The 121,191-nt window shown below is 40.3% G+C and overlaps 3 protein-coding genes across 16 annotated transcripts; all 3 read left to right on the forward strand.

The window, feature by feature from the left end:
* The first annotated feature begins 19,577 nt into the window (after positions 1-19,577).
* PHLDB2 (pleckstrin homology like domain family B member 2) lies at positions 19,578-85,908 on the forward strand. 12 transcript variants are annotated; one of them, XM_038130025.1, is made up of 20 exons: positions 20,813-20,866; positions 30,425-30,534; positions 33,827-35,175; positions 43,893-44,276; positions 46,543-46,686; positions 47,548-47,685; positions 57,488-57,616; positions 61,164-61,319; positions 62,070-62,180; positions 62,891-62,980; positions 66,141-66,284; positions 67,089-67,262; positions 67,913-68,053; positions 68,630-68,729; positions 75,984-76,191; positions 77,969-78,059; positions 78,479-78,625; positions 80,966-81,185; positions 83,199-83,284; positions 83,971-85,908. In XM_038130025.1, the coding sequence occupies exons 2-20, from the start codon at positions 30,486-30,488 to the stop codon at positions 84,109-84,111; spliced, it is 4,002 nt and encodes a 1,333-aa protein (XP_037985953.1). In that variant the 5' UTR covers positions 20,813-20,866; positions 30,425-30,485; the 3' UTR covers positions 84,112-85,908. The 12 variants fall into 12 exon arrangements, with proteins under 12 accessions (XP_037985987.1, XP_037985953.1, XP_037985980.1 ...); XM_038130032.1 differs by lacking the exon at positions 20,813-20,866 and adding an exon at positions 20,957-20,975; XM_038130017.1 differs by lacking the exon at positions 20,813-20,866 and adding an exon at positions 20,988-23,672.
* Positions 85,909-87,414: 1,506 nt separating this feature from the next.
* On the forward strand, positions 87,415-94,748 carry ABHD10 (abhydrolase domain containing 10, depalmitoylase). Its single transcript, XM_038142555.1, has 5 exons — positions 87,415-87,552; positions 90,429-90,612; positions 91,443-91,554; positions 92,494-92,631; positions 93,684-94,748. The coding sequence occupies exons 1-5, from the start codon at positions 87,468-87,470 to the stop codon at positions 94,023-94,025; spliced, it is 861 nt and encodes a 286-aa protein (XP_037998483.1). The 5' UTR covers positions 87,415-87,467; the 3' UTR covers positions 94,026-94,748.
* An 8,423-nt stretch (positions 94,749-103,171) lies between these two features.
* On the forward strand, positions 103,172-114,815 carry TAGLN3 (transgelin 3). Of its 3 annotated transcripts, none has more exons than XM_038142577.1 (6): positions 103,172-103,196; positions 104,347-104,462; positions 104,883-105,064; positions 105,920-106,094; positions 110,612-110,714; positions 114,245-114,815. In XM_038142577.1, the coding sequence occupies exons 3-6, from the start codon at positions 104,885-104,887 to the stop codon at positions 114,384-114,386; spliced, it is 600 nt and encodes a 199-aa protein (XP_037998505.1). In that variant the 5' UTR covers positions 103,172-103,196; positions 104,347-104,462; positions 104,883-104,884; the 3' UTR covers positions 114,387-114,815. The 3 variants fall into 3 exon arrangements, with proteins under 3 accessions (XP_037998505.1, XP_037998516.1, XP_037998498.1); XM_038142570.1 differs by lacking the exon at positions 103,172-103,196 and adding an exon at positions 104,139-104,189; XM_038142588.1 differs by lacking the exon at positions 103,172-103,196 and having other exon boundaries at positions 104,069-104,462; positions 104,835-105,064.
* Positions 114,816-121,191: the final 6,376 nt, after the last annotated feature.

A 121,191-nucleotide genomic window follows, 5' to 3' on the forward strand; every position in this document is an offset into this window, starting at 1 on the left:
CTTCTAAAAAATTTCAGTGGTTTGGTTTTGTCTTCCAACAGAATGCATTTGCTGTCCACCAAGAGGAGCACACAAAGCTAACTTGTTGGTCCCTGTGCTCTTGTCTATTTGGTCTAAAATGGTTTAGCAAATTTGAATTTGTACTTTTGGTTTAAATAAATTTCTCACTATATTGTGCTAATACTTCTTCTCTTGCTAATACTGAATGAGAAAATAATTTTACTTATGCATCGAATTTCATTAAACAGGAATGTAGATCATGCTCTTGGATTAAATCATTAAATATCATGTATAAATGACAAAACTAGCAGAGTGTATATATATATTTAAATATAGTATTTATTGTATACTAAACAAGATAAAAACACTTCAGCCATTATTAATACAGAGAATAAAATCAGAAAGCAGAGGAAAAGGGACATAAGGCTAGGTTTTTAAATATTAGTTCAAGTTAATGATTAAACACCCAAATATCTGTAGGATAGGTTATGGTGGGAGAAGAAACCAAGTGATGACAAATCAGTGGCTGATGTAGTCTTAAGACTTAGAATCTGTGGCTCCTGGATCCCAAAACTCATCTTTGGAAGGAATGAGTTGGGCTCTTCAGTGAAGCTGTGCTGATTTCACAGTGTCCTACTGGCATGGGGCCATCTGGAAATGTTTCCTGTTTTGGTGCCATTTGGGTCTCTGTTACTCTTAACTGGGTTTTCACACCACTTTGGTGTTCTGAAGAAAATCTGAGAATAAAAAACAACTCATCTTTTGGTTTTTCTCCTCTTAACTTTTTTAATAGAAACCAAAAGAGCCTGCTTTTCAGTTTTAGCTGTGGAAGAAACTGGACTTCTCTGAGGGACAAAACAGGATAGCATGTGAAATGGCATATTTTAGTATTTGTGTGTGTTACCCTAGATGAAGATAACAGATATCACCTGTTTTCATTTAGAAGCTTCTTTTAGTTAGAGCTGTCCTTCTTTCAGCATGGGCTTTACCCTTATGCAGCGATTAACTGAGTAAAATTAATTTATTTAAAAGGTCTTTTTTGTATTAAGGCCACAGAGGACACTTTTTCATCTGGATCTTCAAAGAGTCTTTGACCTGAGCAATCTATCTCTTTCTTCTGCTTTGTATTCAATCCAGTGTCCATCCCATTTATCTCACTGCCTCATTCAGATACTGAAACACATATTATTCTTGTCTACCTTGGGCTGTAATTTCTGTACCTCTGCGGGGTTTTGTCCCCCACCCCAACAGGAAACAAAAGATAGGGTGTGCTTTTAAAGGCAGGAAAGTAGCTTTATAAATCCTAATGGAAGAGCTGTGAGGTTTATTTATCTATTTATTTATTAAAAGGTATAATTTTCTTGAAGACTTTCCAAATTTTTGCCTTTGTGAAATGTTTATTTTAGAGTCCCTTTCTGAGTCTAGAAGTGAAGTTTCTTCTAACAACATAAGCAGGACTTCCTTTTCTTGTCTCATCCCCCTGTCTTCCTGGGGCCTTAAAAAGGGCATTTTTCCTGTAGAATAAATAACTTTACCAAAATAGATATACAAACCCACTATAGAACTCAGTCTATTTATAGCTGAAACCCAGCTGTTATTTTGCAGCTGGTCTCTGTAGTTTATGTTGAAGCACACAAAAAAATTGTCTTCTCTAAGATCTTTGTATTACGTCAGTTCCTTTAAAATGAGAAATCAACCTTCCTCCTGACCTTTTTTAATGCTAAGCTCCACAAGCAGTAGGTATAGAGAGGCTCGATACTTTGTAAATACTTAAAAGGTGTTCACCATGTACACTTTCCTAATTGGAAGTTGCACCAGAGGCAGGAGCTGGTGTCAGGGCTGGATGCAGCTCTGGTAGCCATCGAGGTGATGAACCAGAGGAAGGTGGCCAATGTGACTGCGTGCTAAAAAAATAAGACAAAGAAAAAGCTCTACATAATTATCATTATTTCTGCTCTACTAAGATATGCTGCTTTGCTTTTTTGTGTTTTTGAGGTGGAGGAAGAGAGACAGAGACAAGATTTACAAATTAATCTGTGTGGGACCTTTTGTGGGTGAGTTCAGGACAGAGCTAGCATCTTCATTTTGTAACAGACTGTAGTTTCTAAGCTAGAGGTCATGGTCATAAAAGGTTCATGATCCTGGAGGTGATGTTATGTCCCTAGAAGCATGAATAAGAAATGTATTTACAGAGCAAAATTTTTTTGAAGCAGCCCTCTCTTTTTGCCAGTTCTGCTTCTAGGTTCCTGACCACAAGAAAGCAAAGAGTGCAGACAGCTGGAAAATTATGTTGCTGTTCCAGTTCAGGTGGTGTTGTCAGAATACACAAGACCTAATGAGGTTACAGTAGTTTTGCCCTTTAATTTGAACAGATGCAAGTTGAAGTTACTAGTAGATCTACATCATCATTCTGGTTCAACCCTGAGTCATGGGATTATTTCATTCTGCTATACTCATTTTTGATGAACCACTTTGCTCCCTTTTTTTTTTTTTTATGAGAGTGGGTTAAACAAATGCTAATTCCTTAGTGAGATATTTCTCCCCTGTTGGAACTTGAATGGGATATTACAGAGTGCAAGATCAGAAACCACCCTTCACACAATAGCTATGCCAGAAATGGCTCACCAGGTAAGCAGATTGCCGAGGGGTGAGTAATATGAATGAGGGGCAAGGGGGGGCTTTTCAAGGAGTATTTATATTTTGATGTTTCTTGTCTTGTGATATTAATCTAATTTTTTTGCACTGAATCAACTTGGATGTCACATATTTCTTTAATCCAAGTTGTTAAAATTCCCAGCTCTTGCTCAAGCACACTGTCATTTCTGCTTTTCATTAAGGTTATTTGACTGTTTCATGCCATTGAAAAAGAGGTTACTCACATCACAGCTTTCCTGGTTGTGAGGAGCAGATGGGACCTCTAGCAGTATCTACCTGACTGCTAGAGCAAGTCCAGGACCGGATCATTACTCTGGATTTTTACAGGAACCCACATGTTCAGGTGCCTACGAGGCCAAATGGGTAGAAGAGCAGAAGCACAGCACCCACCTTACCCCACTGAGGAGGAGGCTCAGGGCACCATCAAAGTGTGAGTCATATGTGCAACTGCTACAGCACCATTGGAAAGCACTAAACTGAAGCTTGAAAACTAGGGGAAGGGACAAACTCAGGGTAGAAAGAAACTGTAAGTTAGTTGAAGGGATGCCAAAAGGATTTTAATAAAGACTTCTAAGATTTTCTTGTGACTTCTACCCTTTAATGAAGAAGAGCATTTTTCTCAGGATAGGGAAGAAGATGCAGCTATGTGCATAGTCAAAGTAGGCTTGACCGTGGTTGCTGATGCAAATGGAGAATGGATTTTGTTTTTCAAGGCACTGTATTTAAAACAGAGTTTAAAGTATGAAGAAAAATACCATTCTTGCCCAGTGCTGATCTTCCCTTTGCATTTTACCTACATTTAAATCTATTTGGCTTTCTCTCCTAGAAATCCAGTTGTCCCCAAAGCAAACTACGTATTTATAAGACCGCACTACTCTTGGAAAAATCTGCATACCTTTGTGCTTACATTCCCCTGCTTTTGCGTTTGCCCCGACAACTGAAAATATTTAAAGAAGAAAAATGAAACCCTAATGAATGTGAAAGGCATCTGCACAAAACCACAAGCCTTCTTTCTTCTGTCTCAATTGAAATACATTAATAGGCTTGTATAGGCTATAAAAGTAAACATGGCTACTCATTCCCTCCATGCTGTTTTGCACCAGTTTTGAAGGTCTTTGAAACTGGTTTTGTGTCCTTATTCTTCACCTAATAAAGATCTCTAAGTAAAATTTCTGTCTGTGTCTAAGCTCAGCAGCTGAGTGGTCACATCTCTCTTTATCATTTTTCCTGTGAACTTTCCATTCCTTCTCCTTTACTTGGAATAAAATCAAACATTCTGTTAATGGCCAGAAGCCTGCACTAAGAGGGCCATACCACAGCTCATCTGGGCCTGTGGATGCAATAGGTGAAATGCTATCAGTCTTCTGGAACGGGTAATGAGTATCTGTAAAGTCACCTTCCTATAACAGAAAATTAGTTTAAGAGCAGGAAAAGCATTGCTCTCCTTCATGACTTCTCAAGACATGTTTTTGCCACATAAAGTCAACTGGCTGTGGACCCAGCTTGGCTTCAAAGTGTGCCTGGCTGTTCATTCACAAACTAAATGCTCTAGAGAGCTGCCAAACTGGGGAGATTATTTTGTCTCATTTTCTGGCAAGCTGCGAGTGCACGTACCACTTCATTTATATACTAATTGAGGCCAAGCCTCCAAATAGGCTCCATACTATATCAGTGTGACTTGGCTCTGACTGTATGGTTATTCTGCCTTCAGCAGCCTCAGTGTGTCTGCTCTGACCTGGACAGGGTTTAATGTGTCTTCATCAATGAAGTCCTGACCCCGGCTTTTGGAGAGTGGCAGTTTAACTTGAGGAATCATTCACACTGAGGATTACCACGTCTCTGTGAAGGTGAGCTCATGCCACTTCTTGGCCAGGACTCTACACTTTTCAGGTCTGAGGAGATGTTGTTGTTTCTTAGGTCAGCTGGTGTAATAAGAGGTTGCAGAGGGCACAGCTAATTATGGGGACAACTTGTTGACAAGCCAGCTAAGTTGAACAGCCAGTTTTGTTGTCTCCTCTTGAGCATTGCAAAAGCTCAAGACTTTGAGCTGCCCATTATAGAAGCATAGTAAGCATCCATGCTCTGTCAGCCATCCCTTGAGGAGCACAGTATTGTTATAGAAAGAGCAGATACAAATATGTGCATTCAAGGCTACTTTAAAAATATATACATTAAGGGTTCCATTTGACTGTTTTGGATGTTATGAATTCCAAAAGTCAAGTATGGACTATTCAGTAAGTGGACATATGGCTCATGCTGTATATTAGAGAATGAATATCACTGAGGGTCTCTCAGCTTAGGTTGGGAAATGTACATACCTTTTCAGGGAGGAATAATAGTACCTCATGCTTTAAGGCAGAGATGTGGCACATACTTTGCCATTAACCCTTGAGATCAGAGATTCACACTAAGTTCTGAAATTTCTATGTGATATAATTTCCACACTTTTTTAAACTTCCTTTTAGAAACATATCAAGGTGGGTTTTTAGAATCTTGTTAAAAGAAAATGGAGTGCTTGAAAGTTAGAAAATTCCCGGCTGTCAGTCACCTGTGTGATTCCTCTGTGGGTCTACTCTGCAGCACATGCCATTTTGGAGAACAGCAGAATGGGAACATGGAGTTGCAACATGTCTAACTCTTAAAAACTGAGGGCTTAGGCTGCATTTCCAAGTTCTGGTCCAAGTGTCCAAAATAGGGTTACTAGCCATAGCCTACTGGAGAGAGCAAACAGCCCAGGAAAGGGGCTGTTGACAAAAACAAAAATGTGCCAAAAATTCCTGTGCTCTCCCAAGTTGATTGCATGCTCACAACTTTGAAATGAGGGATTATCTGAAATCAAGATTCATGGCCTGGGCTCAGGCACTTGCATTGTCACTTGGGCGGTTTGCTGTTTTCTTCAGAGTTGTGTGCCCATCTCTCATCCAGTAAGCAGGAGAATCAGTTCAGCATGAGCTTCCTCCCCTTCCTGAAGCAACTCAAACTTACACTCCCTGTTCAGGATAATTGTCTTTTCCAGTTAAAGAATTGACACAGAGAGGTTCTTTACCTCACCTGTGGATGTGAAGTCATGATTTTGCCTGAAAAAGGAGACTCATCAAGCCACAGAGCAAAAAGCTGGAGGTAGCATGACTGCTCTGCATAGTGATGAGGCAATTTCCTGGGATACTTCCCAGAAGTATATAAGTGTTTTTGCAATCTGCTTGTAATTCCTCAGGTAAAACTTCCATGGGATTTCCAAAGCCTGCCCATGCATTCACTTTTCTTTGTTCCATGAATAGCTTGTTCGCAGCAGCATGTTGCCTCTAGGTTATAACCTGTTGGTTGACAAAAATAGATGCCAGGTGAGGCTCCTGCCAGGGCATGACTGCCAATCTGAAGAATTCCAAGGAGGTGGCTCATTTATTTCCATGACACTGTGCTCCTTTGTGTGGTCCATGGAGCAGGTCCTGGCAAGCGGCATTGAAGCAAGTCTCTGTTTAAAGTGGAAAAGCTCCAAAGCTGATAAATTTCCTCTGTCAAATGAGTCACAGAAAGGACATCCCTGCTCTAGGCCAGGCTGGTGTCATTAGGTATATGAGGGTTGTTCCTTAGCCTTGGAAGTGGTCCAACATAGAGCTGAGCATCTGGAAGCTATGCTAAAGGGGATGATTGCAAAGGATCAGGGTGGAGGATCTGCAGCACTGCAGGGAGGAGAGCTTGCTGCTGCACTCAGAGCACCATCCTGTGCTTTGTGAAGCTCTGCAAGGGGCAGCAGTCTTTGTTCCATCAGGTGTCAGCTTTTGCCTAGGAAGCAAAGGCAGTAAAGAAACCTGGACAAGTTGGGAAGAGACAAGTTGACACAATTTGGCTTCTAGGAGACTCGTATCTGAAGAACCATCCAAAAGTCTGAAACCCTCTATGAACAGTGGAATCTTAAACAGTGGAATCTTTCTGCCCAAACCCCATTGCTACCAGTGCTGCAGTTCTGTTACTGCTGGAGTACAATGCTTGCTCCTCAGAAGTATTGGAAGTTTGAAATTTGTTTATTCAATGCTGGAGTGAAAAAAGAACTGTCTGAAATATTCCTTTTGACACATATACTTTTCTTGTTAACTCAGTTGCACTAATGTTTGCTTTTGGATGCTAATGGGATGTTTTAATCTCTGAATATTTGTTTTGTGGTTTCAGGCACTGACCTGATACAGGATCCCACATAAAAGTTCTGCCCAAGTTGGACCAGAGTTTTTTACTCCAGACCCACTAAGATAAACAAAGCAGGCACTTGAATGTGGGTATCCCAATGTCAAGAGCTTTCCAGAGAATGAAGCCAGTTTCTATTCATTGCCATAAAAGACAGTTTTGACTGAAAGGTAAAATGTCTTTATTTTGGCTATGCTGTATCTTACCACATTAAGGATAACTGACAATACAGGTTAATTTTGAAATGTGTAGACTTGCGTTTCACAAAGTTACGAATCTACAGTTAAGACAAAATCCAGATCTTTCAGCAAAGAGAACAGCCTTTTGGCATACTTAACTAGAAAATAGATTTAGCTGGGGATAGGAAAATGATTTATAGAGCAAGAGGTGGAGTGGAACAGACCATTTTTCCGTACTACTCAGAGTCTAGTTTTGTCAAAAAAAAAGGGGAGCCATTGCATTTAAATACGAGGTTTCATTACTGTAGGAACGTAGCGGAAGATTGTCTGCCGCTCTAGGAGTTCCCTGTGAAGAGATCTGTGTACCTGAGCAAACTTGTAATCCATGGTTAGTGTCCTGCTGAGTAGTTCTGAGGGACATAAACACAGTGGCTTGCCTGGGTACTAAAAATGCATATCTTGTGATGCTGGCACTTGCTGAGGGTAGTGAGTGTAACAACCACCGTTCATTTGAATCAACTGCAGAGTGTAATTATGCTTTAAGGAATAAATAGCTGAAACAATAGGAGCTACCACTCCAAAAATGACGGTATGTACAAAGCTGTTTAAGAAAGTGTTGTGTAGGTGGAGGATTTGACAACAGGCTGAATTAACATGCAGGTGGCTGAATACTGTTTATGTGGAAGAGAAACCAGAAAGACAACAGGGCAGGATGCAGAGAAGGCATAAAGAAACTCACAGCCTCATAAATACTTTCTCTCTGACTGAATAAAATCTGAGTTTTCAGAAGTCAGGCATCTGGAGCTTCAGGAAAGGTGTTATCTGCTCTGAAGTTCTCACTGTTATGTGAGAACTTGTGTTTAATGAGTTGCTCTGAAATCAGAAGGCTTTGTATCTGAAAAATGCAGTACCAGATTCCAACTCTTGTCCACCTGCAAGAGATAAGTTATGCAAAATATTAGATGGCAATGCTCTGATAGATCTCCTCATTACTGCAGTGGCAAAGAAGCAGGTATCTCAGCTTTTAACTGTTGTTAAGCAAGTGAACCTTTTATTTGGAATGCAAGCTCAGATTCCAGTGTGGAAAATATATATTAGCATCAATTAGAAGGAAAAGGCCAGGTCAGAATAAAACACAAACCAGATCCAACTAGCCTAAATCAATTCTACTGGAGTTTTCCACATAGTAATATTTACTTGTTACAGAGTTGAACTGGCAAAGTGAGAGCTGCACTTAGAGGTTTGCTTTTTTTTTTTCTTTACTGTACAGTCAGCATGATCACAGTTCAGTTTTACTCTTTGATTACTAGTGTTCAGCACAGTCTCTCCTTCAAACGAGCTTTCCTTGGTTATTCACCTGCCTCACCACCTAGAAGGTTTTTTGCATAATGTTTGTTTTGTTGACTACATTTAGCATGTGAATGGGTTGTCTGCTGTGACAGAAAGGTTGTCCTTTATGTCTTTATTTGAAAAAAACAAGGCTTTTGACAAGTCTATTTATATGCCTGACCTTAAGAGATTTCTAGCATGAGTTTGTGAGACAAGGTTCAAGACTCTCTGGACTGTGCCTTTCACAGATAGTTCCTCTGGTTTGACAGTGTCTGCAAGCTCCACACAATTTTCCCTGCAATCCAGTCTGACTTTTATTAAAGCACTGTCTGCATCTGCCTTTCATTAGTCCCATGAATGATCACTAAGTATAGGTTTAGATTCTTCTTATATTGACACTGAAGAAAATGAAAAGCAAATGGGTTCAAGGTAAGACTGAAGTAAGGCTGCACATGATTCTGCTGCATTCTTCTGAACCCCAGCTAGCTCTCTGGTGATGCACTGGCAGGAGAACTGGCTTTTTTGAGCTTTCCAGAATGCATTACCCACAGTTCAACATCTAGACATTCTTTCATGTGCATTAAAGAAGTTTTTTGTCAATTTTCAACATGAGAATGCAACAAAGGCAATTATTTATTTATCTTAAAATAGTGAGCTGTGTGAGGTGTCATGCTCTGCACATGGAATAAGCCACCATGGTCATCCAATCCAATACCTCACAAGCACAGGGGTCAGACCCAGAAGGTCTACAAATCATCCATTCTGCATACACCACAAGCCACAAAACCCTCCCCAATGCTCTGTGACAGCTTGAAGTTGTACAGCACAACCATTCAAAGACACAGATTCTTGTTTGCCACAGTTGCAATCATGGCAATCCAGCAGCTCTTATCACATACCACAAGAGGATAGCAAAGAAATCTAAGGCATTTTCAACATCCTAAGCACCAAACACCCTGAAGACCTCTAAATGAAAATGCACTAAGCAATATACCCCACTCCTTAGCCCTGCTTTTGCACTCTATTGGTATGACGCATGCTCAGTATAGGATTTGTACCTTGCACTTGAGCATGCATGTACATAAACGTCATCCCCAGGGAGCTTCCAAAAACTATTTTTCTGTCTTCACAGCACAATTGTGGTATGTCTTTTTGCCTCTCCAGTGCCAGAGAGGTGGCACCTCTCTTCCCAAGCACTTCCAAGGCCTGTCAGCAAGTCACGCAAGGCTCAGCAGCCTTGGACAGGATCCAGCCCAGAGGCTAAAGGCTTTTTGGTCTCTCTGATCACTGGAAAAAATGAAAAGCTATGATCTGTCTTTGAGGGGAAGAAAGTTTTGGGTCTCAACCATCTGAGCAGACACTTCTTCTGGGACTTCTGCTGCTCAAATGCAGAGCTTTCTTTCCTTCTCTTGTCCTGCTGGTGACTTTTATTTCCAGGAATAATTAGGTGTGAATTGCCAGGAATATTTCTTCTCTTATGCAGAACCACTTCTGCAATTTCAGAAACAGCTGTGTGTGTTTAATATCACCATATCTGGATGCTTCTACTAGAGTCACTGTGCCCTGCTCTCTGTATATGTGTGGAAGAAGTGCAGAGTGCTCCCACTTGCTTTTCTCCCCCTCTCTGAGCAAAACATCATATTCAGTAACCAAAACATATGTGCTACGCAGGACCCTACAGAAAGTACATATGTATGTATGTTTTCAAAATTAGGTTTGGTTTGAATTTTGAGATTTAATCCAGTTTAAGTCTTCACTTACCCAAAACAGTTGCATCAACCTTAATTTAAAAAATGGAAATAGCAGCTCTGCTAGGGACCAGAAAATTGATTCTATAAAGCTAGTTCCAAATGAAATGGTTCAGAAAAAAAAATATAAGAGCAGTACTCTTCTGGTAGCAGGTAGATGAGAACTTTGCTTCACATGGAGAATACGCTTGAACTATAGGCATCCAAACAGATCAGCAACGTGACATTTGTTTCTCACAGGACAATCTTTCCCTAGGGAACAAACAGGAAATAAATGAGAGGAGGTAAATACCAAAGGATCACTGAGGAAAGGGGAGAAGAAAGAACAAAAAGCACAGTGTTCACTTGTGTCCACTTAAGAAAGGCTCAGGAAAGAAAACTGCATGAGAAATAAGTGCTTATTTTGATATTAAATGAAGAGCTGTGATTGCATGATGAACCACTTCCATACTGCAAAGCTGTAGTTCAGATCACTGCACAGCCCAGGGAAGTCTTTATTTAGTGTGTTGTTCCCTCAGAAATCATTGAATTCCCTTGGGGGGAAAAATAAATCAAAAATCACCTTATTTAACTAAAGCATGAGATAGACCCTTAAGTTTGTTCATAGCATTTGTTTTTCTGAGTGCTGCCCACTATGAACCAGCAACTTCTGTGAAGCTCTTGACCCTTTTGGGTTAGAAATTTTGGTGCAAACTCAGTGATCCAGTAGTGGGTGAGGATTACAGCAGCACATGTGTATTTAACTCAGGGACCTCTTGCTGACCCTACTGTGTCTAGGTTCACACAGCCTCTCAAACTGCTTCCCTCTGAGTACAGGATGCTCTGTTTCAGATGTAATGAGGGCTGGGAGGCACAGGAGCTGGCCCACTGAGCCTTGCAACCGCTCCTCGAACCCAGTGATGGGAGCTTTGTTTTGCTGTCACATCAGCCTCCCCCAGAGCTCAGCGCACAAACACCGGGCAGCAACGGGTGGGGAACTGAGAGCTCAGCGCTGAAACTCAAGGAACAGAGCAAGGATAATTCACCTCGGAAGGAAGGGCAATGCAAGGCTCTTCTGTGTGGAGCTGCTGAGATGCTCTGTGACAGGTATCCTGTGAAACGGGGGCTCTGAAAAGGACATTCTTCACACTGGAATTGCTGACTTGAGGTTTTTGTCAGCTGGATCTTTAGGCTTCTTGCCAGCCCAGAAAAAGCAAACAAAGGCCATTTCTGCTGTTGCATATGATCAGAGAAGAAGAAAAGAAGGAAGAAAAAAATGAGGAACTGTAGTACTTTTAGAAGAGAAACATTTTTTTCAGAGAAGTAAAAATTGAAAGTTAGGACAGCTTTGAAACTGAAGCTGCAATGTGGTAAACTGAAGCTACTGTGGTAAAACTTAGAAAATATTAAGACTGAGATGGAATTGTTTGAACTGGATTTGTTAATCAAAGGCAAATTTATTTTGAAGTGTTATTTTCACTTAACATTTTTTCACTCAGTTTCCTATGTTTTTTGGAGGGTTAAATACTGTCATAGTGTTTATCCGGATTGCATGTGCTTTCCAATAAAGAAATAGGATACTCATATATCCCTATTTTTCAAACTTCCATTTCAGTTTCTTAGCCATTTAAAAGCTGTCCAACTGAGATCAAGGTTGGTGAGCATATGGTTAAATACGCCATGACCAGGGGCTATGAGCACCATTTCATGGCATATTTAACAAAAGTTGAGCTCTCAGATAACCTTTTCCAAACAAATTCCAGTACAGCTACATTTTGACATTCTCTTCCTGAGTCTTGACCAGATACAAGTGGCACCATTTCATTGCCAAATTCTATCCAACTTCTACAAAAAAATTGAGAGGTGAAAGCAACATTTTTAATAGGGAAGTATACCTAACTGTTCCTGTCCTTTCTCTGTATAAACTGTTATCAAGATTTTGAAGTTCTGCCAGCTTGTTTCCATTACAAGGAAAACCTGATACCAGCTGGAATTTTTGGAGTGCAGAGACAGCAATGGCAATAGTCCTGTTGACTTAAAAACTATGCATAACGTCCTGGGGTTTAGGAAGACAAAATAAAGAAAGTGGAAACAATATTCTTCTTAGAGGTCTCTGCCTTTTCAGCACCCTAAGCAGCTTCATCTGTTAAAACTTTTCTAATGTGATATCCACAGGAACTTTTCTCATTCTCTTGTTTTCCAGGCTTTCATTCCTTGTCCCCCCTGCCCATCAGTACTTCAGACTATCAAATGTTCCAGCCCTGTGCTTATCTGCCCCTTGAGAAGCCTCACTGCTCACATAACATAACTTCATGTTTTGGGTGTTAGCTTTTGGGATTTCTCAGGCATCGCTGCTCCTGAGAGTCCTCCAGTTTGCCTAATGCAAGCCTGAGACTGATGAGAAGGATGACTTGACACTTTTAGCCTAACAGCTGGCTGCAGCTAGGGACATAAAAACCAGCTGCCGTGTTCTGTTGATTGCGTGCATCAGCAAGCAGGTAAAGCTTTATAATCAATATAATCTGTAGTAAAGGTCCTTCCTTGTATACACACACAAGATGTAGCCCTGCTTCATCTGCAAAACAGCATTCAGTTTCAGCATGTGTACTGTATTAAGCTTTCTTTGCATCAATGTAAAAAAAATCTTCTGCAATATGTCGTGATTGGAGCCATATGGTGTGTAAGAAACAGGTGGAGCAACAAGCACTGAAAGAAGAAAACAGCCATTATTTTAAATAGTCAAGGTAAAGGATTACGTTTGTGGCCATCACTCTCCAAACAATTATTAACAGAATAGTCAAGCCTGAGAGATGTGTTGCTAACAGTTCTGTGCTGTATGTTGTCTATGGCCAGGACTGCTACAGGACAGTTTTCTCCCACTTATATTTTGAGTGTTCACAATCTACTGGTTTTGTGATGATTTTTCATATCCATCAAGGAGATTTATTTAAATGTCTCCATTGTGTGATTCTCAAATTCACTAATGCTCTTTTCAAAGTGGTCACTGGAGCACTTCCCAAGCAAATATTTGTTGAAATGCTTGTTAGCAAGATAATTTTCTTGGATGTTTTCTCTTTCTAGCAATATTCATATTAGAAAGGTTAACAGAGATAAGAGACAATTTGCAAAATTTGTTGATATTTCTAGAGTAGTGGAAAAGGAGGCTTTAATTGGGGCATTTACAATTGCAAGCCTCCTTTTCATTTTGCCTTTTGCTTGACATCTGTTTTGTTTTTATAAGCAAAAACCCCCTGTGTAGTTGTATTTTCCTATGGCAAATAAAAGCCAAAGCACTCGTCCAGCTGTTAAAATTAGTGTTACATCTGAATTTTCTATGGATTTCCCACTGCATGGCAGGAAATCAGCTTTCATTGCAGCTTCCCCCTCCTCCCCATCCAGCCTCCTATTAGATTAATACCAGAAGCATGAAGTAACGTTTAACAGAAAGTTGTTGCTTTTAGCTCTGGGAAAACTTGGCAGCCTCTCCAGAAATGAAGGGGGAGGGGGAACCTGAAACCTCCCTTAACTAAAGAGGAGATTGGAGGCGTAACTAAACATTTTTCTCCCATTAAAATTCTGAAGTTTAAAAAAATACATAATGACAAACTGTTTCTAAGTCTAATGAGAATCTGCTGTCATTCCTCCTCTCACTTTATGCATTAATCGCCCGGCTCCTATGGGCTACTTTTGTGTCACCATTTCATATTGCTTAGTAATTTATGTCCTGTTGGCAAAGTGTATCACTGAAATGGTGCATTTTTCTTTTTGTTGAGAATGGGTGTCTAGCTTACAGGATGGTCTGAGGAGCTTGCAACCAGAAAGAATGTTGTTGCTCACCAACACTGAGATGCCTCCCCTGGAGTGCTTTAAGGTTTCAGTAGTAAAAAGAAGAAAAAAAAAAAGGAACATGTAAACAAGGCATTATGACAAAGAAGCCAGACTACTGCCAGCTTCCTATCTCAGATTTTACAGTGGTCTTTAAACTACAGTACATAATCAGAATTTATTTAAACAACGTGCTAAATATTGTCATATGTTAATTTTCTGTGATACTGTGGGATCAGCAAGCATATTTTATTGCTTCCTGTGGGCCTAATCCTACATCAGTCAGTGGGAATTTCATGGGAAATGTGTGGTGTCATGGCCACAGCAGTGCAACCCAGAGCAAAGAGCATATATGGGGCTCTGTGGAAAAGGGGTGCCCAAGCTCCAGGAGCAGTGCGGCAGGACAGGGACAGATGCTCTGTGGGGACCAGGGTAGACAAGGACATGTGCATAAGACAGCAGACTTTTCATGGCTCAGCTCCTGTAAAACAGCATTTTTAAACTACTCATATTCACAAAATATCTGTGTTTATTTGCTTTTCAGTTTACCTTGTACCATTAGCTGGTGTGCTGCCCTGTAAAGCTTTGGCTTCTGGCTAAAGAGCAAGTTCCTACTGACCACTGGCTGGGCAGATGGAGAGATGCAGAGCTCTGAATCTGAAGCACCCAAGTGCTTTACTTTCTTTACTAAGCTCAGGTACCAAAAGCTCTTCCAACAGTTTGCTGCCTGTACAAAGAGCAAGGTGATCCAGAGCCCTCCCACAGTTTCATCCCCTGCCCAGCCTACCAGAACCCAGTCTTGTTACTGGTCTGTGACAGACCCTGTGAGGCGGGTGGCACATCCAACAGCAAGCACAGGGAACAGTGTTACCTGTAGGATGGCTGGGTATGGTCCCCCACTATTACCCAGGGTAAACCAAACTGGGGCTGATGTAAGGAAGAAAGGGAAAAACAGAATACAGATTAATCTGGCAGAGGGCATATGTATTCTGGCCTCAGGAGCCAGGCTTGTACAGCACCCATCTGTTAAAAACCTGTGGGGAATTGCTGGACCATCTTCCCCTTTCCCTTGCATATTCTGTTTGGAGATGAACATATTGCATTCTGTGACATTCTCCACTATCTTGATATACTTTTAGGGTTGAAGGGGGTGCAAGTGAGTGCAGTGGGAAAGCCACGTGGTGGTGGGTTGTCATTTAACTTCTATTTCGGTTTAGGCTGATTTTACCTTGGGTATTAGTGCATCTTCAGGATGTTTGTCTTTGGATTTAGTATATTTTGTCTAAGCATTTAAGGCAATTTTAAGTAAGGGCTGTGCAGGGAGAGAATTGTTATAATTTACATTTTTCAGATGCTTTTAATTCTGCCTCTGTTAGGAGAAAAAAATCCAGAAATTTGAGGCTAAAATCTATCTCTGCATCTTATTCTGCCCCTACTATTGTGAGAAGGTAGTAGCAATATTGTGTAATCCTTTGTGCTGCTACTGGGACATAATTCCACATTTGGGGGCCATCTGCTGAAAAGAAAACCTCTACAACCCTTCTGAATGCACATATAAAAACTTGTCAGCAAAACCAGCTTAATGAATAAGTTGTGAGAATATATTTTATCTGAACTTCATTAGACAAAGCTTTTTCCTTTACAAAAGCCCAAATGACTCCAAACAGAATGAAATAAGTTTTGGCAATCATCTTTCTTTTTGGTACAAATACATTGTTTTGCCTCTTTTGACTCTATATTAATGAACTTAATTTCACTTGAAGGGAAAGAATACTTTTTTGCAGGAGGAAGAAAACAAATGACTATTTCAGCACAGAGAGATCCATCTTTACACAGATTAACTGTGAAATTAAAGTAGTAACTTTTGTTCTTCTCTTCCACACCATGCCCCCACTGAGATTTCTTGTGTAACCTTGGGCAAATAGCTTAAATTGCTTTAGATTTCATCTCACTTCCTACTAAAAGAAATACTGTCTTACTGACACGACCCACAGTACTGTTATATATGCATCCAGGTTTGATAAACAGAGACTAAAGAAGAATAGAAAACTTCCCTGGCTTGGAATCAGAAGGAAATCATAAGGTACCAAACTTCAGTGCATGTAAGGACTTATGAATCAGCTTATTGCTTGCTGGGTAAAAGATAAGACTAGAACGGGAATGAAGGCAACTATGGAATGAAGGTACCCATGTATCCAACCACTGAGTACAAAACTATTAGCTGCCCTAACCTGTGACTATAATTGTAAACCAGTGTAGCTACAGAATTTGCACCATGTCTTGTGCCAACTGCTTCCTACTGCTTTGGCATCTGTGAGGAGCACTGACCAAGGTTTTGCTATGTGTTTTTTCAGTGTGTTTTCTCACAGATCATATATCCAAAATGTACTTGTGTACAGGAAAAAACACTTTACTAGCACTGTAGAGAGCTTAGCAGCAGTAGCAGAGCTGGCTGATGAAGCCCTAAGCCACCCCCACTGACCAGGGCACACACTGATTCTAGGAAAGGGAAGCAATTAATCAGCTGTGAAGACAGAGAACCATATGCAAGCTAATAGGGCAGCGCTCTTGAGATTTGAAGCAATGTCCATACTGTGGTAGTAAAAATTCTTTTGATTACTAAAATACCCTCTTTAATGAAGAAATAGTGTGCTCTTCTATTTCATTAAATGGTCCAGTTGCTTAAGAAAAATGGTTACCTCTCCAACAAATCTTGTCTTCGTTTTTAGGCCATTATGGATACAACACTGCTGCTACTTAAATGAGTCATTATGAGTTGTGCAATTATAGAGGGATTTTTTTTTAGGTAACTACTGATTATTAACAGAAAATTAACTGTCTAAATTAGTCTTCCTTTAATGGTTGTTCTGCAACAGAGTTATACTGTGGGCTGGGCAGTCAGCATAAAGGAAGAGCAAACCTCCCAAATGTGCTGTAAATCTCAGCAAAAACTCACAGAGGTGCAACAAAACCCATCTACCAGACCTGTCCCTTAAGTTCTGAATTAACTGCAAAAGCAGCTAGTGCCTGATGATTCAGAAAACATGCAAAATATATTTGCTTTTTCTGCCTTTCAGTTACAACCCAATTAATTGTGTACAACTGTGCAAAGGAAGAGTGTAAGGAAATTCCTTTCTTGAGCCTTCCAGCAATTGACTTGTGCCCTGAATTACTCATGTAACTTATTTTTCCCAGGCAGTTTTTCTTCATAGCTCTTGTGTGACAGTTCAAGAAAGTTTCAGAATGAGTCACAAGAACACTCCACTGGTTGAACCCCAACTTCTTTTATTACTGATGTACATTTCTATTGAGTGCTACATTAAGAGCTTTTTAGATTTTTAACTAGGATGACCACTGTAACTAGAGGGTGTGATTTTTTTTATCACCAGAATGGTACTGATGAATGCAGTCATCCTCCATGTTGCCTTTTGATTTTGCAGATTCCCAACGAGCCTTAAAAATCAAGATTCTTTCATAACCTAGAATCCAGCCTGCTACACTGCCTCAAAATGTCTTTGAGGAAGTTACAGCAGAGGAATCACTGCTTACTTTGAAGTTTCACCCAAAGTTCTGGTTTTTAAGCTATAGACAGGTGGTTCAAAATGCTCTGGTTACATCCTGGAAGCATTGGATCCTTATGACTTCAATTGTTGTAACAGGTTTGTTCAAAAGTGTGTAACTCAATAATCCATTGGTGTGTTGGTGATGCTGGTTCAAAAAACAGTTCAGTTTCAAGCACAACTGCTCAGATCTAGCTGTTTCTCTTCTCATCAATCACTCTAATGCAAGTAATTTTTGGACCTTTTTCAGAAGACGTGGAGGCATTGGGAAGGAAGAGCTTTCACCTGGATCATTTTCTTGATCTGGTTTTAATAAATAATTGCATCATCCCACCAAAGAATGTAACAAATCATAGACTGTGAATCCAAATGAATAGTTAAGGCACAAAATGGAAGACACCAGACCAGTTTTGCCACCAAAGAAAAGGCTGGGTGTAACAGCACCCAGTCATCAATGGGAAGCTTTATCTCATCCGACTTTGTCAGACTGGGAATGGCCTCTCCTCCTGCAGGTAACAAAAGGCTGAACCTATTCCCAGCTGTGGGCTCTGGCTCATTTTACAGAAATGCAGTCTTGTCCACACCTGATGTGGATAAAATCTGTGAAGGTAAGGGACCTGGTAATGCAGAGGTTGTGACTGCGGGTGGCTACTCAGAGATTACTTCAGTTCTGAAGCAGCTGAAGTGATTTCACCTATCTTACAGAAGCATGGCATTGAAGTATGGTAACAAACTGGCATTTTATTACCATTTGCAATGCTCCTGATTAAAGCATGCTTTTTGTAAACATTTTCACATTTGATTTCTACTTATATGAATTACCATGGAAACCAAACTTTTATCAGGCATGCTTGCATATTGAAGAGTGGAGAATTTTAAAAGCCTTTGTGATATGCTGTACTGTTGATGTTGAAGTACAATTGCCATGAAAACTATTAATGCTAGCTAGATGGACTGTTGAACCCATCTATGACTTGTAGCTCTCGTGCAAGTTTCCATACACTTTTTCCTGACATTTTTTAAATAGTAGCATTGCTTCTTTTGCTCCAACAAGAGTTTTCAGTTCTTTCGTTTATGGAGGTTCTCATTTCCTAATTTTTAAGTATTTTCTACTAATAAAATGTAAGACAGGGTTTTTTGTTGTTGTTTATATTGCCAGACTCTTGCCTGTTAAACATTACAACTTACCAAGTTATTTTAGAACCTCAGCTATGGCTGAGTACTTATCATTATTTTGAGCACTTATTATTATTTTAGAAATAAGTCCTATTCTGTATTTTTATTTCTTTTGCTGAAAAGAAACAGATGACACTGATTTAGACGAAGTTTTCACAGCATACAGGTAGCAGGGGAAACATATGGTCTGCCTTATCCAGCTTTCCTTGCCTTATCACCAACTGGGTAGGAACTAAGTGAAGGAACATTTCAGCCACTATATCACAAGTCTTTCAGAGTAACAATTTGACCGCAAGAGCAAAGTTGCAGCTTTCCATATTCCTAGGCTTCATGTTCCCTAGGGAGATTTTTGCAGACTAATACTACAACTTTTCCCACTTAAAAAGAAAAGGACGATCATGTGAGATGATGGGAAGGCAGGCTGCTTTTGGTTCTGGCTGTGGCAGAATTAAAAGTAATTTTCAGTTCTACCAACTGTGAGCATGCCCTTAACTCTGCATTTATTACACACATATGCCTTTATTTTTTAAGTGCCTTGCTCGCTCAGTGAACAAAACAGAAGAGCCAGGTTCAATGCTAGTGGAAAATGAAGCACTGGGATGTTTGTGGAGGCATCACAGAAGAGACCATCTAGGTTCTAGCCTTTTAGAGTAATTAGTCTCAACACTTGTCTTTTTATAGTAAACCAGAGTAGACACTAGGACAGTCAAGGGCATCTTTTTAAAAATATTCTCTAGTATTGTGGGTATCACTATACAGATGTCAGGTAGTAAGGAGTTATTACAAAGTTTATATTGTAGTAAAGTTATGGTTCTAGCCAAGTAAAAGGGAATACGTAAGGCAGGAAGCTTATCACAGCAAACTCCGTTTGCTCGTGACACACAGGAACAGGCAGCAGGCACGGCAGTGGCTTATCTGGCTGAGCGCTGAGTGAGCTTTGACCCATCCCGCAGGATCCCTGCACAGCAGGTAAGTGCTGTATCCCCGAATTCCCTCTTTGGGAAACAAATGGGGAAAGGTAAAGTGACGAGGCCATACAGCACGAAACAAGATCTCTATGCAGGATACTCTGGCTCGCTGCCCTGAGTCCTTCAGGCTGGCTCGAATCTCTCTCCGCCGGGGTTTCCTTACCAAGCCTGACGCTGCACAGGCGCTCAGAAAGCAAAGCTTGGTTTTACACCCTGGGCTGCCAGCACCCAGTGATCCCGGGCGAGGGACGACCCCTCCCTGGAGGCTTTATCCCCTTTTCTTTCCCCCGTGTAACAGCTCCAAGCCCGCAGGAGGCTGCCTCTGTCACTGAGCAGCCTCCTGAGCCAGGACCCCTGAAGGTCCGGGCTGGCACCTCCAGCCACTTGCCAAACACGGACGGGCCGGACGCGCTGCTGTTGCAAACAAGCTTTGCCGAGCTGGTGCTGGTTTGTAGGATTGCTCTGGTGTGAAAATCCCTCCAGCAAGGGCCGGCCGGTCTCACCAGCCCATTCCCTGCTTTGGAAACAGCAAAGAGCTGGTGGTGGCAGTTACATCCTTCGGTGATTCATGGGGACTGGACGGGGGTCTTTTGGGAGCCCCGTGTGTGTATACACACGAGGGTGTCTATGTATTACACACATATTTTCATGGGTGTGTTTTTCTCAGGTAAGAGAAAATCTTGAATTTCAGGACACCTCAGGCAGAGGCAACAACAGGGTGTGACCCCGGGCAGGGTGAGTGGCAGGGTCGCCCCAGTCAGGGAGAACGGAGGCAACTCGGCTCCGCTCTGGGATTGGGAGGGCGGAGGGCAGCCCCCACTGAAACACGGCTTCCCCGGGGATGAGGAGGAGGAAGATGAGGTGGAGGGCAGGAACAAGTAAAGCGCGGCCCAAGCACGGAAAACGGGGCCCGCGCCCTGCCAGCGCAGCCCTGTTTGCTCAGCTAATCTCGCGGGCAGGAAATTGCCTGGCGACTCATATTTATGGATCGTGAAGAGCTCCACGGCGGCCCCTCCGAGGACATCTCTGTGCCAGTTACCCGTTCTCGCCCGCTCACCCCCTGCTCTGTGCCTTTCCCTCCATCCCGGCTGCCCTTTGCCCGCCCCGCTCCCACGACCCCGGCCTGAGGGGAGCGAACCATTCAGCCCGCGGGGGTGCCCCGGCCCCGCCGCGGGGCGGGCGCTGCGGCGGGGGGCGGCTCCCGGGGGCGGCGGCGCTCCTGCAGCCGGGCGGGCGGCGGGGATCGGGATGCGTGGGGAGCGGCGGCGGTGAGTGCGGGGGAAGCGCTGTCCCGTGGGGTGGGTGAAGCCCTCCTGGGCCGCCAGGATGGCAAGAGGCGGCGGGGCCCCGCGGGGATGGAGAGACGGTCCCTCTCGGGTACGCAGAGCCTGGGCTGACACCGGCTCCGCTACTTGCAGCCGTCTCCGTTTTTTGGGCTACTTTTAAGGGAGTTTGTGCCACCATCACCCCCATCCACTCCCCCGCCTCCGCTCCCTTCGTACGTCTGACGGGTGGAGGCGGTGGAGTCCCCCCCTTGCCGCCCGGCTCTGCAGGGACCCCGCAGCTGATAGAGACGGGGCTCCCTTCCTCCCTATCCCTTTCGTCGCCAGACGCTTCTCCCTCTTTGTCCGGGTGTTCCCCCCGGTTCTGCCGCGTCCCCGCTGGCGAACAAAGCCTCTGCTCCGGGGGCGCCGGGAACATCCGTCCGAGGTCCGAGGAAGCAAGGGAGGAACGGCGGGGCTTGGCTTTGCTTGGTTTGGTTTTCCGTCGTAAATAATCTACCTGGTGGAGGGGAAGACATGGGACAAGGCTCTTTGTCCGCGATCCTTTGTTCGGCTGGTGGTTTATAAAGGCTCCTGCGGCTGTGAGAGGGCTGCCGTGCCCGGCGGGGATGGGTTCCCGGCGCTAAGCCGGCTATGGATGCCGTCTCAGCATCGCTGGAGTTTAGCGACAGGAACCCGGCGTTACGGCGGATCAGCTTGAGGATAGAAATCGGAGGTTTGGGCTCCATCTCCCCTGACAGATTAAGAGCTCCTAAATTTCCCCTCGTGTAGCCCTGTCAGCAGCCGGGTGGGATTCGGCGGCGCCCGGAGCCCCGCGCTCGGTGGTGGGTTCAGCTTGGAAATCAGAGCTTTTCTTGGGAAGATATCTGCTGCCCACAATCAGAGGGAGCAGAGGGCTGGTAATTACGGTCCCTGCTCCTTCTCCTGCCCCAAAGCTGCGTGAGGAATTCACCTATGTGCAGAAGTGTAAATAGATTGTCTGTGCTTACATAAAGACTCAAGAGATGGCTTTCTGCTCCTGCCACTGAGTGCTTGCTTGATCTCACACACATGGCTTTTGTCACCAGTTCCTTTTTCCCCCAAATGCTTATCTTGTCAACCTGTCATCTTGTCTCTGTGCCTTGACTCTGCACGTGCCCAAATCCTCTGTGTCTGCATCTTCAGGGCATCTGGGTGAACATGTTGCCAGTCAGAACATGGTGAATATTTCATTTTTGTGCCACACTTTCACTCTCTTTTGGAGGAAGAGGGACACAAGAGCAACCTTTTTTTGCAGATTTTCATGTTTAGTGAACGTTCTAGTTTTTGCATTCTCCATATTCTTGTGGATAATGTCCTCAAAAATAAGTTATTAACATGGGAAAGGATCAGAAATGGGAGGAAGTAAGGCTTGATAGAATGGAATTGCAAAGGGTGAGGATGGGCTTACTTTCCCACAGCAGAAGGAAGCAGTGTAGGAAACAAAGAAGATTAAGTGATGAGAAGATGGAAGAGTGCCTACCTTTACTGTCATGGGGAGGGGTAGTTTGAACTAAGCAGGTTACAGAAAAAGAGATACATTTAGGGCTGTCAAGTAGTAACATCCTACCCTTTCTATATAGTCCTTTTTACACAGTTCCTTTAACACACCAGTAATTTATTCTGCTTCCATTTTGACAAATGCTAAATTGACTCATTAATGTGTCTCTCTTTACTGAGGAAATGGAAATCTTTGCCATCAGCCAGGGCAGGAAGAGTGGTCTTTTTTTTTTTCCGTATCAGTTACTGTCTATGCTTATCAGATACAATTATCAACCATATCCTTGGAAGTAGTCAAAGGCATCAGTTGACTATTGTTGAGAAGCCATAAAGCCCATCATGAAAAATTTAAAGTATTTTGGGTTTAGATAGGAAGTGGAGATTGGATGAGCTAAAGTTAGCAGATCCATCTTGAGGCTGGAGTTGGATAAGAAGGGCGGAAGATGTTTAAATGGGAAGATTTTTTTTGTCTTTTCCACTTGAAGATCCGAAGAAAAGCTGAAATAATCAAAGTAGGTGTAGGCAAGTGCTAATGATTGTTAATGAAGAGATTAATGCTGTGTTCACTGTGTATTATTTCCATTTTAATTTGTTTAAATGAATGGTTAAATCTGGCATGTAATAACTGCCAGCAAGGTAAACAGTGTTTCCCACTGAATTAAACAAGCAGCTATAAAATGATGATCTGAGTGTTTTGAGCAGGTGCTGTTCATTTAGGATTTGTTTTAGACTGGTGGAGCACATCCAAGATGCCACAGAAATCCAAGGGGATTTTTCCCCCGGAGAAAGAAGGTCCTCCAGAGACTACAGTGTAGAGTGAACTGTGTAAATATGACCAAGATTGGGTTTTTTTCTTGCTTGGGTCTTGTGCAGGTGGAGTCAGTTTTTAAGTGAACCACTTCATTTAACTTCCTTTATTATAGTAATTAGTGTAACTGCAGGTGTAGCACCTCTGTTCCTCACCTGAGGGAACACAGTCCTGGGACCAGCTGACAAATGCTGCCCTGTGTTGGCTCAGGCAGACCCATGGCTTGGCAGCACAGCAGCCACAGCGGGTGCCACTTGAGCTGTCACTGCCGTGGTGGGGTTTGCCAAGCATGTGTGATAAGAAGCATTTAGTCTGGGGGCATGCTTGCTGCCCTGAGAGTGCTGGGAAATGAAGAAGCGTTAAAGAGCTAGAGGGGACATTTGGAAGTATGGGGCAAGCATCCCGGGAAGGAGACAAATTGAAGAGAAATGGCAGAGCGAAACAGGAGAGGCAAGAGCTGTCCAAGTAAGTGGGCACTAGAGAGAACTGATTAATGGAAGGAAGTGACAGGCACCAAGTGGCAGTGAAAGAAATCAGCACTGAGGAAAGCAGATCATGGGCAAAGGTTGCCTGAGAGTGGGAAAATGCAATATATGGGAGAAAAATGGTAAGGACATGCAAGAAAAAAAAAAAGAGTAAGAGTGGATGAAGCTGTTTTGATTAGTTTTTCTATCTGCTTAGATTTTCTGGGCCTTACCTACCTGTTCTCATTGTTTTTGTCAGGGGTGCCCTACGGGGTGCCCTAGGGGGCTAAGTTTGTCATGCCAAGTAGGGTGGGAACAGAGAAACTTCTCTTTAAGGTCTTTCTGCTCTTGTACAGAATTTCTGCTCCTGTATGATATGAATTTGGATACAAAATTGTTTTGCACTCAATACCCTTCCTGAAATTTTAGATGAAGAAAGTCTGTGTTTATTTGGCTTCAGGAATGAGAATTATATTGGTCTAGAGTATTTAAGTGTATTTATTTGTACACCAGCTATGTTGTTTGGTTTGGGTTTTTTAAGTCTGCACAGTAAGCAGTCACAGCCCAACAGCAGAGCTTTCTATTTGCCATCTCTGTGTGAAACTTAAAAGTTTCAGTTTGCAAATCTTTTGAGCATACTCAACTTTTCAATAGGAAAGGAGTTGATGAAATAGCATCAGAATGATACCAGAGAGTTTGTCACTACAGTCATCAGACAATACAGTCATTGGGTCAGATAACTGACTCTGGAACTTAACTACCAGAAAGGTACCAAAATAGAAAAGATGAGTATGGCTGGAGTTTGGCTTGTCCTCTGTCAACCCTGTCTTTCTGCATCATGAAAGGAATTTACTGTTTCAACAGAAATCTCTTCTAGTATGTTTCTACAAGTCTGCAGCTTTTGTTCGAGCAGAAAAGAATTAACTCTCCTTCTTCCTTGAACTTATCTCAGTGAGCTACTCCAGATGAAACGGTGGTTAGTGTGACTCTAAGATAAGGAGGGGCAGTGATGTCTACTAAAGTAATGCCGTTTGAGTAGGTGATCTAATATCTTGTCTTACCAAATGCATAGGAATTAGTTTAGATTCATTGAAATCAGTGCTTTAACAGTTTCAGTTTCAGGTAAGAGTAGCTATGTTATGGCACAAAAGTTAGAAAGCTTCAGCATTTTCCTCAGCATTTTTATTTGTGTCTCATACATCAATGGCTCACCCAGCCATAGTGTTTGTAGTCACCCAGCCATAGTGTTTACATAGTAATGAATGTTTTCATTTTTAAAGCACATTTAAAATTGTCAGCTGTCGTGACCCGATTAAAATGATTATGTCCATCTATTGGAAAGAGCAATTGATGTGGCAATGCCTGCAACATCAATCCTTATCAAATAGGAGAATGATGTTGTAACAGTAAGACAAGGTAATTAAAAATGGCATATTTAAGAGCAATTTTTGGAGTAGTCATGTGGGTTGTTACAGTAAAATATCTGTGGTTTATGAGTGGGATAATGTTACTCAGGGTATTTTCTGTTGCACTCTTATTTCTTCTTCTTCTCCAGTATCCAACATGATAATTTCGCACAGAAAGAGGTAAGCCATAAGAGCGACTTCCTCTGTAACTCCCTTTTCCACATTGGAAACCTGCAGGGTTGCAGGGGAGTGACTGACTCAAATATGATTTACAGATACTTGATTTTTAATTTATTTGGTGTTGCTGAAGGTGCCAAGCTGTGAGTTGTAGGAACTAAAAAAATCTGTCTGTAAGCAGACCTTATGCTCACTTGCATGCAAAGACCTATGTGTTGCAGGATTTATATCTTGAAAAGACAGAACAGATTTCAGGACTATGCTGGCAAGAAATTAGGTATAGTTTGGGATCTAGTGTATTATGTTGCGGGGTAGGAGGAGGAGGAAATGAAGAAGGATGTTTAAGGCAACCTTTAGATCACAGCCGTGCTGAGTTGTCCCGTTTTTGGCACAGACAACTTTGCTGTCTTGAAAAGATGTGTCCATTCATGGGTGCAGAATCTCCACCAAATTATGCAGGTGCCTTTCTGCGAATATATTGTTTTAGTATAACAGTGGGCTTGGGGAAAAGTGGATTTCCACATAAGTGTTTCAGAGGTAAACAGTAGTTCCAGTGAGTTTTAGTTTGCCATCAGATTGAGCCTATCAAGACTTTTGTTTATAAATAAGCAGAGTAAATCAGGAATAAAACCAGGTTTGATTTAATCAGGAGTAAGTATATTGTCCTCAGATTACACAGAGAAAAGGTAAATGAGCTTGGTGATGGAACAGTCTGTTTATGCACATAGGTGTGCTATACTGTGGGAAAATGGAATCTCCAGACTCTGAAGCCATCAGCACTCATTAACCAAATTTTGTTCAAAGTGTGAAAATTCAGGGGGCTTTCTTGCTTCCAAAACAGTGTGTCTTTTATTGGAATAGTAGAAACAGACCCTAATCACTTGAAAATCTTGTGGCAGAACAAATGAAACTCTAATGATGTGCAGGCAGTGCCAGTGATGGGCTTTTGTCCTCACCCTCCATCAGATGGGGTTTCATCTGTTTTCCAAGAGTGGCAATACACTGCTGTACGAGTTTCTGAACAGAAATGTCAGAGATAGTAGAGGTGCCAAGAGCTGTAGGGAGCCACTGTTAATGTTCAGCAAGAAACTGAAAATGAAAAAACAATGAAGAGCAAAAAAGCCTTAAAAGATAGATGGCCAAGTTTGAGTTTTGTTTGCAACTGTTTATTATCAGTCAGAGAAGGGCCTTGGCAATGCCCGAGGCACTGCAACCCTCTTGAATGGTAACATAAGAGCAAAGTGGGTGCCAGAGCAGACTCTGCTAAAGGGAGGTGGGTATCAGCCCAGGCAGAAGTAAAGAATAGGTGAGAAGCTTATGTCCTAGGAAAACTTCTCCCTAAATCTATGAATGAAATGTTGGGAAGTGCTGTGTACACGATAGTTTACTTGTGGCTTGAACTGCAGGTTTTGACTCCTACAATAAAGTGGCCTGGTTTTGGCTGGGGTACAGTTCATTTCTTCCTGCTAGCTGCTACAGCATTGTGTTTTGGATTTAGTATGAGAATAATGTTGATAACACACTGATGTTTTCAGTTGTTGCTATGTAGTGTTTCTATTGAGTCAAGTACTGTTCACCTTCTTATGCCACACCAGTGAGGAGGCATGGGAAGTTCGAAGGGGACATAGCTGGGACAGCTTGCCCAAGGGATATCCCACATCCTGTGGTATTATAATCAGCATATAAAGCTGGAAGAAGGGTTTCCTAGGGGTTTAATTCATTATTTTGCTTTGCTTCGCACATGGCTTTTGCTTTATCTATCAAACTGTCATTAATTTAATACATGTTATCTCTCTTTTATGATTCTCTCCCCCATCTTGGGTGGGGATTAGCAAGCAGCTGGAGGGCCTGAGTTGCCAGCTGGGCTTAAACCACTGCACAAGGGAAAGGAGTTCTTACTGTAAAGCCACCTAGTGTTATAATATCTTAAAACTGGAATCCTTTGTTTGACTCTCTGCTTGAGTTGTGAATCACTGTTTTTTCTGGTTGTTAGTGAAACAAAACTTAATTTGGCCTGAGCACTGTAGAGATGAAATATGATTGGTAATGCTGTATACATTCACTTCAGATGACTTTATAAATCCCAGATGAAATAACTTTGCTTTGTTCCAGACAAGGCAGAGTGTGGCATGTGCTCTGTAACAAGAGTCAGCCTTGCTGGAGGCCCTGCACAACCTCATCTAAAAGAATATGATTTCATGAGAGCAGATCTTGGATCTTGTGGCTCTTGTGCTGTTTGTTACATTAGCTCATTAATTCATTCATTGTTTCTTGGTTTTGCACACAGTGGAAAGTTTTTTAAAAAGTCCTTTTCCCCTTCAAATCCAATTATTACTAAGTGATGACTTCTCTGATCTCTCATCCTCTAGGAAAGGAGATGTGTTAAAAAATGCGGGTGCTAGAATGGTAGGTGCTGCTGCCTAACTCCCTCTTGTCCCCAACAAACTTCTCCTGTCGAAAAGCAAGCTGAGTTAACATTCAGGCAATGCAGTCAAACCTCCACTCAACACTCACCACGACTGGTTCAGCGACAGAGGCAAGAAAAGCTCTTTCGCAAGGTTTTAGTCCAGCGGAGTAACACAACAGCCGAAAGGAAATCGGACAGGAAAAGAGAGAGAATCTCGCGGAGCAGGCAGCTCAAGAAGGGGAAGGGTAGGGGCGGAGCTGAGGGCTGGGCAGAGGGGACTGGCCTCCAGGGGAAGGGGGATGGCTACCAGGGATGCCAAGCCAGTCAGGGGACAGGGGAAGGAGAAACCAGAGGAAGTTGTGACACAAAAGGTCCATTTGGGAGTCTGTTTTTCCCCGCAGGAGGTCTAACTCTAAGTTACTGATGTTTCTAGGGCTGAGGGCTTGAGGATTGACCAAGGGGAGAGAGTTCATGGGATGCTACAATGTGTAATGAGTTCTCAAACCTGAAATGAAACCATACAAATATTTACCTTTAAAAAAGGTTATTAGAAAACCCAAGTATTCACCAAACTGAATAAAAGATTGAATTTTTAATTGCATAGAAACCCTTCCCTTTCAGATGTGATCTCCTTAATGTTTGTCACATTGATTAAGTAGTAGCTGTCACCTCATGAGATAAGGAGGATGAGGTTTTTGGTGATCTTTACCATAAATCAGTAATATTAGAGACACGGGAAATGCAATGAATTTTCCTGTTATTTTAACCAACCCTTTGTTCTGTCTTGTAATTCCAAGTTGTTCCTGTTTTGTTTTTCTGTTTAATGATACAGTGATATCTTTGTTGCAGACATCTGTGAAATGTTGAGTGTCACTAGTTTTCTGTGTTAAGTTGAACATGGCCTGAAAAATTAAAATTTTGGTTCTTTTCTGGGGACGTGTGGGCACAAAGAGCAGTATTTTTAATAGAGATAACACAAGCAATATGCCAAAGTGTCAACATAGTGGCAGTATTAACTGGATTTGTGTCCTGATCCTTCAGTGTTTGATCTGCAGACAAGTGGGAGAGCCACTGTCACCTCTTGCTGGGGCCAGCTGCCTGTGGCTGCAGCTGTGCTAGGGGTCCAGGGGCAGTCCCCAACCCCGCTCCAGCAAAGCTGGGTGCCTGGGATGCTGTGCGGGCTTTGAGTTTGGAGGATCTGTGGCAAGCTGGAAGGAGGTAGGGAAGGGGTCTGTCAATGGGTTGGAAGACAAATGAGGTAAAAATGATGGTAAATGTCTCATGTCAATAAAATAACCTTTTGAGGATGAAAATTGGGTTGAAAAGCTCTCTGCTGCCCAGGTTCTTCCCCATCAGCTGCTCTGGAGAATTTCAGTCCTATTGTGCTGGAGAACCTGGCCAGGTGGGTGAGCCCCTTCAGGGGCTGCAGTGCTCCAGGGGGCTTCCTGTTCTCTGGCTCCTTGGAGAGTAGTGCCATTTTTGGGGAACAGTGGATTATGTGATCTTAAAGGAAGCTGCATCTTGCTGTGAAGGGCAGAATATGCACAATGGGGTTAAAACTTTCCTTAGGACTGAGAAATGACTTCTACAGAGAAAGAAAAAGCATTGCAAAGTGAGGCCAGCACAGGGGGATTCCTGGGTGAACAGAGGGAAAGGTCTGGCCTCCCTTGGGAGAGCAGATTACAGGGAGCAGGAGAGGCAAAAGCCAGAGGTCAGAGAGAAGGAGCCTCCCTCTGCAAGGAGCAGCAGCTCTTGTCTCCCAGGCCTGTCCTCCCAAGAAAATAACATGAAAAAGCATGGCACAGAAAGTCTGTGCACCACAGACTTGCAACCTTGGAGCTGTGATGACTGCAGTTAATTAAATAGGTAGCTTGTCTCTAGACAGCCCAGTCATCTATCTCCATTCTTTACTTTTTTTTGGACACGTTTCTATTTGCTTATCCAGAGCTAAGCTCAGAGGACCTACAGATGGTCATCATTAATTTTGTCACTCGATGCAATTTAAAAATTTTCTTTCCCCTCAACCTTTTAAAAACAGATGTGTATAAAAATAAATAAATCTGTTAATAAAGCAACTCACTAAAGGTCTTCTATTTGGATTTAGATTTCATTTTCGATTTTAGTGGCTGGGATTAAATTTTGGCATTTCTTTTAAACCAAATCTCTCTTGTAGCCATATCAATTTTTAAATTTGTCTTAAATAAACTTTCAAGTTTCCCTTTACATTGCTAGTCTGGCTTCTTTGTAAACTCATAAATCATTACATGCCAAAACATTTTCTTTGTTTTGGATCACATACCTAGTTTTGTATTGATTTATTCATGATTGCAGGATGCTGGTGTTGCATGGGCTGAACTTGGGCCATGGGCATTCCAAATAAAGTCTTCAGCAGCAAAGTGCAACCTTGTTAGTGATTTCTTAAGGAAGCCACAGGATTACAGACAAAACTCAGGAGCTGTGACTAGTAACTGCCTGTACAGAGTCAGGATCATAGATAATAGCTTGTTATGAAAACTGATTATATGTACTTTTAAAAGGATAAACCAGTTGCAGACAGATTTTGGCACTTTTTTTTCATAGTCACCATATTAAACGTGGAGTGTCCTTTCCACATATCTTTTAACATATTTCTCTTTGAGTTGTCTCTGGAAATTTTACCATAAGGAAAGCTAATTGTGTTGTATATTATGCACTTGAAAAATGTTCCCAGGATACCCTTCTTAACACAGTGCTGGTTTTTTCCTTTTTTTACTTTATTTGCAGGTCAAAATTTATCTGGTTCACTCAAATTAGTGTCATTTTAACCATCAAATAGAAGAGAAATATGATGCCAAACAGAAGTAACCTCTCTTCTTTAAAGAATGTTGGATCAGGTACTCAATTAAAATGAAGTTTATTTGTAATCCACTGGGATCTTTCAGATTTTCTAACTGACTTTGGCCCTTTAATTCTCCTGACACATGGATAAAATCAGTGCTCTGTTCTTACTCCATGTCTAACTCCATTTACCAGGCAGAACTAGGCACAGCTGGGTATGCTGCAGACAGCCAACCCTCCCCCATCACTTTAATGCCTGTCTGGAATAGATATCAGTGACCGCCAGCTAAACAACTTGGGAAAGGAAGAAAAGGAATGAGAGAGGAAAAATAAAAATTTTAAAAAAGGAAGTATTTCTTTCTGTAGCTCCAGGCAGCAAATACTTGGCTAAACAGAGCATGTGTACTTGTGCTGAGCGTGAAAGCTGGGTCTGACCTGGGTACAGGATGGGTTCAGGGCACGTCACGAGCTAAAGCTCCCGTCCTCAATCTCTATAGATGCATGCAAAGACAGCATCAGCCAGGATGTGTAACACATCCTGGCATATTCATCAAGTTTCTACTCAAACATTACCCTAAAAATAAACAAAACAAACAAGATCTGGTTGGTGGGAAGCAGCTATGATTTAATTAAACATGTGCTGTTGTCCAGTTGGGATTTAACTGTATGACTGTGGGCACTGTGGCACTGGAAGCAAAAACACAGAAGAACTGGCCTAAGGGATAGTAGAGAAAAGCTGAACTGGAGTAGCTACATGAAGGTATTGTGACCTTTTCTTACTGTACTTGCTTGGATTTCAAGTACAATGAACCCTTCACTGCTTCACTGTGGTGAACAGGCATGAAAGTTTCCATGAGCTAACTTGTTTTTTGGCTAAAGCATTCAGTCTTTGAAGGATTAAATGTGTCCTACTGATGTTGCAAGGGAGTAATGAACAATTATTAATGTCCCATTCATATGTCTGCCAAGCTATTTATAGAGGAGCCAGTGAAATTTATGCAAAAATATTTGAATTTAGCTGTGTTAGTTAAGGTTTGGACAGTACAATTTTCATATGAAATTAGATTTCAGTTTTAAGAGAGATTTGGAGGAGGGGAGGAGAAAGAGAGACTGAGATGGAAATTAGGGTCAGTTCCGCAATGAAAGGTTAAGTATAAAAGGCATATATATTGTGCTTTACATCTGGACTCATACACAAATTCTACATCTTATTCGTTTTCCATAAAACACCACTAATATCATGAATACTTGACTTATCCAGATGATGTTTTCTTGTTCTGTCAAGAGTTTTTTTGAATTTGGGTCATATTTATCCTTTTGTTCATTTGAACTTCATCATTGCTGTTATCAAAATTTAAGAAAATAGCTAAAAAATGTCAAGAAAAATATCACAATATAGGAAACTGCAGTTTGACTGCTCAAAGTGGTGATGGTGTGATGGAGAACTCTGTGAGCTCACTGGTTCAAAGGCAGCTTAGATAGTTGTATCATCATAATGAGTGTGTTAAAATTATGAATATAATATAAAAATTAAATTATGTTAAATTATGAATATAATATAAATCCCATAACTACAGCCAGCATAAAAATATTAAATTCTATGTAGTGATAGACTTGAGGTTTAGTTTTGAAGGTGCAAGTTAATGCTTTTGGCCCCTACCAGAGCTTGTAATTAACAACAGCTTAACCAGGTCCACTGTGGTCAAGAAGGTGTTGTATTTTACTTTGATTTTTGTGTTTGTGCTCCCTAATGCTGGCTCCTTTTATCTTCTGCCTATTCAATTCCATTAGTGGTGATGGTTACATTTGTTCTCAAACTTATGTTTTTTTTCCTTAATAACTGAGGAGAAGCTGTTGTTGCATGCCTGGGTGGCACAGGGGAAGCTGGGGCGGCAGAGCACTGCTGATGCCCTGGACAGTGGTGAATTCCGTAGCATTGTGCCTTATCAGCAAGGAAGGTCCCTGTCACCTTCCACAAGATCTGAACCTAGTGATTCTCAATGAAACCAGGTCACGTGAGCTCTGGGGGTGGACAGGAGTCCCAAATTCTGTCTCTTAGTTCATGTAATTGCCTGAAGAAGTACTTGGATTAAAGTACTGTCTCTGAGGACATTAAGGGCACTTTACACATTAGATTTTTCCACCAAGTGACAAGCTGAAATTCAATTTCTCATGAGGAAGCTGAAGTCACAGGTGAAATGCGACTGAGCCAAGAGTAAATCCCAGATTTGACCCTTATTTTCAGAAACACTTGCTGGCACTGCAGTAACTGACACTCAGGAATGCTTTATGAGTTCAAAGTGTAGACTAGCACAAACGAGGAGCTGTTGTAAATATTAATGGTGTCATTTCTACATCAGCTGAGGTCTAAGTGTTAACCTGCTGAGGGTCCAGTTTATCTCCTGCAGTAACTGGCACTGGCAGGAACTGAATTCCTTTCTTTGCTTTTGGCAAAGTGGAGCTCAGAACTGTATGCTAGAGCTTGATACGTTGTTGAACAATAACATCCACCAGAGCAAAGGCTTTTTTGGTCTGTGCTCTCTTCCTGAGTATAAATTAGATTTTTGCAAAATCATTAGGATCTGTAACCTTTCCCGCAGGAGCATTTTTAATAGTCATGTGGTTTTGTTGTTTTGAATGAAGTCATGCAACCTAGCATTCTGCTTTCTTAAGGTTATCTTTTAACCAAAGTGCTCTTTGCAGATGTAGTTGCAGCCTTGTATTTTTAGAGCAATAAGCTGAAACACCTTGAAAAATGTGCCTTGGTTTTGTACTTTCCCATTAAGCTTTGCAGGACCATCCACTAAGCAAAAAGGTGACAAACTCCTGCTGAGCTTTAAAGTGAGCTCCCTAGTGGGTCGGGACTCAGATGCACTAGCTGCACAGATTAAAGGGAGAGGTGATCCACAGCAGTGTCTTATGTCTTTGGCCCTGGAAGACCTGAGTTAAGTTTTTACTCTGCTGTCTGCATTGCATATTCTCCCTGTGCCTCAGTTCCTCAGAGAGAGCAATAATTCTTCCTTACTTCATGGATATCTCAAGAGGCTCAGGAATATAAAGGCTGAGCCACAGGCTCCTGCAAAGGATAGGACAGCAAAGAAAGAGTCTAGCCTCTCTCCAGTTCTGTTGCTGATTTTGGTATGGTTTTGTGCCTCTTCTTCAGTCCCCCTTTCTTTTGCAGAAACAGATGAGAAAATTGTGCATCTCCTCCTTTGCTTAGTGATCTGAGATGCATTTACTACAAGCCCAGTAATTATTGCAAAACATGTTCACATTATTTTGCAGGCATGCACATGCAAGAGGCTATTTACTTGCTAAATTTTTTTTCTTGTTTGGTCTTCTTTACAGATTCCAGTAAGATTATGGCAGACTATAGCCACTCACAAAACCAGATGGAATTAAAAAATGCTAGTTTGGGAACGGGTTCTGTGGCGAATTCCGTTGAAAATGGTCTCCAGGATATCATGGAAAACATCAACACGAGGAAATATTCATCAACTCTTAAATTTAAAACAAATGGGGACTATGCTGGCTCTTATTTAACCCTTTCACAACCTATGCCAATTAAGCCTAATCCTTCCACCAGTGTTAAAAATACACACTCTATTAACAAAATTCAAGGAGGCAAGCAGTTCCCCTGTGAAAGCCCATGTCTTCCAGATAAAGGCATCTCTGTAAAGCATTTGGGTTCCATATCAGGCATGTCTCCATCCCTCAGTGCGTATAGTTCTGGAAGGACAGATTTTGACATCTGTGCCAGCAGAGAAAATGAAAAATCCCTTGGACACATGGAAAAGTTTCACTACTCAAAGTACAGTCAGAGAAATAAATCTTATGACAACATCTACTTCCCAGGAATGTTGGAATCAAAGAGGATCTCAGGTTCTCTTCTGACTGTGTGGAATGGAAGCTCAGGGAACGAGCTGATGCTTTCACCTGGCAGCAATTCTGGGGCAGCGAGCATGCCTTCCAGCCCAAAGCAAGGTAGGAGGATGAATGCTGAAAACAGTCAGGTCCTTCACATAAAGCCAGTGAAGTACAAGGATGGGATGATGGAAACTCTGGGTTCACAGCCGAGGAAATACTGTGGTCGATCTCTAAGTCATATGGGAATGTACAGTCGTTCCCTACCCAGACTTTATAAATCAACCGAAAACCAGCTGGTGCCATTAAGTTTGCCCCCCAGGAGCTCTCTGGGTAATAGTAAAAGGAAAAAACTTGGACAAAAAGAGCTACCTCCAAATGCTTTCATTGCTGATAATTACCTGAATTTTTATTCTTGCAGCTCAGGGGTTTCACCACATGCAAACTCTGTCTCCAGGAGTAATCCCTATGTCAGTTCAACTCTTAGTGTTCCTGCAAGCCCTCGGATTGCTAAAAAAATGCTTTTAGCACCTTCTTCCCCATATCTCTCTGATGATTTTGACAGACTTGGACTCTCAGGAACAAGTCCCAGTAGTTCTTTCTCCCCAGTGGATTTTGACAGGTCATTCTCTGTCCGAAGAAACCTTTCCATCAGTTCCATGGAACTTGATGACCCAGATCTGGAAAGTTACAGACAGACGCCAAATTCTCTGCAAACGTCCATGCAAGAGCGGAAGAACAGCATTAGCTCAATTTCAGGAAGGGAAGACCTCATGGACTATCACAGGAGGCAGAGAGAAGAGCGACTGCGGGAGCAGGAAATGGAACGGCTGGTAATTTTTTCTTTTCCTCTTAGTTATCTGTGATATATAGCATTTACAAAACACCCATCCCAGGTCTAGCCATCAGGAAGGCACAGCAAAGAATAAGCTGCTCTGTTTTGAAATTCAAACGCAGCCTGCTCTAGATACCTTGTTTATTATCACAGTTCATGAAGCTGACGCTTACAAAGCATGCTGCTTGGATAGACAGTACCATTCAGCCACCCTGGAAAAATGTTAGAACCCATGTAAATTGTGTTCAGTTATCCTGCAGGCTGTGTTAAAATGTCTGCGTACATAAACCCCAGAAATCACACTGCAGGGATCCCGCAGAACTTTTTGTTTTAGATGATGGCACTGTTTTGTGATAACTGGGCAAAGAAAAAGAGATTCTGCTCAGCCTTGTGTGCTGCAGAGTCAGGTATACATTGGTGTGGGCTAAGCAGCCATCAGCAGAGGTTTTTTTTGCTTAGTTTTCATTTTTTCTTTCTGAACATGTTCATTAAAATAGAGGCCTCCTTGCTTCTCCCCCTCCCAAGATGGAGAGTAGCAGAGGGGGGCAGTTTCTCTCTTTGTCTCAGTCAGTGTAAAGCGGTGCATAGTGCCTCAGCTTGGGATTATCTAGATAGTAAAATGTAATTTATGTATACTGAAACAACTTGTCTGTAGGAAAAGTAAAAAGGTCTTCAGAACCCACAGAGGTGTTTGAAACAATTTTGTATTGAAACTGTCTCTGGAAGAACACATAACAATTCTTCCAAAGGGTTTTCAAAGAGGCTTTGGGACTCTCTGACTCTATTAACGTGCATTCATATTTTATCATCCACGTAGAAACAGAGGTCATTAGATGGGCTAGTTGGTATTCCTGAGTCTTAAATTTGAGACACTAATTTTACATTTGTGTGCCTTAATTCACATCTCATGAATTTGAGCAAAATGGCAATAAGATATTCTTGAACCTGTCTAGTTTGCATACAGACAGCAAGCCTACAGGAAAATTCCCTTTCTGGGCAGGCTGGAGGTGAAAAGCCATGGGGAAGATGGATGCAGGGTAGTGGGAATGTGGGAGAAGGGGATGCCTGTCAATGACCACTAGCAATGACCTGGTGCCTGTTCAGGGTCACAGTTCCCATCTTGAACCACGTGAGTAAGCAGGTTCAGGCTAAAGAAATGTAACCCAGTGAGATGTCTCCTCCTTCCCCATCTCACCTATGTCCTTGATGCAAGCTGATGAGGAGCCTGTTACACAGACAGGAGTCTGCCTTTTCCTCCCCATTCCACTGATCACTGTAGTTTATAAGATACACACTGTTGTTTGCAAGATGTGAAAAAGTCTTTGCCTGCTCAAAGGCTGTTGTGTTGAGGCTCAGGTGTTAGAGGAAGCAGGCACTGCCCCCTCCCAGCTCCAGGAGTGTCAGGGCATGTCCACCCCTGCCCTGCTTTGCTCCCCAAAACCTCTGCTGTCTCCCCTTGAAGCTGTAGCTTCTTGGGAGCAGGGACTGGGCTCCCCAGGGCAAGAAGGATTAGCTGTGAGTGAAATGGCTGGGTGGCTTAGGACAAAGGTTTTGGGAAACATGTTTCTCCCTCTTCTTGCTGCCTTTGTCCTGCCATTCCACTGCTCCTTTCAGTAATCTTCTCCTATCCTGGTGTGTTGTGTGTGCAGTGGTGATTGCTTCTTTGCTTCTTATCTGAAGATTTTGCAGGCAGTCATGCTGTAAAACCTGAGATAATCAGTCATAAAAGCAACGTATTTGTATTTCAAATTAGGAGAACAGCCCTTTTTTTTGTTTTGTATTGTTTTAATTATTATTTGTAGTGAGGGATGAAAGATACTGGGTTGTTTCAGTATTCAATGATGCTGATAATCGTTCTGGTTTTATATTTGGATGAAATTACTACATTCCCACCCCTCAAGTATTTCCTCTTGCTCACCAATACTTTCTTCAAGTCCCAATTCTTCAAAAAGAGAATTTTCCTACTGTTTTTCTAAAGCTTTTGAAAACAAGATGATATTTTGTGTACTGCGTATTTGCAATGAAGGATTTTCCTCCTGCTTGAGCTCATCTTATACTCAAGATACTGCTCCCATACCTGCTCCATTCTCCATTTACCAGAGCTATCAGATAGAAGAGTGAAATATCAGGACAGTGCCTCCTTCCAAAGGTTTCAGAGTCTGAAAAATGCCATAAGCAGGTTTCTAGATCTCTGAGAAGCAGAAAGATATATATTTAAAAATCCACACATCAGTTCTTTGTATGTTGGGGTCTGTCCTGTTCTGGTGTTATTTTACTTTGTCCTTCTGTATGGATCCCTGTCCAAAAGATAGTCAATGATCTGCTGAAACAGGGTCTTGATATATCCAGCCAGAGCTTCCAAAGAACAATTTTGTTTGCCCTTGTGTACTGACATGGGCAAAGGATCCATGTCTGCTCAGGTCTCTCTTTTTTTATGGGGTTGGGGAAGGTGTGAATAAAAAACCCCAACTAAGGAAGCACTCATGGATATCAAAACTCTGTGCTCTGAGCTTTCAGTACTGTGTAAAAGCCAGGCAGAGTAGCTGGTAGGTAAATGGCAGGGGAAATGTAGTCTCTCTGTGCGCAAGTGTTAGGATTTTCCCTACTGGGTTTTTGAAGCACAGTAGGGAGAAGAACAGTGTAGGAATACTCAAATAAATCCATCAGAAAAAAATAACACCCTTTTTTAGAGGACTAGACTGCTCTGTGGCCCAGATAAGAAGTGAGGAGTATCTTTCTTTGCACCAGCACTGCCCCTGTAGCTATTCTGCTGGCACAGAGTGGCTTGAAAGAGTTCTAATTGATAGCTGGATTTTTTTTGATAGCAAAATCCCTGCACTCATTGCAATTTGACCTTGAACTCTTCTGTTTATTTTCACTTGTTTACTTTTTCTTTTCCATATAAATTATTTGATGAGTTTTACTTGTGTTGAGTTTGCTTTTAGGTTTCAGAGGCTCCTCTGGAAGTTTGTGTTTAGAGCTGCTGCTGCAGCCTGCATATGAAAACAAATTATTTGACATCACTGCCGAAAGAAATAACCAGAGATTAAAAAAAAAAAAAAGTAGAAATAGTAAAAATATGCAGGTTGGTTTTTTCTTTAATTATTTAAAAGTCCAAGTTTTAATTTGTTCCTGTGCACCAAATAAAAAGACACATAAGTACTTGTGTAGGATGTGGGGTTTTTCCATATCTGTTTCTTTAGATCTGCTGTCTGTGGCTGGACTCACATAAATTAGCTGAAGACTGGTGGCACTTCTGCTTTGCCAGCCTGTTCCTTTGTGGCTTGAAGAGTAGGGGGAACTGGCATTCTGATTCCTGCCATGCCCCTCAGTGCTGGTGCTGGGGGCTGATGGGCTGTGGGAGCAGGTGGGGCAGCCACAGCCGTTCCTGGTGCCTGCAGCAGGGTCACGACCTGCCTCTGCTTCCTCTCCAGCCCAGCTGACCGGACATCCCATCCCCCCATGGGATGTTTACACGAGCTGTACACAAGTAGAAGTTGGAGCAGCTATTGCTGACACTAGCCCAGGAGCCTTATAAACAAGGGAGAAAGTTACTGCTGTATCTAATAATGTTCCATGTGATTCAGTTAGCTTTTTTTTTTTTTTTTTGTAATTATTATTTAAAGAGGAAATCTCACTCTTTTTTTTCCCCTGAGATGAAAGCCCAATTGTAGCTGCTGCAACTAAAAGGGGCTCTTTCTCTTCAGCTGATAGGGTGGTTTGGAGTGGAACTGCACAGGCAACATAGTTTAGTAGATATTAAGGGTCATCTGTTTTCTTTGATAGCTACTTGTTTAAATAGCACTGAAGTTTTCAGTACTGGTTTTTAGGCAGTACAGTGTATATCCTCTAGATGGTGGTAGGTACCTCAAAATTAGGTGTGCAGTAGGTTCATGATGTCTTCCATTGCTCAGCTGTCTGTAGGGATCTGTGAGCATACATAAACATTGTTAATGAAGTTTTAGTAGACCCAGGATTTGTACTGGGAGAGGTTTCAAGTCATCAGTGCCTGAAAGACCAGTAATAAAATTCAAGGGACTTATTCCATAGTCCACTTAGTCACAGTCAGAAGAGCACTGAATTTCATTAGTCTATTCAGAAGTAGGGAATAATACAGAATATCACTGTGCCTGGTTTGCATTGATGCCTTGCAATTTAGTAAGATGTGTTTATGCAAAGAGAAAATGAAATGAAACTATTTTGGAGTATTTAAGATGGTACTGCTTTAATATCACGGTTAATGGAGCTTATGTAAATCTTCATCCGTTTTGTGGAAAACCTCATATACATGTTTTATAAATCTATATTGGTCACAGAAAGACACTGTGTCTTTCTATAGACCCTTTAAGCATAAAGTACCCAAGCTGTATGTAAAACTGTAAGTGATTAGCTCCTAAAGGAGCCCCAGCCAAGTAGACAAAGAGTAGGTTGAAGGTAATTTTCCCCACCACTAGTATCTGACAGTCTCTATAGTTTTACAGAATAGCTACTTAATATCATTTAGTTTTGTAATTGAACAAGTGCTGTATAATAGGATAAAGCCCCCTGCAGAATATAATATTGATGACTCCATAACTTTCCAGGAACATTCAGTTTCAATTGTGTTGTAAAACATTTCTGTGGGGTTTTTAATAAGCCAAAATCTGGATTAAATACACTTAATTTTTGCAGCTATATGTATTATGCGAATTAGCACTATGGTCCAGGAAGAAATCAATTACAGGAGACCTGTTCTCATCTACAGAACTTAAGTACTGCTCTGTAACTCTGGTCTTCAGGCTCCTGCCCTTGGTGTGGTTCGAAAAGGAGCATCTGCATAGGTACTATAGTGACAAAAGGGCCGAAAAATGCTGGTATTTTGGCAGCCAGTGGTATTCCCTCAGGAGCAGAACACATGCCTTGGGTACAGGAGCTAATTCTTGGAAAATCATCTGCTCAGCTCCTCCCTGCAGGCTGTCTCTGCTCTGTGCCACTGCTCTCTCCTGCTTTTACCAGTCCGTTTCTCCTGTGCCTGCTCTGGGAAGGAAAGGACGAGGCATGCCTGCGCCTCTGCTGTTACCTGGGCCTCTCCAGACTGCTTCTCTTTGTGGGTGTCTCTGCTGTCACAGCTGCCTCTCAGAGTGGGACATGAAATACATGTACTGCTTCTGACAGCTGTGCTGCTGGTAACCTTGGAGCTGAAGCACTAGCTATAGCAAAACAAGGACTGGCAATGAGAAAACAAACTAGTCTGGAGTGAGAAACTGGTGCAAACTGGAGGAAAGGGAAAGAATACTTGATGAACTGTTCTCAGTCCCAGTTCAAGTTTATCATTGAAATAAGCTCCTCAGAAATGTGGCACAGAAAGAGAAAGCTTTCTCCAGCTTCTCCTTAATGAGGTAGTGAATGTGCATGTAAGAAAGAAAGTTTGGGGGTTTTCTGCAGCTCTCTTCTCCAGTCTCTCTGCCTCTCTCCCCACCATCCTTTTTGACTAGCTGCTGTTCCCAGCTTTTGCTGAGAAGGTGGTGGTTTGTCTGTCTGAGCAGCAGTAGGAAACATTTTTCTTTGGCAGCTGAAAAGTGCAACAGCTTCTTCAGGCAAAGGGAACCTGGCTACATGGAGTAGCCATACTTCACGTTAGTCTGTCACAAGGGATAGACTGCATATGTATTTTCAATGAAATTTGAGGTTATCCAGTTCCTAGTGGCACTTACCTGAAAAGCTTCCTGTTTGCCACAGCTGATTAACCGAGGCTTGCCTTGATATCCAGATATCAAGCACTTCTACACATTTGTAAAATTCATAAATGTGATATGTAGCAGATGAACAAATCACCATATGGTTGCTGTTAAAAAAGTGGGATATTTATCTCGGCTATTTTGGAAATTTTTTTACAGGATACCAGGGATGTCTCTTAATGTCATTGATAATCAATAGCAGAAGAAGGTTATTATCTCCTTATCCCACCTTTGTCCTTCAGTACTTAAATTTGCAGCCAGCCATAGGTGATATGTAGCTTTCTCAGAGCCAGGAGTAGTGAAGCTGCTCAGGCAGAAACTGCACAAGACTTGTTACTCCTTTTTGTAGTGGGGAAGAGAATTACACGAAAATGTTTAAATGTCAAAAGAAAATACACGGAGATGTTTAAATCAGTTAGAAAGGACATTTTCTGGGGAAACACACTGACCAGCTTACAAGGCTTGATTCAACATCCCCGCCTCCCACCAGAGCCAATTTTAAATCCATTTCCTGCTTTTGACATACCTATTTTTCCCTCTGCTGTGTTCAGTGTCACAAATAACTTGTGTGGTATCTCTTGCAAAATTATTGACTGGATTTTCCATGTCCTACTCATTCTGTGTTCTTCATTGCAAGGATGCTTTCCTGGCTTGCTTCTTCACTGAGAAATTTATTCTGGAAACAGTTACATGCAGGTGTGCTGGAGCTGGAACAAACTGGCTGAGATGAAATGATGAGAATAGAGTGTATAAAATAACCACAGACCTTCCTGTCCATAAGCCTATCAGCACATGTCAAAATAGAAGTGAGAAATATCAGTATTTCTGCGATGTGTCTGAAAGATCATCAGGAATTTTTTGAAGACTGGTTTTCCTGCAATTTTTAAGCTTCTTCTGAGCAACTGAGACTTGATGAGGGGGAAAAAAAGAATCCCTTTTTTCCTGACTGCTCGGCAAAGGGCTGGTTTGCTGCCAGAGCCCCTCACCTGAGCACTTAGGCTGGAATGAGCAGTGGCCTGCTTCGAAATTTGCCGTTTCCTATTCTTGCCCAAGGGATGGAAGCTTGGCGTGAGGTAACCAGATACAGCCTGTTGTTGCAAGAGGGGTGGGACCTCCCTTGTGTCCTGATGTCCGTGTTTCCCATCTATAATCATTACGACAGACCCGATGGCATCACAACAGGGGGAGCTGCATAATTACCAGCCAGCACTTGCACAGGGCTTTAGGAATTGGGTTCCCTGGCCAAAACTCTTAGTAAGAGGGAGGATAGTGGTGTTGGAAGGGTAAGGGAAGAGGCTTATAGGGTCTGGCAGTAGTTGCGTGGAGGGAAGAAGGCTTTGGAGAGTTGTAATTATGTCGACCATTTGGGGTTCAAGGATGTCTGAGAATCTGCTGGACCTGTTTAATAGAAAATAGAAGTTTTCACTTGCTGCCCGGGGCTTCGTTATTTCAGCGGCTCATCTCGATACAGGAGGATTCTGAGGAAAGCTGCAGTAGGAACCTGAGAATAAGCCACCCAAAGGCAAAAGCACTCTTTTGTTTGGGTAGTGCTTGGAAAGGGGTGGGTTCAGACAGGTTCTCCAGCTCAGAGGTCTGAATTGTGGGTGATGTGCACGTGTGATACATTCAGCCAGGTAATCTCAGTAGCCCTATAAAACTCTGGGTGCATGTAACCAGTGTTGAGTTTTCATACAATGCAATGGCTTGCTGCAGAAAAAGTTGAGGTAGTGTGTTGCCTGCCCTGTTTTGCTTGATCCTTGTTATCACTTGCTGTTGGGCATAGGAAGTGTTTGGGCTGGCAGAAGTAGCTGCTGTGCAAATCCTCCTTGCAAATGTAATGCCAGGTAGAGCTGGGAAAGCAAGTTTGTCTGTGGTGGTTCCTGGGGAGGGAGGCAGAGGACGTTGGTTTTTTAGCTTTCTTTTTAAATACTACTGTGGAAGGATTTCCTAGAAATCAGAAATTAGATTATTAGTGCAGATACTAATGCCAAGCATGGAACTCTCACAGTTTTTTCCAGTTAAATTTTTAATAGACTTATGGTAAGCAATTTTTCTTTTTTTTCTTTAACAAAAGTAACATGAAATTATATAAATGCTTTACCTCTTAAAAATGAAAAGGTATAAAAAAATCCATCTGAAATAAAAGTTACCAGAAGCTATGCATACAGTGAGATAAAACAAATATAACTTGCTAACAGTTGATAAAAGGTGTCATAGAGATCTAGAAATCCTTCAGAAATTAGATGTTTATCAAAACCTGAAGCATATCAAGTCAAAATGATACAGCTACTCAGAATCTCAAGTTTGAAATGTTGGTATGAATCCATAGAGAATTTGAGTAAACTGATAAATAAAGACTTCCTCCACTTCTGCGCATTTGACAGATGCTGTATTTTAGATGTGATGCCTCTTTGTTCTGTTAATGCTCCTAAAATTGTGTTTTTCAAAATGTGGGCTAACTCTCTCAAAAGGAGGAATCACAGTTAACAAAATGGAAAATCTAAAAAAGTCAGGAATGTGTGAGTTCATGGAAAATCTGTGCAATATTTTACAGCTTGGTAGGAATATAGTGTAAGTGTGAAGTGGAACAATTAGTGATTTACATAGTGAGATCACTGGACGTGTGTACATACAAATGGGGTGGAGACACAGAAACCTCAATTAAAAATTTAAAGTACATTTCACAGAAATTAATAGCTAGTTGTCCTAACGCTTTTTTATCTTTCTAATGTAGAAAGTTTTAATATTCTTAAAATCTTCTTTCACATTAATTTTGATTCTTCATCTTGCACTGTAATTTATTTATTACAGTCTATTATCTCTAAGTGGTGAATGGACTTTAATCCTTGTGAATGGACTTTAATCCTTCACTCTAAAACAAAAAAAAAAAAACCAGACCCAAAGCAACTAAATAACAAAACAAAAAAGCCAGGCAAATGCTTTAAACTTCATCTTTACTTTAGCTCACATGTGACACTCAGTGCTTTTTCTGAACCAGGAACGACAACGGCTTGAGACAATCCTCAATCTGTGTGCAGAATACTCCAAATCTGACAGCGATCCTGCTGCAGCCACTACAGTTGCTGATGTTCAGAAAATTAACAAAGAACTCGAAAAACTTCAACTCTCTGATGAGGATTCCGTGTTTGAAGACTCCCAGATGAATCTGGAAATGAGGTTCAGAAGCCACTTGAAATCATCTGTGAGTGACTCAGATTTCTCAGAGTTGAGCAGCCACAGCCATGGCACTGCTGCTTACCTGCCCCCGCGGGGGCTGAGGGCTGAGGAGCACTTCAGTGAGAGCACCAAGCCTCCACCTTCTGCTGCTCACAGCTTCCTGAAGGATGCCACTGAGTCATCCTACCTAAGCATCACACCAAAGGTAATGCTCTGTAGGAGGAGACAGTGTAGTCCAGGCTTGAAATCCTCCTCTAGGAGTTGGCTGTCATGGCAAGGGCCACAATTACGCTGGCTTAGGTATGAGAATCTCAGAACTCATACAGCTTTGTAAGCCATCAAATGTAGAAGATATAGCCAACAAAATGTAGCAGCCAGCAAATGATTATTCCATATCTTGTGGGAGCTAATGGTAGTGGAAGTTGGTTTGTTTTGTTAGTGGGATGTACTGTTCAGGAAGAGTTTTAAGATCTTCCAAGGGAGAAAGATTTGCTTGAACAATTATAGCCACTTAAATAAAGGTTTCCAGAACCGTGCTTATTATCCTGCTGAGATGTAGGAGGGAAGAGACGCTCTGCTGGTTTTTCCTTTTTGTAAGAGGAGTATGTTTTCTCACACTCACATGGGAGGCAAAGAGGAGTTGCCTGAGCCAAATTTACAGTCCTGTCTCTTTCCTGGGGTTGGACCTGAGCCACTTACCAGATCAGCTGTTGCCTCTTGGGGATGATGCAGTGGCAGCAAGCCTTCTGCACCTCCAACCCAACTGCTGCCTTTAATAAGCTGCACCTTCTTTCCTGTGTGCTTCTCACTGCTGTTTCATTACCAAAAGGAAGTTGTCCTTTAATAAAGAAGCTAGCAGAATTCCTAACTATTTCCGTGCTCGTGCAGCAGCAGCCTCCTCCCGACTGTGTCCAAGCAGCAGTGTAGCAAATCCCAGTGGCAGGCAGTGTGTTAAATAACTAGACTGAAGAGCTGGAGTCAGGAGTGAAATGAGACCAAGCAAAGCTATAAAAGCAGGTTTCTGTTTAACAAGTTCACACCTTCAAAATACTTTGTCTCTTCTATTTACTGTTATTTACACACTGTATGATCTTAAGTGTGGTTATATGCCTCAGGTGAATTGTATTTAACCCCTGCTACACTCAAGTTGAGTAGCTGAGTGTGAGAGTCAGTAGTGTGTGTGTAGAAGAAGAGAGAGATGTAATAGTAACACATTTTCATTTCCAAAGGGTGATCTCTGTGGAAATCTGTCTGCCGAGTCTTCTAGTGTAAATTTGTGTTGAACAGGAACATGCTATTATGGCTTGACTTGCTCTTTCCATGTTGAAAAGATGGTAACACATTTCACTTACAAGTTGTTGTGGTCTTTCATTTCTTTCCCATTTGTTGCTTTCTTCATGCAAGTCAGAGATCCTATTTAAAATCCTTATTAGGAAGTTGAAATCAAAGATGTTATGTCAGCATTATCCAAACAGGAGACAGGACAAAAAGAGGCTTTGCTGCTAGGACTACTATTGCTAAATCAAGGAATACCATTCATTCATTCATTGTAAAGGAAGTTCTGTTAAGCCCTGAGAAAAGCACCAGCAAGCAACTGTGTTAATGAAGTGCAGCTTGTTTTTAAATACTGAGCTCAGATTTGTTCAGGATAAAATGCCTGCTCTCAGAGTAGCCATTCAGTAGCTGAAATGAGCCTCTCTTGAGCAAGGCTGTGTGGCCCAGAGGTGACTGCAAAGCCCTTCACACAGCCCACCTCTAATCCTGGTTGGGGATAATGAGCCAGCTGACTTCCCAGAGAAAGTGGATTGCAAACCCCTGGGGTCAGGTGAACGTGAAGAATACATTTCAAACTCAGTACTGTTTAATCTAGTGTTGGATGGTGTAAAATCCCAGGTATTTTCTTCCTAATCTTGTTTAATTCTTGACACAGGTATCTAGTAAGGAAATAGCAATGAAAAGAGGAGCATTAAGGGTGCTACTTCCTCAGTGCTACCTGGGGAGATGGGACCAACTTTTGTCCTTATTTTACGGAAGCCACCCATCTTAATGGTTGGTTACGAAAATGTCCTATCCTACCTCCTGGCCTGTATTAAATGAACAGCTGAAATTTACCTAAAAAGCATCTTCATCTGTCTGTGTTATTTTTATAAGGGAAAAATGGGATTTTCACAACCTAAATAGCACAGCATGTAAAGTATTCTCAAAGGTTAAGTTTTAGTAATTCCTTTAGAATGAATAGTATTTACTGTTAAGTGTAGTATTTACTTCCAATGCCTGGAAGTAAAGTATTATGTTTGTTTCTCTTGAACACCTCCTAAATATAGAAATAGCAATATAGTAGATAGGAAATATGTAATGGGTTCAAAACCAACAGTGCCAGACTTGTCTAAAATGAAAACCATATGAAAGGGGGCAGAAAAGGCACCATTTGCCTCTTTTTCTAATGAACCTCTTGTGATGTGCAACTGCAGATACCAGAATGCACCACTGAAGAGCAGAGAAGGGAGGAGCTTGGTCAACTGGAGGAGGAACGCATAGTAATACTGAGTAACTTGGAAGAACTTGAGCAGAAGATCAAAGATCTAAATGACCAGATGGATGAATCCTCAAGAGAGGTATGAAAACGTGGTTTTGGTTTTCAATGTCTTGTCTGTTGCATGTGCCTACATAGCAGAAGTCTGATGGATTCAGCAAGTACAACATGAGGGAACTCGTGGATGTGCGTAGTCTGCATATTCTGTGTTTTTTCACCAGAATCACAAACCTGGCAGTCTCCTGCTATGAAGGGTATTTTTCTCCAGCTGGAGGATGCTTATAATGCTTGGATTAGCCTTTCCCAGCTGTAACCATTACACTCTGAAGTGGAATTGGAACAATCTTGCTTGTTTAATGGTCACTCAGTTAATCCAAATACCTTGTGTCACTTGGGAGTTTTATGATGGTATCTCCTGTGACTGTTTAAAAAGAAAGGAAGTGAGATAACTTCCTTTCAATCCTCCTTGGCTTTAGAGTGGCAAGGGTAGGTTGGCACCCTGTTGACTTCTGGAATCTCACAGTTGCAAACTAAGCTGGCCAGACATTTGGGTTGTGCCTGCTCCAATTATCAGCAACAGGAAAGAAACAGCTGTTCCAGAAGGGTTTCCTACGGAGCCTGGGCACAGAGACAGTATCATAACAGGAGGAAGCACAGAGAAGAGTTACAAAACAAAGAGTTTTGGAAAAAAGAATCTTCAGGCGAAAGTTGGTTAGGACTTTATTTTGTACTATTTTATGTTGCAATTTTATTTTTTCTCAAATTTGTGACCTCTTTTTAACTTTTGCGGCAGAAAAACTTATGGGGTTATTTTTTCCCCTCTCCTTTTAAAAAAATATTTCTCTCTTGTGAACCAACTCATTCCCCTCCCCCCTGAAAATAATGTATACCAAGATTTCTTCTGAATCTGGACTGCTTCTGAAAGATGTTTTTCTGTTCCTAGTTGGATATGGAATGTGCCCTTTTGGATGGGGAGCAGAAATCTGAAACAACAGAGCTGCTGAAAGAAAAGGAAATATTGGATCATCTAAACAGAAAAATAGCTGAACTGGAGAGAAATGTTATTGGTGAAAAGACAAAGGTAATTCAGTTATTGTAGCCTGCTGTGTTCTCTGTTCCCCTCAATTTTTAAAATATTTTTTATGGTTAATATTAATTAATCTTATTTGATGAAATATGGCCTGTAAGTAAATTTGCTTGATAAATATGGAAGAAAAAATTACTGTTTCACCATCATTTCCTTTTCACAGTATTGTTTTCCAAGGTATGATTGCCAAGAAAAATATAGTAAGCTAAAATAGAAAGACATGACCTACTGTGAAGATACTTTTATTAATAAAAACACCCTATTTAGGGCTTGTACTTGGGTTATCTATTGTTTAAAAGAACAGTATTAATTGAACTGTTCCAGTACCCTCCTTTATATAATTTGGAGAAAAAAAAGGAATTATTTTCTCAGCAAAGGAGCAAAATGAAAAAGGGTGCAGTTTTTATCTAATATCATATAGAATACATAATATAAGACATCCATCAAGTATGTAATTTTAAAGTCATTATACTGTTTTATTTGCTGACTGACAATTTCAGTACTGAAGAATATTCCCTCTGTAATTAAGTCTCAGAAATTAATTAGTTTTGATATACAGTCACATCTTAATTGCTCTCAACTACACAAGAAATAGATAGGCATATATTTCGAAAATACGATAGCAGTATAAGAAGATTTTAAGTGCAGAAATGGAAAAGGCCTGCAAGATGGAGTTGCATCACTCAAGTCAGGGAGTGCTGATTCCCTCCAGCGGGCTCTTTGTTGCCCTCTTCAGGCATGCAGTTCCCTTCTCCACAGGGGATCTGCCACGGCCAGCAATACCTCAAGGAAGTTTTTCCAGGGATTTCAGCCAGCGTTGTTTCCATTTAAAAGTTCATCTTCTACCTCGTAATTTAGACCTGTCACTTGTGGAATTGCTCGAGCTAGTCTCTCTTCTTTTCTTAAGCTTTCCAGAAATATCTGGAAGTCTTTTGCATTTTTTGCTTAGAAAAGCTGCATGTTTTTAGCACGTTCACAGTTCCCATTCAATTCACATTTTACAGCTTGTATTGTTTTATTCTGAGCTTTCTGTCCTCAATTTCTGCCTGCCCTGTCAGGAGCCTGGCCGCTGGTTTTTGGCTCTGCTTATCAAGCTTGTGTCTGAAAAGGAGGATGGTGCTCCCACATCTCCACTCTGTGGGGAGACAGTGCACATCCAGTTTGAGTTTGAACCTCCCTGAACTTCCCTGTCTGCACTTTTCCTTGTGTTTGTGTACCCCTCAGTGATCCTTTAGCTTTCAGTGTTGCCTGTGGTCACATTTTAAGTTGCCTACGAGACATGTTTCATACTTGATTTAAGCAGAGAGATGAGTTTAAAGTGGTTATCAGCAGACAGATGCCCTTCAAAAGAATGCTGCTGGAAGTTTTGGTTGGTAAGCAGTAATAAATAACACGTTCAAAAATTCAAGAGATCTTTTGTACTGGCTTTTCAGTAGCCTGAAAGTTCAGTTAAACTAATGGAAGTTATTGTAAAATCTGGACGAAATTTAAATTTCCTTACAGCCACCTGTTGGTATGTAGCTAGCAAATGACAGGTCTAGTTTAAATTTTCAGGTGAAATGAAACATGCAAAGCAGCCTATAAAAAGCCCCTTTTGTTTAAAAGGCAAGTTCACTCAAAACATTTTTTTCAGTATGAGGCATGGCACTAGTCAGATCAGCTACAAAATTTTAGTTGTGTTTTTTTTTTTGTGTTCCTCTTTGTTTTAAACCAACAAAAAAACCCAGCTGTGAGTGTGTGCTCTAAATGTTGAGCCATGGCTCAGTTAATACTGAAAATATCTTTGCAGGAATGCACTCACACTTGGGTGGTTTGGGGTTTTTTTGGGAATATGTCTGAAAGCATTGCATAAAAGTGAAGGTTAAAAATAGAAATGGGAGTTTGGCTTCTACAAAAGGAGTAATATATAAAGTGACAGCTGAAGTGTTCTGGGAAAAGTAGTGTCCGGCAGCAGAACAGATGGCACTGATCCTGTCAACAAATGAAAGTTCTGGCTGACTTGAAACAGTAGCATTTTTTAAAGCTTGATAATTGTATCTATGTTGAAGTTCAAGCCATGCAGATCTGCTGCAAGATAGTCAACATCTTGGCTCTGTAGTAATACAGGATCAACCCCCACCCACAAAAAGGGAGCTCAGGTGGAGGTGATAGGTGGTCCCTTTTGCTGAAATAATTTGAAACTTAGGACAGAATTAAGGCTTGGGTTTTGACCAGGAGTTTCCACTCTGCTGATGGTACTTTTTGTGTTATGTCTTGCTGAAACAAGTGTCCCAGTGTCCACAGGTTGGTCACAGTTTCTATTAGTTGCCTGAATATTTCACCCCTACTGATAGCTGGGGTCTTGGTTTTGGTGGGGCTTCAAGGCAAGAAGCTATTGGGGTCCCGTATCTTGATCAGTGGTTATATTTCTTTCAGGGTAAGGGAGTGATATCTCAATACACCACATGGTGTTCATTATCTGGAGGTGAGAGGGAGAGTTAATTCGATGGTAGGGGCATTAGTGCTGTATATGATGGGACTTGCCTCTGGAGCAGCTTGAGCATCTCATGGAATTTGCCACTGATCTTGGCACCTTGATTGACAGGAAACTCCTTCCTGCTTGGGTCTCATCCTTACCCATACAGCTGTTTGAAAAACCTGTGAAATTCTTAAAAAGAGAGATAATAAACTACAATCTAATTTTTGGGCTGTGTTATGTGCTTGAAATAAACTGTTTGTGGAAGCTCTTGTACTACCTTCTACCTAACTATCTGAGGGTTTTTTCATTTTTTTTAATGCCCTGTGCACATTTCATTTAGGTGATGATACAAAGTTTTGCCAACTTTTTCAGAATATTAAAGCCACTATTTTTAGTCCTTGCAAGGCAAAAGAATTGACTGGAAAACATACTGGAAGTCAGAAAGCAGAAGTGAGTTCAGGTTTGGGCTGTCAGTGTGCTCTTTGCTGTGGTGCAATATCTCTGTGTCCCAGCCCCTTGCTAGTAAACCACAGATGTATTTTGTGAGTGGGTTTGTACATTTTATGTTAAGGGGCATGCTGGTCTCATCTGAGTCCCATGCTCAACCCTCTCAGATCATGAGGCAGGACTAATGGGGGGGAAGAGGACAAGTGAACCAGTGGGGAAGATGATGTAGTGCACACCCTCAGGGTAGTTGAAAGCATTTCTCTTGCCTTTGTGATTCTGCCTCCACACATATTGGAAGGAGTGAAGCACCTTGTATTGGTTTTCTTGGCTTTTGAAAATCAGAGCTATCGATGATTGCCATTTCAAAAAGATGACAGAACCTTTCAGCACCCCTGCTGGACTTGGAATAGTTGTGGTACCTGGCCTGTCTACAAGCTACAAGTGCTGTCAAGACTCAGTTGTCCTGCCTGGAGTAGCTACTTCCAGAGCTGTTTCACATGGCCTGTGCTTTCAGTTATGCTGGAAAACATGCTAGGATATGGAGAAAAGTCCAGCTTTGCCTCCTTGTCTGGCCTTCTTGAGAACAGCTTCCTTTCTTCTTCCTTTCTTCTTCCTTTCTTCTTCCTTTCTTCTTCCTTTCTTCTTCCTTTCTTCTTCCTTTCTTTCTTTTTCCTTTCTTTTTCCTTTCTTTTTCCTTTCTTTTTCCTTTCTTTTTCCTTTCTTTTTCCTTTCTTTTTCCTTTCTTTTTCCTTTCTTCTTCCTTTCTTCTTCCTTTCTTTTCTACAGAAAAAGACAATGACCTACATATGTGAATATCAGCTATTAAGCTATTAATCACGAATTCCATTTATGCAGAGAGAGCCCTGATAAGTCCTTACTGACACAATTTGACAGATACAGCTTGAAGCTCTCTGGGAAAGAGCTTAGTTATGGATCTTGACAAAATTACTTTGAGCATAGCTTGCTCTAGAGGGAGCTGAGCTGGGCAGTAGCCGAAACAAAGCAAGCAGGTGAACATTGTCCCTTTTCCCTTTTCCCTTTTTGCTTTTCCCTGCCACTAGGGCATAGCTCCCTGAAGTTACCATGGCAATACTGTTAATGTACAATAATGATGCTGTTGTTTCCAGTGGAACAGCACCTCAGGCCCAGGGTGCTGTTTATGTTAATGACTTCTTTCTGATGAACCTTTGCTCATGAGATCAGGATTGACGTTCATCCATAAGGAAATTGGAGAAAATTGTATTTGCCTGATTGGATGTCATCCAGCTCTGCAATGTACTTTGTTTTCACACAGTGCCTCAATAATCTGTGCCATCTTAAAACTTGCAGCATATGTGGAGAAGGATGGTTAATGATTCCCCACACCCTGTGTCTCCAAGTAAAGCATGAGGCTGAAAGTAACAGCACAGCCAGGAAAAGAAAAAATAGATCAGTAAGCATGAATAAACAAGAATAACTGAAAATTAGTAGTGAATTCAGCAGATGTGCTGTGGGAGGTAATCATAGCTAAATAGGAGTTTGGGGAGACCATTTCAAATAAAGTATTTATGCAAAAACTGAGACTCTTAAAAAAGAGAGGGAGACTATTCTTTTTCTTCTAGAGGACCTTTGCCTTATGTCATGGAGAAATATGTACTCTGGAACTCCTTTATCAACCTGGGTTTCCTGTCCCTCTTCAAGAGCAGAAATCAAGAGCAACTGGCAGGGGATAACTCATCTTTTTTGGAATACATTTAATTTTGTCCATATGCTTTTGTGGAAATATTTTTTCAGTCATTAACAGAATGTCTCAGACATGACAAAACATTTGAAGCTCAGCCTCTGCTGAATTTGTACTGCAAAGACTTGCTAGAATAGAGTCAAGGAAAGAGCAGCTGTCTGATGAGCCATCAGCAGTCAAATTTAAATATACTGGTCACCTCTCTCCTCAATCCTTCCTCTTCTGGATGCAAAATTCCCACTGCTGGATTTTATCCAGAAGAATGTGACAAATTTATGTCTTACAGCATAGCCTCTTAAATATTTACTGGTCAGATTCCAGTTCAGCAAGATGTAATCAAGTATTTTAAAAGGATGAGCCACCATGTTCATAACATTATCTGCCTCCTTAAGACACAATGCACAAGATTAGACATTTAGAGGAATACTTGTATCTGCTGGATATATCCACATAAGGATATCCTGTAGAGAGATCACTAATGATCACAAAGAGGATTACAAAGAATCACAGAGAAAAACCTGAAGTCATGAGCTTTCTTTTAAAACATTCATGAGAGAAATATCACAATGAGTTATACCCCTAATGGGAATCCTTGTAGTGTCATCTAGATATTAAGGACTATAAGAATTTGAATTTTCTAACTTGAATGGTTTTTTTTTGGTGGTTTGGATGATTGTTTCCTCATTTATACTCATGAAGGAACAGTGCTCTAGAATCACAGGCTTTCTTTTGTCCCTCCATCTGTTCACTGGGACAACACATTGCAATGGTCAGAGAATGAGCTTAGAAATTCCAAAATACTGGAGTAGTCTTAGGAGCAGGTTAATGTCTGCATCTATTGGGATTTTTTTTACTTGAAGCAGAGGGATCGCTTACTCTGATTTAAAATGCCTTTTAACAGTAGATTTATACATGCATCTGAAACAAAACTATTGAGATCTCTTGTGTAGATGCCATCACTGAATACAAACTGTTATGTAATGAATCAGTTACCATTCATACAGAAAAAAGAACTATTATGAACAACCTTCTTCTATCTTACTATGCACCTTTTCATATGCCTGGCATACCTGTTATTTTCTTCTCTCAATAGCTTTTGTCATTAAACTGACTGGGATTTAGTGACAAAGAATAAAATTGTGGCAAGTTTCATGCATCTGTCCCTAAAGAGATGGAGGAATGCAAGAAAGAATAGTCAGAAAATAAAGAAAAGGAGCATGTACACTTTGCACAGGAGACTGTTTTATTTCAATGGGGTTTTCTGTCAGTTATATGTAATTACATTTCTCAGAAACCTGTAAGACTTGTGAGACTAGCTGATTCCATACTCAGAGGGACTGAATGTTCATGTCTGAAGTCTAGTGTGGTTTATGAGAGGTTGCTACCTTAAAACGTGATGATTTATAGGTAAATTGGATTGAGGAAGATCCTGGAGTATTTCAGACTAGATCATGGAAAGTTTTAGAAGTAAATCATTCAGCTTGTTGGGGTTTTCCTTTCATTTGCCTTGTAGGCTTATTTACAGTTTCTCTCTGAAATTAACACATAGCGTGGGGTTTGGAGGGGGTTTTTTGTTTGTTTGGGGGGTCTTGGGGTTTTTTTGTGTTATTTTGGAGGACAGGAAGATTTGGAATGTTGGTAAGTAAGCCTAAATCACCAAGCCATACAATGCATTTCACAGTGAGCTGATAAAATGATAGGGTTCTTACTTGTTGAGGAAGTTTTTGTCCAATTTTTAGCTGGATTTTCAACAAGTTTCCTGTATTTCATCCAATTTACTTTAATTTCTTCAGAGTTTCTATGAGTTTATGCAGAAAGGTTGGTTCACAGGGCATATGTCTCTGCAGCCACATGTTGGTCTACAATTTTAGCCAGCCAGCCTGCATGCAATAGCGGACTGGGATGAAAGACAAATTGAAAAGGAGGAGCTCTCTGCAGAAAGGATGTGGAAAACCACTAAGGCCTAAAGTAGCAGAATTGGTCAGGCATAGGGCATCTTCAACCACTGGAGACAGCACTGAAGCAGTTTTGTTTCTCCTTCTTCCTGTTCCCATTCCTGTAGGGGCTATGATTGCCTTTAATACCATCCTTTTCTCTCCTCTCTGTCGTGATCTATGAGATTTGTTGTGTGTTTATAGTATTTTTTTTTTTTTACTCTTTCTTTGCCCTAAAATCAATTTTACCAGATCTAAAGATTGGTTCCCTTTTCTGACCCATGTTGATCACTTATGGTCGGTATTCATACCGTGTATTCTCTGCTGACATTCCATCTCTCCCTTTGGGGACAGTGTCACACGTCAATTATTTTTACTGCTATCCTCCACAATTGCCAGAAGTCCTCAAAAACTGATCCAAGCATTGCCCCAAGCATGATCATAACCCACATCAGTCCTGCTTTGTATTTGGGCTGACCCCATGTTTGTTCATAACGTTCATGTAGAGGCAGACCATAGGCCAAGTTGGGCAGTAGGCTAAGACCAGATGTTGCACTTGCTTTCTCTGGAAATAGGATTTTAAGAATTCAGCCAGACTACAGCTGATGTGCCTCTGGCATCCACACTGGGGCTTTCTGCAGAGAGGTATTAACCAAGTCCTAGCTCCTGTGGTTAAATGAGCATGAGCAGCAGGAGCATGGGTTCTGTTCTCAGCTGTGCCGCCAGTTGCTCTAGAGCAAACAGATGTGGAGTCAGCCACAAACTTTCCTTGGCTGCATCTTGCACCTGGCTTGCAAGGTCACAAATCTTTCCCCTTCTAGAAGAACTTGTCTTGATTCACTTATAGAAAACACTGTATGAAAAATTTCTGTTTCACTTCTCTCTTCTCATTCTCATTTAAATACTTTCTGTGAATTAAATGGACTTCACCAGTGCGCAGCCTGACACGTCAGTGAACTTAACTCCACAGCTGCAAAACATGTAATGCCTCTCATTGCTGAAAGTGATATTTCCTGTTAAGACTACACATTTCGAAGGGAGCCAGTTTGGTGGGATACTAGCACTTCCTATGCTATTAATATATCAGATGAGTATCACTTTCAATCTCAAAGGAATACATTTCTAATTTCTTGAGGCATGTAACGGTATCTCTGGCAGGATTCTCAGGGAGTTTTATCCTTGCTGATGATGTCTCCTCACACTCGAGGTTCAACTTGCTTGTTGATGAATGAGCAAGCTTATAGCAGTGCATAAATATTTAGAGAGCTATTTATAGCTTCAGAGGCACTGCAGCTAAGGTCAGAGAAGTCCTTGCTGCTTTGGATGGCTAGGTGGGCAGAAAAGGCAAGTGTGAAACAAGGTGGCAGACTGTGGACTAAATGTTAAATGAACAACAAAGTTTGTGAGGTAGGGAACTACCAGTTCATTCATAGTTTTCCTTCTGTATTGGAAGTAAGGATGACTCAGCAAATGGGGCTTCTTGGGAACAGTGGTCTGGAGGTGACATCGCAGGAGTTGCATGCTTCTCCTTCATTGTGCAGCTCCCTTGTGCTCCATCCTCTATTTCTGATGCCTGCTGCTGCTGTTGTAAGACAGAGGCTACTACAGGAAGTTCAGGTCATAGAATATGCTGGCTCAATTGCTATTTCCACAAGCCTAATAAAATGTATTTGTGTTCAGCATAATGTTCATCTGATTGTGTGAACTGAGAGGCTGCACGTGTAAATGAACATAATGGAGCTGGGACTCTGGCTGATGTTGGACTTGTATAAAAATTGTTCCTGTTGTTTTTAGATACTGGGAGAACTGAATCCCAGCTCCTGGTCCCACTCAGAGATAAAGGCATAAAGAAAGCAGGCAGCTAATACATGTTTATTACTATGCCTCTGCCATGCATAAGGGTTTGAGAAACATGTCAGGCATAGCAAAGAGGAAGTTTTCCCACAGTTTGAAAGGCAAGTGCTGTGTACTGAAAGACATTCCTTTTCTATGGCAAAGGGTGATGCAATGTCCAATCATACAGTAGTTGCTGTACCACATGTTTGATTTCAAAATTAAATAATAGTTGGGACTGGAAAGAGTGGAAATGAGTAGATGCTGTGACAGAACTCAACTGTTCTTGGAGTCATCAAAATACTGCTAATTTTTGAGTATTAAGGAGAGCTAGAGACCATCTGGAAGGAGATACATTACCACAGAACAACAAGTAGGAAAAGAGAGCTCTACAGGTGTGATACTAGAAAATAACAGAGAGCCTGGCTTCAGGGACTTACTTGATTTTTTATGCCTGGCATATCAGGCATAAATTGTTTTTTTCCAGTTATTAATTGCTGAATTGGAGAAAATGCATCTACCATGTCGGCCAGTGAAAGACATTGAAAAAATGCTCTGTACTCTTATTTATTGGTTCCCAAACTTTGGTCCATAGATAAATAACAGTCTACAGCCAAGCTTTAAGTGATGTGCAGCTAGTCTTTGGAGCAGTGTTGCACATGTAGTATTTGATTACTAAGATTAAAAGACCAAAGGCTTTGGAGGGTGAGAAGCAGTGTTCTGAGTACTGCTGCTTGAGTGGAACAAAAGGAAAGTTGAACTAGTTGAAGGAGACCAGGAAAGCTGTCCCCTGTGATCCCCATGGACAGGTTGCAGTTCCTATATCCTGAAGCAAATTTGCTGGATCACTTAGTGTTTCTGCTGCAACAGAATTTCCTGGCTGAGAGTTATTTCTTTACAATGCTCTGTCTCACTCTGGCTTTTCACTGCTTGCTAAATGTACTCATCTGTACAGAGCCACACAGGCATGAAATTGATTCTCCTAGGAAGGTCCATTTCTCTCTCACTGCCAAACTGCAGTCATTTCCCATCTACTTTGCTTTCTAAAAGCTACTCTTTCTCTCTCAGCTTCATCAGTTACCTCACTGACATGGCTACAGTTCCCTTATTTATTTTTTTTCTTACATTAGGTGGGATAAGTGTTTGGGCGGGGGGCTTTAACAGCATCCTCCAGGCACAGGTCCAAAGCACAGTGATGAGGGAGAGAATCAATCACCCCACTAAAATGATGAATGTTTTGTTTTGATTCTTTTGCATCCCACCACTGCATTTCAACTAACGAGGTTTCTGTCTCTGACCTGGGTGCTTCAACTGTTTAGTAAGGTTTTGCCACACACTGTCATAATCACTAACAACTGCTTGGGTTTGAAGGTAATTGTCTTTATTTTCTGGTTCATGCTTCAGGAAAAATTAAAACTTGATGCTGAGAGGGAAAAACTAGAGAGGCTTCAGGAGCTTTACTCCGAGCAGAAGACGCAGCTTGATAATTGCCCTGAGTCCATGAGGGAACAGTTACAGCAGCAGCTGAAGAGGGTCAGTAGCAAGTTTCAAGGTTGCGCTAATTTTTTGGGGTTTTTTTTGGTTGTGTGGTTTTTTTGGGTTTGGTTTTTTTTTGTTTTGTTTTGTTTTTGGGTTTTTTGGTAGCTAAGTGTAACATTTTCTCTTTCATGTATCCAGTGTCTGAACATATTTGCCACTTAGGATTGTAATAGTCATGAGGGTTATGGCTTGGAGTTTTTTTGTGGAATGCTTGTAATACATTATGTGCATGATTTCAAACAAGTAACGTGCAAATGTGTGGATTAGAAATCATTTGGTGTTGAATGTTTCTAAAGCTTTGCGTCACTTGCCTGTAATTAGCCCTTTAGGCCTGCTGGGTGATGTGGAATCTGTTGTGATGTTTAGATGGATGGTGGAACATCATTCTTTATCTGTGTGAGCAAAGACAGGAATTGGCCAGTAAATTACCATGTCAGTGAAGATATGGATAACTTCTTTTTTGTTTTTTCAATATATAACTTAGCTGTTAGCCTGAACTGTAGTTTGAAAAATTAATTTTGAAGATTTTACCACTTACTAAAATAGCTTTATTTTGTTCTATATTTTCAACAGTGTCACACTGGTATAAATAAACTTTTCATAAAGTCTAATTGCAACTTGATTTTAGTTTGTATTATTTGTAAGCAAAAAAATTAGAATATTGTCAGTGAAAGCACCCTTAGTTTCTGTGAAAAAATCTTAGTATTCATTAGCCTTAAGTAGGTTATACAGTGCATATAGTTTGCTTTAGTAGGTGGGGGAAGTAGTTGTAGAAGCATCAGTATGGCAAGCTCAAGAGGCCATCTAAAAGTTAGATCTTTTTTTCTGTCTTGGGTGTTTGTATCAGGAATAAAGGCTGTAATACCAATAATGAAAAAAAGGCTTTTCTACTTTATAGGAAATACTCTTTAGATGTTGTTTTATTTGCAGAATTCTATTTTGTTTTTTTTTCAAAGAGCAAAAAAAAGCCCAGCTTTGGAAACAACAATATTATATTCCCAGTTGCTACAGAAAGTTTGCTTGTTTTGAGACACTTTAAACATTTGTGTGTTACCTTAAAAGAAAAGGGTAGTATTATGTAATGTCTCATACGTATTAAAAGCAAAGGAAACTTTTCCTCTGCAGTCACATTCTTGAATGTATTAATTCATGAGATGCTGCAGTCTTGTTGCTGTGGGATAGCAGTAAATCTCTTTTCACTATTGACCACCACGATGCCTCTAGAAATCTGTTTGGTTAAATTTTTTATTGTTTATTTTTTAATGATTTTTCTTCCTTGCAAGTTGTCTTTATAATGATTTTGGATTTGAAAATGGGACAAAACTTGAAATGTGGTTGTGTCCAGTTAGTTCTATTGCATATTGTTCCAGGCCATGGGAGTTTGCTGTGGCTGCTGTGGTCAATGCAGTAGGAGTTATCACTGAATTAGTGCCCAGTAGCTCTCAAACTGATCTCAAAATGTGAGGGCAGTCATGAAATGATTGTAAGTATTGTACCCAAAATAGAGAAAATATCTTCCCCAAAAATAACTCCCAACAAAAGAAGGACATGGACCTGTGTGAGTTCAGAGGCAGCCACAAAGATGACCAGAGGGCTGGAGCACTGCTCTTGTGAGGAATGGCTGGAAAAGAGAAGGCTCCAGGGAGCCCTTACAGCTCCTTCCAGTACCTAGAAGGGTCTTCTACAAAATTGGAGAGGCACCTTTTAAAAGAGCAGGTGGTGATAACCCAATCACTTTAAATTGAAAGAGGGGAGGCTCATATCAGATGTTGGGCAGAAATTTTTTACTCAGAAGTTGGTATGGCTCTGGAACAGGTGGCCCAGAAAACTTGTAGGCTCCTCATCCGTGAAAGTGTTAAAAGCCAGGTTGGATGGGACTTTGAGCAACTTGGTCTAATGTAAAGTTCCCTGCCCATGGCAGGGTTTGGAATGAAGTGATTTTTAAGGTCACTTCCAACCCAAACAATCTTGTGAAATACCTGAGTCTGCAACACGTTCTGTTGTGCTGTTTTACTGACAACAAGGAAGGCATGAAGGAGACAAATTCCCTGGTGGTTCCCTGGGGCTTCAGTAATTTCTGCCCAGGGAAGTGGGCAGCCAATTTCGCTGTAGCAGCTGGCTGCAGGGTGGGTCTGGAGTTTGGGTTGGAGTGGGCAGATGACAAATTCTTGCTTCCTTGTGCCTGAAATGCATATATACTCCCCATGTTGGGCAGGAAGTGTATTTTAAATGCCCCCAGTTGGCTTTTTCATCATCAGTTGCCTTCTCTGAATTCTGTTCTACTGCCTCAGTAGCAATTACTGTTGTGTACAATAGGCTGAATTTACTGACTTTCATGGCCCAGGCAAAGCCCTTTTGGTTTTTTTCAGGATGCTGAAGATGTCCGGCTAGTTCTGTATTGTAGGTAACTGCTTTCCTGTAAATTCTAGCCCACACCTTTGCTTTAGATCTCTTCACTATCTCCTACAAGTGAAGGGCACATCTTTGGAGAGTAAGAGGAAGATGCTTATAGGAACTTGGATTCTTCAGTTTCTGCATCATGTGTCTTTCTCTGGTACACTGGAATCTGCTTTTGAATTCCTTGTATAGAGACCTATCTTAGTAGCAGCTTATCTTGGCCACTAACCTTTGCCTTATGTTGAAATGAGAAAAGGAACAAGTTTGCATTCTTCCAGGATGTAGGTTTTCTTGTGTAGCAAGTCATGTATCTGTTTTAGAGAGCCTTACCATTTACCAATGCTGCAATTATTGAATACACCCTTTTCTTCAGCAGTCTGAAACTAGCAAGCAGGAATTCATATTATGAATGCACAGATGTTGCAGGAGGGAAGATTAGAATTCATTTCTTGTGCTGAAAAGCACCATGAATTTTATCTTATCATCCCTAAGCGGAAGTAAGGTGTGTTCTTATTTCTTGGTTCATTTCTGCAGCATTTGACTTCTTTTTCTGACAAAACAAAGTATCAGTTCAGAGGAATGCATAACAAGTGGGGTGATACTTTTTCCGAAGTACTGTCTGTACCTATTGTCTAGGGTGGATGACTAGAGTCCCTAATTGCACAGAGAGCAATTTTCAGCAGTTAATTCCATGTGCAGTTCTCCAGGGTACTGGTGCAATACTTTGTCCTTTTTGGTTGGAAAGCAATGTCCTCTGAGTTTGGCATGTGACAACCTCACCAGTGGGTTCAGGCATAGGTGGTGTCCCAGCCAGGCTATCTGTCCCAGCAGAGCCCAGCCAGCTCGGGAGGCTGCACTTGCTCTGAGTGCTGCAAGACAGCTCCCTCACAATGCAGGTGCTTCTTAGCAAGAGGCACAGTAGGAGTGAAGGAGAAAGCAACATCAAAACAATTATTAGCCCTGTTTACTCACTTATTATGCAAGAAGGTCATTAAAAGTATTGAGATCCTGATAAGACGTGTTGTAGGAAATATATAAATATAATTTTAGGTTGATTTTTGTGTTTGTTTGTAAGTGCCTCTACTGTGGTGTCACCGAAAGCATATTATGTTTTTTATATTACCTTTTTCTTTTTTTCCTTAAGGATGCTGATATTCTGGACATAGAAAGCAAACACTTTGAAGATTTAGAATTTCAGCAGCTTGAACATGAAAGCAGGTTAGATGAAGAGAAGGAAAATCTGACACAACAGCTCCTGCATGAAGTAGCTGAATATCAGCGCAGCATTGTCAGTAGAAAGGTAACAGCACCAACACTCTATTGTTAATTTGTTCTTTGTTGTTGATCATAAGGGCAAGGAAATGGATCTACACCTGCCCATCTGCAAGATATAATGCAAAACGTTCCTCTTTGAAAGGGTTTTTGAAGCAGAGCAAAGACAATGGCCCAGTGACATCCCACACAGATCAAATAATGCACTTATCCAAGAAGAAAGAAATTAACAACATTTGTTTGCATATTTCATATGAAAATCAAACCCTTTAATTTGCTCCAAAAAAGTACCTTTTTTTTTTTTCCTCTTTAAGAAAGAAGATTTGTACTCTCTGGACAAAACTGCAGTTATTTTAGGCTTGTTACTTATTTTGCTGTTAAATGGTTCTCTTAAAATAATAGTAGAACATCAAATTAAGAAAATACAGTAATTTTAAAAATTAGTTTGAAATGTCCTATCTCAATCAATTAATACCACTTTTTTCAGAAATAAGAGGCTGGATCTCTAAACCAGTCCTTTTCAGTATAGGGATGCTTGTCACTATATCATCAAAGAATACATGCAATTATTCTTTTGTCTCTTGAGTAAGTTTTCTCTTTACTGTCTAATTGTTATTTAATTATCTCCTTCAGAGCAATGAGCTGTCTTGTACAAACTTATTTTCCTGCTGCTTAGTCATGCATATGAATAAGTGAACTTTCATGAATAGGAATCTTTGCTGCAAGTTGTCTTGAGATTTGAAAATAAAACACGTAAATTGTGATTTTCTTATATTAGGAAAAGATTTCTGCTCTCAAAAAACAAGCCAGTCATATTGTCCAACAAGCACAAAGAGAGCAAGATCATTTTGTAAAAGAGAAAAACAACTTAATAATGATGCTGCAAAGGGTAAGTATTTTTTTCAAACAGTTTTAGCAATAATAGAGCATATCACAGAATAAATGAATGTAGAGCTGAACAAGAGCATCAGTTGTGCAGAAGATAGCAAGTTGGTAATAATGTGACAGACATTCACCTTTAAAAAAAAAAAAAGGAAATATTTTGCAGTCAGTCAGCAGATATTCTTAAGAGAAAACACTACTGGCATTTTATATCAAGAGTGCTTTAGAGGTGCCCTCTTTCCCAAGGGCTCAAGCAGAGGTGCCCGCCCATGTGCTAAAGCTGGAAGCCTGTGTTCCCTGTGTAGCTAGTGGGACTTTGCACAGAGTGCTCAGATTTTTGGCTTTAACAGCCCCTGCGAGGCCATGAGATGAGCTACTTCTCATCAGCTAATATCTGGTTAATAAGAAGCTGGCATGGTTCTTCATGGCCATTTTATGTTCTGCTTTTAATCATGAGAGAAAACATGTTTAGCTCACTAAGCAGAATCATCATTTTCAAAACACTGAAGGAGCACTTACTTGGTTTGTTAAATAAAGCATTTCATTTGGTTTTTGTTCTGTACTTCCAATTTTGTTCAGTTCTGTTCTAAAAGAATGAAGCTGAAGCTCTGCTGTCTTGTATCCCAGTGTGTTTCTTCACATAGTTAAAGAAATGGCTAACATTTATTTTCACTACAAGGCTGTTGGTATTTAATATAAAATGTTTGGTTTTAACAGGAAAAAGAAAATCTTTGTAATCTGGAAAAGAAATATTCCACACTTTCTGGAGGAAAGGGATTTCCTGTCAGTCCCAATAGTCTGAAAGAGGTAAAGAGTTTCTCTGCTTTTGACGTTACCATAACTAACTTTTAATACTGCTTTATACAAAAGCACTACAGTATGTAGTATTGAGTGAAGTCCTAGTCATCAAATCTTTACAGAGCAATTTAATATCACTTTTTTAACTTATTCGTAGAAGGCTAGATTCACTAGGGAGCAAAAATAGCTTCTCTTGACATTCTTCCAAATGTAACTGGTATCGCTTTAATCTCTTGCTGTGGAGAAATTGTTGGTTTTATGTGTGTGGAGTGTGCATGTATATCTAATTTTCTCAAAATAGACAATTAAACCTAATTGGAGTGAAGAAGAATGAGATCTGGGAATAACTGTTCAAGTACAAGTACAGTTTGGTCTTATTTTTGCACTATAGATTTTGTTATTGCTTCCCCATCCTCATTCTAAGGCTCTTTACTAAAGCATGACAAATGTACATTTTGTTCTTTTTAAAAAGCATTGATTTGAAGACTTCAAGCTGTTGTGGTTCTAAGATATGTATTGAGCTGTTTATTTCACTTTTTTGAACAGTTAGAGGAAGCAGAAAATTCAGCATTTAAAATACACTAACAGGCATGTATGGTCGCTTCATTAACTTCTGCTTAAGCGTTCTGACTAAACTGGATCTGCTTGTATTGAAGCCCTCACCAAGGTCTGCCACATATAATGATGTAGGTGCCACTCTGGGAAGTTGGGCTCTCGAAGTCTAACGCAGCCACAACCTTTCAGCACCTGCAAACTGGGGTCTTGCTTATATGATCTCCAAGTTCCCAGTGTGCAGTTTCACTTGTCAATGGGATTGAGCACCCTTCCTTGCTTGCTTAGACTTTCAGTGTCCTAGGTTGTCTTCTGACCTGGACATCTGACCTCCCACCAGGACATCTGGCAAGTCTAAGTTTCATTTTTTTCCTTTTGAGATGCATCTGCCCATTCTCTCACTAGAGAGTGGGTGCTATCTGGTTGGTTTTTTTCACACACATCTCATGGCTTGTTTACTCACATACTTCAAACTGCAACTACATTAAGTGAGGCTACACTCTTTTTAATGAAATGGATTATTCAGTGGTGTCAGTCTGATCAACACAGTGAAGTCAGTCAGGACTTACTCCACGGCAAATAAGAGAAGGAACAACAAAGGTTATCTGTTTCATCCTCAGTGTTTCCATAGGCTCTGTCCTACAAAAGAAATACCTTTGCCAGATGTCATGTTTGTCTTGGTCCAGTTTAATTCTTCTCTGACTGTCCTGGCACTTTTGAAAATCAGGCACCAAAGACAGGCTTACAGAGACTGCTGCACAGCAATTCATTTCACCATAGGGTTGCTATGCATCAGTCGAGTCTGTGGTCCAATGTCTCCCAGCCCTCTTCACCAAAGCACACATTTGTAACCCTCTGCCATCCATTGTGAGCTGACTCACAGTCTGCACAGCAAGAGAATAACACTGCCTCATGTAAAGAAGCAGGATGCTTATCCCGCTACTTAAATAAGCAAGGAAAATCAATGCTGTTTAAAAGTTCAGCATTGAAAAAATTACTTGGAAGACTAATCTGACTTGAAACCATTTATTTAATTAAATGTAATGGGAGTCTGAGCTAGTGCGTAGTACGGTTATTTATTCCTTACTTAGTTTTTTATTCCCCTTCTAAATCCTCACTGGCATTGTGAGTCAGAACTGAATGTTCTTCATATAAACGTGAAAATGTTTATATCTTTAATATTAATACAATATTGCATTGCAGAATTGCTGAGTTTTGGTTACTGATAAAGTGCCATTACAAGATGGTTAAGCAAGTTTTATGTTAATTCATGCTGGATTCTATTTTACTGTCCTGTAGTCATATGCTTTGAGAGATAAACTTTAGTATCTTAGCCAGTTTCCTCAATTAATGGCTCATCAAATAATATGAGAGTTAAGATTTGCCTCCTATTTTAGAGTGCTTTGTTCACTGTATGATACATAATTTTACAGGATTGTCTTCTATGACTGAACTAACTGATATCATACATTGTAAATTGTGCTAATAGATAGTAATGTTGGTATTTCTTTTCAAGTTGTCTTCTATGGTCATTGGTAAATTTAGGCATTTCTAAAAAGAAAAAATAGTATAGCAATCTGTGGCTTCTCTTACAGAATTGCTAAAGTGTATGTTGTTGCAGTAATAGAAACACAGCCCTTGCCAGACACTGTCAGTGTGAAAGCAGCTTTACATCTTGATTTAAAAATAATCATATTTCTAGCGCTTCTTTATGGCATTGCTTCAATAGTGATTTACTCTTACTTTTGTATAGCCTTGTTTTCTATGGATAAGAAATCAGGACATTTGACTTTCTACAGCCTGTTATCCTATGCACAATGGATTAGAATCCATATTTTACTTTTTAAAAAACATTTGTGCAGTTAACACCAAAATACATGCAATAACCACGTTTTGCCCTCATATTGTAAATATGCTTGCATAAATCTCAGCAGGAAGCAGCACACTGATGTTCCTGCCATGCCTCAGTCTATCACTTTCTGTATGACTATGACTGCTTAATTAAAAAAAAAAAAAAAGGGCAAATTGTAATGGCTGCAGGCTAAAATTAACAGCATCTTATCTGGTTCTTCTGGTAACAAATAAACGTTTGAAGTGTCTTCCAGGCAATGCAAATGGAAGATGTGTTAGTGTAGTTTCTCAGAACGGCTTGTCCTTATAGAAGTTGTTCCCAGTTCTGTTAGTCATTTGATTTACTCAAATTAGCCTAATACTTAGGCAAGAAATAATCAGGTTATTTAATCAGAGACAAAAAAAAAAAAAATTAAGATCTCAGAATAAGATTCATTCTTCCATAAATCTTCTTCTTTCTCTGCTTTCCTGAGAAAGAGCTACATAATTTGTATTTTAGTGAAATCTTTTGGACACTTAATGTATGTTTGCATTTTGATTACACAAATGTTTCTGGAATTAAAATAAGAACAATTTTCAGAATCCAAGTATTTAACATTTGAAAATCTTGATGCTAATTTTATTTTATTTATGATTAAGTATTTCAATGATAACAAATATTTGGCTGAATCACTCTAAACTAACTTTCATAGTACTGGATACATTAATACTCTTGCATGTCTTTTTTGGCTTTTGCTCCTTTTAACTTCTGAATTCCTCCTTTTAGGGCTATATCAGTGTAAGTGAAATTAGTGAGCTGTATGGCAATTCCACGAACATATCCCCTTCCACTCAGACCCCCTCAGATGTTGAAGCAGTTGCCACTGAGCCTTCCATGGCTGTGCTGACGAGCCAGCCACAAAATAAAGAGGTTTGTTTGAGAGACGTTTCCCTTTGTTTGCACTGTTCTTTCATGGCTTTTTTATTTTCTTTATTTTTTTTCCTTTATTTTTTTATTTTTTGGTAATTCAACATGTAACAAACTGACCCTAAAGCAAACTGCTTCTGCCAGTTACCAAGTCAGATAACGGGTTAATAGTAAAGCCGAAGGACTGCTCCAGCTGTAAAGTGTCTTTGATGAGGTAGATGGGACTCTGAAGGTCAAAAAATGTGAATTCTTATGATCCAAGCAGCACTAAGTGATAAACTTTGCCTGCCCAACACTATAATGTAATGCACCTTTGGGAAACCATCTGTGGACAAGCTTATGACAACTTGATTAGTGGTGTTCAGGTGTTCATTTTGTTTTGTAGCTTCTTTTTCTTTTCCCCCTGTAAAGTGGTAGAAGTATATCTTGAATAGTTGTGCGAGATTAATAGCTGCTACCCATCTTAGCTATTCCATGGAGTCTGTCCAGTTTCTTTTCTCGCTTACTTTCTCTTCCTCATTCTTTGTGAAATTTTGAATAAATCCCCGTTTAAAGGAATGGAATAACCTTATAATTGTAAATCCATGTACTTTTGCACTGCAATAAGTCAGAAATTGATTAAGAATTTGGCATTTGTTTGCTGCTTCTGGTAGCTCAGTATGCCTTGAGAGTTGCAATAGAGTACACCTCCTTTCCTGCTAAACACTCCAACAAACACAGTGCTAAAACTGCAGCTTTTGTGTGCCATATCTTTTGAGAAATTCCAAAAAGAAAACTCTGTGTGTAATTTCTCTTTTTTCTATAAAGCTAAGATCACCTCTCTGTTCTGGATTTGTGTTTCCTCACTCTCTTTCTCCTCGCTCTATTGCTCAACTTCCATCAGTCCACTGGCCTGAGGTCATGACTACTCATGTAGATCCTATTCCTTTATCTGATACACCTCCACCTCTGCCAGCTAAGAAACACCACAGGCAACAACAGGTAACAGATTCAAAGCTGATAAATGGGGATTATTTTGTTTTGTTTGCTTTTGATATGATGGCCACAAAGTTGATTTATAAATGAGGACTTTAGTGTGATACGCTGTATGTTGATTGTGCTTGCAGAGTGTTGTACTTAAAGGCACTGCCCATTTAAAAATTAACATGATGTATTATAGAATGTTTCTGAACAGAAATTCACCTTATAATGCAGAGGCAAATATTAATATTCAGGACCCATTGTAACTTTCAAAGGACATGCAGCAATAATGTATATGTGAAATCCTAAATTAATTTTTCATATACATTTGAACAATGCCTTTCAAAAGCTGTATTTGTTTTAAGCCACCAATTCATTTGAATAACTTCTAAGGAAAAGTTCTCCTTTATAATTGGATTCCACTTGTACACTAGACTTGAATATTTAACACAAAAGAAAAGGTACAGGGACATGTACATAAAATGTGCACATGAATTTAATGTATTTTTTAAATCAGTATGATTTTAATGTGATGGAAAGCACTGTGAAGCAGGAGGTGCTCTGTATGTTAGATTTTGTTTTTTCCAGACTATCGGTATTTTCCATATAGAGTATAACTGAGCAAGTGCATCAATTCATTTTGTCGAAACTGTAACAAATTCCCCGTGAAGCATTTCAGAAGCCTGGAGGAGCGCAAGAAGCAGCACAGGGAGGACACGTACCTGAGCGATACCCTGCCCCGCAAGAAAACAACCCCGTCCGTGTCTCCCCACTTCAACAGTGCCACGCTGGGACGCAACATTGCAAACAAAGTACGTGCCTGCTGCTATTTACAGCCTTCCAGCCTCTGCAGGAAATCCTGCATTGGGTTACAGGGAAGGCTGGGTAGCACCCTAAGCATTATGTAACCCCCCAGCTTCACACAGGAAATTGACTATGAAATGACTTGAGGGTTATTAACAAATGGGAATGTATGTGAAACCCTCTGTACTTCCAGCCATTCTTCTGACCTCTGGAAATGCTGTGCTGCAGAGCATTAATCATAAATACACAATTTCTGTATCAAGGATTGTATTTTTGGGCTGGTTTAAATTGATTCTAGAGACACAACTTGTTGTTTTCTTTCCTACTGAAGGCCTCTAAATGGTAAAGATAGAGTTATATATAAAGTGGAAATAATCTTTATTTGTGATGTGGTCAATCAGAAAATAGCAAGAAGGTGGAGGTACTGCTTTGAAAACATTTTGGCCTAATAGACACTGTACACAGCTGGCTGATTGATATGCCATGACACTAATATCCATGACAAAGCACATTATTTTGTCATTGCTCATTAAAAAAAGTCTTGAAATACAGTTTTAAGCACGTATTTACAAAATTTCCTGCAGGAACATTTACCATTAGGACAGAGCAACAGCTGTGGCAGCGTACTTCCTCACTGCCTGGCAACCATGACCAAAGAGTCAGAGTCGAGAAGGATGCGCAAAGGTAAGACCTTTTAATTGTTGCATTTCTTTTCAAAATCAGTGTTCAGTTTTTCAAAAATAAGCCTGAAACTGATGTTGCTATGATCAACAGGTCTGCAAAATAAAAGTTTACTTCTTGGGGACAAAAACAAGCTCTAAATGTAACTGATTTTTTTGATACTGGCAAAATAAGAGGTTAATATTATAATGCAGGTACACATGTAGTTTTTAAGTACATGGTCACCAAATATAACCCCGTAAACAAGAAAAGTATATTGAAAATACACATTATGTTAACTGGGTAATTTCTATGAGTCATTTTGAAGCAATATATTACATGTTCTTTCTTTTTCTTCCCCTTTTTTTTAATGTTGGGATCTTAAAAGTTGTTTTTCACAGGCACATGTTTTTGCCTGGATAAATTCCCCAGAGAGAGATAACTTTGAGAAGCTGTGACTGTGGTATTATAAGTGGTCTTAAATATTTGGGCTACAAAACAGGAAGGGAGAGAGCTGTTCTGTTCTTGATAGTTGGCTGGGTTTGGTAATAGGGACACAGCAATTCTGGATCTAAAAAAAACTATACCTCTGAAACATGATCTTGTAGGCTATGGGATTCTGCGTCTGCTGTATGTTGACTTGAGTTGATACATGTATTTTTTTGCTTTAGTGAGACGTGTTATTCATAAGTATCCCTTCTTCAAAAAGAGGCACTCCTCAGTGCCCTCTGTCAGTTTATTTTTTTTCCAGCATCTGCATCACCATTATCGATACCAGTGCAAGAGGTCCTTGTGTGTGTGTCCTGCACTAACTGAGCCTGAATTGAGCTAGATCCATCCCATTGTTACAGGACTTGTCAGAGCATGCACCTGTTAAAGGTCACAGCAGTGACTGAGGTCAGTCATATGCCCCAAGATGACTCAACACAGGGATGGAAAAAGCAAGCTGGAAAAGGATCATGACGTGCTCCTTTCTAGAGCTGATCCTGTTGTGATTTGTTGGTTTTGAGTTTTAGTTATGCAGCAGGTCTTCCACAAACCTGCAGTGTGGAGGCAAACTTATCTTTACATAGTTCAGGTACAATACAAAGGAGCTTCATGCTTGGCTTGGAAAGTGTCTTTGATGTAATGTGTGTACAAAGGTGGAATAGCTGGCAATTATGTTCAGAGTCATCATTGTGATGTTATTTCAGTCTGAAAATCAAGAGCGATGTTTTGGCTAAACTCCAACAAGAGATGAAGTATTAAAATTGGAAATATTTCTGTAAAATCATTGCAAAGAGTGTTAGTATGTGCCCTAAAGCACAATTTTAAAGTGTTACCAAACCTAACACAGGCAAGGGGTTTAAAAATAATTCACTTCTAATGTTTAATTTTTTGTCACTGTGCAATTAAGACAATCTAAGAGTAGGGTCAGATTTATTGTCTTAAGAGTGAGAAACAGAGAAACCTCACGAATCAAAATCGAATTATGGCCTGACAAAAAAGAGAGGCAGGAGAGAAGGAGAAAGATGTATTCATTGGGGCAGGTGGCATAGCACTTTTCATATACTTTTGAGGAATCAGGTGAAATACTGCTTGTCATACTAGTTGGCTATTATTTTTTGAAAGATCCAGCAGTTTGAATAGAAATAGAAAATTATGAAGAAAGCCTTAAGGGATTAATTTGTACTGGGAAACAGAACAGTTCTAGACGGCCTTTTTCTGAAACATCAGCTTTGCCGAAGAGAAACAGTGCTGCTGACAGGTGCTTTATTTGAACTGTCACAGGATTTTCAAAGCATTGTTAACAGGAAGGATATAGGAACTCAAAGATTATTTGTGGCCTCTCTTAGTAGTTACTAAAGTGTTCATTCCCTTTTTGTTCAACCTCAAGCTCCTTGAATTTATTGCTTTTGGAGGAACTTGAAGAGTGTAACTGCTTTTGCACTGCAGTGCCACATTTCTAGGCTGGGGAAAGCTCCTTTGTTTGGGTAACACACCGCAAAAGTGTTTGCAGGGCTCTTTCTGCACTGCAGTGCAGAACTCAGCAAGGACAGGAATATCTAAGTCAGGTGGATGGGGTCAGATCCCAGAGTATTTCTATCCAGCTATACAGAAGTGCCAGAGAAACCGTCTTTAAGCGCCTTTCATTCAGCCTTACAGGTACCTTAATAGCAGTTTCTTTGTGGTTTGAGCAGGGAAGGTACTCGGTTTATCTTGGTGGGATTTCTGGTTTCCCCTCACACTTCACACCCATACTCAGCACATGGAAGGAAAACAAACTTTCTTCAAAGTCAAAGGTACAGAAAGTGCATTTCTGTGGAGCAATGAGATTGGGATAATGTTCTGAACATGTTGTACTGCTTCAACATACCACACAGAGACTACTGAAATGGAATATCATTATCCATTAAAATTATGAAATCTTACTTGTCTTGCACTAAAGTCAACAGGACTAGAGTCTGAGTAACTACAATTAATTTCATCAGGCACCTTTAAATACATCTTTGAAAACCAAGTCAGATGCTATGTCAGTGGTCCTGTAGATCAGATAGATCAGGTTTGTTTTTTCAGAACAAGTGAATACTTTTCAGAAGATTTACTGACAAATCAGTGGAACTTTGTAAATGTATAGAGACTGATTATACTGATAAATATGAGCTCTCTAATCTTCCTGCTCCAAAAGTTAGTTGTTCACCTAAAAAAAGGTGATGAATAGATAAAAAGTGTTCTCTACCTGTCTTGTGTAGTGAGTCAGCACTTGCTTTCCTTGCGTTTCTTTCCCCACTTGACAGGTTTTTCACTATGTCAGTTTTCACTCTGTCAGTTTTCCAAGGGGATCTATTGCAAATGACATTGGCGTCTTGGCTTCCTGATACCTTGGGCATAGAGCTGCACCCAGTGCACTAGAACTGGATTCAGTGGGGAGACAGGGTCTCACATGATAAATGCCGCTTCATCCACTCAGTCTGGAGCCCCAGCTATCAAGCAGTGACCCGCACACTGCTATCCAAAGAGGATAATGTGCTCCAGATGGGGTGTTAGTACCTTCCTGTGCTCTAAGGAGGTACTCGACAATGCTCAACAGCATTGAGCAAAGTTCTAGACCAGATGTTCTGGGATGTGCATGTAGATCTGAAAACAAGTATATTCAAAGCTGGCTGGAGGCAGTAGCAGTTCAGCTGGTTAAAAGATATTATCTGAGTGTTATCACTAAACTAGACATGGTTTGAAGTGAATTTTTCTAATATGCTTCTCCAGTTTTTCTTATTTCAGTCCAAGAAGATATCTGTAGAAGTCTGAGCTGAAAAAAAGGAAAGTTAAAAGTGAAATCAGGAAATCAAGAACAGCCTCTTGGGTTTTAATATGGAGTTCATTCTCATTTTCTTTATGCGGGAACAAGCAATATCTATTAATAAATTTTAGGCTGGATGCAGTAATAAACATTTTCATGGATTTTCAAGTAATAAACAGTCCTTATTCTAGGATTACCAAACCATGTTTAGTCAGTCATAGGAGTTCAAGAATTGTTACTGAAAGAAACAGTCACAGTCAGTAATCATAGCCTCAGTTAAGGGCAAGTTAAATGTTTTAGAAGACACATATTTGTTGTAAATCATTAGTGGAAAAAGGTATTTCTCAGTAGCCATTCATGAGGTATTTTTGACAGACTGTATTTATAAACTGACCTCCTGTGGACATGCCTTTGTAACCAAATCATATGCAAAACCAGAGTGAAGAAGATGCTGTTTGGTACCATCTTGAGACCTCACCCTGCACAGGTGGATGCCTGGAGCTCCCAGGGAGTGCTGGGTGCCAAAAGCTTGCACAAGGAGGGAGGGTTAGCCAGTGCAGTCCCACTGATTGTAGGATGGACTCCAGAAAGGAAGAAGGAATGGTTAGCTGGGAGTTAAGGTGAAAGACCTTAACTGATCTGGTGACACAGTGCTGGAAACAAAGCTGCTGGTACAGAGAATTTAGGTACCAATAAGATGATTATTTGTGTCCTTTTTAAGCTCTGTATTAAAACAACAATATACTGCAAGCAAGGGATATTTGTACAAACAATCTAGAAACTTTTCAAATGAGTCAGTTTTTCTTGTTTGTTTTTCACTCTTTTTCTTGTCAAACTCAGGAAAAAACAGAAAAGGTATGAAAATATCCTCTTCCCTGGCTGTATTTCTCATGTGATTTTTTGCAAAAGTACCAGTTGCATCAGCACTGTCAAGTAGTTCCTAAACTCTTGAAAAACTTTTAAATAATTGTTAAATAATGACAGCATTTTAAAAATTCTTTTTTTTCCTGCTGTCAAATAACTTGTCACAACAAAACTTCTGACTCATGCTAATATCTGCAGAGCTATGGCTTTGCACAGGCCTAATTTTTTGCTTCTTTGCTCATAGCCACACAAGTAGAGCAGAAAATTTAAAAATCTTTGCAGCTCTGTGAGTGACAATGACAAGGTAGACAGACTTGGGCTTCCTACTTTGGCATGTTTCCACACAACAAATGTATCTTGACATGTTAATGTCAGTGTTTACAAAGGGGGGTGGGGAATAGAGAAAGAAGAAAGAATACGAATAAAAGAAAAATAAAAGAAAAATGTAATGGGATCATTTTCATAAAACACTAGTGGGTTTTTTATATACTTGACACTGCCACTTATAAAAACACCTTTCACCTTTAGTTCTACCCTCACTATAATTTTGTGGTGGTATACCTGGATTTTGTGATTCTGCAGTAACTCCTTTGGAATATTTTTCTTTGATGACATGGCTTTATGGGTTTTTGCAATATTTTTCTCAACAGTATGGCTGTTAACATTGTTAAGTTTACATGTTTGCTGCAGAGCAGTGGAATTCTGTAGTAAAACCAATGGAACAAGAAATATTTTAGCTCTTGTATCAGGTTAGACTTAACTGATAAAATCTTGGCTTGTGGGAAATTTTAGTTAAGTGCTGGATCTTACAAGGAGTCTAATATTTTTAAGTGCATGTTGTGTGAACAGGCACTTGAACAGCTAAAAATTCTTTAAACAACAGGTTGTGCCTGCCTAGTATGTAGGTGTGGCTGTAATGGAGGCAGGTTGGTTGTGAAGCCTTGTGGTGTTGGTACACAGCTGATCCTCAGGTTTGAGCTTCATGCTGCTTACAGCCTGAAGATAAAAGGAGAACACTGAACTATGCTTTGTTTCTGTGAATGCATCTCATTTTGCAACCTAAGAAATGTTGATTTCTTCAGTGTTTAGTTATATTTGCATGATTGCATAAATTTGACTGATAAATGTTTTCTTCAAAAATAGGTTGTTTATCTTAAGGAGTAGAGTGTTTGTAGCACTGCTGTGCTGCTCTATGTCTTTTAGATGGGTTTATTTTTCAGTGAAATATAAAATATGGAATTCAAATTTCTGAGTAGGCAAGGATTTGTAGAGGGCTCAACAGAAAAACAGGCCTTTGAATAAAGTTTTTTCAGTAATTTAATTTTTTCTCTCTTTCCCTAATGAATCATTGATAACCATTTCACAGGAGCAATTAGTCATTCCAAATGTTTGAGTATGAAAGGTAATTGCTTATCTGCAGTAACAAGCATTTGCAAAAATAAGGGGGAAAAAGCAAACCACACATGTGAATCAGTAACACCTGTGTTGTGTGATGCTATTATTTGACTGCTGAGGTGTATTTGTGTCCCTTTTGTCTCTTTTACTAATCAATGCAACTGAATTTTTGATTGAAATTCAGTGTTCTTTTAAATGGCAAGTGCGTCCTATTAGCTCCTTAGAAACCAGCTTTAACTATCTCCAAGAAAGCTTTGTATGGTACAGAGGGAAGTGAGGAGAAAACTACCTTGGAAATGCTTGTAGGGCACAGTTTCTTTAATGACATGCTTTAATTATTCAGCTGGAGACACACTTTTCAGATAACTGCAGTTGTTGGCTCTCTGAACTGGGACTCTCCCAGTTCTGGCATGGCAAAAAATACCAGAGAGTAACCTGGTATGCACAGATAGGGAATGAGAATGAGAATAAGGCAGAATAAGGCAGAAAAACACTGCACTTTAAGCATGCTTTCATGATTTCATGCATCAGTGTCATAATGGTGTCTAATAAAAATTTGTATCTGGACCTTGCTGCATTTGTACATTTGTCTGCATTTTTTCACATGTCTGTTTATCTTAAATATGTGGAATGTCAGTGGCTGCCTTCCTAGAAGAATGGGAGTTTTTTGTGTAGTCTGTCAATCCTTCTTAATCTCCAGCTCTGCCAGCAGCTCAGAATTTGACTCAGAAATGTGCAGAGAATATTACAATCCTAATGACTGGAACTATAAGAAAGTCTCACTTCTTGCCTTCATTGAAGGAAAAGATGAGCAGTGCGGTTGCATTTGTAATCACATAGATGGAACAACCTTAAAAGGACACTGTAAAATACTTCAGCAGTTAAAATGACAACTCTTCCTCATCAAGCAAGCTCAACAACCTCTCTCAAAGTCTGCATTACTTTCAAAGAGCAACAGAAACATGAGATAAAAATATTTGTGAAGAGACATTTTTAAAGGACACATTGCCAAACAAAGTTCCCTGTGTTCAAGGGGGATGACTTTTCAGAAAAAAAATGTTTTTGTGGAAAAATAACAAGAGAACCTTTGCGTGAACCTCATTTTTCTTCAGAATCATTGAGCTATAAGAATCTGCTTCAATCCGGTAGGGTGAACTGCAATTTCAAAACTCCAGTAAAGTACCTCTTCACTAGTAACTATGGTTCTATAACAAGCAGCTTGTATTATTTCAGATGAAACTAAAAGTCCAATTGCAGTTATCAGAAGGCAAAGCTTCCCAAACAGACAAAAAAAAAAAAATCCATAGTCAATAAAGTCAACCAGACAAGTACTTAAGAATATTGAATATCAGGTCTTTTTTCTTTTTTTCTTTAATTTAGTCAGTGTAATTTCTTCTAAATTCCTGGATTTAACTACATTACTTTCCAGATTAGGCCTAATTGTCATTTTAAAATGTAAATTTCATTTTTTCAAATTAGAGTTTCATAATACACATAGAAGAACATATATTGAAAAGTCAGTTGTACTAATGTGCATATATTTGAATCCATCATAGATAAAACAGGTATTTAAAGCTTTTATTTCAGTGTGATTAACTTGTAAAATTAACCGTAATATTATAGTGCCTTGGTCACAGTGCAGTAAATTCTGAGGTGATGTTCAAAATGCTTGTGCTGCTACCAAGTTATGCTCCTGTGACATAATTTTTGTGTGAAATCAGTGTTTCCTCTGTACTATATAGGGTATAACCATCAGCGCATCTGTGAAAACCAAAGGCAGAAGTCTCCGGAATTCTACATCAGAACAGCATCGGAATCCAATGTGTATTTGAACAGTTTCCATTACTCAGATCGTAGTTACAAGGACCATGCCTTTGACACGTTAAGCTTAGACAGTTCTGACAGTATGGATACAAGCATATCAGCATGCTCACCAGATAACATTTCCAGGTAAATCTTCTTTCCTCCTGATCCTGCAATGGTCATAGGGTCATATGAAAAAAGAGAGTACGTACATGTACTCTGTGATAGTGTGAATGCTACTGATTGGTTAAGAAAATGTAAGATCATTAGACAGGGATCATATTTGTCTAGCTCCTCATAGTCAGGTTTAACTACACCTCACCTGTTTATTGAAAGATGAAAATAAAACTGTGGAAAACTTAAATGATAATGCTGAAGTTTACAGAGCAATCAGTGCTTCCTCACCTGATCTCTGCAGGGAAGGAATTTCCTCTGATAGGAAATTTTTCAGGGATATGTGCCATTGATGACGTATACTTGTTCTACAAGTCCAGCATGTTAACAACTAGGTGCTTAAGCTGAAACACTCAGGCTTCCTTCAAAAGTCTTATTGCCCTTTCCTCTCCCTTTTCTGGGTCAGTAAAAATGAAGAGATGACACTGAAAGGCTTGCTTTAGTCATCTTCAGAAGCATTCTCAGATGAAAGGAATTTCCATAATCTGTGTTAGAAGTCCAGATGAGTCTCAAAATTGTGTGCAAACAATTTTCTCCTGACAATCCATTTTTTATTTCTGACATTATGATAGTGCTTTCATTCCTGCTCACAGTCCTGCCCCAGCAGTTTCACAAGCATAACTAGAGGCTGATTATTAAGTACAGCTTTGTCACAGCACTATGAATACTTGTGAACACAAGGACAGCTTTTTTGGCTAGCATGTAGTGTTTTACTTAGCATCTGTTTGCTGTGGCAGGGAAGCTCCTGATTTCCCCTTTAATGTCATTATCACTGCAGTGTTAAGTTTTAGAAAATACCACTGGCAGTCATTCTGCTGGCTGGTTTGCTTGGGTTTTTTTGCATTGGTTGATGTTGGTTTTGGTTTTCTTAAAGGAAAAACATTAGGACTTGGATTTTGAGGATTTCTGTTTTAAATGGATAGTCAGCAAGACTCTGATAGGTGGAGACAGGCTGGGAACTAACTCTGTGCATTGAGCTAATGTGCCAGTGATTCGAAACCTTTCTCTCTCTGACTTCCTTCTCTGACCATTTGGAAGGAGGATGATGTGTGTCTGATCTTATCATCCTGTAAGTCCAGTCTCCAGCCCAGGACTGGGAAGCCCCAACAGATGTTGAGTTTCACTGGTACTGCTTGCTCTTCTGCTTCCCTCTGACTCTTGCAGGCAATGCCAGAAGGAAAACAAAAGAAAGCAACACAAAGAAAAAAATAGCCCAAATCAACACAAAAACCATAAAAAGACCGTTTACAACAGATCTTTCTGTTTCTCACAAGGCAAACTATGGTGAAAGAAGAAAAGAGTGTGAGCTGATTTTGTTGATGAATTCTGGAAGATAGACAGTTAATTTTCCTTGACAAAATTTCCTTTAAGTAAAATTAAGTCAGACTGTTTTAGATGGTGTTTGAGCACATTTTCAAGCCTTATCAGACTTTAAAGGAAAAAAATTTATGATGCTTTGTTCTGACCAATTTAAAATGTATAAGTTATATTTTACCATGTTTAAGGCAAGAGAAACACTTTTTTTGTAGAAATGCATAAAATTTGTGGGTGCTCAAAGTACAGAAGAAACAGAGCTGCTGCTGTAGTCATTCATCAATTCACCAAACATACCTCTTTTTTTGTTAGTGGCTACTGCACTGAATTGGATCTGACCACTGTCAACTCCATTCTTAAATTATGTTGGACTGTAAAAAAATATTTCTTTAAATACCAGCTCTTATTTTGAATAAATAATGGGGTTTTTTTGCAGTGCTAGCACTTCAAACATTGCAAGAATAGAGGAGATGGAGAGACTTCTCAAACAAGCACATGCTGAAAAGACTCGGCTGCTTGAGACCAGAGTAAGTGTAATTTTGAGTAACTAAGAGGAAGCATGTATGTTTGGATAATATTCTCCTAATGCAACATAGAAACCTACCCAGCTTATACCTAATAAACACTTAAAAAACACCTCTTTCTCCTTGGTTTCACCTCACACTACACCCTTGAGCCCATATGCAATATCTGCTCTCTCAAAGGACAAGCTGATGACAAATCCCCAGAAACTTGTTCAGCATTAGTTTGACACCTGCTGGGGGAGCTGCTTAAGAAGAACCTTCATTTCTATTTGCAATTCTTACTCCAAATTTCAGTCCAGTGTGCTGGATATATATTTTGGCCTACTTAAGGGACAAAAAGGTAATTAGCCCTAGCTTAGAAATGACATTGTCAACTATATATGTGCATATAATTGAAGTTCTCTGTGTGCTGTGGTATTTAGGAACGGGAGATGGAAGCTAGGAAACGAGCTCTGGAAGAAGAAAAACGCCGCAGGGAGCAACTGGAGAAAAGATTGGAGGAAGAAACAAGCCAGAGGCAAAAATTAATTGAAAAAGAAGTCCAAATACGTGAGAAACAAAGAGCACAGGTCAGATATAGGGATGTGAAATGAAGTGCAAGACTTCCCCTTCATATACAGAAAAGGACTAAGTGTATTTCTGCCAATGGTAAATAGAACTGCTTTCAGCTGAACAGATAGATTTAGTATTTTTGAGGTGCAATTGTTTTGCTAAAAGTATATTTGGGCTCTTGGAGCCAAGTATTCATCTGACTGCATAGTTATTTATTTAGCATTTTATATATAAAGTATGAATATTAATCCTCTAAGACTTGTTACTGATTATAGGCAAAGCAGAATTTTTTGGCCAGAACAACAGGAATTTGTGAGTCTGTTAATTTTATAAACCATTGGTGTGGAGTTGGTGGGGTTTTTGTTTTGTATTACTTTTTCTTTTAATACATAAAATGCCCTGAAATGTGAATTATTACTTCCAAACATTTGACAGAAAAGAAGACAAATAAGAAAGTTTTTTCAGCTCCACATCTACAGTAAAGAGTAAATATTATTTTTTCTAAAGTTAATGGGACTGTACAACATGAGAAACATTACTTAATTTAAAAAGTGTTACCTCCTACATATTTTTGCTTCTTCTTTGGGCTTAGAGGTACCTTGAGGTTTTTTTTAGGCTTAGTGTCTTACCTATTTGTTTATTACTCCAAAACCAATAATATCTATAAGGTACAGCAAATGACTAGGCAGTCATTGCTAGTATACCAGAGCAAGATAATGTCTCCACCTTAACAGACATATTTGAGTGCAGAAGATTCCATATCATCTTGCAATATCTTTCTGGTTTTATCTGTGCTACCTTTGCTGTTGTTTCACCAGCTGTTTCTAGTTAAATATATTCATTCATTTGTTTTCATATAAAATGTAATCAGGAATGCTAAATTTTACTTGCTTACCTCCTCTTCTTCTAAGAAATTTGTTGACAACTCAAGTATGGCATAAACAACAATGCAATGCTGATACTTTTATCCCAAACTAGAGCATGCATGTGTTGTAATAGAATGTCCTGTCAGTTACTGCTAATTGTCAGACTTGGCAGGGAGAAGAAGACCAAATTGGCAGGAAGACAAAAAGTTATCTGTCAAAAATCACTGATTTTTAATTTCTTTTTTCTTTCCTTTGTACAGTAAGACCAATTTTTTCCCCAGCACCTTTTGACACTTAAAAATGTAAACAAGAGGAAGGAGCTCCATCTTTGCACTCGCCAGAGCTGGTGCCAGCTTGTATCATACAGGACTGCATAATTTTAGAAGGGTGCTGAGAGTTCTTGTGAGCAACACAGCTCCTATTGCACCAAGAGGCTCTTAAGAATGCAATGAGGGAAAGTCCCTTTGATTTGAGACTCACAGTGGGATTTAACCAGCTAACTTGAGGAATGTAGCAGAGGCAGATTAGTTTCTCCAGGTCACTGATTTCTCTGGAGTCTAGGGGGAGAGAGAGAGGGAGATGGTCCTTTCACAGATCCTTGAAAGCATCTAAAATTAGCTTCTGTTCCAAAGTATCCTCTGCCTCAGCTACAGCAGGAGCCTTCTCGGGGAGACCTGTCTTCTGTGTTTAAAATGACGGGGTGATGATTGTGCATAGACCCTCCAGGCAAAGAAAACAAGAGTATTTCCTCAGTTGGCAGAGGTTCCAAATCATTATCTCCTGCTTGTTCTCCCAACTGACACTATCCAGGCTTGGTGCAGGGTCTTGAACTGCAATCAAGAGGGAAGCACCGTCTTCTGCACTGCTTTGCTGTCTTTTGCAGAGGGATGTGAACTAGTTATCACAGTTAATTTGTTCAGCAGAAAATAGTTCTGTTTTGTTCACTGCAATCTGTGTGAAACTAACTGGTGATTACAGTTCATTCCTATTACTAAAGTTTCCTGCAATAGCATGTTCTTATTATTTATATATTATACTCTGCAAAAAAAATGCCTGTAGCAGTAACTTAAAATTAAAGAGTGACATCTGTGCAGCAAGTATTTAAAGAAATAAAGAGTTTGCTTAACATCCTGCATATAAAGTTCTTGGACTTCATCTAAGGCAGCAACACACCCTTACATTTAATTAATGTCTTAATGCTATGAAAGCTTTTCTGTGCTGTGGCCTCTGTTTTACCAGCTTATCAGCTGTTGATTTCAAGAAACTTCTATGCTATATCTGACTTTTACAAAGTTGTCCAACACTGTAAAATTAGAAGTTTAAAGGATTTTTCTTTTCAAGAAAATTAGAGCTGCAGTAAAAGCTCTTTATTTTTCTTACATTTATTCTTAAACTCTATGAGCAGTTTTCAGTTATGTCCTCACAGCAGAAAGAGTAGGAGATGATAAGGCTTCTCTTAAAAATAATATGATTTTCTTTTCTTTCCTGTAGGCCCGTCCCTTGACTCGCTATCTGCCCGTTAGAAAGGAAGACTTCGACCTACGAAGTCACATTGAAACGGCTGGGCACAACATAGAGACCTGTTATCACGTTTCTCTCACTGAGAAAACCTGCCGAGGCTTTCTGATTAAAATGGGAGGGAAAATTAAAACATGGAAAAAAAGGTGGTTTGTTTTTGACAGAAACAAGAGAACTTTTACCTATTATGCAGGTACGTTGCAGCATTGCTACTAGGGTACCTCTGTTCTTCTATTTTTTTATCAAATTCCGCTAAGTTATGAACAAGTAGGAAATCCAGGTAAAACTTAGATTTCCATTTAATCCATTCCCTTAGATGTCATGTGAACCCTTCCCTATAGCATTCAATCCTCATGCCAGGTAAGGCAGAATTGAGCATACAAAACAAAACAAAGGAGGAGATGCAAATGGGCAAGAGAAAAAATGGAAGATGAGGTTACAACTACACAGAATGATGGTTCCACATATTTTATTTTTATATATTACATACTTCCCTCAATGACTGAACGATTTCTTGTACCCTTCATACAAGAATATAATTTATTATACTTACTGTGAAAATTGAAGTGAATGTTTCCACAGTCCTGTGCTTAGTGTGAAGAAAAGTTTTTCAGGAAATTAAATATACAAGGGTAGACTTTTTGAGTTTGCCTTATTTTGAAAGTGTAAGGAATTTCAGATGAAGAATACGCAATAGTCCAAACGTGTTTCTGTTCATGAAGTTGTGTTACACAATATCTGAAGCCATTATAAGCACTACATTACTTTGTTATCTTAGGGTAAACCCAGAAATGGGGAATTTAAGAACATACTTATTTCTCTAAATGCTGTGCAAATATACATGTGGCTTGACTTTGAAGTTTCAGTTCTGAGGAAGCCACAAAAATAACATTGTGCTCTGAATATTTATTGTTCAGAGAGGTCAGAAAGAGGCATATGCAGGACGGCCATTGCTAAGACGCAGAAGAAAACACCGAATGCAAAAACCACCCAGTTTCATTTACTTTATTGACATAACTCCTTTCCAGCAACTTCTAAGGAACTTAAAATTGAATTCATTACATTCATTCATTACATACCCACTGAATATTTCTTACTAGTTTGCAGTAATACAATGAGGAATGTAACAAACATTCTTTATTTTGTTCTAAACATGGTTTATTGGTTAGGAAGGCTTGTAACACACATTAGTGTTCCCATCTGGTACTGATCTTTTTTTGTCTTATTTTAGTAGCTATGTTAATATTCAATGGTTTCACTTTTCAGTGCACTATAGTTGCTATAATGTAATCTCAATTACCAAAGAAAACTTCTGCTAATGTCTCAAGGACTCCAGCCAACAAGCATAGTTTTATGAGGAGTCTCAGCTGCACTAAAATGCCACTGCTTGTATGAGTGAGGATCTTTAAATCTTTACATCTCTAAATACGTAGTAGATTTCCAAAATAAATATTGGTGCTGCAAATTCAGAGTAATTGAACTCTAAGTGAATGTCCTGAGATAATGCTTTAGTTCTGCCCACTGAACCAAGAACTTAGCCTGAAGTCTGACAGCTTAGTGTTGTGACTGAAGCATCTGCACTTTCTGAACTGAAGCATTCAGGGAACTCCACCAAGACACTTTTGATCGAAGCTGAAATAGTCTGGTAACCAAGGCCCCAGGTGGGGCTTGAAAAGAGAGTGGATCCTCTGCTTACTAGTAGTGCACAGACAGCACACTTTGTATAGTGCTGTGTTTATCTCAGTATAACATGTGCTGTGATCTCATAATCCTGTAATCTCAGTGCTTCAGCACTGCTTCTCTGGGGCCTGGCAGGAAGATTCTCAAAGCTGCATTGTTTGCTCTCTGAGATTTCATTTTGCCATCATATGAAGCTTTAAGAATTGCTTGCAGCTACTCATAGGATGTAAGCTGAGATCCCCAAGTGTTTAAATGACAGCAGACTCCCTCATGGGACTGATAAAGATTTTCTTCATGACTGTTCAGTGTTGAGATGATACTATGACTTTGGGTGAACAAACATTATATTCCCCTAATACAAAAGTGCTGGGAGCAAAAGGAAGTTTGCCTTTCAGTGTCCACATACAATTGGGATGCTTCTTAACAATTTCTCTCTCCACTGCAGGAAAATGGAGGGTGGATGCTGCCCTGCCCTGCTCCTTTTCCTTGTGAAAAATTATAGTGGTGACTCTCTTTTCTGTTTTAGACAAACATGAAACTAAATTAAAAGGTGTAATATATTTTCAAGCTATTGAAGAAGTCTATTATGATCATCTAAAGAATGCATATAAGGTAAACTTTGTTATTGCTGTTTTAACCACGTATCACATAGAGTACCCAATGTATGGTAGCTGCTGTAAAATTAAAGGGAGAACGAACATCATTGGAGGGGAAAAAAACCTAAACTAATACTTAAAAACAAACCCTGGAGTGGAGGAAAAGGAAGAGGAAGCTAATCAGTGATTAGCACTGTTTTGGTAGCTTTTTTTTTTACTCATGGAAGCAGAGATAAGTGTCTACCTTCAAAGTAGCTTTGCTGCAAGGAGTCCCTTAGTCCAGTGGCAAGACCACTGAAATCAGTGGCTTGGACAAGTCAAGGGCTGGCTGCACACCTCAGTCCCAGGGAGGGGGTTAACTGTGCCAGCAGCTCATGACAGCCCTGCCTCTCATTTAAATGAGCTGTGAACAATTTGTGGAAGCCACTGGACAGAATGGGGGAGTTACTTATTTGGGCATGAAACAACAGCTTGCAGCCCTGTAGTACTGTATAATAGTCTACTGGAAAAATGGTGTAAAAGGTGTTAATGGTGGCCACATATTTTAAATGCATCTCTGCTGCACTATAAGATGCAGTGGTACAACACGTTATCATTCTTCTTAACCCTATTCATAAATATCCTTGTAACCAAATCCACTTCTGATACCAATAAATGGTTTTGATTTCACTCTTCTGATATCTTCTTTGTGTTTTATTCAAGAGCCCCAACCCGCTGCTGACCTTCAGTGTTAAGACCCATGACCGCATCTACTACATGGTTGCTCCTTCTCCAGAAGCCATGAGGATATGGATGGATGTCATTGTTACAGGCGCAGAAGGCTACACCCACTTCATGTTATAATAAAAGGGAGCAATAGGGCATCCTGCAATAACGTAACTTATTAAGTTAGCCGTAGCTAGTGACAGCTGAAAAGCCAGAATACCCTGAAATGTCCTCCTTATGATGTGCACCCAAAACCTCAGATTGAGAGGGGGTTACAAATGCATTGAAAAGGAGGGGTTGTTATCTGTTGTAGTTGATCTTTATAGGACTGAATGAGCTAAAGCTGTTGAGAGAATCAGTGCTCCAAAATGGATAATCAGGCACTTTTAATTACAGCATCTTGGTTGAATGATAAGTTTCTACAAATTTTCTTATACAGAGAATGTCTTCATAAATTTATACTGAACAGTTTACAAGTGTGTGTTCTCATTGGTATCGAAAAATTCTAGTAGTGAAACAAAAAGGTGTAATAAGCATATATTTTAATATGCAACATTTGACATTTATAGATGATTAAGTGACTTTTTAAAACCTTATGGTCAAGTATTTTATAGAAATACAAACAAAAAAAGAAGCCCTAAGGTACACACAGTTCTTGCCTTAGTAGTTAAATGTTACAACAGAGCCAAAGAGTTACATGATTCCCTTATATTTTCATATTGTTACTTCTACCTAACTTTCTGTAAGGGGACAGTGCCAAAACTCTTAATGACTTTTAATGTAATTAAATGGTTATGTTCTGTGTGTTCAAACAGTCTGTGGCAACAACTCTATGTTTAAAGTTCACATCTATGGAGCTCAACAAGGCAAAAAACCCTGAGAGGGACAGCTTTATAAAGATGCATTTTTTCCACAAGGATGAGAAATGTAAACACATGTATTAACATCCTCATATAGAGGGATTTTTTAATCCTCCCTGTTGAACAGAATAAGCTGATTCTGGACTCTACAGCAATTTTCTTTTATATCATAAGGTCCCAGTGTGGTTCTAATCTTACTCTGTGCCAAGTGAACGCTCTATTGAAATCTCTCAAATATTGCCTGCCTTGAAAGCCAGCACCAAAACCTCTTACCTGTCTGAATTCTTTGGAGCCAAGCTTTCAGTCCCAGAGAATTATTTTGTTGTTTAATGTATATCTGCACAGAATACTGCTGTCAAATAGAATAAAAAGGGAGAGGTGAGTTCTAAGAGTTTACACTAAGCAGTGTATGAATAAAAAACTCTGAAAGTTTGAAGTAGTAGGGATTGAGATTCCTAAAACAGCAAAAATGCTGAGTGTGCAGCGGTCTCCCATTTTAAAATCACCTCCAAGTCCTTGAGTAATATTGCAAAAATATAAATTATTTAATTGAAATGAACTTCAAGAAAGTGTCATATTATGACTTTAAAGAGGTTCTATTTGATGATAATTGAAACTTACACGCTCTGTGGTTTGTGTACTAGACGAAAGCACATTAGCCTCTTTTTTTCTTTGATGAACAGTTAATGGCTTTAAATTGAACAAATAAACTGAAACCAGAATAGAAGTATGCTGGCAGAATATTTTTGTTATACTTTTTAAACCCTGTAGTTGTAATGAACAGGTTTGTGGTATGTACAGATGATGTAGTTGTTCTAGCGTGACAAACATCAGTTTCTACTTGAATCATAGAAGAGACTGTTGTTGAAAGATAATTGTTATCATCTGTGCAGATCACAGCCTGTAATCTATAATTTAAAACACTATCAAATAAATTGCTTTTGTTTATACAGTTATTATTTTTCCTGATGTATTTTTATTTTATTCCCAAGCACAGTTATAAAGGTTTTCTAATACTGATTTTTGTATCCTGCATGATGTGATGAAGGCATTTTAATAAACATTTTTAAAAATACACTTGTTTCAAATATTTTCTTACTGCATTATCCTGAGACATTTATGCTTGTCCTTTAAATAGTTGTATACAGTCATGCAAACAACACTGCATTTCTCAGTAACACTTAATTGAACTATTCCATATATTTTCCCATAAAAGAGCTATGGAAAATAATCTTTCAGAGGACAGTGAAATTAGGATTGTAGTCTGTTTTCTGCATGTACATAATATAATACCTTTTTAATTTTTTATGAACCTGTTTAAAAAATTTATTACCAGCTTTGAATATTGACAGTTTTTTTTTTTCTTTAACTGCAAACCAGAAACTGCTTGAGTTTAAGGATTTCAAAGTTTTCCCAATATTTTACTTAGACATGACCTGAATGGGAGTATTAAGTCACTGTGGAAATGAAAACAACTGTGGTTTTATGACTGATTTATTTTCACTAAGTTTGCCATCATCATCATCATGAAGTGGGGTGGGTTCTGTAGTGGTGTATAGCAAGGCAACATAAGTAGAACATGGTGGTAGGCAACCTCTTTATGATCAGTCTGCACTGATCATAAAAGTCCTTCAAGCTTACCTGCTTGGGAGTCAAATACCTGCTTACACTGAAGCTTCTTGGGCAATTGCAAACCATGGAGTCTGAGTCTTAAAAACCTACTCAGATGTGTCCCATAACCTACAGGTGCTGACCTGGTGCTTGAATGAAACAACACCCTTCCTTTGGCAGGCTTTTTTTTTTTTGCCTTTGCCTTTCCTAGCATTCATTTTCATGTGCCAGGGGAGGTTGGACATCAGGAGAGGTTGTCAAGAATTCAAATGGGCTACCCAGGGAGGTGGTGGAGGGACATGCCTGGAGGTATTCAAGAAATGACTGGACGTGACCGGAGGTGATGCTGTGGTCTAGTTGATGTGATATTTGTCAAAGGTTGGACTCAATGATATTTGAGATCTTTTCCAATCTAAATAAATTGGAGATTCTATGAAAATTTTTCTTTGTGGCTGCCATGGCCTGTATATGAAAGACATATGTGCATAAAGATGTCAGTTTGTCTCTTGTGCTCATATACCTAAGGCTGCGAGAAGATGAGGAGGTGTGAACCCATTAACGAGGTCCCTTTTTAGCCATCTCTTCTCCAGGCTGAACAGGCCCAGGCCTTGCCCTCAGCCTCTCCTCCTAAGAGAGGTGCTTCAGTCGCCCTCCCAGCCTGCCACTGGACCCACTCCAGGAGCTCCGTGTCCCTCCTGTACTGAGGAGCCAAGACCTGGACACAGAACTCCAGAGCGGCCTCACTAGGTCTTGAGTAAAGGGGCTGGATCACCTCCCTCGACCTGCTGGCAGTGCTCTTCCCAATGCACACCTTTGGCCTTCTTGGCTACAAAGCACAGCTAGCTCGGGGGAACGCATTTCCACGCACGCTGGGAAATGCACGATCAATGTTTTAGCTTTTTTTTACTGACAAAACGTTCCAGTTTCCCAGGGAGGTTAGGCCACGATCACAGACCGGGCTCGCCCCGCCCCGGCCGTCGTTTCCCCCCATCCCCGGGGGAGGCGCGTGCGCGGGCGGCGGCCATGGCGGGAGCGCTGGTGCGGGCCGGCCGTGCCTCGGACCTGCGGGGATCGCTGTCACCGCTGAGGGCGGCCTGGGCGCTCCTGGGTAAGGGAACGGCCGCGGGGAGCTCGGAGCAGAAGATTTGCCAGTCGGAGGGGAGAGGATGTGTGTCGGTGCCGACTGTGACGGCCGCTGTGCGGCTCTCGGGCAGCTGCGGGTGGCACCCTTTCCTCCCCTTCAGCGCCGTCGCCATCGGGAAGGGCCGGGGCGCAGCTCTCTGGTGGGAATGGGCATCTTAAACTGGATTCCCTTCGCACGGAGTCCCTGACAACCTTCTCCTCCCCGCCTGGCCCGCGGGGGGGCCCGGGGGCTCGGTGACTGTGCACAGGGCAGAGCAGCTGCTTTCCTACGTGTGTTTGGTTGGCTCTAAGCTCTTGCCCCGGTGAGTTTTGAGGAGGTGGGAATCGTGCGAGGAGGTATGAAACATGCCTGCCTGTAGAGCTCCGCCAAGCACCTGAAAAGCTTTGCTGGCGTCCACTTCTGAGTGAGCTCGGCCTCTACCCAAAGACGCGGTGTCCCTTCTGGATGTGTCAGACCCCGTGCTTGTCTAAACTTTGGAGTTTATTCAATGCCTTTAATTGAACGGGTGAATCTCATCTAAGGTTGCTCAATGAGTAAAACTTAATTGCCACTACGGATGCACATTTTGTAGCTGCATAAAAGCTTGACTACAGTGGGATTTTGTTGTTGTGTTCATGTCCCTTTCTGTGTGTTTATAACAGTAATATTATCAGAGTATCTGTTTATTTGAGTATGTCTTTAGGTGCTCTGGGACCAGGCCAAGCAGCAGTTCCTGCTGGAATGTGTGTGGTTGCATGAAACGGAGTTGAGTCCATTACCTGTAACAGCAGCATTAATCTTAATCTGCTGCTGCTGGGAGTGGGGAGATCTCAGTGCAGGAATATTCCCAGAGTTGTTCAGGGAACTTCTTTGGCTTTGATGTGTAATGTAACACTGGTCTCAGTCACAGTTTCTGGTGTTCATAAAAGTTCAGAGTGATTCCAATATTAAGATAATTCCATAAATGTGGTCAGGCAAGGGTCCCGTGGTCTTCCTATAGTTATTACCTTCTGTCTGTAACTTGCTTTTATAAACACTAATAATAACACTGCCTTGCATCCTTCAAAAATGCTTCCCTGCTCTTACTAAGGTCTTTCCTAAAATGAGGAGGAGAAATTACTGGGTAGCTGCTGATGGTTTTGTCTGTCTGAAGAGAAATCTGAGAGTGACTGCATTGAGCTTTGCTTTTGGGTTAGCTGCGGTGGTTGCTTTAGGTGTTTGCATTATTCAGGTTGAGATTGCTGCTGGTGCTTCCATTAACTTGTTAAATGGAAGAATAGTTTGTGAAGTAGCTTAGACAGTGGTTGTGTCTGGTAGCTGCAGTTGGAACCCTGCCCCGTGTCAAAGTAATTTGAGGACACCTCCATGCTGCAGCATGGAATACAAGTAGCTTTAGAGATGGCTCTCAGGGCTTAAGGGGGAGAAAAATATTCCAGTTATTTTTCTTTTAAATTTAGCACTTCTTGGTTCATCTCCTTTTACTGGTACTTGTACTCTACTGGCCCTGAAGAAGTGACTGGCTTAATGAGAGACACACACAAATCAAAAGCCACAGTGTGGATGCATCTGAATACCTTTACTGTGGAAGTCATTCACCTTTATAAACAACTCATGCCTCAGTAGGATAAAGAACTACCTCATTGTTTGAGGAGCAATTTAATGGTTTTAATTTATAGTTCAAATGATGCCATTTCTGTTGGACTGCAGGAAAGTTCTGAATGCTAGCTGCACCCTGTATCTGTTATGTACCCACACTTACTCATGCACATCCAAGTTTAACAACAAGCTAACCCCCCAAAACCCCTTGAATGTAGTCTGTCTGATAGTGACAAAACAGAACTCAAGGCTGCAGGACACTTAAGTGGTGTGATACTGTCAGGGCTAGGGTTTTGTACTATTTATCCTCTCCAAACACTTTATTTTGGGTTGCATCGTTTCTGTGCCCCCCTGTTGAAGAGCCACTGAGGTTCTAATGTAGGAGTTAAGAGTGTCAAAGTCTTAGAAGACTTGACCAAGCTTTCAGTTTAATAAATTACCTTGCTGAGTTGGATAATAGAGTGGATTAAGTCTCCTTAACAGCTTTCTACAAATTACTTGTCCTCACCCGCAGTAGAGGTACAACTAACTGCTAAAGTTAGATAAAATCCTGTAGCAGCTGTTGAGATTCAACAGCATTATTAATTAGTTAGCATTTCCTCTGTTAATTTCCTTGTTTGATGTTATTTCATTTGGTTTAAACAATGCTAATGGTTTTTTATGCTCATCATGATGAAGAAGTTAGGCACAAGATTCTTTCCCAGTTCTTGATTATGAATTTGCCCCTATACTCCACGTATTGTGTGGATCCAGGGCTTTGATAAAGGTGCAGTTTTATCCTTCAGTTTTAATTCTAATGAAAAATTTGTCACCTCATGTACATGTAAACTTCCATTACACAGGTTACACTAGTCTCAAAATTACACTTTTTGAAAATAAAAGTTTAACTAAGCAGATATTAAATGGGACAATTTTTTGGTGAAATGAGTAAATGTGTTCAGGATGGTATGAAACATGAGAACTGATGAAGTCTAGGAAGTTTGAGAGTTTGCTTTCAGTCAAGCTCTTTGCTAATTGCTGAGTGAACTCTCTGCATGGTTGGTGTTTAATGATTTGAGAATGAATCACAATAAACTTTCTCTTTCAGGTTCATCAGTACTTGTCAGTCATTAAAGAACATAGGAGATGGTTTTTTTCTTCTGTCTTGAGCCAAAATACCTTGTTTTCACATAATGTGTCCATATTTGCCAAATCCTGGGTTTATAAAAACTTGTGTTTCTGCCAAGGTTATCATGATGATTGTACTAAATAGCTCCTCTTACTAGTTTGCAGGCTGAAGTCATCGGTCAGCTTTCTCACTCGACCAGATCGACCAAATATTGCTTATCAGAAACTAAAAGGCAGAAATCCAGGGGTTATTTTCCTTCCAGGCTTCAATTCAAATATGAATGGTCAGAAAGCAACTGCCCTTGAAGATTTCTGCAAATCATTAGGTCATGCCTTCATCAGGTACATAGAGGAGTATAATACTTGAGAAAATGAAACTAGTCTCTTGAATTGTGGGAAGGGGTTTTAACATAAATACATAAACTTTGGCATTTGAATTGGGATGCTCCCTGTGCTAAGGGAGCTTGTATACAAGACAAGAAGTCTTTCTTCTGTTTCTAAATGTAGGATTTCTGTCAGTAGAGAGACCGAGGTAAATCAGGAGAATGTATTCTGAAAGTAATTCAGAAAATTTTCTAATTTTCTGTAATATAACCAGTGTTACATGTTACAATCGGGCTGTAGGCATAATAATTAAAAATTAAGGACCTGGAGTTCTGGTTTTTTAAGTTACCACTATGAGCACTGTCCTTATGTGCCAAGTCTGATTAAGTTATCCTGTGTCTTCTGTGGTTTTAGAAGAATGTGCCCCTGCTTAGTGATGCTGTCCTTTGATTGATGAGATTGAATGCCGTCTGTCTGAATGTGTCATAAGTCTTCGTGTTTGGGTTCAGTGTTTGAAAGAATTTGTACATTTTAAAAATACCTTTAAAATTCAAGTGTCTGAGGGGTTGGTTTGTTGGGGTTTTTTTTGTCTGTAAGGGAAATTTTTTGCCTATTGTATATTATGATGTTCTGTCAAATGATAGAGAATGCCACGTAACTTAGTTGTGTTTATTGTATTTAAACCATTTTTACATGATTTCTGGTCCTAGTGATAAACAGGAACAAGTAAGAAAATACTCACTGTGGTTTCTTGTTCCCTGCTGATTTGATTATACAGTAGTATTTAGTTAGTGTCTGTGTTGCTGTAGGCAGTACTATGACTTTCATGTTGATGGTTATTTTTTCAGATTTGACTATACGGGATGTGGAAGTTCAGATGGTAAATTTGAAGAGTGTACAATTGGGAAGTGGAGAAAAGATGTTCTGTCTATACTGGATGAACTAACAGATGGACCACAGGTTATACTTTATTTTTAAATATAGAATGCTGTTTTTCCCTCAGGGTAGAACCTTAATGAAAAATATGCCCTAATAGCTCTTGTCAGTAGTAGCTTTTGCTGAACACCTGACACCTGTTCACTTCCAAGCTGGATCATTTGAGAGGTCATATTCATAGGAGCTCTTTTGCAGGCAGGTAGGTCACAAAATAATGGAAGCATGAGTTGGCAAGACCTCCTGGAGGCTGTTCATTAGAATTTCCTGCTCAGAGCAGGGCTGTTGCTCCAGAGAGTCTGAGAAAGCCTCATGGTGGAGGTCCCACCTGACAGGGGACAGGGAGTTGTTTCTGTGCAGTGCGGCCCTGTTAATGAAAAAGTGTGTCACTGTCTTGTGCTGATGCACTAATTAAAGGATTTGCAGGAAGATTACAAGATAGTCCATATGATCAAATAACTTTAACATTTAAACAGGCAGGAGAAGCAGCATTTGATTTCTTCAGTTACTTTAGAAATTACTGTAAGAAACTTGGTATCTTCTACAACCTAGAAATACCTAGTATTGTGTTTAAAACAATTTTGTATTATGAATTGCTTTTGTTTACTTCTTTCACTGCACTGAGTCTTTACCATGTGCATTTATCTTGAGAAGGAAACATAAAAGTATGTATATGATACTGAATTGTTTCAACTCTCGTTTTGTTTACAGTGTTTCAGTCTCAGACAGCAATAACCAGCCATGCCAAACAGAATAATAAATACCAGGTCTTGTGGTGCTTACTCAGGCAAAATTTCTACTGGAGGTGACAGCAGTTCTGCCTGGGTAAGGACAGCAGGATTATGCCCAAGATTTAAATAGTTAAACCAAGTGGAAACGGATATTTTGTGCAAGAAGAAAAAAAACCTATTAGCCATTTCCTGTAAAACACTATATTTTCTTCTGTTCTTTAATTTTGTTTTCCAGATTCTGGTGGGCTCTAGCATGGGTGGATGGCTGATGCTTCATGCTGCAATAGCACGTCCAGATAAAGTAGCTGCTCTGGTTGGAGTAGCTGTAGCAGCAGATCATATTGTAACAACTTTTAAGAGGCTTCCTATTGAGGTAAATGTTGATGGTTGGGTTTTGTGCGGTCTAAAATCTTACCAAGAATTTAAGAAATTATGTTATATAAACTGTACTTTTCCTGCGATTTTTAGGGTAAGTTTTCTGTGTTTGATTAATGTAAGCTTACTGTGTGAGACTAGTCTGAGCACTAGCCAGAGTGTGCTTATATTACTGTGGTTTAGAGGATGTGAAGTCAGATCCCTGCTGTTTGCAGTCCATTCAATTTCTGTTTTGAATATCTTATATTTGCATTGGAATTGGATCCTTGTGCTTGGAAGGATGGAGAAGTAGCCACTAAAGTAGTTGAGGTTTCACTGGATGAGATGCGTATGACACAGATTGTGTGCATAGAAAGGAAATTCTTCAGATTAGTGTGTTTGTAAAGATTGTGAGATTTAGGTAGTGGGAACTGCCCTTTTGAGATTCTTCCTTGGTGGTAATAATGTCTAGTCTTCAGGAAAGTAAATGAGGTGTTACATGGCAATAAATAATGTGTGCCTTAGAATAATGAAAATATTTTCCCAATTTGTTTGGGTTTTTTCTAAGATCCCTTGTAGTGTTAGTATTACTATTTAGAACTCAGAACCTGCAAGTACTTAAGAATCTGGAAATGTAGTATTTAGAGACACCTGCTGTGAATACTGTGACTGAAAAGACTGATCACTGGACAGTGTCTTTTCCCTAGGATTTCCCCTTGTTTGAGGATCAGTGAACTGATTGAAGCCAGGGAAATTTACTGTTCATGGTGGCTATACATCTTTTTCTTTTCTGATAGATTCTAAAGAATCTAAGAAGCTTAATTTCATTGGTGAATTTTAACTAGAATAATTTGCAGGAGAGGTTTGGAGTGCAGCTTTTGTGACATGGTAGGGGATTTGTCCTCTCTGATGCTGTGAGGAGAATGAGAATACACCCATGATAATAAAAACCAACAAGGTGAAGTTCTATGCTTGGGGGAGTCCTACTGCTTTTAGAACAGAAATAAGATGAGGTACTCTTAAGTACTCCTAACATGTGCTTTGTCTATTCTTTGCTCTCTTTTTATATAGGCACAAAAAGAAATAGAAGAAAAGGGTGAATGGAAGTATCAAACAAAACAAAATGAGGAAGGATATTACTCCTTGACCTATGACTTCATCAGAGAAGCAGAAAATCACTGCGTGCTGAATAGTCCTATTCCTGTGACATGTCCCGTACGCCTTATCCACGGCATGAAGGATGGGGATGTCCCTTGGGAGATCTCTATGCAAGTTGCTGACCGTGTTTTGAGCAAGGACGTGGATGTTATCCTCCGCAAAATTGGCCAGCATCGGATGAGTGACAAGGAGGATACCAAGCTCATTGTGAATACTGTTGATGATCTAATTGACAAGCTGTCAACAGTAGCATAAGCTGAAGAGTAGCATTAGTGCATGAACTCTACACCTGACTCTTTTCCTTGAGTAACAGAAGCCTTGTTCTTTCCCAGATGGTGGCAGGCCTGTGACTGTCACAGTAGGAACTGAGCTTTATCTGCTGTTTCCTTACCTCTGTTTTGTAAATACAGGAATTGTATTATTGCTGCATTTGCACACAGTCCAGAGTGTGAAGAAGTGCTGCTATTGTGTTCAGAACCTCTCCTTCACCACTTTACCCATTTTTTTTTCACAAATTTCCTACAATTTTGTTCTGACATGTTGATTACTTTTTGTTGCTATTGGCCTGTACAGTAAACCTTTATTTTCACATCTTTGACACCTGTTACTGTCCTTCCGCTGTGATATCATTGTATCTTATGTCTGAAATCATCTGTGCAAGGCAAACTACAACTTGAGTGTTTACCGAAGTTAGTTATTAGAATAGTGAGTAGTGAGTACCATGAAACACAATAAACAGATTTCAGATAAATGGTTATTTTGTTCTGAAGTGCTGTTAAAATGTGGAAAGCACACCCTGATGGTGTGCTTGGGGTACTACATAGGGAAGAATTTGACTTCTAAGAAAGCAGAGCCTCACAGCCTTAAGAGCTCTTTATCTGTGCTTTGAGGAGGGTGTGTGTGATCTTCTCCAGGCTGCCATTGTCGTTCATTTGTGGGCCTACTGTTAAGGAAACAATAAATAATTTTGGTGTAAACTGAAACTGGATCTATAAGATGACTTTAATAGTAACTTTTTCAAAGTGGGGAGTACAGTGCCACAGAGCATCGTTTCCTCTTTCCCATTACTTGAGAGCTGTGGATTGCTGGGCAGTGTCTTCTTCAGCTGTGTGAGTCCAACCCTGAGAAGTTGTAAATGGAACTTGATAGTTGAATAAGTCTTAGAATGTAAATCCATGGAATTTAATAGGAAATTGATTTAATTGCAAATATGACTGTTACCTGGGTTTTTTACCATTCGTACACTTGAGAGAGAGGCTGGAAATAGTTCAGGCTGGCCTTAATGTGTAACATCAGTCAAAAGCATATAATTGTTTCTGGGTTTATTATTTGAAGTAGTAAATGGCATCACTATTGTTACCTTAAAAGGCAAGCTGCTGGGGGTAAGGTATTCCTAGAGAATTTGTCATTTTCAGTTTCAGCTATGTCAGTAGAGTGTGCTAAACAGGGCTTTGCTGAGGCAGTGGGTTTTAATTTGAAAAAACCACCACAAACAAATAACTAAAGTTAAAAAAAAACACAGCAACAACAAAACCAAAATTTTGGGTGAGTTCCTGTGAAGTACAGTTCTATTTAGGCTTGCAAAAACAAGGTGTGATGTAAAAAATCTGAATTTTCATATAAGAATAAAAAAAGATGCCTCTTGTTTAGATGCAAATTTTTTACTTCAAGTGTACCAATTCCCTCACTCAGTCATAGAATGGTTTGGATTGGAAGGGACCCTAAAGATCATCTTGTTCCAATCACCATACCATGGGCAGGGATATGTTCCACTAGACCAGGTTGCTCAGAGCCCCATCCAACCTGGCCTTGAACACTTCCAGAGATAAGGCATCCACGATTCCTATAAGCAACTTGTTCCAGTGTCTCACAGTAAAGAATTTTTCCCTAATTACCTGATTTAAACCTACTCCCTAAGTTTGAACCCATAATTTTTCCCTAATTACCTGATTTAAACCTACTCCCTAAGTTTGAACCCATTCTTCCCCTTGTTCTGTAAAAACATGCTCTTATAAATAGTCTCTATACAGCTCAGGATGATCTAGATTGGGATCGTTGCTTGAGGAAATCAGAACATTTCTTGAAATCTTCTTCCCAAGTATTTCTGGCATAGACTGTTGTTACGTTTGTATCACTATGCAATTCACTTTAGCTTTAAAACCTCTGAAATATGTTTCTAACTTTTGAGGAAGTTAATGCAAATGGCATTCCTGGAGTTGAAGCTGTGTTCAGGTTTATGTACTGTTAAGCAGTTGTCATCTTTATATGTGTTTGTATGACTTGCATCTGATAATACCTAAAAAACAAATTTTGTGGGTTTTAAAGATGCAGTCAAATCAAAATTATTTCAAAACTTTGTGCCCTAAGCCATGATAGGTTTTTAAATCCAGTTTTGCCACATCTTAGATTGGTTTGGCTCATAATGGAAGAAGAGGCTGAAACAAGTGGACTGCAATAATTCCAAAGTAATTACTTTTAATTAATGCCAAGAGTTACCGGTTGTAATAGATATACTTTCACATATAATCAGGTTACCTCAGTGACTGAAAAGTTTTGAGCTTTTTTTTTTAATAGGGAGTTATACCCATAAATATTTAATTTAATACTTCAGACAAGGTAAAGGCTTTGTGTGCCTGCATAAACTGTAGCTGTGTATTCGTCTTGAAAGAGTTGCATTGTATTCATGCTTCATGTTAGCCTTTATTAAATAATTGATATTTTACAGGTAAGGTGTCTGTTGCAATGCCTTAGAGCAAGATAGGTGAAAGCAAATGTGAAATGGAGCAGTTGTATAAAGAGTTTTCAGGAGGGTTTTTTCCGTGTTTGCTGTTGGTGTTTTGTGTTGTTGCCCCTTCCATTATTCTGATATAATAATATGAGGTGGGAGAATTCAGTGTAACAGGGTTGTCATAATTGTTGGGAATACAAAACTGCAGCATCAGTTGCTGAAACCACAGCATTCCTGAAAAGTCCTATTTTCCTTCTTTGCTGGCTAAATGGAAATCAGTGGTAGCATTTACAGTACAGGTACACCCAAACTTTGTTACATATGGCCTAAATGCAAAGGCAGAGATGGTACTTTCTTCATAAAGGCGATATTCCAGGTAGTATTTTGAAATTCAGGGAATGCTAGTGTCCTTCTCTCTGTGCTCACTTTTTGTTTTTGTAAATCTGGTTTGCTTAAATAGGAAGAGGTAGACCTTGTGCAGACAGACTTTTTTCTCTGCCTTTGATGTAGTAATTCCATTGATATTTATCTTTGCAAACATAAGCATTTTCCCTGTGTTCATGCTGGAAATTACCAGAGTTTTGACTGTTGGCAACTTTGTGTGTTAGGTGCCTGAAAGAAGGGATAGTGAAAACTAGGGAGATTTACATCCTACCTCTGAGCAGCTGTTGACCTTCCAGGAAGTTTTGACCATCTCAAATAAAGCGGTATTCACATATTACTGTGTCATTCCAAATTGGTAGTGTTTTGTCCTCTGCGTTAATGCCTGGGGCATTGCTTTTTTCTTTGCCAGTAGATGCCTACGTAGTAATTATTTTCAGTATTAGTCATGTTTAAAAACTAGTATTTCATTCCTCTGTAGAGATACTGTATTAAAACAGGATATTACACACTTGGAAAGATCTGCATTATGCAGATTTTTAAAATCCTTTGTAATTAATTATGTTCTGCCTTGGGGTATTTTTAACAAACTGCTGATTTGTTGACAATTGCAAAGCATTTTGTGAACAATAGTGTACACTTCCTCAACAATAAGCTTGATATGCATGAAATACTCAGTTTCTAAAGCTTACTCGTTTCCTATTAAACAAGTGCTTTTATTCTGCTTATATTGAGCTGTACTTTTATTCTGCTTATATTGAGCTGTACAGTTTTAGATACATGTATTTTTATCTTGTTGAATATTCTACTTGTTTTGTCTGTCCTCTTGTTTGGCTTTGTATTATACACCATCTGGTTTGGGTTTTTTGTTCTGGGGGGTTTTTTAACTTAATTGGTGTTAAGTGTTTCATGTAGTTTCAGTTTAGCTAAGCTGTTTTCTCTTGCATCAGCACTAAATGCAAAAAAAAAGCAGTGTTCACAAAAAAGCCTGGCTGGATAGGCCTTAGAAGAACCACCTCCTGCTGTTTCATTTTTATGTTAATTTTGGTTACATGCTCTCTTAGACATGCTGTTATTCAGTGGGGCTAAAAGATTTATGGTACCATACTTTTCATATCAAATTAAAATGTGCTTAGAGAGGAACGTTCAACTGGTGACTTGTCTGCAGCTGCTCAAGTATCTTCAGTGCTCCAGTCATGATGCAATATAGAGTTGTAACATTTTCTGAACCGGTGCTGTGGTCAGAGTTTCTACATTAGGTTTGTGCTTGTAATTTCTTTCTCCTCTGGCAGGAAAAAAACCTCAACAAGTGGGAGGGAAAATTGTGTCCTGGGGAACAATGAGATTTGAAATTTTTTTCTAAGCTCAGTTGTGCTGTTACAGAGAGACCTACCTTACCCTTTCACATTTTTTAGCTTTCTTAAATGCTGAAAAGTTACATTATACTAAAGGCTTCTGGGGAAATAGAAGAGGGCTCTGTGCTTGACCTGTCTTTGAGATGAGCATTCTCTCTGCTTTGTGTTGATGACCAAATTGATTAAGATGTGTATGAATGTAAAATTTCACCAACGCTTGGTGGAAATTCATCAGCTGTGTAAGGAATGCAGAAAGAAATACCAAACATCAGTGTGCACTCTCACCCTTCTAAGTTTGTTCTCAAGCCCAGCAGGGACAAGAAAGGCAGAGGGAACTCACGCATTACATTAAATAACAGCCATCTTGCTGAGCATGAAGTTTTAATGCCCCTGTCAATGGCACTTTGCTTCTGGCAAGTATTTTCTAAGGGAAGATTTTACTGTTGGGAAAGAGAGACAGAGATGAAGAGATTTCAGAAATGCACTGCTCATAGATTTACTGCATGTTGGTCAGTTTTTATAGCTCACATTTGCTTTGTAACTGTAGCACCTCATCTCTCTTCAATATATATTTGCCTAGAACAGAAAAACATTACAGCCTTGGTCATGTAATACATAAATATAAATTACAGGACTTACTGCAGACTGGTTGTAGGCTTGACCTTGTATTTCTCTTTCAAGTCCTGCATGTATATGTTATGTGGTCCAGTGCTTCTTTTCCATTAAAGAGAAATGGACATCCTCCTTATGATGCAGTAATAGCACCTCACAGGTAGACACATTTTCAACCTGCTACAGTCTCTTGATTTGTGCCTGGCAAGGAGCTTCAGCTAGCTCTGCATTTATATTTGGAAGGAAAAGCAAATGACAATTCCTAAAACTTCCAGTCATTTGGTTCTGAAATTAAAATACATATTTGAAATCTTTCTAGGCTAGCATGTGAAAGGTTGTGTCCCTTTTGGGCCTTCTGATCTGCACCATGCTGTCTACTTGCCTCCCACTTGGCAACATGAGAAGGTCACTGCTGCCTGCTGGGATGGAAGCAGGTGCTCATGTCAGTGGCAAAGGTCTGCTGAACAGTAGCACGCTTAGGGGTTGGAGTGATGCAAGTGGGCTGCCCAGACTGTAGCTTGGGAAAAGCATTCCCTGAAGCCTGCCTAGGATCAGATCTCAATTGCACAAGAATCCTTGTGTTTGGGGCTTAATTGGTTATGGCTTGCTAGCAGAAAGTGTGCCAGAATGTGCTAGTCCTTGGTTCAGTATCTCTTGAAAAAGTTCCTTAGAGCAAAGCTAAATCCCTAACCATAAGAAGCAGCATTTATGTAGTTAGAGGATTTGATCTTTTAGGGGGCTTTTGTTTGTAAATTCTGCTGTCTGTTTTGACCTATATTTCAGTGAAATAGAGATGCTACTTCCTTTCTGTTCTACTGTGAATGTGTATTGCAATGTATAATTTTCAAACCAAGGTAGTTCTCATGAGGTACTGTTTTAGTTGGGGAGAGATAAGCAACTGATATGAAACCTGGGTTTCTTTCAAAGGAGAGTCCAGCACAAAACTTAAGAGGTCCTGAGAATTCAAATGCACAATTTACCTCCAAGGTCATGTTGAGTACTGGGAATGCTGACAACTATATCCACAGGAATTGGTTTCCAGTGCTAAGTGGTAACTGTTTCTGCTGGCAAGCTGCTTGGAAGGTGGTCAGTTGTAGCTACAGCTCTCTCCATAGAGAGCAGCCAGCATGATTTTCCCAGGCCTTTTCCTGGGGAAGGCTGTGAGAAGATCAGAGAAAAGCATGAGAAACAATTCTTATCTCCACTTGCTGCACCTGTTGTTGTGCACATGTGGAATGTGTTAAGGAGATTTGTTTACCAGAGGGTGATTTCTTAATTGGACACTGGTGATGGTGTTTGGATTGATTGACCAATTGGATCAGTACTGTCTGTGAGGGTGATGAGTTTCTTAATAAGAAATATAGTATAATCTAGTAAAATTAAGCAATTCATCAGCCTTCTGCAATCATGGAGTCAATGCTAATTCTTACTCGTCTGGGGGCCTGTGATGACAGTCAGTGACTTACAAGTTCCAGAAACACTCCTGTTCATGGCAGCCTTAGAAACTGCCTTGTTCTGCAGGCTGGAGTATTGGTGCATTCTCTTTTGTCACACAAATAGGAATGTCCTTCTTTACTGAATTACTTTTCTTTTAAACCCAAATTTGAGGTGTTCCAAGTATGCTCTCGCTTGGGGCATAACATCTTCAGAGCTGGCAAAGAAACCTTCTTGAGGGTGGAAGGGAAGATACTTGCTTAAGTTAGCATGTTTTGTCTTCAAGGACATCTAAATTGTAGATGTCAAAGTAATGAGGAAGTTAGAATTTCTAAAATTAATGTTGTCCCCTGGTTCTGATAACTCTGCCACCTGTTTTTGCACAGTTAAAAGGAGGGCAATATTCCAATATTACCTTTTTCCCCTAGTCTGACTAGTTCTCTTGTGTAGAACATCTACATCTTATGACAAAGCAAGGCCATGCATAAAACCAAGGCTCTGCAGAGCACTTGAAGCTCCCAGAAAAAGGCCCTGTACTTGAACTGAGCTTGTACTGGACCTGAGCATCCCCTCCGCACTCTAGAAAACCTGACATCACACACATGGAATTTCATGCACGGAGGATCTTTGAGAGCTCTTTGGAGGTTTCCTTTTGAAGGGAGGTGCTGTAAACTAAAAGTTTTGGAAAATTCCCACTTTTTGTTTTGGTTGGGTTTGTTTGTTTGGTTTGTTTTTTTTTTACTTAATAGTGAAAGGTCCATTATTGTACAGTGGCATACCAGGGAAATGGAGCCTGGGCTTCACAGTTATTCTTACTGCTCGACAGCTTTGTGTGATGGGATTCAACCCACCATACTTTGTAAGATTGTGCTTGGGGTAGCTGAAATACCAGGCTCTTTCTAAGGAATGAATTGCCAAACAGTGAATCTGACAAAGGTTAATGATTGCTCTGTGGTAGGATAGGTTTCACATTTTCTTATGTATTCTAGTTGGAATACATTGAAAGCTATTGAGTTATCCTGGATCTACACGTGGGTAGTGAACTAGTTAATGTCAGTTGTCGGTTTTGGCAGCATTTATTTATAGGCTTACAAAGACTTTTTTCAATTTATAGGATAATATCTAGGAGCATAAAGGGAATCATGGTGCTTACAGGCATGAAATGCTTCTTCAATTATTCAAGCTTCAGCCCTAGTTTTTAGTCATAAATTCTAGTCTTGTGTTGCCAAGAAAAATAAGAGGACAGAGTCCATTAGAAGCAGTAGGTGACATGTTCTGATGGTAGTACCTTTGTTCTGTAAACCTGCCTCTTTATTCCACATCACATTTCTAACCATCAGGCTTTAATCTGCCTGTGTCTGACATAAGGAACTTGAGCTTCTTCAGTTTTTCTTTAACTTGTAGGCGCATGTCCTTGCATTTCTCAACTTCTGGTTTTGGTGAGATAAATTAATTTTCAGTCCTCCAGTTACTGGAATCACTATTTAAATTTACTTTACTCTTCCACTCCTTTTTATGAAGATTAATTGTCAGAACTTGATATGATACTCCCATTGCTGTTGGTGCACCTCCCATGTTTTATTCAGCCAAGCCCTTCAATCATAGTGTCTTACCCAACATCTTCATCGTCCTCTGCGTTTTTTTTCACATCTGTTTTGTCATAGGACTGAGTGCTGCATTCTTAAAAGTACTTTTTCAATGATGGCTGGACTTTGGCTGCAATAAGACACTTTTTGTCTGCTTTCACATAGACTGCTTTCAAAGATGTTTATCTTTTTTGCTCACTTACATGAGCTGGGATCTTCTTAGGAGCCTGGGGAGGGGGTTTTGTTGACTCCCAATAACATAAATCAATACAGGCCTGGGAACATATTCGTGTATAAACTGAATAAAATATACACCATCATTATTGATTTTTCAGTGACAGTCATATTACAGGATCTAGTAGTTACCCAGCTTTAATCTCTCTAATGTTTCATGTTGTGTCAGAATTGGTTTAGTTCCCTAATCAACATGTCATGGAGTAGCCAACTCTAATATATTACAGAACATTGAGTAAATTGCATCAACACTATCACTTAAAAAATTATTCTATTGTTTTCCCCAGGATTGATGGCACAGAAAACAGACTTATTATTTGTTTAGTGGTACTTAGGAAAATATTGGTGGGGAGCTGGCATTTTTCCAATCCTCTGCAATTTCCCAGTTTTTCAAAGCCTTATTAAAAATTGATGTTGATGGGCAGGCTTTTCAGCTTTCCCAGTGTGGAATGGTGCCTCGAGAACAGATTGCACAGCCAGCGTCTGTGAAGGGGGAAACCTCTGCTCTGCAGCTTTGGAGAGTTATATTACTCATCCCTGCCCCCAAGTTAGGAAACAGAGGTTGATGCAAAGGTAGGTGACTTTCACGAAATCTTGTTGCCAAGGAGCACTGAGCCCCCAGATGACCAGAAGCAGCCAGGCACTCTAGGTAGCTCCCTTCTAAACAGAAGAACACAAAAAGATCTGAAAGTGCAAAATAAAGCTAATTGGTTGTGCCACTGGCCAAAATGTGTGAAGCCCAGCCCTCAACAGCTGTTTGAAGGGAAAGAATGTCAAATTCATATACTACCTCTTCCTGTTACAGCTGCAGCCTGTTCCTTCTCTGATCTCCAGGCTGGGCTTGCAGCCTTGGTTCCTGCACATCCGCTGTGCCTTCAGTCCCATGCTCACTGAGACAGAAAGTGCTCAAGTGGTGGCCTTGTCACGTAGCATGCTCTGAGTTATGTAATCAAGTGCTTTATAGGGGTTTAGAACTACCAGTGCAGAGAAGAAAAAGCACTAAATGAAATGCCTGTGGAGGACAACAATGGATTAGGTCATCTATTGAATTTTTCATCTCTTGAGTCTGTTCAAGTCCAGCAGCATCAGAAGCAGTGTAAGTCTGAGAATTCAGAATCTTAAAATGAGAAAGAAATGGATGAAGAGCCCATTATGAAACAGATATACATAGAGCTGTATTGCTTTTCTCCCTTTTTTTTTCCTTTCTGAATACAGCAGCAGGACTTTTGTTTGCTAAACTGATTATGTGTCCATCTTGGGTTTATCAACCTCCTTGCATATCGAGCTGAACATTGATCATTTGCTAAAAGGAAATTAGTTCCTACTAGGGTGGCTAATGCAGCATGAATGAAAGGTATTTGACAGTCTTGCATAGCTCAGAAAGAAGCAAAGTGACTTATTTAATATAGGATTAAATCAGACCACAAGAAAAGTCTCATCTTAACTCTTCTCTCCCCTTCCACATTGTATGAGTGGTATAATCAAAATTTAAATGACTGTACATGGGCATAGCTCCCTTTCTATCGCTGGAAGTTAGCTGACTCATAGCAGCAGAAAGTAAAATCCTTGTGCTTTATAGCAGGTTTTCTGCTTTTCAGTGGTTTCCCCTTGGTTTCAGTGGTTTGACTTGTGTTTCAGGACACCGTTCCACTATTTGATAGCCTAATATATACTGATGAGAGGGCGATAATAATATTCTGCTAGCTGCCTTCTCTTCCTTCTCTTTTCATCCTAATGTCTCCTTGTTTAAACTTTTTATCAGCATTAGAACAGGGAAGAGGAAAAATTATTTGTCATACTCTCAGCCTGTTATTGAGGTGCAGAACAGGGAGAAAAAAGGTTTGTTTTTGGCTTATGACTAAAAATAAACTAGATGTGTGGTAATTTCAGTCACATGCATTTAACAGAGTGCCTCTATTTGTGTTTCTGCCTATTGGTTACCGGGATGCTTGATGCAATTTGGGTTGATGCAGACTAGGTGGAGTGAATCTGAGCCGGTGGGGTGAGCAGCGCAAGGCTGAGGAAAGATGCATGAAAACAGACCACAGATGGGCAAGATAAACAGGGTCCCTGGGCTGTGACTGAGGAGGCAGGTCTCTTTAATGGCTCTTAGCAACGCCCCTGCTCTGACCCTCCTCATATGTGAGGGAAATCAAATCAATACACTGTTCTTCAAACCACAATGCTGCAGCAGCAGCAGGGCATTGTGGCAGCCTTTGTCTCTTAAATTCATCTTCGCTTTTCAGTGTGCTGATCTCTGGATATCCATCCTTGCATCTTTGCTGAGGAAGACTCTGACTGCATCTTTAATCGGATTGCTTGAGCTCCCATGCACAACCTTCTTCTTATTAGCAAGTATTAGGTAGGCAATTTTAAAGTGCTTTTGGATTTGCAGGCAGCTGTAATGTTGATCTGACAACCCTGTTGTATTCTCTGTAAACATAGCAGAAATTTCTCTTTAAAACCTACTGTGTTTTAAATCTTGATTTTTTTTCTGTTTTTGTGGTTGGGCAGGGGGGACTGCTGATTTTTTCCTTCCTTTTAAAAAAGATGTAGCTGATTTGTGCTTTTGGAAAAGGATATTCCCTCGTTGATCCCTCCCCTGTTCTGTGGAGCTATTATCCAGTGCCATACAGTGACTTGCAGTGTTGATGAACATCTGTTCAACTGTCTTAACATTTAGGGCAGGCTGCTCACTCTTTTATCCTTTAATTTTCCTGTGCATACTTCAAAGGTGTGGACTGGGACTCTGCCCACTGAGTAAGTTCTCCCTTGTTTCCAGAGATGGCTAACAGAGGACCAAGCTATGGCTTAAGCCGAGAAGTTCAGGAAAAGATTGAACAGAAGTATGACGCAGAATTAGAGTCTAGACTGGTGAACTGGATTATTGTACAGTGTGGAGAACAGATAGAGCACCCTCCTCCTGGAAGGCAACATTTTCAGACCTGGTTGATGGATGGAACAGTGAGTGTTTTGTCCAATTGCCCACTTTCCTGTTTTTATGTGCACAGTGCTCCTGTTTTCTGTCTTCATTTAGATAAATTGATCAGAGCTTATGGTCAGTGCAGAAATATATGTCTTAGTATCTGATTTATTTCCTTTTGACCAAGAATCTTAATCTCAGAAGATAAATTATCCTACTAGTGCACTGAGATCAGTACAATATTTATGATTCTTATGAGTCATGCATGTTTTATATATAAGCATGACTCATTCCTTCAGCTTTTTCTCTCATGCAGTTAAATGAGATCTTTTTTTAAAACAAGATATATACTTTTATCTTAAAGAAATAATCAGTGTTGACAAGGAAAGGCAAAGAGATACAGCAAATTTGAAGGAGAGGATTGTGTGTCATAACTATCTTCTTGGGAATAATTCTGTAGCTAAAACATTGTATTCCATTGGTTTATTGAACAGCAGGCAGATGCTGCTGTTTGCAGAGGCTGTAAGACTATGCTAATAATTGAATCTCTGCCAAAGTGACTTTAACAACATTTCAATTGACATTGCTTATTTTTTGGCTTGGGCATTAGGCTTCTTCTCTGTCAGTTGTTATATAACCTCTACCAGTGATTGCTTTGTTGTTTTTTAGCAGATTAGGATTTATATGGTTATGCTTTTGCCTCACCTAATGAAAGCTTTAATGCTTTTCAAATGTACTTAGATTATTATAAGTTCACTCTTTTGTTTTTAACTAAAGAAATAATGTCCCTAACAGAAACCGGCCAGGTCAAAAGCATTTTGCATCATTTCATGAGCACAAATTGCCTTCTAGTTTGGTGCCTGCTTTCTAATTTTGTTTCTGTCTTTATCTCTTAGCTGTTATGCAAGTTAATAAACAGTTTGCATCCAAAGGGAAATGAGCCTATTGCAAAGATCTCTGAATCAAAAATGGCTTTCAAGCAGATGGAACAAATATCTCAGTTCTTAAAAGCTGCTGAAATCTATGGAGTGAGGACAACAGATATTTTCCAGACAGTGGATTTATGGGAAGGTAAAAATAATAAACTGAAAGTCAGTTTACAGTCTTCATTTTACTTTGCTTTGATGTGCATTTTGTCTTGGCATATTCTCTAATGTAATTATCTTTTGTTTCTCTTTGCCTTACCTCATTACCATGTTCTTCCAGTGCTGCATTATTTCCTCTAGGGATTTATATTACACTGAGGGTATAACAGAACCTTTCCAAGGTCATGTGTTATCCAAAACCCCATCATTCTGATAGAAATTCACAGGCCTAATAAAACAACTGTTCTCTCTGCTAATTATTTCAAAGTAAATAGCTCCTAATAAGAACATGGAAACCCCTGATTTTCTGATGACAAAATTTTAATGCAGTCTTCAAATTGTAAGCAAAGCTTACATTGGAGCTAAGAAATGCATTCCCAGGAGCATATGTGCCTCTGTGAAGCTCATGAGGGTTCATTTATGACTACTGAGAAACAAAACTGCTCAATGCCATGTTAGCTGACCTTCTCTCTCTAAGGAGACAGTCTTTTAGGAGAGGTCACTATGGCAATGGCAAAAAACCTCAGGGTGCTCCTGTGGTTTTACAGTAAGGCAGGTGAAGTCTGTCTCCATCCTAGGCTCGAAATGGAAACTGCTTGTTCTAGTTGCTGAAGAGCTGAGTCATTTGTGCATTCATGGGGCTGGTTTTGCCCACTTCTATGGTGGTACATCCCATCCTGGTGCTCTAACAAAACACGCTGTATATCCTGCATCTCCCCGGACAAGGTGATGCAATGCTTTGGCTAAGTGCTCAGAGCAAAGACAGCTGCCAAGCAGTGAAAGGCACATATGAAAGGGTCAAAAATCTTCCATGAGAATCAAACAGTGGAAATAGGAAAACAATCCACTGAGAAAGCTGGCCAGCATAGTTTGTGTTGGAGTATGCATCAAGAGAAAAAAGTGGGGTGTGTTTTCACAGGCAGTCAGAATATATGTGGAAGAGATCACTCCTCTGAAGGACAGGTGGAGAAATGAAAGACTAGGGAGCTCTTCATGAATGGGTTAGAGGGAAAGGAGATACTGACAGATGGTGTTACTAGGATCTGTAAATATCTCAGAGTGCCAGATTTGCTTGACAAATCCGTACCTTGGGCACAAAGGTAGGATTGTTTATTCAAGTTCAGTCTTTAGTGTTTTATGCAATCTATCTTTACATGTCTTAAATGAAGGGATTTTCGCTTCCCTGAAATAGCATCTCTCCACCCTCAGCCTAGCAGACTGTTGAGAGAGAAGCTCCATCTAACTTGTAACGGATGATAATCGCTCATTTCAGATATTGTTCTTACTGTCTTTTGCAACTCATAATGGCTTCCCACCATGCATATGAAAATATGGTTCATTGATCCTTATGAGGAAAAGGACTTGCTTTGAAGACACAATGCTCTTACTGCTTGTGGCTGTCCCCTAATTTCCTTTCACTCATCACCTTTTCTCAACAGACATAAGGTGAAAAGATAGTAACTTCTAGAGGACAGGAAGTCAAAACACAACTTGCAACCTAGGAAGAAGACATGCAAGGCTTTTCTTCACTGCTACTTTAAGACTTCCCAAAGCTAATCTGTGACTCCTCACTTTCCTACTCCTTTTTCATCCTTCCTGCTCCTCATTTCAGTGCTGGAAGGACATAATATGTCTCTCCAGCAGTAAGAGCTCCTTGTGTCTCACTGTAACTCTGATCGCTGGCATCTGTGCTGCTTCAGGGCTGAATTGTCTGAACAAGGATGCCTTAGCTGGGCAGAAAGGACAATCTCTATTTCACTGTTTCATAATGGCAGCACTCCTACACTTCACACCGTAATCTCTTTAGAAAGAGAAATGTCAATGTATGTTTATAGGGAAAGAAAAGTGTGACTGAGAAACAGCTTTCCCCTGGCACTAATTGTTTTCCATGAGCTTTTGCTTTGAAATTCTTAGCAATGATTAATGAAAATATTTTAGGCTATGAGCTGCTGTTGGCTGTTTCAAACTCTCTCAGTCCATCTGTTACACTTTTCTTCATCTCTTTGGCTTCTTGATCTTGGGGAAATACCACCTCTTTTTTGGCCCCTTCTTAACGTAAACGTACTATGCTGAGCAGCTTTCCCTGATCCACACTCAAGACATGTTCACTGCCTTTTACAGATCCCTCCTTGATATATTTCCAAGCAGGCAAGAGGCAGGTGAACCACTGTGTATTTTTTCAACATTTACAAAAAAGCATTTCAGGAGTACTCTGCAGAGCAGTTCTCCATCTTTGTGTTTGAACCTTCTCCTTTCTGGACCTGGAGAGGAAGTCCTTCCAGATAGGTTTCGCCTAAAGAGAAAAGCTTGGAACAAGAAGTGAGCAGAGACCCCTTCCTCCTTGTTTTAAAAACAGTGCCAAGTTCCTCTACAAGGCTGTGCTATTTAAAGCACACTGCAGAGGACACGGAGATGCAGGAGTGGGTCCCTGAAGAGAGGCTGAAGCTGTGGACCAGGTGGGCGGCCCACATGACTGTCAATAAACAAGTATTGGAGCTGACGGAAGGCACTGACTACAATTTGCTGCAATACCAGAGTCAAACCCACCTTCAGGGAAGGTGCATGATCCCTTCTGTCAGGTGACTGCACTGAACATTTAAATTTTTTCCCTGCTTTTTTTTTTTTTATGCTGACCATCAAGCCCTTTGTATCCTTTGCTGGAGGAGGGCAAGTGACACAAGACCACTTGGATTCAGGTCTTCCCTCACCCACACCACTCCTCATATGTAGCAAGGAGTCTCTGGAGAACAGAGCTGTGGCTTTGTTTTGTCACATGTCATTCAGCTCCCACTCACTCAGTTTTCCCCCTGCGGCATCTCCCACTTGTCAAATGTAACAAATAAGGCAGAGCTGAGCACAGTGCGTGAAGGTGCTGCCAGATGGCTCTGCAAGGCTGATCATCATATTTCACTGCCTGTCTTTTGTTCCTTTTGCTTTTTTCCTTCGCTTGCCATCATTATTCAGCTGATTCACTTTTAAATCCTTCTCCGCCATCTCTTTTCATCCCAGGCAGTCACTGCTCTCCTGCTATACTGGAGGCATTCCAAGGACGTTGTATGTGGCATCTGTTACAGCATATGGTACATCTGCTGCTGTGGGAGCTCTCGGGGTTCCTGCCTAATGCTTCTCTGGGTGCGCCTGCGGACATGTGCATGGGGAATGTCAGCTCTGCGGCTGCCTTCTCCAGCAAGGACCCCTCTGATGCAGTTTGCTTTAAATACAGTAAAATGCATCAGTTCTGGGGGGCTGACAATTTATTTTATGAGCAAATAGTCCCCTGCAGATAGGATTTTTATAAACTTTAGTAGTCTGTATGACAGCCACAGCTGGAAGCTGATAGATGTTTTCAGCTTTAGTGTGCTGTCCTCACTTCAGCCACTCTGTTACAGAGCCCTGGACTGCATCTGCCTGTAATCAGGGTGATGCACTACAGAAACACAGAGTGTGCACTGCTCCTTTCCCTCTACACTCCAGCTCATCTACAGTGGTGCCCATTAATATTGGTCCACTGGAGGAATTTCTGAATTCTGTTATTGTTGTGTCTCTGGTGTCTCCTTTTTTCTGAATTGCTTGTTTTCACGTGTGAAGAGCCAGAATCAGATCTGTTAACTAGATACATTACTTTAGGAAAGAGGAAGAACTGGAATGAAAGAGGCGAGAGGAGTAATAGAAATGCTTATGGAAGGATTTCATAAGGGAGAAGCAAAAGGTAGATTTCCAATAACCTACTACCTCACACAATTGGAAATACCTGCTGCAACTTATTTTCTCTAGAAAGTATTCCAAAGGTAGCATGTCTGAATTGGGTAATGAGTTGTTTAACTTTTATTTGGCTAAAGCTGAGACAAGCCCTGACTTTCTGAACTGAGGAATGAAGTAAGATAGCATAGGGAGACCATGGGAAAATAGTGGACCAAATGGGAGAAGTTAAAGGTATGAAACTGAATAGCATCATAGTAAGTAGGAAGGTTTAGGAAGGTGTTTTGATGGTTAATTTGGGGAGGACTGATAGAATTTATCTGCACAGGAGCTCCCAGAACTGCTGTGAGCTCTGTTAGCACAGGGATTAAACTGACTCTGAATAAATTGAGACACAACACTGTTATTTAACACACTATTCTCCTTCAGCTACATTTTACTGACTATATTACCATTATTTGCATACCAAAATAATCTTTCCTTAGGAGAAAATTTTGTCAAAGTGATTCTATAGATTTAAAATGGTATGGAGGAAGGCATTAAAATAATCAAAGGCCTGGAAACCTAGAAATGCCTGAAAATTAAGTTTTGCTTTAACTCCATCCCTTTGTTGACTTTAATAAGCTCTTGTATGTCAGTACTTTCATTTCAGCAATGGTAAAATAGCATTTATAATTCTATTAATGCACATCTTCAGGGACCTGGGGGAGTTAGTTAATACATCGGATAAAACTGGTTTTCAGTGTGCCAAGCTATTTGTTGAGCAAGGATTTCCTACATTAATTTCACTGTCTGGCTTTCTAGGGAAGGACATGGCAGCAGTGCAGAGAACCTTAATGGCTTTGGGCAGTTTGGCGGTCACCAAGGATGATGGCTGCTACAAAGGAGATCCGTCCTGGTTCCACAGGTAAAGTCCAGAGCTCAGCTGCTCAGGACTGTCTTCCCTGGGAAGCTGGTAATATCTGCCTTTAGTCTTTAAGGAAATTTACTGGGAAAGGAAGGGAAGAGTATTTCCCAAGTTTCCGTGTAATAGGGAGGTTTTTCTCTCTGGAGGCTAGAGAAGGGAAGCAGGAAAAGTGTACATTTGTCATCAGGTTTGCTCTCTCACATCAGATAACAGACAGAAAGACTAAGGAAAACTAGGCTGTCAAGGATGTCTGTGAACCCCCAAGTATCAACCCCTTCACTTAGCAAAGAGAAGGCATGAAGTCTCTTTACTTTTTTCATCAAACCAAAAATTATTTAATTTTGTAGGCTTCTTTATTCTTGGGGAGCACTGCTTATCTGTGAAGAATTCTCTGTCTTGGCAAAGCTGTTTATTTGTTCTGAAGTTCCATTTATTTTGGCTAGGGAGGCTGTAAAGCAGGGATAGGAAGAAAAGGAAATCCTCCTGCAGTTACTCTTCTGCCCCACAGGCATAATATTGACATAAGTTTCTGCATCCAAGAGTATCTCTCACACAGAAATGTCAAAGGCAGGTTAGCAAAAAGAGTTCTGACTGCTTGTCTTTTCTTTGCTTGAATTTTCTGATGTCTAGGTGAGGCTCAGCAAAAATAAAGCAAACTTCACTTTGTTTGACTTAAACACTGAGCTGGTTAAACTGAATCTGAGATTTGAATTTTAGGGGAATAAATGCAAACTCCTATGCATTGTTTCTATTAAATCAGGTTGCATTAACTTAAAATACTGCACAAATAGATTTATATTTATGGAATATAATTAAGTTTAAAATTTATTTCAAATCCAGTTACATTCTTTAATATAAACCAGACATGAAATCACTATGACCCAGACAGGCTTATTTCTTTATGTAACTAAAACAAAGTCCCACATGGAAAAGTTAATTTTCATCTGGACTTCTCATTGTGGGTGGGAACAGTTTTTGTTGGCATGGATGAAGATGTGATCACCTCCGTTCTCTTCTAAGCTGTCTTTCCAGCGCGTACTGCTTGGATAGCCAACCCATATCCATTGCAGTCCCTTGTGAAATACCATGTTACAGTTGCTGCCTTAAGGAAAGCATGTTGCCAGTCAGGAGCTGTTTCTGGAGTAGCTTCCCTATCCCTTCAGGCAGAACAAACCCCCTCACTGCCACCCAGTGTTACTCATAATTCAGGGCTTTTAGGGTGATTCTTAAGTCCCTTAAGTTGAATTGAGAGACCAGTAGCAAATGGCGTAAGAGAATCCATGCAGGGGTCTACAGTGATTAGGATAATACCACACTTGAGGTAAGCCATTTAACTTTCTATTGCCAGTGTCTCACAGTCCCATCGCCATCAGACTGATGTCCCTGTCCTTGCATAGCAAGATTCATGGATCCATAGCTGTTTGTTATTCTGTGGCTTGGCAAACACAAGCACTAGTGTAACATTGGCACAAAAATTTGACAGACCTAGTGTGCTCAGTTTGAGGTGACAGTGATGCCAGACAGGCCAAACAGAACTTGACATAGCGTGAGACATGGCAGGTGAGTAGACTTGCCTTTGTCTCTTTTCTTAGTCTCAGTTAAGGCCATTTTCACTCATCTAAAAACAAATCTCGTACATGTTATCTATAAGACCATCATATACTAAATGTGGGGCTTGTGATGGTAAAAATAACACTATATGATCCAAGCTATATATGTAATCAACTTTTATTAGCCTATCCAGGCTATCCTTTAGTCTCTCCTTCTATTTCTTCTTTGCGGTTCTCATTTTTTCCCTGTTTAATTACTTTTTGACTTTCTGTGGAAGTACTCATCAACATAGCAAAAAATTCTAGGAGGAAAGAAAAAAGAACTGTGGAATACTTTCCTCATTTTTTAAATTAAAATAGAGGCAGACACAGTGAACCTGAGACTCAATTAGGTAATAGGAGTTGTTCTAAAAACATTCTCTCATGGAGATCCTGGCAGTAGTTTGCTGCCTGTGTAAGTATTCTGGAAAAGAAATTAAGCAGCAGTGAGAGGGAGAGAAAGCCGTGCTTTCTGAGGCACCGCAGTTCTGTGTGCCTACCCCAAAACAGTGAGTTTTCTGGCAAGAGCTGTGAGAGCCTGCGGTGGGCCTCTATAAGCCCTCTTACTAGTCTATACTTCACCACTTGAGGACTCATTCTGGAAAATGGCTGGTCAGTCCTGGTGTCCTGTGGATCTTTCTCCCCCTTCTACTTTGCTGGGCTTTCACGTGGATGTGAGTTTGTCTCCTGCAATTTCCTGAACACCCTGAGCCTAGCAGAGGGTTTAAGTGCTTTTTCAGACTTGAGCCAGGGTTGTCAGCACAGTGCAGGATCTGACCCTCACAGAGAAGATCATGTTGATGGTTTTCAATCACAGCAGGTACCTAACCTAGTATTCTCATCTAGTGGAGGAGTGGGGAAGAAAAGGGGAACTGTAACTCGATGCCATATTGCTGCGTAATTTGTAACCTAATCACAGGACAAACCGACACAACAGGGAAATAGATTCTACCCATGTGGGAGTAGGGTCTGGTTGATGAAAAGCATCCCTCAGTCTGGGACTCTGCCGATTCATATGGCTCATTTGATAACAACAGACTGAGCCTTCTCCATTGTAAATTGCTTGTTTTCCCCACCTAGTAGAAATGAAAGATGAATCCAAGATGAACAGTTTCTTGCGAGGCAGCAGAGTGCACACTTTTCTCCTTCTTAGCTGCCACTTTGGCCTTCAGTGCTATTTTCAGGGAGAAAAAGGCTTCTTTTATGCTCCAACAAAGGTTCATTGATCCAAAGGGCTTTTGAGACCAGGGACACAGAACAAAAGTGGTCAGTATGTTTTGACAGAAGATAAGGAACTGTCATACAGTTAAGACACAGGTGCAAAAGGCAAAGCCTATCGCTTAGGAGGTGAGAGATGTGGAAATGGCAACAAGGCAAACATTCTGTCCTGCCAACAACCAATATCCCCTCTACAGAAATGATCAAGTCTCTTCTCTGACCCACTGCTGCTCTGGGTACACTCGGCTTTTATTTACTCGACTGTGTTAAATCACACCAGTTTTTACTGTTGCTCTAGATGGGTATCTACTTGTAGTACAACACAGGTAAGTGTCTCATGGATCAGATCCCATGGACTACAGCTGTTAACAGCTATAGTGCTCAACACTATTTAACCCTATTTTGTGTTTTATATACAATGCTGCATAAATAGTTTACCTGTCACAGCTTCTGGGGAAGTCCCTTGGGGTTCTGCAATAACGGGGACAGTAAAAGTCCAAAGTATTGTGGGTTTGACTAGAGCATTACTTCTATCTGCAGGAAAGCAATTAGCCCTGCCAGTATTGTCCAGCACATGGGATGGGGCAAACGACTTAATGCATTACAAGGGATATGAGCCAATTTCAGATTGATTTTCATTATCACAATCCCTGTGTGAATTCATGATCCTACACAGAATGATGATATGTATGTATGTTGCTTTTTTTGTGTGTATCTGGACAGGAAAGCACAGCAGAATCGACGAGGATTTTCAGAAGAGCAGCTTCGGCAGGGACAGAATGTAATAGGCCTTCAGATGGGCAGCAACAAAGGAGCATCACAGTCGGGTATGACAGGCTATGGGATGCCAAGGCAGATTATCTAAAAGCATCTCTGTCTGTGGAGAAAACACTCTTTCTGCAGCATGGTCTGTTAAGGGAAAAAAAAAAAAAAAAAAAAAAAAAAAAAAAGAAAGAAAAAATGCTTATTAGTTTCTTTTCTGCCTGGTTTTTAATATTTAGTGCTCTCTAAGGTTTGGGGTATTTTTGGTTTGGTTTGTGTTCTTTGCAGCTGCAAGAGTTTGCCTAGGAACTTGGGTTTTTGTGGTGGTGTGTGTCAGTTCACAGCACGTGTGCACTGCTGCCTCCTACTTTTCACTTCTGAACTATGCAAAGACAATTATTCTGTATTAATTTATTTGCAAAGTGTTATCTTCCATATTTGTCTCACACTGCACTTGTATTTCAACCAGTAACCTCGTTCTTCAACCAGTGATGATATTGTTTGACTGAAGAATAAAGACAAAATAAAGATACCTCAAAGACTCATTATTTAAAGGAGGTAAAAGCTGAAACCAACAACCACAGGGTACAGTGCAGATGAGTTAAATATTTTCAATGGTCAATCTCTCTTATCTCTAACCCAGAGCACTCTCTGACTGACTCCCTGCTATAGTGCTTACAGTCTGTGTTACATGTTCAATTTAGTGTTTGTCTAAAGGCACACCCAAAGTATTTTCCTAAAAAGAAGAGAAGATTTATTATCCACTGAGTCTGATTCATGTAGTCCTAGCCAATTTAGCTCAGATTTTTCTTGACCTAGTATGCTGAGTCATCTGCAGCCCACAAATTTGTGGAGCAAGCTAAAATCGGTTTTACAGGGAAAGCAAAAAACTGTATGAAAACAAAGCAAAGTAAGGATTAATTCACTATTTCCCATTGGCAGGTAGACATTTATCCGCTTCCTGGAAAGCATGGCCTCAGTATGCAGGATGGTTACTTTTCACCTCAGTAATTCTCTTCTTCCTCTTCCCTGAGCTTTTGCTGCTGAGCATGACAAAATATGTATGGGATAGCCTTTGGCCAGGTGGGGTCAGCTGTTCCAGCTAGGCATCTCCCAGCTTCTTGCCCACTCACAGTTGGGGGGACAGAATGAGAATGAGAAAAAAATCTTGGCACTGTGCAGGCAGTTTAGCAGTAGCCACTACTGGTGAATTATCAACTTCTTTAGTCCCCAGTCCAAAGCACAGCACCTAGCCAGACTTGGTACACCCACCAGCAGGTGAGTCTCCAAACTTTGGGAATTCTCCACTGTGAATGAACAGTCTGTCCGACAGAGGTGAGAACAGGCTTCATCTTGTGATTATTGCTACTATACCAAGCAAAGCACAAAACAAGTTGTGTTTCAAATGCAAAGCAAGAAATAGAACAAAAGTACTAGAATGCTCCTTGACCTGAAAACCCCCACAGTTCAAATTCAAATAATCTGTTATGCTCATTTATGAAGGGCTGTAAATGTGGCTAGTGGCTCATTTGGAGACAGTTTGCTGGAGTGTCAATAGAAGAAGTGGCTGACACAGTCATCTAGCCACCAAAGGCTACCAGAGCATTCTCTGAGTACTTGACTTGCCAGTCAACACAACTGCCTTGGGGCTGTGCCCCACACACACTTGAGGGGTGCACACTATTTTCTATGCAGGTTTCCTTGCTATTGACTGTCTCTGGGCTTTCACTCACAAAGCCCATTCACCATTCACCTCTTCCCCACAAGCAAGAGGGAAGGGAAACATGATAATTGAACCTTGTGAGTTCTTTGGGTTTTTTCTTTTTAATTCATGAAAGTCTTCCAAGAAGGCCTGAAAACATAATATCTAGGCAGGTAATAAATGAAGATTAATATGTTCTGACAGCTTTCTGAGTGCCTACATATATAGATGGAGTGATTTCTGTCTGGCTTTGAACCCAGTGACACGTGCTGACAGCTCAGTGCTTACTAAGTAGCCCTAGGGCCGGCCACACACAGGTTCATGTGGCTTCAAAAATTTCTACCACCAAGGAAACTGAAAAGGTGGTTCCTTCAGCCCATGGGAAGCTCTATCTTTCCTGTCAGGAGAAGAGAATAACATCTCCCCACTTAGGCCAAGCACTGCATAGAAAGTATGTGAAGGTCATTATATCGTTGGGGCTGAGTGGATCTGCAGTAGCTGCCACTGAAAAGGTCCCACTTGTACCTCCTCTTACAGCTGCCAGGACATCTTGGCTCCTCTACTGTCCTACTGTCACACTAGTTTGTGTTTACAACCTGTTCAGGGCTATTCTTCTGTTACTTAGGTGAATTAGCTCAGCAGAGGAGCAGATGACAACTCCAGAGGGTGCATATCAAATAGAGGAGCTCACATTTCAGCTGTGGTAGGGCAGTAGTTCAGTATAGTACATAAGTACAGCAAAGTACAGTACATAACTTCCCCCTAGATATGACAATAATTGTAGCATGAAGAGACCAGCAGGTTTTCTTACTAAAAACAAAGATGATTAAAGAAATTTGGGCTGATGGCAAGACAAATACCTGCCACCAGAAATTTCACCTTGGTGAATGTGAACAGCAGCCACCATCCTCTAACAGAAACTACAAAGTCATAGCCACAGTGAGCAAAATGGCTGGATGGGAGGAGCTGGAAGAACTGCCTTCAGGCTGGTAGGAGGTCTGAGAGGTCCTAACCGGATCTTCTGCCCCACAGCACCCTCACATGGGACACAGCTTGCAGGATCAATCCCAAATTTTGTGACCTTGGCCTCCCCTCTCTGGCTGCAGAATTTTTCATTCCATTTTCCATTCATATATCCTCTCTGAAAACACCATTTTAAGAGCTGCATGACAATTAAATTCCCAGGATATATTGCTTTCCCTATTTCTGATGCTAACAGCCTCATTGAAGTTATAGAAAACATTGTGTGCTTGCATATATAAAAAAAAAAAAAGGAATTAAAAAAAAAAAAAAAAAAAAAGAAATGTAACCAACCATATTAGGGAAAAACAGCTAAGTGCTCCAGGAAAGAAAATCTATACCATGTAGTTCCAGACACAGGACCTGGTTGGTGTGGGAACAATGACCAAAAATACTGATTCTCCAGAATCTTATTTCTGGCAACCAATGCCCAAGATCATAACGTATTCTTTCATTACCTTAATTCCATCAAACTAATCTAGATGTTAGTATCTGGCAGTCAATGCTGCAAAGTATACTTTATTCTGGGAGTTAGCTTTATCCTTTTATATTCCCATATAGCAGATGTGGAAATATTAATGTTATTGTTAATTACATGGTAATATGCTCTGGCCTACCGATGTTCTTCTATTAAAATATCCTTACTACTAAGTTTACAAACATCCCAAGCTAAGAAGCATATTAATACAGTACCATGTTATTTGCCACCAAGTTAACAGAAAACATCATCACTTCTCTTATATTAACAGTAAGCCATTGTAAATTTTCTTCTACTGCATCAAAAGCACCTATGCAGGTCTCCCAGAAGGCTAATTAATTTATTTGACAACCTTTGAACACTAAGGGGTAGAGTGTGTGTTTGGGAGGAGGGGTTTATGTGTTTCCTCTCCTACCTCTCTAATGCTTAGGGGAGAGTTTCCCTGCAGATGATGAACAGCATCTCACTGAAGGCTTTGGACTCAGTTTGACAGCAAGGATGAGCTAAAACAAGATTCCCCACACACTGCCTATAATCCTGTTTGAAGCCTGGCTGTAACTTGATGAGCTATCCCAGGAATAGAATAGAATAGAATAGAATAGAATAGAATAGAATAGAATAGAATAGAATAGAATAGAATAGAATAGAATAGAATAGAATAGAATAGAATAGAATATTTTTGTGATTAAAAATAAAAAACATTGTGATATCATCCCCTTCAGTAGCTAGAGAAAGCCCCATCAGAGCAGGCTGGATCAGAAACACCTTAGATATTGTCACCCTTGAGCTTCAGTTTGCCACTCTTGTAGACAAGTAAATGGCATTTATCTGCCTTTACAGAGGTTTTGAGACCGTGACCTCATTATGGACAATTGCTAAATAACTTATTTTTAACATTAAGTTGGCATCTAATGGCCTTCTGGAAGGATGCTCAACAGCTTTGTGAGGGTGGAAGAACTGCATACATGAGTATGGGATCAAAGTCTATCTCCATGTATAAGAAGAGCAGAAGGAAAATACGGTGAACAGAAAGTCAGTATTAAGTTCAGTCAGTTCAATTAAGGTGGAGTTTGAGGGCTGTCAGGCTAACATAACAAGATCTGTTTAAAATAAAAACTAATGAGGGTGAACAGCATGAAGAGGCTTTGCTCTCCAGTAAAGAGATGCCTTTCTAAGATGCCTGTGCTAAACAGCATCTCCCACACTCAGTAGGGATGAGAGTAGAAGAAAGGTGCTCCTTGTAGCAATAGGCAGCAGCAGCCCTGTCCCTTTCACCTGGGAGCTGTCTGTGTGGGCTGTTCACAGGCCACAATACATTCAGACCAAGCTTCCTTTTTTTACTGACTTCTTAGGTCCAAATAGAGCCCCCAAGGAGCAAGGATAAGGACTCAGGACATAAAAGTTTCATTTCTATGTAATTGCATTTGGCTCTGGCTGCATTGTTGGGATTGGCTAGCTCCATTCTTCTAATGCAAAATACTAACACTAGTGGTGGTTTGAACAGCTCAGATATTAATAGCATCCCTGATATGGTAATGTATCCTAACTAGAAATAAGCTTTAAATATGTTGAGAAGTGAGCACCTTTAGAGGAAAGAAATTTAGTCATTTACTCTAAGCCTGTTATGTGATTGCCATGGTAGGTCCTGAGCAATGGAGCGAGCAGTTACCAAGGCTGAAGATAAGCCTGTGTACACAGACCTTCCTACAGCTATTTTGTCTTATATAAACTTTAAGAGAAACATAAAAGCTGATTGTTTTAATGCATGCATGAGCTACCAAAGGAAACAATCTGCAACACCATAAATTTAAGGCTATCACCAAACAGACAGTAACAGACAATTTTGTCAACATGAGTTTTGTGCACAGTATGCTCTTGACAGGAAACAAACTATTTTCCTCTTCTATGGGGCTTGCCATCCTGCAGAAAAGGCAGGCAAGAAGACAGCACAAGCCACTAGCAGGAAAACATTCAGAAGCAGCCACTACTCCACACCCTAAAAAATCGATGGATCTATTTTAACTTTGCTGAGGTTGCTCTGCCCTCATAAATCTCCAAAATAAAACCACCACAGTTCTACAACTAAGGCTGAGCAGTACAAAACGATGAGATAAAATGGCAGATGGGGGCAAAAAAAAATATTAATTGTTACCACAGAGGGAAAATCACTGCCTTGGATTGAAGGAAATTCTTCTGCTTTCACCTGCATTGTTTGCACTACCACACAGTGTGTGTTGCTGTGACATTCAAGTGAAGTTATAAGGCCATTCCTCAGATGTAGAAATAGATGTGTCTGTGGTACTATTGGATTTATAGGGGATATTAGACAGGTGACCTTTCTCCCTAATGAAATTTCTGTTAAAGGGCTCATTTTGACTTAGGTCAAAATGTTACTCTGTTATTGGGCAGCAGAAAATCTTATGCTCCAGTGAGCCAGTGCTCTGCAGACCATGTGGCAGCTTCAATGTTTATGTCTAGGTTCAGAAGAAGTGATGTCCAGAAACTCAGGAGAGTGTTCTCCTGGTGAAGGGACAGGCAGTGCTAGAGGGAAGGAGCAGGCAGCCTCAGGCTTTCGGGGGCTGGCAGCAGCACGTGTCTGAGATGGGCTGGTGACTGCTGTTGCCTAGATTCAACGACAAAAATTTCCAAACAATATTAAGAGTGCTTCTATTAAAAGCAGATCTTTAATGAAAGCTTCAGATGCACAAACACGGCTCTGCGCACAAGCACAATTGAGTTACTACAAATTTCATAAGGTTAATTAATTAGTATATCTAGCAGATACTTCCAATAAGAGACCAGCTGCCCCAGTAACTTACCCTTGGGGTCTGCCCCTTGGAGTTGTTCCAGTGATGTCTGTGTCCTTTTTCTTGGTATGTCTTCTAAGTTCTAGTGCAAAACAATGTCCTTGTTAGAATTCCTCTCATTGAAAATAAGACTAAACAGAATTTTAGGAATGTGTTAGACAGGATTAGCTTATTTTTCTAAAATGTGAGAAAAAGGGCAGGAAAAGTACTGGAAGCTATATAACTATGTATTAATGGTCTACAAAACTACAAGTATGTGAAAAATATATGAAAAGCAAAAACCTTCAGGCATCACTGCTGGGTACTTTCAAACTGAATTTTAAGAAAGGGCATGCATTGTTATCCTGTCAGCAAAAATGTGAGTTGGATGAAAACTTTTTTGTTTGCACAAGAATCACCTAAGTGCTCTGTTTCTCTCATTTCTTGTTAAGACACAGAAAGGCCAGCAAAAATGAACAGGTTTTTTTTCTAGGAGCAGGTTTTGCATTAGTGTCATTATGAGTCAACACTTCATTCTAAGTGTCTTTGTATTACCTCCCACGCATAATGTAAATGTAAGGGTAACTCTGCTGCTTCCAACTTCTTCCAGCACTCAGCCCAAGCACTGTTTTGACCAGGTTCTCAAATGTGCTGGAGGAGTGCTTGCACCCATGGGTATGCCCCAGCTCTCCCAGGGCTGCTGAGCACGGGATGTATTCTTCGTCGGTGTCATTCTTGGTTAAAGGGGGCAAATCCCCTTCCTCATCTTCAGGAAAAGTCACATAAATTCAGGTCTGGCAACATTAGTTTTCCAGGAGAATAGCTAAACCTTTTTGGTTCATGGAGGAAAAATCAGTAATTCGGGTTTGGAAGGTGCAAGTGGGAGATCAAGGGACTCTGTGCATAAGCCAGGAATGTTCAT

The sequence above is a fragment of the Motacilla alba genome, chromosome 1, assembly GCF_015832195.1.
Source record: "Motacilla alba alba isolate MOTALB_02 chromosome 1, Motacilla_alba_V1.0_pri, whole genome shotgun sequence".
Lineage (NCBI taxonomy): Eukaryota > Metazoa > Chordata > Aves > Passeriformes > Motacillidae > Motacilla > Motacilla alba.

Bases quoted from the DNA above. Each gene is read 5' to 3' on its own strand.
- PHLDB2 (XM_038130025.1), top strand. From the start codon at position 30,486: ATGATGCCAAACAGAAGTAACCTCTCTTCTTTAAAGAATGTTGGATCA. The intron at 62,181-62,890 runs GTAAGTATTTTT...TGGTTTTAACAG, and splicing joins TAATAATGATGCTGCAAAGG to GAAAAAGAAAATCTTTGTAA. The intron at 68,054-68,629 runs GTACGTGCCTGC...AATTTCCTGCAG, and splicing joins GACGCAACATTGCAAACAAA to GAACATTTACCATTAGGACA.
- ABHD10 (XM_038142555.1), top strand. From the start codon at position 87,468: ATGGCGGGAGCGCTGGTGCGGGCCGGCCGTGCCTCGGACCTGCGGGGA. The intron at 90,613-91,442 runs GTACATAGAGGA...TTATTTTTTCAG, and splicing joins TTAGGTCATGCCTTCATCAG to ATTTGACTATACGGGATGTG. The intron at 91,555-92,493 runs GTTATACTTTAT...TTTGTTTTCCAG, and splicing joins AACTAACAGATGGACCACAG to ATTCTGGTGGGCTCTAGCAT.
- TAGLN3 (XM_038142577.1), top strand. From the start codon at position 104,885: ATGGCTAACAGAGGACCAAGCTATGGCTTAAGCCGAGAAGTTCAGGAA. The intron at 106,095-110,611 runs GTAAAAATAATA...CTGGCTTTCTAG, and splicing joins GACAGTGGATTTATGGGAAG to GGAAGGACATGGCAGCAGTG. The intron at 110,715-114,244 runs GTAAAGTCCAGA...GTATCTGGACAG, and splicing joins GATCCGTCCTGGTTCCACAG to GAAAGCACAGCAGAATCGAC.